Source organism: Hemiscyllium ocellatum, chromosome 2 (assembly GCF_020745735.1).
Source record: "Hemiscyllium ocellatum isolate sHemOce1 chromosome 2, sHemOce1.pat.X.cur, whole genome shotgun sequence".
NCBI classification, from domain to species: domain Eukaryota; kingdom Metazoa; phylum Chordata; class Chondrichthyes; order Orectolobiformes; family Hemiscylliidae; genus Hemiscyllium; species Hemiscyllium ocellatum.
The window spans coordinates 69,175,726-69,319,904 of NC_083402.1; the positions used below are offsets into that span (position 1 = coordinate 69,175,726).

Consider the following 144,179-nt stretch of genomic DNA (forward strand, 5'->3'; position numbering starts at 1 on the left):
TTCTGAAGTTCAAATTCTCTTTGTTTTTCTCTTTCTTTTCTCCCTTTCTTCTCTCTCTCTTTGCTCAGCTAACAACTTTCTCTCTCTTTCTTTTTCCTCCCTCTCTCTTTGTTTATCTTCTAACTCTATTTTCTCAATGGTAATTTAGGTTTTTCTTACTCTACTGCAATTGTCCGTTTCTCTGGCACACCTAAGTGTTTGAGAAACCCCCTTACAATTTCAGCTTTACATTTGTCCTTGGTCAAACCCAATTCTAACCTCTTTGCTCATTCTAAAAGTAAGGTATTTTTTCTTCCTTCTAAACTCTCTTGGAAAATTTGGGAATCATCTTCAAACCTCAGAACTTCTTTAGCAATTTTAAGAGCCATTTCTCTCACTTTTAATTTAACCAACCATAAGAAACCAAAATTAAACAAATTGCCTCACATATGTTTTATTTAAAAATCTAGGACACTAATCGGCAAATGCTTAAATCTGCTGGGATCTTTCATACCCCAATTCTGTCCAAATCTCAGACTGGACCTGTTTAAACCTGTCCAAATCATGGAGCTGACGCCCCAAACTGATACGACATGGCAGTGAACCCTTTTGCTAATTAAACCAAACACACAGAAAAGTTCATTTCGCCTCATAATCTTTTAAAACATGAGTCACAGAGAGCTACCTAAATTTCACAACTTAAAGGCAAAATAACAATTTTCTTCTTTAATTCTAAAACGAATATTAAACAACAACTATTTACAACTCTAAGCCTCCTTTCTCTTAAAGGTTTGTCATCTAGTGAAGTGGGAGATGGCACGGGGCAGGGTGACACTAGGCACACAGACATACAAGATGGCCACTGAACCATATGTTGACACACAAAATGGCCAACAGACCATAATATGGAGAGAGACAGCAGAGGAAATACAAATACTGCCTGGGGCCAGCAGAATGCCGGCACAATGCACTCACAACCTAGTTGATTAGTTTAAGGTGGGTGGGGGAAAGAATACATATGAGCAGCGTATACTGCCCGCCGAAGTGTCTGAGTCCAGCCAACACCTTTTATAGAAATGCTAATAGTTTGATACAATACAAAGCGCAAATTGCAAGGGCTGCAGTAATCATCCTTCTGAGGAAGAGCGATTAGATCCATTACTACGTCAATGGATTTCCGCACAAACATTGAAACTGACAATGTCTGTACTGAAACTGACAACGACCACACTGAAATTAACAAAGGCTGTGCTGGAACTGACAATGACTGTACTGTAACTATCAATGATTCTGCAATGTTTACAATAAATAAACTATGTTACAGAGACAAGAACCTCATCACTGACCTATTAAATTACAAAATGTATAAAAGTATCTTGACATGTGCTCCAGGTTGAGAGAATACTCGCAGCTGACCACTGTGCTGTTGGTGTGTTTCTCTCCCTGGACTCCGGTATTTCCTTGTACAATAAACTCTGTCATTGAACCCCAATTCTGACTCCAAGGCTGGTGATTTTCCCCACAACACTACCTCCTATTCTATAACAATATACTGATCCAATAAACCCCCTACTAAATTTACAGCAACTCAAGTTTCAAAACCAGACAGTGTTGACTTTCCTCTGTTTGTAGATCTCCCTGGGTTGTCTTCGGTTTTCTGCTGCATATGGAACAGAATAGAGAGTGTTGTCTTTCGTTGGCAGAAGGTGCTGTTTCTAGGCCTAACTATCCAAAATACTGGTGCTTTATACTCCAAACATTGGATCGTCTCATTGGTTCACCATTGTCAAAACAGTAAGATTCTAATTTGATTGGGTTTTAGTATCTGGGGCATAATTTAAATTGATTGGTTAAGTTCAAACTGCTGTGAAAACATCTCATGTATCTAGGTTGCAGCCCAAATGTTACATCTTCAAATTGTCCAGTACACTTTGTGCCTGCTAGTAGGCCGCATGACAAATGCTTGTCAGTTTTTCAGCTTTCACTCTCTCTTAAAGGTACAGTCCATGCCTTCAACTTCATAACAACTAGCAACTTCTCCCCATAACCACACACTCACTCCGGCTCTGCCATTATACTCAAATCTCACTCAAGTTTCATGGTCTACCACTCTATTTCTTGCAGCATCTTTCTTCGCTCACTCTCATGCACTCCAAATCCTCCACATTAATAATCCTGCATTCTCAATGCACTGCCAACTCAGTTTCAAGGGACACCTCACGTTCTTTCCCCCACCTATGCCAGGACTCATACTAATGCCAGCCACTTTCACCTTACTCAATCTCATTGTCTCATTACAGGAGAAAACAGCCTACAGATATAACATAGAGAAATCCAAAATCGGTGCTGGGGTGGCCAATATCCTTGCCTCCATGAGGAAAGGATCCTTACCTTAGTAGGAGAGGATAGACATTGGTTATGTGGTAATGCCAATCCTCCACATCCCCACAATAAAATAAGATTCATTGTTCAGTGTTATGTTGCTCTATTATTCTGATTGTGAATGTGTTCTAAATATGTTTGAATTTTAATTCCTATTTGTAACTCATTAATTCTTTTGTCTCTTGTAAGTTGCATTTGCACAGTCTGCCTTCAAGAAAGTAAACCATGTTTTTCAAAGCTTCTCCAGCATCTGCAGTCCTCACTTTCTCCATGTTTATCAAAGGCACAATTTTGTTATTCTATACGTTTGGTCTGAAGTGTAATGAACAGCTAACACTGACTCACACTCTTGACATGCTGCATTAATGGGGTGTGACCTGGCATACAGGATGCAATTCATCTCACCAATCATCTGTCCAAGGAATCAGTTAGGAGTGTACACTTGATGGAGAACAAATGACTGCCAAAGCTGTAAAATTTGTTTCTGAAGATGGTAAGAGTTTAACATGATCACTCCTGTGCTGTGAGACACTGTCTTGAAAGTCATTCTCACCATTGTATGTGTGTAGCATCACTGATCTGCATTCCAAAGGGACTTCTTGCAGGCGACTTCCACATGGAATGAAAGTAACTAAAAACCATATTCAATATAAGTCTATCGATAAGCACTAATATGCATCATTGTCTTTCAGTGATGTGAAAATGACCCAATATTTGGGATCACACCAACACTGATAACACTGGAAAATGACATTGTCTAAATTAGGTGTATTTCTAAATGAGAAAGCATAAAGAAAGTATGTGAAATTCTGATGCACATGCTTCACTGTGCCTGTCAGAAACGGGCACCCGCATGAGCCCCAGCTATGCCTGCCTCTTCGTCGGATAGATGGAACTGTCCATCTTCCGCAGCTACACTGGCACCACCCCCAACCTTTTCCTCCGCTACATCGATGACTGTATCGGCGCTATCTCGTGCTCCCACGAGGAGGTTGAACAGTTCATCCAATTTACAAACACCTTCCACCCAGACCTCAACTTTACCTGGACCATCTCAGACTCCTCCCTACCCTTCCTAAAACTCTCCATTTCTATTTCGGTCGGCCGACTCAACACGGACATTTACTATAAACCGGCCGACTCCCACAGCTACCTAGACTACGCCTCCTCCCGCCCTGCCCCATGTAAAAACGCCATCCCATATTCCCAATTCCTTCGCCTCTGCCGCATCTGCTCCCAGGAGGACCAGTTCCAATACCGAACAACCCAGATGGCCTCCTTCTTCAAAGACCGCAATTTCCCCATGGTTGACGATGCTCTCCACTGCATCTCCTCGAACTTCCCGCTCCTGCCCTTTTGAACGCGGCCCCTCCAATCGCCACCAGGACAGTACCCCACTGGTCCTCACCTACCACCCCACCAACCTCCAGATACATCGTATCACCCTTCGTCATTTCCGCCACCTCCAAACAGAACCCACCATCAAGGATATATTTCCCTCCCCCTCCCCTATCAGTGTTCCGGAAAGACCACTCCCTCTGCAACTCCCTCATCAGGTCCACACCCCCCACCAATCCAACTTCTACTCCCGGCACCTTCCCCTGCAACCGCAAGAAATGCAAATCCTCCCCCCTTACTTCCCTCCAATGCTCTAAGGGATCCTTCCATATCCGTCACAAATTCACGTGCACCACCACACACATCATTTACTGCATCCGCTGCACCCGATGTGGCCTCCTTACATTGGGGAGACAGGCCGCCTACTTGCGAAACGTTTCAGAGAACACCTCTTGGACACCCGCACCAACCAACGCAACTGTCCTGTGGCTGAACACTTTAACTCCCCCTCCCACTCCGCCAAGGACATGCAGGTCCTTGGCCTCCTCCATCGTCAGACCATGGCAACATGATGTCTGGCGGAAGAACGCCTCATCTTCCGCCTAGGAACCCTCGAACCACAAGGGATGAATGCAGATTTCTCCAGCTTCCTCATTTCCCTTCCCCTCACCTTATCTCAGTCCCAACCCTTGGACTCAGCACCGCCTTCTTGACCTGCAATCTTCTTCCCGACCTCTCCCTTCCACCCCCTCTCCGGCCTATCACCCTCACCTTAACCTCCTTCCACCTATTGCATTCCCAATGCCCCTCCCCCAAGCCTCCTGCTCCCTACCTTTTATCTTAGCCTGCTTGGCACATTCTCCTCATTCCTGAAGAATGGCTTATGCCCAAAACGTCGATTCTTCTGCTCCTTGGATGCTACCTGACCTGCTGTGCTTTTCCAGCAACACATTTTTCAGCCTTGTCAGAAATGTTGCTGCTAATGACCTGTAAAATTTCTCTTTCCCATCTACATGTTCTCTTGCATTTACTCTCAATCAGTTATTTTGCAATAGGTGAAGATGAGTTTACTACAATATAACATAAGTACCCTTTGCCAGAAGAAGAATTGGATTCAGCAGAGACTTTTCTAATTGTGTAGTTAATAAAGACGACATGCTAATCTATGCAGGTGCCTCCACTACAATCTTAGAAAAGGCATTATCGACATTAACACTTGAGCTCGGGCTTGGACTTCATGAACAAAACATCAAACCTTCAAATCTGCTCTGCAATCAATAAGATCAATGTCTAATTTTAACCTTAACGCTATATTCCTGCTTATCACAGTAATATTTTATTCCCACACTAATCAAGAATTGAGTTATCTCTGCATTAGAAATATTTAAAGATTCTGCGTCCACTGCTTTTTGAGAAATGGAACTTCAAAGACTCACAACCCTCTGAGAGAAACAAGTGCTTTCTCATCTCTGCCCTAAGTTGGTGACTTCTTATTTTAAAACTATGACCTCTAGTTCTAGATTGCCTCACAAGAGAAAACATCCTTTTTTAAATAACTGCACAGACACTGGTATCCTGTCATCAAGCAACCCTTTATTTACACGTGGAAAACCCTTGATTCAGTACTGCCTCATCAGAGTCAACTCCCAGATGTCTGATACTCTTGTTTTTTTATCTGTCAACCAGGACCAGATTAAGAGCCCCAATTAGGGAAATCATATTCTATGAGGTCCTCCTGGCTGACCCTGTTATAATCACTACACTTTTGACAGCCACCTCTTTAAGTCTCCTCAGGAATTTATATGTTTCAAATTATATATATCAATTAACTCAGCTCTTACTGTTCTAAATTCTGAAAGATACACACCCAGCCTATCCAACCTTTCTGAATAAGTCTTTCTGGGGAATGTCTGGGTGATTTATTATGATTTCATGTATTACATTATCCTTCCCTAAAGTCTTTTACCTCTTGCACTTCACTGAACAAAAATCTCCATTTATGTTTCACAGGTTTTATGATCATTGTGAACAAAGAAATAAGGAACATAAGGAGGTTATGTGGTCCCATGAGCCTACTCCAACATTCAACAAAATCATGAGTGATCTAATTATTCCAATTCATATCTTTTGTACCTGATAACTTGTCACCCTCCTTGCATACCAAGAATTCGGTTACTTCATCCTGAGAAATATTCAAAGAATCCACTTACACCACATTCTAAAGACTCATGATCCTTTGTGAGAGAAAAAAAATCCTACTTATCTCTGTCTTAAATGGAAGATCATTTATTTTAAAAAGGGATACCTAGTTCTACATTCTCTCACAAGGAAGCACCCTTTTCACACCCACCCCATTAAGACCCCTCAGGTTCTTATATGCTTTAAATCAGTTGCCTCTTACTCTTCCAAACACTAGAGGATACAATCTAGTCTGAGAACCCTTGTGGTTCACAGTGGTTACATAGATCCCTACAGTGCAGAAAGAGGCCATTAAGTCCATTGGGTCTTCACTGACCCTGTGAAGATCATCCCACCTAGATCGAGCCCCCTGCCCTATTCCCATAATCTCACATTTACTATGGCTAATCCATCTAACCTGCACATCTTTGGACTGTGGGAAGAAACCAGAACACCTGGAGGAAACCCATGCAGACACTGGGAGAATGTGCAAACTCTGCTCAGTCTCCCAATGCTGGTCCCTGAGGCTGTGAGGCAATAGTGCTAGCCAGTGAGCTACCGTGCCACCCTAAGTGTCCCTGCCTCAAGTCTCACCAGAAGTATGTAATAACATTTCTGAACAGATTGATTCAAAAACAACCCGATGCCTAGTCTGTCCAACTTTTCCACATGGGCAATCTGCTCATTCCAGGCATTCTGGTAGACCTTCATTAAACCACTTCTAATGCATTTCCATCCTTCTTTAAAAAAAGTGAACTTTACAGTACACAGTACAGTATTCCAGCCAGGAGAAAGTGAGGACTGCAGAATCAGTAAGAGAGGCACAGGAAAAGCACAACTGGTTAGGCAGCATCCGAGGTGCAGGAGAGTTGATGTTTCGGGCATAAGCCCTTCATCAGGAATGTGGAGGAGGAAAAGGGCTGAGAGATAAATAGAAGGGTGGGGGTTGGCTGGGAGGCAAGGTAGCTAGGAAGGCAATCTGTAGATGCAAGTGGGGGTGATTTTGATGTTACAGTGGGAAGGGTGGGACGGATAGGTGGGAAGGAAGATGGACAGGTAGAACAGGTCAAGAGAGCAGTGCTAAGTTGGAAGGTTGGATCTGGGATGAGGTGAGGGGAGGGGAGATTTGGAAACTAGTGAAGTTGTCATTGATGCCATGTGGTCGAAGTGTCCCAAGGTGGAAGATGAGACGTTTTTCCTCCAGTTGTCAGATGGCTTGGATTTAGTCATGGAGGAGACCCAGGACTTGCATGTCCTTGGGGGAATGAAAGGGGAAGTTGAAATGGTCGGTCACAGGACTGTGGGGTTGTTTGGTGCATGTATCCCAGAGATGTTTCCTAAAACATTCCATGAGTGGCGTCCTGTCTCCCTGATGTAGAGGAGACCACATCGAGAGCAACACACACAGTAGATGAGGTAGATGGATGTGCAGGAAAATCTATGCCAGATGTGAAAAGACCCTTTGGGGCCTTGGATGGAGGGAGGTGTGGGCTCAAGTTTTACATCTCCTGTGGTGGTAAGGGAAGGTGTCAAGTGTGGAGGGTGGGTTGGTGAGGAGCATGGACCTAATGAAGGAGTCATGGAGGGAATGGTCTCTGCAAAATGTAGAGGGAAATTATCTCTGCTGTTGGGGTTTGATTGTAGATGGTGGAAATGGTGCAGAATAATGTGCTATATTGGGAGTTTGGTGGGGTGGAAGGTGAGGACCAGGGGTTCTTGCTGCAGTTTGTAGGGTGGGGCTCAAGGGCAGTGGTGCGGGAAGTGGAGCAGATGCGTTGGAGGGCTTTGTTGATCACGTGGGAGGGTCTCACCATTTCCCTGTGTATTTTTATTGTATTTAATTTCCCTTTCAATAAACAGTAACATGCTATCAGTTTTCTTAGTTACTTGCTGTACCTGGATAGTAGCCTTGCGCGGTTTTTAACTAGGGCACCCAGATCCCTTGGCATCTCAGAGCTGTGCAATCTTTTAAGATAATATTTTTTTTATTATCACTGCCAAAATGAACAATTTCTCATTTTCCCACATGATATTCCATTTTCCAGATACTTAACCTATACATCCCTTTGTAACTTCCTTATATCTTTGACCCTTTCATCCAGGTCATTGAATAAGTTGTAAAATGTTATAATTCTAACATTGATCTCTATGGTACCCCACACTTACCATCCAGAAAACAACTCATTTCTGCCTATTCTTGTTTCATATTAGATGGTGTCAGGCAGCTAGTCAGGTAATTATTTCAGCCAGAATATCAACTAGAAGTGTTCAGCATTTGTAGATATGTAAACAAAGTCGATCGGAGGACACACAGTATAAAGCTGTGAAACCTCATCTCTATGAATAAAGGCAAATTAATGCAGGGAAAGGCTGACTTTGTTCCTGTTCTGTGAAGCATTCTACCTGATTATTTTAATCAATACCACCTTCTTCTGGTAGGAGCTGCTTATGTACCAAGAAAAGAGAGGACAGCAAATGTTGAACTTCTGCATAGTTGATGAATGATCACTCACCACTCTGCAATTTCACGAGCCATGAATGCTGATTGTCTTCTTGAGTATAAATGTGCATCAGTTGCTGCATTTAGTGGAGGGTTTATGTCAACAGTTGTTTTTCTTTTGAAGAATTTAAAGGTAAGTTGCTGAGGACTTGTTCATGTTGCAAACAAAGTTGTTATGCATATAGCAAATGTTGTCACTTCTATGCTTCAAATTTATAAACTTGGGGTGAAATTGCTTCTTGATTCCAAAACTGTGAAATCGAGGAGTCATCAAGTGGAAAGGAGTTGCCCGTCATTGATACCGATGCACTAGGTAAGATAACAGCGATAAGAAGTTTTTGTCTGCTTTGGAAAATGAAGGGTTCATGCCAAAATCCTTATTCTTTTTTATTAAAGATTGACGGTTTGCTTTTATGTGGTCTTCACTATTCTGCATTGAAGAGTAGGATTTGATCAGTTGATTTTTGGAAAACAATGATTTTGACCAAGTAGAATTATTTCTGAAATGTGCATGCCGCTCCTGTATCACTACCCAAACTTGTAACTGTGATTGTGTGGGATGCTGCTGCTTCTTTAACAAAGTTAGATTGTCATTTATTTTTCAGGAGATCCTAAAGACACAGACTCTGAAATGTCTGTGGCTGATCTACTTGAGATTGCTTTCAAGTTAAAAAAAACACTAGTACAATAAAAGGGGAATGGTCAGTTCACCCAGCTCAGCATTTCTCTGGTTTGGGTTTGCTTTGGTTTTAGCAGCTTGGCTGTTCACTGAAAGCAAGCAGTCAGTCAGTGAGGCTGCTGATCCAAGAAACAGCTACATGGAAGAGGGTGTTCAACACTGCCATTTCTCTCTCTCTCTCTCCTGTAAGACCCAGTGTTTGATTTTATCTTTTTTGCCAAAGGGTGTTTATTGGGATTGTTGCAGGAATTTGGAATAGCATCATTAAATTGGGATAATCTGTTGGGTTTTTGAATTGGTTTAGTTATTCTGTATTCTGCTCTCTTTTGTTTATGTTTCATTCCGTAATCTTGCAAATAAATTCTGATTTGTTTTAAACTAAGTAGATGGGCCAGCTACATCAGTCCTGGAATCTACACCTGCTTAAAAGAATTAGCAAAATTAGTATCCAGGCTACTTTCTTGAAATGTTTTGAGGTGGTCTGGCCTGATCCATGACATGTGTATATGTAGCTGTGGAGAAGCAATTAGCTGTTGCATGATATATGAAAGTTGAACTTTATATTCATCCACTATAGGAATGATCCTGTTCTGACGAAGAGTCACTCAACCCAAACATTAACTCTGATTTCTCTCTATACATGCTGCCAGATCTGCTGAGCTTTTCCAGCAATTTCTGTTTTTGTTTCTGCATATGCATTTAGCTAAAATAAAATCTGATTAGCTTGCAGAAATTTAGTACAAAAGGTTTGCCAGTATGTCAGTGTTCACATGGCCGGGGACAACTTGTCAGATCTTGAATTTGTATTTTTGCTCCTGAACAATGTTGAAGTCAATTAAAATAATTTAGGACAGGACAGGCATCAAATTCTTCCCATCTGTCAAACATCTGCTTTGAGGAGTTGTAAATGCAGGTCCAAGAAATTTCAAGATGCCTTTTCAGTATTACTGTCATGTCGAAACACTGATCTTGCCTGATATTTTGAATAATCTTTGTTTGTATAATCTGTTGATTTTTATGTGGACTACATTTGCCAATAGAATTATTATGTTACATTTTTTCCAGGTGAATGCATAGAATTACAATTATTTGTAAGTGGATGAAGTTTTGAACACTTTGAGCAAGAAAGCTGCTGAAAGCAAATTACGTCGAAGGATTTTAAAAATATTAGGTAAGGAAAGACATGAGATAAACAGTGGGTAGGAACTTCCATCCACTTTAGGAGCAAAGATATCATCTTTAAAAACATTTGTCTTCTTGTTCATTTTGCAATGTATTTGCCTCATGCTACAGTGACAATGGAACAGAACTTGCCCACTGTGAACAAGTAAAAAATGAGGTCTGCAGATCCAAACGGACCCCACCACCAGGGATATATTTCCCTCCCCTCCCCTATCAGCATTCCGCAAAGACCACTCCCTTCGTGACTCCCTTGTCAGGTCCACACCCCCCACCAACCCAACCTCCACTCCCGGCACCTTCCCCTGCAACCGCAGGAAATGTAAAACTTGCGCCCACACCTCCTCCCTCACTTCCCTCCAAGGCCCCAAGGGATCCTTCCATATCCGCCACAAGTTCACCTGTACCTCCACACACATCATCTATTGCATCCGCTGCACCCGATGTGGCCTCCTCTACATTGGGGAGACGGGCCGCTTACTTGTGGAACACTTCAGAGAACACCTCAGGGACGCCCGGACCAACCAACCCAACCACCCCGTGGCTCAACACTTTAACTCTCCCTCCCACTCCACCGAGGACATGCAGGTCCTTGGACTCCTCCACCGGCAAAACATCACAATACGACGGTTGGAAGAAGAACGCCTCATCTTCCGCCTGGAAACCCTCCAACCACAAGGGATGAACTCAGATTTCTCCAGTTTCCTCATTTCCCCTCCCCCCACCTTGTCTCAGTCGGTTCCCTCGACTCAGCACCGCCCTCCTAACCTGCAATCTTCTTCCTAACCTCTCCGCCCCCACTCCACTCCGACCTATCACTCTCACCTTGACCTCCTTCCACCTATCACATCTCCATCGCCCCTCCCCCAAGTCCCTCCTCCCTACCTTTTATCTTAGCCTGCCTGGCACCCTCTCCTCATTCCTGATGAAGGGCTTATGCCCGAAACGTCAAATTTCCTATTCCTTGGATGCTGCCTGACCTGCTGTGCTTTAACCAGCAACACATTTTCAACTGTGAACAAGACCTAGGTATAGGAGTCATACGATCCATACAGTGCAGATAGAGGTCATTCTGCACTGAGCCTCTGAAGAGCACCCTGCCCGGCCCTGACACCCCACATTTACCATGGTTAACCCACCTACTCTGCACACTGTGGGGCAATGTAGCACAGCCAATCCACTTAACGAGTATATCTTTGGACTGTAAGATTGGAATTGCCAACTCAAAAAACATTGCTGTAATGGGGGCCAACTTTGATAAAAGTTGTGTTGACTTCCACAAATAATGGCAGAAAAATAAAAGCATGCTGCAGAAAACTCATTACTTTTGCAGCTTCAGGTTCAGCTCTTTAGCAATTGCATTCTGATTGTGGTGTGCAACTGTTTCTTCCATTGTTTTATCAAAAACTACAGATCAGCACAGTAGTCAATGACAGTTTCAACTGGGGAGAAAGTGAGGTCTGCAGATGCTAGAGAATCGGAGTCAAATGTATGGTGCTGGAAAAGCACAGCTGGTCAGGCAGCATCCGAGGAGCAGGAGAATTGATGTTTCGGGTATAAGTCCTTCAGAAACGTTGATTTTCCTGCTCCTCGGATGCTACCTAACCTGCAGTGCTTTTCCAGCACCACACTCTTGACATAGCTTCCACTGTGTCAACCTCAGTATTTGGTGCTATCTGTGTTGATATTCTCCGAGGCTAGTGGAAATGTCAAACAGTATCAGTATCTCCTTGAATGCAAAATGTAGTTATGAAGCTTCTGATTTCATCCAGTTTCACTTGCCAATGAACATCCTTCACACCAACTGGTGTGAAGACCTTTGCCTTGGCACAATGTATCAAAATTTCTTCATTGCTGGCATGAGGCAGAAGTGCTATTGAAACAGAAAGCTGTGGTCTGTAGCTGCTGTTGTAAATAATTGCATAAGTTTAGGGTTGCTGGTTGGATGCAGGAGCCTTATGGTACAGTGGTAGTGTCTCTCTCTCAGAGCCAGAAGATCTGGGTTCAAGTTCCAACACAGAACATGATAAACATGGAGAGGATACTGTAGAGGGTGATGGCCTCTCAGGGTAATATAGCATTGACAGCCAGGTTTCTGGTATTCTGACTGGCTCTACTGTGACGTGGGGAATATCAGGTTCCATGCGATCGATTGTGAGAGGGTATTCTCTCGTCAGAGGTACAACAGACATTTCTGTGGCTATCAGTAAGACACCAAAATCGTGTATTGCCTCCCTGGTGCCTACGTCAAGGATATTCTGCAGAATATTCTGAAAGAGGAGAGTGACCAATAAAAAGTCGTTGCACATTCTGGTACCAATGACTCAGGTAGAGAAAGGAATGATATTATGCAGGGAAAATAGAGAAAATTGTCGGGATGTGAAAAAGTAGGTCCTCGCTGGTAATAATATCTGGATTACTCTCAGTGCCATGTGCTAGTGAGGGTAGGAATAGAAGGATAGATCAGATGAATGCATGGCTAAGGAGCTGATTTAAGGTGCAAGGATTCACATTTTTGGACCATCGGTTCTGGAGTAGAAGTGACCTGTATAAGAAGGATGTGTTGCACCTGAATTGGAAGAGGACCAATAACTGGGTGAGGAGATTTACTAGTTGTACTCAGTAAACTGTGTGTGTGTGTGTACACATGCGCGACATAATGGAATTTAAGGAGTCAAGGCAGGCAAGAGCATGGCAGAGTACAAGCTAAGACTGATAAATTAAACTGAATTCATTTCAATGCAAGCAGTCTGACAGGTAAGGCAGATGAAGTTAAGGCATGGTTGGGAATTTGGGATTGGGATATCATAGCTTTTACAGAAACATGGCTCAGGGAGGAGAAGGACTGGCTGATAATGTTCTGGGAGTAGAGTAGTAAGAGGATGGATAGAAGGTTGGGGCACGGCAGGAATGGGAGTGGCATTTTTGGTTGTGGATAACATTATGGTTGTAGTTAGGAAGGATATTTCTGGGAAAACATCCAGTGAAGTTACATGGTTCGAACTGAGAAATATGAAAGGAATGATAACCTTATTGGGATTGTACTGTAGACCCTGCACTAGGTAGTGCGAAATTGAGAAGAAATATATAAGGAGATCTCAGATATCTGTAAGAATGATAGGTTTGTCATGGTAGGGGATTTTAACTTTCCAAACAGAGACTGGGACTGCCATAGTGTTAAGAGCGTGGATGGAGAGAAATTTGTGAAGTGTGTACCAGAAATTAAAAATCACACAACAACAGGTTATAGTCCTACAACTTTATTTGGAAGCACTAGCTTTCAGAGCGCTGGCATGTCTGCTAGTTGTGCGTCCAAATAAACCTATTGGGCTATAACCTGGTGTTGTCTGATTTTTAATTTTGCACATCCCAGGCCAACACTGGCATCTCCAAATCATGTGTACAAGAAACCATTCTTATCAGTATGTGGATGTGCCTACTAGAGAAGGAGCAAAACTGACCTTCTCTTGGAAAGATGGATGGGATGGCTGTTGGTGGATGAGGCAGGTGCTGAGGAAGGAGTTATGGCTATAATAGTAGGTTTGTTTCAGGATGCACGCAAAGAGCTTCAGGGAAGAGGAGATGACCAGGGGGTTGCAGTGGGAGAAAGACCCACTTCAATATTTGCAGAGGGAGGACGAAAGCTTTTACAAGTTTGGTATCTGTGGTACAGGCTTCGTAGTTTGGTTTTCAGCAACTTGGAGATAGTGAAAATTTCAGCAACTTGAGTTCGCACTAACTCCAAATTGCTGAAATATTTGAAGAGGTTTTACAAATCCCTCTACAAAGATCTCAGTGGGTCTCTCTCTCTCCCATTGCATCCCCTGGTTATTTCTTTCATTCTGAAACTCTTCATAACTTTGGGGCTGGCTGGAATACAACAATTAATTTTATAAAGTGCCTTTGAAGTGATAAAACATCCCAAGAGACTCTACAAAAGCATTATGAACAAGATATGACAATGAGCCATATTGGGAAACGTTAGGTCGGTTGACCAAATGTTTATTCATAGAGGTTTTTTTAAGGATTCTGTTAAAGGAGAAAAGTGACATAGACAAGGAAGAGGTGTAAGAAGAAATTCAGGAGCTTACCCACTAGGCAACTAATGTTGTAATGTTGAAATTAGTGTTGAAACAATACAGGGGTGCTCAACAGATCAGAATCAGATGAGCTCACATGTGGAGGTTAGAGGAGTTGACAAAAATTGGGAAAGAGACAAGCCAAAGAGAGATTTGAAAACCCTATTTGAAGGATGACAATTTTAGAATCACAATGTTGCGTGACCAGGATCTGATGTAAGCCAACAAACAAGAGATGATAAATGAACATGTCTTGGTACAAGTAGGAAGAGGCAGCAGGTAACCTCAAATAAAAGCAGCATACTGTGATGCTGGAAATCTGAAATATGAAGAGACATCAGGCTCAGAGTGTTAACTCTGTTTCTCTGTCCACAAATACAGCCAGATCTTCCGAATTCTTTCAGCACTTTTTGTTTTTATTTGGATGACCTCAAGTTAGCAATGGGTAGAATGTGGAAGGCAAAAACAAGGACTGCAGATGCTGGAAACCAGAGTCTAGATTAGAGTGGTGCTGGAAAAACACAGCAGGTCAGGCAACATCCGAGGAGCAGGAAAATTGACGTTTCGGGCAAAAGACCATCATCAGGAATGTGGAAGTCTAGACAGGAGTGCATTGGAATACAGGTAGAGTCATAGAGATGTATAGCATGGAAACAGACTCTTCGGTCCAACCCATCCATGCCGACCAGATGTCCTAACCCAATCTAGTCCCACCTGCCAGCACCCAGCCCATATCTCTCCAAACCCTTCCTATTCATATAACCATCCAGATGCCTTTTAAATGTTGCAGTTATACTAGCCTCTTCCACTTCATCTGGAAGCTCATTCCATACACATACCATCCTCTGCGTGAAAATGTTGCCCCTCGGGTCTCTTTTATATCTTTCCTCTCTCACCCTAAACCTATGCCCTCTAGTTCTGGACTCCCCGACCCCAGGGAAAAGACTTTGTCTATTTATCCTATCCATGCCCCTCATGATTTTATTAACCTCTATAAGGTCAGCCCTCAGCCTCCAACGCTCCAGGGAAAACAGTCCCAGCCTGTTCAATCTCTCCTATAGCTCAAATCCTTCAACCCTGACAACATCCTGTAAACCTTTTCTGAACCCTTTTGAGTATCACAACATCCTTCCAATAGGAAGGAGACCAGAACTGTATGCAATATTCCAAAAGTGGCCTAACCAACCCTCTACTACAGCCACATCTCCTTCCTCAGCATCTGCCTCATCCACCTATCGCCACCCTACCCACCTTTCCTCCAGTCCCATTTATTTCTCAGCCTCCTTCCCTCCTCCCCTATCCTGAAGAAAGATTCCAATCTGAAACATCAACTCCCCTTCTCCTCTAATGCTGGTTGACTTGTGCTTTTTCCAGCTCCGCTCTTTATCACTGACTCTCCAGCATCTACAGTTCTCACATCTCCACGTTGTTGAAAACCACACTGGAAAGCCTCTACCAAGGATGCCAGACTTGAAGTTTTCCTTCTTCCTTCGCAGAGGTCTCAGTGGGTCTTTCTCCCACTGCAACCCCTGGTCAACTCCTCCGCCCTGAAGCTCTTTGACCACATACTAAAACAAACCCGCTACTACAGCCATGTCTCCTTCCTCAGCACCTGCCTCGTCCACGTACCACCATCCCTGCCACCTTCCCCCAGCCCAACCCCTCTCCTGGTATTTATTTCTCAACCCACTTCCCTTCCTCTCCCCCAGTCCTGACAAATGATTCTGACCTGAAACATTTCCTCTGATGCTCCTTGACTTGCTGTGCTTTTTCCCAGCTCCGCTGTTTATCCACCCTGACTTTCCATCATCTGCAGTGCTCACTATCTCCAAATCCCGAGGAAGCGTGGCTGAACAAAGCGACCTAAGGATGCAAGTACAGAGCTCCTTGGAAGTGAGGTAGACAGGGTGGTGGGGAAGGCACTTGGCACTCTTGCTTTCATTGGGCAATGCATTGAGTATAGGAGTTGCGAATTCGTGAGAAAAATGTTCAGGACATTGTTGAGGCACTTTTAGAATACCGTCCTTAGGTATCTACTTGGTATGGACGAGTTGGACTGAAGACATTTTCCGTGCTGTATAACTCTTATGTATTGATGAAAAACAAGTATGGTCGGACATATTCTAGATGTCCACTTCATCTCCACTCTACCCACAGGCATTGTGCAAAGGAAGTCAATCATCCTGGAGTCCTGCTTGCTCAAAGCTTTTCATTGTGCCCTGATTTTGATTTTTGGAAATGTGATAATCCGACGGAATGCACTAATAAAGCGGGTCAATGAAGGCCGTTAAGTATGTATTCGCTTTACTCAATGCGGTAGCAAATATCTACAGAAGACTATGAAATCACAGATACCCTCCCCTGCCACCGCAGGAACTGTAAAACCTGTGCCCACACCTCCTCCCTCACCTCTATCCAAGGTCCTAAAGGAGCCTTCCACATCCATCAATGTTTTACCTGCACATCCACTAATATCATTTATTGTATCCGTTGCTCCCGATGTGGTCTCTTCTACATTGGGGAGACTGGGCGCCTCCTAGCAGAGCGCTTTAGGGAACATCTCCAGGACACCCGCACCAATCAATCACACCGACCCGTGGCCCAACATTTCAACTCCCCCTCCCACTCTGCCGAGGACATGGAGGTCCTGGGCCTCCTTCACCACCGCTCCCTCACCACCCAACGCCTGGAGGAAGAACGCCTCATCTTCCACCTCGGAACACTTCAATCCCAGGGCATCAATGTGGACTTCAACAGTTTCCTCATTTTCCCTTGCCCCGCCTCACACTAGTTCCAAACTTCCAGCTCAGCACTGTCCCCACGACTTATCCTACCTGTCTATCTTCTTTTCCACCTATCCACTCCACCCTCACCCTGCCCCCGACCTATCAGCTTCATCCCCTCCCCCACTCACCTATTGTACTCTATGCTACTTTCTCCCCACCCCCACCCTCCTCTAGCTTATCTCTCCACACTTCTGGCTCTCTGCCTTTATTCCTGATGAAGGGCTTTTGCCCGAAACGTCGATTTCGCTGCTCCTTGGATCCTGCCTGAACTGTGTGCTCTTCCAGCACCACTGATCCAGAATCTAATAAACCAGAAGTCTAGCGCCCATCATTGCAAAAATAAATCGCGTGAAAAGCTTTATTTGTTACCTTAAGCCAATACTAAAACGTCTTGAATTTATTAAAAAAAACTTCCCATTCAGAAACTAAATCGGGTGTCCCTAAAGTTACCCCCGAAAACCATTCATTAGGCGTTTCGAAAAAGCGCAACGACTTTCTGCTGCCTTTCCTGAACGGTGGCGGTTGCCGTCACCATGTAAGGGCTGGCAGATGGGGGAGTTTCCTGTGACGGACACTTCGTTTCGGATTCGATCCCACCCACCTCTGTCCGTACGTTCATGTTTCGGAGAAATTCCGCTTCGATTCCCACTGTCAGTAGGTGTTTCGGGAAGAGGGCAATCCAGTCGACATGATTAAAGCCATCCTGATATTTAACAACCACGGCAAGCCGCGACTCTCCAAGTTCTATGAGCGCTATGTGAGTATGAGGGAGAGAGGGCCGACATCGCAGCGACCGTTAAACTGTCAACTTCCGCGTGCGATCCGTTGGGAGAGTGACCCCCCCCCAAACCGGGCACGCGCCCCAGGCCACATTTCAAAGTAGCGCTCGCGCTAGGAGCAGACTGGCGTTATCACAGGGAAGTGGTCTGCTCAGAGGGAGTTTCTGTATAAGGCAATCAGCGATACAGTTCGTCCTCTGGGGCTCGCACAGTTTATTTTCAATTCCAGGATTGCCTCTTCATACCTGTGAAGTTAGTGTACAGATTCCACCAGACTTCATTTCAATGCGCTGTACCGAATATTCCAAAGTAGAGGAATGTTTCGAAATGTTTCCTAAATGCTGTTCTTCAGGTTATCCTTCCTGATGTAAGTACCTGTAATTGCCACATTGCAGCTTTCAGGTACGTCTTAGCAGACACCAGCTGCACGAAACACTTTAACGTACGAGTTCAAGAAAAACAAACATGTAAAGTTCAGTGAGGAAGAATAATACCAAAGCAACATGTGTTAGTTAAAGGGCCGAAGTAGCTTTGAGTTTACCGAAGGCATTAGATTCCGAACTACATATTGGAAAAGTAGTATCCATTTAAATCCAATAGTGGCTACCCTGTGATGGTCGCTTTCCATTTAGAAGAGGAGCGACCGAGGGATAGGGCTCTGATATAATGGTGCATCAGTAGTTAATGTTGAGTTTGTGATCGTCGGAGAGTTGGAACGTGATAGGCATTACATTGGTGGATATAGAATTCTAGTATTCCCACCAAAAAAAACTAATGAGACTTTTTTTGCATTTTTGTAGTACAAAAGTGCTTTGCAGCCAATAAAATGTAGACTGTAACACAAACAAGAAGTGCTGGAGGTTGGCATCATCTGTAGAGAAAATCAGTTAACTTTCCAGTCAGAACCGATTATAGTATCTGTTGCACTGAAGGACACTTAGCAGCCACTTTGTACATAGCAAGTTCCCACAAATAGTCATGCAATAATTCTGAAATTATGTTTTTGAATCTGTTGATATTGGCCAGGACACACAAGATCACTCCCTTGCTACTCTTCAAAAAAAATGTCATGGAATTTTTTTAAATATACCAGCTTAGAAAGCAGATCATTCTCAGTTTAACATTACCTCTTGATAGGTGTGTTAACTTATACTTTTATCCTTTACCTTTGGAGAAGGAGTTTAATTAGGAGCAGGAGTAAGCCATTTAGCCCCTTGTTAGAACAGAGCTGATAATCTACCTCAATATCTATCTCTTTTTTTAAATACACTATCCACATATCCATTGATGTAATTAGTTTTGAAAAATCAACCAAATCTCTGTCTTGACTATATACAATTACTGAGTTTCCAAAGCCCACTAGGGTGGAGAACACCAAAGATTTGTCACTCTTGAATCAAGAAATTCTTCCTCATCTTAATGCTTTTCACTTATCTTTAGACTCTGTGCCTTGGTTTAAATCTGCAGGGCAGGGGAGACATCTGTAGGGAGAGGCTGAACAGGCTGGGGCTGTTTTCCCTGGAGCGTCAGAGGCTGAGGGTGACCTTACAGAGGTTTACAAAATTATGAGGGGCATGGATAGGAGAAGTAGACAAAGTCTTTTCCCTGGGGTCGGGGAGTCCAGAACTAGAGGGCATAGATTTAGAGTGAGAAGGGAAAGATATAAAAAAGACCTAAGGGGCAACTTTTTCGTGCAGAGGATGGTATGTGTATGGAATGAGCTGCCAGAGGATGTGGTGGAGGCTACTACAGTTGCAACATTTAAGATGTATTTGGATGGGTATATGAATAGAAAGCGTTTGAAGGGATATGGGCCTGGTGTTGGCAGGTGGGACTAGATTGGGTTGGGACATCTGGTTGGCATGGACGGGTTGGACCGAAGGGTCTGTTTCCATGCTGTACATCTCTATGACTTTATGCCTTTAAGAATTTTGCAAGATTCTATTAGATTTCCTCACATTCTTTAAAACTCTAGAGAATACAGGCCCAATGTCTTTGAGTCATAGAGTTGTACAGCATGGAAACAGACCCTTCAATCCAACTCATCCATGCTGACTAGATATCCCAAATTAATCTATCCCAATTTGACAGCATTTGGCCCATATCTGTCTCAACCCTTCCTATTCATATACCCATGTCAATGACATTTAAATGTTGTAATTGTACAACTTCCACCACTTCTTCTGGCAACTTATTCCATACATGCGCCACCCTCTGCATGAAAAAGTTACCCCTTGGGTCCCTTTTAAATCTTTCCCCTCTCATATTAAACCTATGCCTTCTAGTTTTGGACTCCATTATCATGAAGAAAAGACCTTGGCTATTCACTCTATTCATGCCCCTTATGATTTTATAAACCCCTATAAGGTCACCCCTCAGCCTCCGACACTCTAGGGAAAATAGATCCAGCCTATTCAACCTCTCCCTGTAGCTCAAACCCTTCAACTTTGGCAACATCCTTGTAAATCTTTTCTGAACCCTTTCAAGTTTCACAACAACATTCCTATAGCATGAAGACAGGAATTGCATGCCTAAAAGTGGCCTAATCAATATCCTGTACAGCTGCAACATGACTTCCCAACTCTCAAACTCAATGTACTGATCCATAAAGGCAAGCATGCCAAATGCTGCCTTTGCTATCCTATCTACCCATGACTCTACTTTTAAGGAACTATGAACCTGCAGTCCAAGGTCTCTTTGTTTAGCAACACTCCCAAGGACCTTACTATTAAATGTTTAAGTCCTGCCCTGATTTGCTTTTTCAAAATACAATCACAAAATTCTTCAGATGCAGCAGATCTGGTATAAAATAAAGTACTTAAGGATTTCAGTAGATTGAGTAGCTCTTGTGGGGAAAGAATTGATGTTTCCAGTTCAATGTGACTCATTGAAAATTTCCTCTTTATGTCTGTACAGGCTAATCTCTTGCAGTTAATGCTAATCTACCATTTGCTTTCTTAATTGAAGACTGTATCTGCTCATCAGTTTTCAGTTACTTATGAAGAAGGACACCTAGGCCTGTATGGACACCAAAACTTCAGTTTCTCACCATTTAAGAAATATGATGCACCACCTTCCTGCTGAAATGGATAACCTTGGATTTATCCACATTATATTCTGTCAGTCATGTTCTTATCCATTCATTCTGCTAGCCCAAATCCCTTTTGAAACACCCTTGCATCATTCTCACAACACATTCTCACCCAGTTTTGCATTGTCCACACTTGGACCCAACAAATAAGTCATTGATGTAGATTTTGAACAGCTTGAGTCCAATTGTTGATCCTTGCAGTATCCCTGTACTCAGAACCTGCCATCCTGAGAATGACCTATTTATTCCTACTGTTTCTTTCTGTTACGCAATTCTCAATCCATGCCAGCATGAACCTGGAACCTTATGATGTAGAGGGATAGTGTTACCAATTTAGCACAGCTGAGACAATTTAGATAGGATAATGTGTATTTTGAGTGGTTCTTTGCAATTGTTTTTGGTACTAACTCGTCTGCAGCAATAGCATCAATGTAATTTAGGTAAAAGGCATAAAAAGTTGTATCACAGTTCAGGTCTTGTACACCCAGTGTAATCAGATGTTTAAAATTCAATTTAAAGTTAATTTTTTTCTTGTTAATTATTAAGTTATATCTATTTATCAGTTCAAAATTGCTGTTTAATTTACTTGTTTCCACCGAAAGTTAAATTAATAGTCTTCAATATTAAATGTTTAAACTTGTCGGCACTCAATTTTTTTTTGTCTACACAAGTCATTTCTGTTGACCATGTAAATTTTGACTTTTCGTTTCCTCAAAGTGTTGATTACATTCTTTAATTTTTCACATTTTTGGATATAAATACATAGTGATTGAGAATTATTGTGTAGTTTAATTTTAGAGTATTATGGAAATTACATTTCAAATTTTCAGTTTGAAGTTGATACTGAAAAGTGATAGACAGTCAACAGAACAATATGAATTACTGGAGCACGGTAGCTTTAATAACTCACTGATATGATGTACTATTTTCCCACTACAAACATTTCAAATTTCATAATTTTTCATGCGATTCAATATGCTGCTTCTGACTATTAAAATTATCTAATTGCAATTATGAAGTCACAGAATGAGGCTACCTCTGGATGTAGTATTCCATCTCATACCCAAGTTTAGTTCAGGTGAGTTCTGGAAATTTCTTTTGCAACCTATAAGTTTTCACCCATTCATTCAATATATTCCTGTGGATTCAAGATTAGAGTGGTGCTAGAAAATCACAGCAGGCTAGGAAGCATCTGAGGAGCAGGAAAATTGACGTTTCAGGCAAAAGCCCTTTTTCAGAAAAGGCTTTTTGCCCGAAATGTCAATTTTCCTGCTCCTCAGATGCTGCCTGACCTGCTGAGCTTTTCCAGTACCATTGTTATCGCCGGCATCTGCAGACCACTTCCGCCTATATATTTGTGAATTAACAATCGCGAAATAAACATTGGCAATTATTTCCAAATTATGCTGTACAGCTTGCTTCAATCTGGAGAGAGAACTTATTTGCATTGACACACACTAACAGTATCAATTTCTGTGGCTTAATCCATATTTTAGCTTTAGCCTAACCAGGGAAACCTTTGATATGCTTTCCTGTCTGTTGTCATTAAAGTGTTTATTTGGTTTCTGTGTTCATAGAAAATGTCTTTTTTTAAGTACTGGGATTTTTCAGCTTGTGAAACAGTACTGCACAAAATAAAATGGTTTTCAAAAGTGTTACAGTTGAATATATATGTATTCTCACGTGATCAGTTATTTTTGTATCTATTCAATTGAATAGCTGTTTAAGTTCTTTCTCAGTTGAAAAAAGCAGTAATTCTAACTTTGTCTGAAACATCAATTATTTAAGAATTGGTTTACACTATAATAAATAGTTGAATTCTCTTAAAATGTCTGCACTTGCATTCATTGTTCAGATTGCAAAATATTATTTCATTTTGTTTCAACAATTCAATGCAATTTGTTTATACTGGACTATAATAAGAGAGATTTCAGAGCCACTAGGATCTGTTCGATTTGTATACATTGATGTTCTGACCATAGTGCTAGAAATGGTATTTTAAAAATGCAAAGAATAATATACATTTGCATATTGAGCAATACCAGTAAACTTAGAGATCTTCATTAGGACTTAATTACCATACCTATATAAATACTTGCGTGCACACCTGAATAAATGTTGCATTTTCTGAAGTGCCTGCCAATGGAATAAGACTTTAAAGCTAAAGACCTATTCAATGGATGTTAAATATCGTTTTAAGTAATTGCTTGTAAGCTTTTCTTTTGTGTGTTAACGGGTCCTGAGCTTTGCTCGTGAAGTCAGCATTTGTTGTCCATCCCTAGTTACTCTGGAGGTGATGGTAAGCCATCTTGAACTACTGCTGCTCATGTGGTGTTTATACATCTACAGTTTCGGGATTTTGAGCCAATGATAAAAGAACTGCAATCTACTTCTAAATCAGGCTCTAAGTGACTTGTAGGCAAATTTGTAGATGATGGTATTCACATATATTTCCTGCACTTGGGGAGAATCTAGGTTTTGGATGTTGTGTCAAAAAACCTTGGCAAGTTGTGCACCTTTTAGATGAAATGAACCACAGTTATCACATGTTGGTAAAAATGAAATTTTCAAGTGTTTGATGGAGAGTCAGTCATTTGGACCACTTTGTCAGAGATAATAAACCTTTCTTTTACTTTAAATGCACCTAGGCATATGTCAAAAATTGCATAATATTCCTGACTTTGTGCGTCGTAGATTGTTGGCTTGTTTTTGACTTGCTTTGTAGCTGCATTATTAATGGAGCTAGTCCAGTCAAATTTCTGTTTAGTGATGACTCTCCTGTTGTTTCAGTGGTCCAGTAATAGAAATTCCATTGAATGACAAAAGGATGTGATTCAACTTTCTACTCTGAAATGTTTAATTACCTGACCTTTTTCATAGAACAAGTGGAATGCACGCTTCCAGCCCAACCTTGGCTGTTTCCCAGGTCCTATTACATGTGGCACAGACTGTACAGAGTTGTGAGTGGAGCCAAACCTCTCAATTATCAATAAGTACTCTTGATTTTGATCTTTGGTAGGGGGAAGTTATTTCTGAAGCATCTGAAGATAGTTGGATGGATATATTGGTAAGAAATTCAAGTAGTAGGATCTCAACTGAAGCAGCCACAACTATTTTCCTGTTGTGTTAGCTACCACTCCAGAGAGGCTCATTCCCTGTGATTCATATTGCTTTCAATTTTACCACAGTTCTTTGTCACATCTGAGTCTACCTTGTTTCATTCTCTTTGCCATGTTTACAGCAGACACTTTTGACTCTTGAACTCATCCATAATCTTTATTTGCGCTATGAGTTGTAATGTGGCTTGGAGCAGTGTAGTCCTGTTAGAATATAAATCCTAGCATTGGTGAATATATAAGTGCTGCTTGATAACACACTCAATAGCTTTCATCACTTTGATTTAAAATGATGACAAGGTAATTGGCTGGATTGGATTTTTCCTGCTTTTAGTGGACAAGACACGCAGAGGCAATTTTTCACTTTATCATATTGATGTTCTGGCTGTACTTGTTTAGCTTGGCTAGAGGCACATCTCATTTTGGAGCATAAATTTTAAGCATATAGCCAAAATGTTGTCAGGGATTATAGACATTACTGTATCCAACACAGTATTTTCCACGTATCACCTGGTGGGAATCAAATTGGCTGACGTCTGTTGACTATAATGCTGGACATTTTAGCATGTGGCTGTGGTGGATCATCTACTTGGCCTTCCTAATTGTAGATGGTTGCAAATGCTTCGGGTTTTTATTTACATTACCTTGAAGGATTTTCAAATTGTTTGAGAGTGGGAATGCTCATGACGTTTTAAGTGTTCGTCACCATTCACAACTATCAGTGTCCAGAATGCAGAACTTGATGATTTGTTGATTGTGGGATTTTGTACCTGTGTGTAGCATGCTGCTTCAGCTTTTGTCCTCATGCATGTAGTGAAATGCCTGTACAGGAGTAGTATAAACTTAGTTCTCGTATGTTAACTTGACTTCTCTTTCCCTACTTTGCTCACTTTATATTATGTTGGCCTTGACTTTGACTTATTACTGTTACTTCTCAGTTAATCCCTTTTTCAAAAAATACACTTTCTAACGTTGTGAACCAAACAGCCACTTCCCTGTCTTGTCACTGCTCGATTTTCTAGGACTCGATGAATGACAAATGTTGAGAACAAACATTGGAAAAGCTGACATGATCTCATCTTCAAACCGTCACAGATACGCATGCTCTTTAAAAAAAAGCACATGATCAATTTCAGTACAGTTTTCTTTAAGAAACAGTGTAGTCCTGCCTTGACAGTTGAGGTGCTCTCCATCATACAGTATGCCAGAATTAACACGCTAAATTGGTCAGATTCACAACGATCTCACAGCTCAAAACTGGATACTCAAAGTCATAGAGATGTACAGTGCGGAAACAGACCATTCAGTCCAACTTGTCCATGCCGACCAGATATCCCAACCCAATCTAGTCCCACCTGCCTGCACCAGGCCTATATCCGTCCAAACCTTCCCTATTCATATACCCACCCAGATGCCATTTGAACGTTGCAATTATACTAGCCTCCACCACTTCCTTTGGCAGCTCATTCCATACACGTACTACCTTCTGCATGAAAAAGTTGTCCCTTAGGTCTCTTTTATATCTTTCTCCTCTCATCCTAGCTTATGCTCTCTAGTTCTGGATTTCCCAACCCCAGGGAGAAGACTTTGTCTATTTATCCTATCCGTGCCCCTCGTGATTTTACAAATCTCTATAAGGTCGCCCCTCAGCCTCCGACGCTTCAGGGAAAACATCCATGGCCTATTCAACCTCTCCCTATAGCTCAAATCCTCCAACGCTGGCAACATCCTTGTAAATCCTTACTGAACCCTTTCAATTTTCACAACATCTTTCCGATAGGAAGGAGACCAGAATTGCACACGATATTTTAACAGTGGCCTAACCAATGTCCTGTACAGCCGCAACATGACCTCCCAACTCCTGTACTCAATATTCTGACCAATAAAGGAAAGCATACCAAGTGCCACCTTCACTATTCTGCGACTCCACTTTCAAGGAGCTATGAACCTGCACTCCAAGGTCTCTTTGTTCAACAGCACTCTCCAGGACCTTACCATGAATTGTGTAAGTCCTATTAAAATTTGCTTTCCCAAAATGCAACACCTCATATTTATCTAACTTAAACTCCATCTGCCCGCTGGCCCATCTGATCAAGATCCCATTGTAATCTGAGGTAACCTTCTTCACTATCCACTACACCTCCAGTTTTGGTGTCATCTGCAAACTTACTAACTGTACCTCTTATGCTCACATCCAAAACATTTATGTAAATGATGAAAAATAGAGGACCCAGCACCAATTCTGGTGGCACTCCACTGGTCACAAGCCTCCAGTCTGAAAAACAACCCCTCACCACCCTGTGTCTTCTACCTTTTGAGCCAGTTCTGTATCCAAATGGCTAGTTCTCCCTGTATTCCAATTTACCTTTATACAGATTACATGTAGAAATGTTGAGGAATCAAAGCAATATATTAGAAGACAATTCTGCTGAAATGTGCAGTCATTTGATCTGGCATATTCATCACTCTTGTATAATTCTGAAACCTGAAAAGCCCAGTTTTTTTATGCCCAATGGTACTCTCTCCAAAACAATTGTGCTTCTGTAAAATTTGGAATTATGAGTGATTGAATATGCCAGACCATATGACTGCACATTACAGCAGAATTGTCTTCTATTATATTGCTTTGATTCCTCAAACACTTCGAGTATCCAGTTTTGAGCTGTTACATGGGTGTTGATTCTGGCGCACCATGTGATGGAGGGCATCTTCACTGTCAAGGCAGGACTGTACTATATGTTAAAGAAAATTGTGCTGAAATTGCTCATGTCCTTTTTAAGGACAGGTGTATCCGATGGTTTGAAGATGAGATCATGTCAGCTTTTCCCGTGTTTGTTCTCAACATCTGCCATTCATTGAATCCTGAAGGGCAGCTGCAGCTTCAGGGGGCTGCTGGTCGAAGATACAGAAAACCGAGCAGTGACAAGTCAGGGAAGTGGTTCACAATGTTAGAAAGTGTACTTTTGGAAGAAGGGGTTAACTGAGAAGCAACAGAAATAAGTGAAAGGCAAGGCAACAAAGTATAAGTGAGCAATGGAGGGAAAGGGAAGTAAAGTTAACACAAGAGAGGTAAGTTTTTATGCTGCTCCTATACAGGTTTTTTTTGAGAAAAAAGGAGTGACTAAGGAATTTAAAGGAAGACATGATAGTAGAGCTCACACCAATGATATGTTCCTTCTCTACTTGTAGCAAATCATGGAAGCTTCAGTTGTCCCTGGTGACTACATGTACAGGTAGTGTGTCTAGCTGTAAAGGCTGAACGAACATAATATGTATTGGTAGCAATGGCATAGGTAGAAAAAGGGATGTGGCTCTGCAAGCAGAGTTTAGGGAGCTAGGAAATTGAGTTATTTTTTAACTCATTGTGGTATCTCTGGGTTGCTTCTGGTGCCACATGCTAGTGAGGATAGAAATAGGAGATTAATTCAGGTAAATGCATGGCTAGAGAGATGGTACAGGAGGGAAAGCTTAAAATTTCTGGGACATTGGGACATGGTGAGCACTGTACAAGGTGGACCAGTTGCACATGTGCTGGATTGGGACCGGCATCCTTTTCAGGATGTTTACTAGTGCTGTTAGGGAGGGTTTAGACTAACTTGGCAATGGGTTGGGAATCTGAGAGAAGTTCACTATGGGGCAATGCATGACCACAATAGAAGAGACCGCAAGTGATTTAGAAAGGCATAAAACTTGTAGGATAGTTAAAGCACAGGGGAGTTTGACCAGATTGAATGATGTATTTATTTTAATGTGTTAAGTCTGATGCACAAATCAAAACAGGGAGTATGATGTCATTGCTGTCACTGAGGCATGATTAAGAGTAGGGCAAGATTGACAGCTGAATAGTTAGGATATAAAATATTCAGAGCTGAAAATGTGTTGCTGGAAAAGCGCAGCAGGTCTGATCTCCAGCATCTGCAGTCCTCACTTTCTCCTATAAAATATTCAGGCAAGACGGGGAAGGTAGGAAACGAAAAAGGCGTGGTAATGTTGATTGGGAAATCAATTAGAGAAGTAAGGAGGGATGACATTTTAAAAGGCTTCTCAAATGATGCCATGTTACAAAACTTAGACATGAAAAGGAGCAATCAAACTGCTGGAAATATTCTATAGGTTCCCAAAAAGAGGTGATATGTAGGCAAATTTTAATAAATTGTAAAAAGTAACGATAGTGGTAATTTTAACTTCTGCAGCATTTACTGAGGTGAAAAGTTTGAGGGTGTGGAATTCTTAAAATGTGCCCAGGAGAGTTTTTTTTTAAGTCAGTACGTACAAGGCCCCTTGAAAGATGGGTGGTCCTGGATTTACTTTTAGACAAGTGGTTGAAGTATTAGTGGGGTGCATTTTGCAGACAGTGATCATAAATCCGTTATATTTGAGATTGATTTCAGGCCTATCCTTATTCTTATCAAAAACAAAATTTTAAACTGGGGGAAGACTGATTTTAATACGATTAGGTATGATTTGACCAGTGTGGACTGGGAGTAGATATTCTTTGGTAATTCTGTGTCAGAGCAATGAGACACATTCAAGAAGAAAATGGGGAAGTACAGGACTAACATGTTCCAATAAAGATAAAGTGTGGGACCAACAAATCCAGGAAACCCTGGATGTCATGGGATATCTATCCGTCTGTCTGTCTGTCTGTCTGTCTATCTGTCAGTCAGTTTCACCTGTCTTACCTCAAAATAGTGGAATCCCTAGAGTATAGAATGTGCATGGGGGAATTTAAAGGAAATTAGGAGAGCAAAAAGGAACATGAAAGAATAAGGAAAAGTAAAATAAAGGAAAATCCTACATTAAGGATAAAAAGATAACTAGGACACATAAAGGACCATAGTGGTAATTTGTATGTGGAGCTGAAAGATATCAGCAGGATTCTAAATAAATACTTTGTGTCGGTGTTCACCAGTAAGAGGGGTGTAATGGGTATAGAAATCAGAGAGGAGGACAGGTGATATAATTAAAGAGATTAACATTGATAGAGAGGACATTCTGAATGGTCTGGTGGGTTTATAAGTAGATAAGTTTCCAGGGCTGGATGAAATGTATTCCAGGTTATTGAGAAAGGCAAGGGAGGAAATAACCTGGCAATAATTTTCACTTCCTGTCTAGCTACAGGACAGTTGCCGGAGGACCGGAGAACAGCTAATATGGTACTGTTATTCAAGAAAGGAGGGAGAGATAAGCCAGGAAACAATAGTCCAGTCAGTCTAATGTTAGTAGAGGGGTAGAATTAATCTGCATTTTGGAGATTAATTAAAGAGCAGTCAGTTTGTTCTTAAAGGAAGGTCATGTCTGATCAACTTGATTGAATTTTTCAAAGCAGTAACCAGATACATAAATGGGGGCAATAGCCTACTTGAATGTCAGTGAGAATTTTTATAAGGTCCTGCATGGGAGACTGATAAAGATAAAAGCCTAGGGGTTCCAAGGAAATTAGGCTAATTCGATCCAGAATTGGCTGAATGATGCGAAGCAGAAGGTACTAGTTGCGGACTGTTTTTGTGGCAGGAAGTCTTTGTCCAGTGGAGCAATCTGTTTTAGGGCCTTTGTTGTTTCTGGTGTATATAATCCATTTAGACTTGAATCTAGGATGGTTGATCAGTAAGTTCACAATGAAATGAAAACTGCTGGGGTGGTCAGTAGTGAGGGAATGTTGTTAAATTATAGGAAAATAAAATAAGCTGGTTAGATGCACTGATCAGTGGCAAATGGAATTCAATCCAGACATGCGTGAAGTGATACATTTGGATAAGATAAACAAGACAAGAGAATATGTAATGAATGGTGCAACCCTGGGAAGCATGGAGGATCAGAGGGACATTAGTGTGCAAATCCACTGATCCCTTAAGGTAGCAGAATGGGTAGATAAAGTGATTAAGGTGGCATATGGGATACTTGCCTTTATTAGCTGTGGCATGGGGTTGAAGAGCAAGATGCTATACTAGAACTGAATAAAATATTGTTTAGGCCACAGCTAGAGTATTGTGCAGTTCTGGAATTTGCATTAAAGGAGGGATCACATTGCCCTAGAAAGGATATTGTGGAGATTTACCAGAATATTGCCTTGGGTGAAGAGCTTTTGTTACAAAGAAAATTTGGATGGACTGGGATTGTTTTCTTTGGAGCAGAGAAGACTAAGCAGGGAAGAACGTAATTGAGATGTATAAAATTATGAGAGGCATAGATAGGGTAGACAGGAAAGAACTTTTTGTTTAGATTGGATTCCTTAGTGTGGAAACAAGCCATTCAGCCCAACAAGTCCACACTGACCTTGCGAAGAGCAACCCACACAGACCCATCTCTCTTTGACTAATGCACCTAACACCGTGGGCAATTTACCTTCGTCAATCCACCTGACCTGCACATCAACTGCAGCACCCGGAGGAAACCCATGCCGACATGGGGAGAATGTGCAAACTTCACACAGACAGTCGCCCAAGGCTGGAGTCAAACCCTGGCGCTGTGAATCTGCAGTGCTAAGTTTGGTGGCGAGATCAATGACCAGGGGTGTAGACTTGAGATAAGGGCAACAGATTAAGAGGAATGAGAGGAAATACCTTTTCACTCAGAGGGTGGTGGAACTGGAACTCCCTCCCTGTAAGACAGAAACCTTCATGATATTTTTTTTTAGTTATGCACTGCGATTTCAAGGCATACATTTCTAATGGCCAAATGTTAGAAAGTGGAATTAAAATAATTGTTTTCTTTGTTTTGAAGGGTGCAGTCTCAGTTGTCTGAAGGGCATTTTTTGTGCTGTAGATCTCTGCGACTCTGAATAAGGACAGTTAATTTTCTTCCCTAAAGAGCAGGAGTGAACCACAAGGTTTGGTAAAACTGTGGTTTAATGGTCTTGGTACTAAGCCCAGCGTTTTATTCCAGATTTATTGAATTAGCTGAATTTGAATTTCTCAACTGTGGTGCTCAAGTTTGAACTTTTCCAGCACTCTGAAATACGTACCAATCCAGTAACATAACCATGCTACCATACCTTGCTGGTAAAGAATTATAGCTACAGTTGACAGTATAAAGTAAGACAATTAGTTGTGTGAAACTCTTTTGAGACATTCTAACATTTTAAGGAATTCTTGAGGCAAGGATACAATTACACATATAAATACATTTATTTTGAAAGAAGATGTTGCTTTTGAAGCGATATTTCAACAATGCTCTGGGTCATTCAAATTGAACTCTGTAATAGAAATGGAGAGTAATGTTTACTGTGATTGGCTACAGATGGATTCATTGTAATAATAGTGGTGGAAAGAATGTTTGGTGAATTAAAGGCCTAATGCAAGGACCCTATTGCACAACATTGAAGTACTGGCTTTTGTCTCTTTTTAGTTTCTGCTTATGAATCTAGTAAATAATCCCAGTGACGCATTTGTGTAATAAAAACTCTTGGTGCTTTCTGTTTTGAATTTATATTCCTGTCATTAAATATAATTGACAGTTGTTTTAATAAGTAATAAAATGTTAGTATTTTAACCAAATAAGTAGATTACTGAGCCATACCTTGCTGTTTGTAGATTATACAGCACAACTTGCACAGAGTAACCTTAACTTGACACTACAACTGTATAATGCATGTTTACACTCCATGCAGTAAATTTCTTTGTATGGAAACTCTGGCTGAAATTTACTCTAGTAATGACAGTGAAACTTGGTGTTTGCTGTCATCATTCTCTGAAATTGACAGCATGTTGCAGAGTCTGCACATGCAGGATTAAACACGGGAATCCAATGTTTCTATCAATGATTCAGTGCTCACTGGATGTGCTGTTGAATGTCAAGATGTCTACAGACTACAATCAAGTAGAAATCACTGAACTAATGAAAGTATACCTTTTCAAATTTAATTAAGTTTTATCATGTTTTTGTTAAAAACATGAACTGTTAGCTTTCGTAAAGTGAGGTCTAACGGTCTCTAGTATACATTCTAGTGTAGTCCACTAAGAGCCCTGGACTACACAAAAATAAATTTTAAAATATGGACTTAAATTTCTCCATGATTAAACTTTTTAAAAATTAACTTTATTGTATTTTTAGTTTCAATATTAATCATTTATGTTGTCTGTTAATATTTGTCCATTCTGGAATGCTATATCTGAAATCCCTTCAACAAAATTGGCTGGTTGCTGTGTTTGATAGCATCATAGTTGGCAATCCTATGACTTGATGCCAGATTAAAACTGACAGGATGTGAGCAACTTTTTCAGGTTGATGGCGAGTGACATAGATTTGCCACTGATCACAATTCTGGCCTTCAATCTTGAGCAATTTAGGGTGTATTCTGCCCACTTAAATTTATCAGATATAACCGAATAGTAGCAAAAGAGATCAATTGGCCTCTGGTGATTTTTAGCTCAATAATTTTAAAGTGATCTATTGCAATCTTTCAGTTGTAATATCTCCTGTGACTCAATGTTACATTTTGTTTGATACTGCTGTTATGAGGCACCTTCAAACATTAAAAATGCTGTATAAATGCAAGTTGCTGTTTTCCATGTTTATCTCCTTCCTTTAAAAGTCGAATCCCCACTGCCTAATGAATCCATGTGCCAAAACATTCAGTGCTTAGAGAATTTTTTTAACATCAAGGGAATGATGGCAGGGATTGTGTTGAGTGTGCTGTGGACAGTATTGTGATAAACATATGGGTTTCTAAATATGTGTCATTGATGTTGTGATGTTCCCACCAATTAATCTCCTGAAAGTTACTTTCTCTTTTCTTTACATTGTTCTTCCTCCCTTCAGAGGCGTGGCTGAGATTAGGTATGTGATGTTTGTGTAAACATTTGGAAGTAGAATGAGGCTTTAGGTGTAACTCTTAGGTAGGCTCAGGAATTTGTTTTGACAGATTTACTTTGTAAATTGTGTTTTCATGGCTGAGTTATGGAATGGGCAATTTCACTATGTAACTTGCTGGAAGTGTAGCTAAGGGTGGCAGTGGGGCATTTGGGATCTTTGGAAATTACAGGCCCAGTGGGATAGAACAACTGATTTTAGGGTTGGGAGTGAAACGTTATGCCAAAATCAAATTAGTGACATATTGACAAAAAGAAATGAAAATTGGTGTGAGAGTGAGGAAAAGATAAAAAAAGTAAGGAAAAATAGTTGTCACTTTAAAAATCTCTTTGCTATTTTTGCATGCAGTAAATAGTACTCAATGCTTTAAGCTGTTATCTTTCTGAACCAGGAAGATAAATCTCTTTATAAAACTTGATGTAGTATTAATTAAATAGCAATTGTCTCGAATTGGTGTTTATAGTTCATAGAACAAGTTTAATGAGAATTAATGTAATAATTCAGTAAGTTGCTTAAAATTGCATCCCAACTCGGGGAGGGAAGTGCTGGCTGATTTGCACAATAATAATAGATTTGGCACTCTAAATTATCATGCATCAGAAGAGGTCTGTGACACAAAAATGTGTGTTTGCCATTTAGTCATCAACAGGCTTTTCTTACTGCATTGGAATGAAAACAAACTGGTAAATACATTGTTTTTATAAAGAAATCTAGCAACTGGAAATCTGAAACAAAAGGAACACACTGTTAGAAATATAGTAGACCAATCAGCACCTTTGGAAAGGCACTATTTCATCTATGGATCCAATGCAGGTGTCTGCAAAAGTAATAGAAATGAAAGGACCAATTAGTCCATCTAGCCTGCCCCATGTACAACACACACTTTCCTGGCATTACAACGATGTAATTTACTGAGTCAAGGAAAACAAGTCATTTAGGATTGTGCTTGTCAGGAAAATGGGGCAAAGCAATTCTCAGTGTGGGTGAGATGACATCAAACAAATGTAGTTCATTTGAGCAGCCCAGTAAATATAAATGATCAAAGTATTGTCATAGGGTTGTACAGGACAAAAACAGATTCTTTGGTTCAACTTGACTAGATATCCTAAATGAATCTAGTTTCATTTGTCAGCATTTGGCCCATGTCCCTTCAAACCCTATTCATATACTCATCCAGATGTCTTTTAAATGTTGTAATTGTTCCAGCCACCACCACTTCCTCTGGCAGCTTATTCCATACATGAACCACTGTCTGAAAATGTTTCCTTGAAGGTCCCTTTTAAATCTTTCTCCTCTCACTTTAAAGCTATGCCCTCTAGTTATGGATTCCCCTAGCGTGGGGAAAAGGTCACCCATCCATGCCATTCATATTTTTATAATCCTTTATAAGGTCATGCCTCAGCCTCTTATGCTCTAGGTAAAACAGTTCCAGCCTATTCAGCCTCTCCCTATAGCACAAGCCCTCCAACCCCAGTAACATCCTTGTAAATCTTTCCTGCACCCTTTCAGGTTTAACAACATATTTCATGTAACAGGGAAACCAGAATTGCACAGAGTGGCTTAACCAATGTCATTTAAGTGTGTACAAGAAAATTTTCTGATTCAATATGTGGATGTACCTACCAGAGAGGGTGCAAAGCTTGACCTGCTCTTGGGAAACAAGACAGGGCAGCTGACTGAGGTGTCAGTGGGGGAACACTTTGGGGTCAGCAACCATAATTCTATTAGTTTTAAAATAGTGTTGAAAAAGGATAGACCAGATCTAAAAGTTGAAGTTCTAAATTGGAGGAAGGTTAATTTTGATGGCATTAGGCAAGAACTTTCAAAAGCTGATTGGGGGTAGATGTTCACAGGTAAAGAGACGGCTGGAAAATGGGAAGCCTTCAGAAATGAGATAATGAGAGTCCAGAAACAGTATATTCCTGTCAGGGTGAAAGGAAAGGCGAGTAGGTATATTGAATGCTGGATGACTAAAGAAATTGAGGGTTTGGTTAAGAAAAAGGAGGAAGCATATGTCAGGTATAGAGAAGATAGATCAAATGAATCCGTAGAATATAAAGGCAGTGGAGGTATACTTAAGAGGGAAATCAGGAAGGCAAAGAGGGGACATGAGATAGCTTTGGCAAATAGAATTAAGGAGAATCCAAAGGGTTTTTACAAGTACATTAAGGACAAAAAGGTAACTAGGGCAAGAATAGAGCACATCAAAGATCAGCAAGGTGGCCTTTCTGTGGAGCCGCAGGAAATGAGCGAGATACTAAATGAGTATTTTTGCATCAGTGTTTACTGTGGAAAAGGACATAGAAGATATAGAATGTAGGGAAATAGATGATGACATCTTGAAAAATATCCATATTACAGAGGAGGAAGTGCTGGATGTCTTGAAATGCATAAAAGTGGAAAAATTTCCAGGATCTGATCTGGTGTATCCTGAAACTCTGTGGGAAGCTAGGGCAGTGATTGCTGGGCCCCTTCCTGAGATATTTGTATCTTCGATAGTCACAGGTGAGGTGCTGTAAGACTGGAGGTTGGCTAACATGGTGCCACTGTTTACGAGGGATGATAAGGACAGGCCAGGGAACTACAGACCAGTGAGGCTGATGTTGGTGGTGGGCAATTTGTTGGAGGAAATCCTTAGGGACAGGATGTACATGTATTTGGAAAAGCAAGGACTGATTCGGGGTCGTCAACATGGCTTCTTGCATGGAAAATCATGTCTCTCAAATTTGACTGATTTTATTTGAAGAAGTAACAAAGAGGATTGATGAGGGCAGAGTGGTAGACGTGATCTATATGGACTTCAGTAAGGCGTCCGACAAGGTTCCCCATGGAAGACTGATTAGCAAGGTCAAATCTCATGGAATACAAGGAGAGCTAGCCATTTGGATACAGAACTGGCTCAAAGGTAGAAGACAGAAGTTGGTGGTGGAGGGTTGTTTTTCAGAGTGGAGGCCTGTGACCAGTGGAGATGCACAAGGATTGGTGTTGGGCCCACTACTTTTAGTAATTTATATACATGATTTGGATGTGAGCATAAGAGGTACAGTTTATAAGTTTGCAGATGCCGCCAAAATTGGAGGTGCAGTGGATGGCGAGGAAGGTTAACTCAGATTACAAGATCTTGGTCAGGTGGGCTGAGAGATGACAGGTGGAGCTTAATTTAGATAAATGTGAGGTGCTGCATTTTGGGAAAGCAAATCTTAGCAGCACCTATACACTTAATGGTAAGTCCTGGGGAGGGTTGCTAAACAAAGATACCTTGGAGTGCACGCTCATAGCTCCTTGAAAGTGGAGTCGCAGGTAGACAGGATAGTGAAGAAGGTGTTAGGTATACTTTCCTTAATTGGTCACAGTATTGAGTACAGATGTTGGGAGGTCATGTTGCAGCTGTACAGGACATCGGTTAGGCCACCTTTGGAATATTGCATGCAAATCTGGTCTCCTTTCTATCGGAAAGATGTTGTGAAACTTGAAAGGGTTCAGAAAAGATTTACAAGGATGTTGCCATGGTTGGAGAATTATAGCTATAGGGAGAAGTTGAATGGGCTGGGGCTGTTTTCCTTGGAGCATCGGAGGCTGAGGGGTGACTTCTAGAGATTTACAAAATTATGAGGAGCATGGATAGGATAAATAGGCAAAGTCTTTTCCCTGGAGTGGGGAAGTCCAGAACTGGAGGGCATAAGTTTTTAGGATGAAAGGGGAAAGATATAAAAGAGACCTGAGGGGCAACATTTTCACACAGAGAGTGGTACATGTATGGAATGAGCTGCCAAAGGAAGTGGTGGAGGCTGGTACAATTGCAACATTTAAGAGTCATTTGGATGGGTATGTGAATAGGAAGGGTTTACAGGGATATGGGCTGGGTGCTGGCACGTGGGACCATATTGGTTTGGAATAACTGGTCAGCATGGACAAATTGGACCAAAACATCTGTTTTTGTGCTATGACTCTGTGACTCTCTGATACGCCAACTCCTCAGTGCATTGATAGAAGATAGTCCCTACTACACTATCCTGTCTACCTGTGACTTCGACTTCATGGGACTATGAACTTGTGCCCCAAAGTCACTTTGTTTGACAGCACTCCCAGGATACCACTGTTAAGTGTATAAGTCCTGCCTTGATTTGGCTTACCAAAATGGAACACCTCATGTTTATTTAAATTAAACTCCATCTGTGACTCATTGGTCCATCTGATCGAGGTCCTGTTGTACTGTGATATAACCTCCTTCAGTGTCTACTACACCACCTAATTTGGTGTCATCTGCAAACTTACTAATCATTCCTCCTATATTCATATCCAAATCATTTATATAAATGACAGAAAGCAATGGATTCAGCACCGACCCTTGCGGCACACTGGTGTCAGAGACCTCTAGTCGGAAAAACAACTCTCCATCATCCTCTGTGATTACAGAGCATTATTTCTATGAAACTAAGCTGGTAAAATGGAATGTACCTGTGCTGCAGGTCGTAACTAACACATTTACGGGTTTAAAATAGCAAAACACCAGGTTATAGTCCAACAGGTTTATTTGGAAGCGCTCGCTTTCGGAGTGCCGCTCCTTCATCAGGTGATTGTGGAGGATAAGACCAAACAAAGTTCCTCCTTTTCTTATGCCTGATCTTGTATTTTTCTCAACTTTTTCTTCTATTTCTTCCTAAGCCAGGGATGGCATATCTTTGATATGGAATCCACTTATAGCTGTCTTCACACTAATTCCATTATAGTGCTGACTGCTCAACTTCATGTCTTGGTCCTAACAGGTATATGTCCTCAGTACTGTCCTTTCCCCTTTAAAGTTGTAGCTTTTACACATCCCCTTTTTCAAAACAAAGCCCTCTTGACTTTGATTGAAAACCCATCTCCAAATTGCCTTTTCTGTCAAAATATTGTTGCTCTTAGAGTCATAGAGATGTACAGCATGGAAACAGATCTTGCAGTCCAACTTGTCCATGCCGACTAGATATTCTAAATAAATCTAGTTCCATTTGCCACCACTTGGCTCATATCCCTCTGAACCCTTCATATTCACATACCCATCCAGATGTCTTTTGAATGTTGTAGTTGTACCAGCCTCCACCACTTCCTCTGGCAACTCATTTCATACACGCACCACTCTCTGCATGAAAAAGTTGCCCCTTATGTCCCTTTTATATCTTTCCCCTCTCACTTTAAACCTGTGTCCTTTAGTTCTGGACTCCCTCATCCCAGGGAAAAGACCTTATCCATTCATACTATCTGTGCTCTTCATGATTTTATAAACCTCTATAAGGTTACCCCTCTGCCTCTTACGTTTTAGGGAAAACAGCTCCAGCCTATTCAGCGTCTCCCTATAGTTCAAACCCTGCAACCCTGAAAACTGTCATTTAAATCCTTTCTGAACCCTTTCAAGTTTCACAACATCCTTCCTATTGTTCATTCTTCCAACTCCTCAAATGCATGCCCACCTTTCAAGAATTTCATGTTTGGATCCTCTAATCAGGTTTAAACTCCTGTGTCAGTAAAGTTTTGAAAATTTAAAATCTTAACAAGATTGCAGATTATATCTTTGCTATTCTGCAGCCTTTGGTAAGGTTCACTACACAGTTTTCTTCCGAAGTATCTCTTCTGGTGTCTGACAGGATGAGGTGGGCCAGTCATTTAAGGCTGGTGGGAAGATATATTTCTTCATGCTAAGGTTTGTAAATTCTTTAAATTCTCCACCACAAAGGGTATTGCTACATAATAGTTGAATATGTCTAAAGCTTGCAGAGAGACATTTTTAGTCTTTCAAGTAATCAAGTGATATCGTAAATTCGGTGAAAAGAATTGAAAATCCAATATGAATGTGTTGAATAGTGAGTAGACTCAATTGGCCACATAGTCAACTCTTAGCACTTCTTGTGGTGTTGTGACTATTTTCCATTCTTACCTATTAAGCCAGATAATCAGTGGTAATGTCTTAAATTTGATGTTGTTGATTGTGTTGTATGAGTGTCATTGCCACAGACCATCATGTTTTATGAGGCTTCCCGTATTTTTGCTCACCAACAGGTAGCTTTGCTGCCACCATCTTTCTCAGTAGGGATCTAAAAGATATGCTTGGTCTGGTATGGTCGGGGAAAGCCACTGGCCTTAAACAGGATAACTTATTGCATATTAGCAACTAAGTACAAATTAAATCAATATGATTGACATTGTTATAGAGAGAAGATATAGGTCTTACTTCTTCAAGATCTTAAGCAGTTCCCTCATCAAATCCATATGGCCCCTATAATGGGTTATGGTTGAAGCATTCCTCAGCGTTAATCTTTCAGTTCTTACATCCTATGCAAGATGTACTTGTTTCCCTCAAAGATCTGTTCTTGGCTCCCTCCAATTTCTTTGATTCCATGCTGTCTCTTAACAATGTCTTCTGAAAATGCGGTATTAGTTTCCATGAATGCGGTATTAGGAGATTTTCCTCTGCTCTATCTCCATCCTGCTTTTCTTTCCACTATTATTAAATTATGAGACTGCTTATCCAATGTCCAGTGCTCAATGGGCAGAAATTTTATTATCCAATTAGGTATTCAGGAAACTGAAACTGTCGATTTTGGTTTCTAGAGTCTGTTCTTTAGCCATCCCTCTTCCTCATCATCTGAAATGTTGGCACTGCATTGGCTAGCGTCATAAAGCTCTACAGCACAGAAAAAGGCCCTTCAGCCTATCGAGTCTGTGCCAGTCAAAAACAATCACCTATCTCTTCTAATCCCATTTTTCAGCACTTGGTGCATAGCTGTGCATACATTGGCGTCGCAACTGTGCATCTGATGCTTCTTTAATGTTATGAAGGTCTCTGCTCTACTAAGATGACCTACAAATGCAAATTGTATCAAGACTGTTTTGGAGCTGTAAACAGTGAGCTGAGAGCTGAAGGTATCTTTGGAGTGTCAGTGGCAGCCTGCTTTGAAAAAAAATATTGAATATTGTTAATGAGGGCAGGCCTAGAAATTAATTGCAAATTGTTGTAGTTCTGTTCGCCGAGCTGGAAGTTTTTGTTGCAAACGTTTCGTCCCCTGGCTAGGTGACATCATCAGTGCTCTGGAGCCTCCTGCGAAGCGCTTCTTTGATGTTTCTTCTGGTATTTATAGTGGTCTGTCCTTGCCGCTTCCGGGTGTCAGTTTCAGCTGTCCGCTGTAGTGGTTGGTATATTGGGTCCAGGTTGATGGAGTTTGTGGATGAATGCCATGCCTCTAGGAATTCCCTGGCTGTTCTCTGTCTGGCTTGCCCTATGATAGTAGTGTTTTCCCAGTCGAATTCATATTGCTTGTTGTCTGAGTGTGTGGCTACTAGGGATAGCTGGTCGTATCGTTTCGTGGCTAGTTGATGTTCATGTATGCGGATTGTTAGCTGTCTTCCTGTTTGTCCTGGCTAGGAGAACCCTACTGCGACCCTTAGGACTCATAACGGCACACAAACCAACAGCCAAGCTCAGACAACAACTTACTAGAACAAAGGAGCCAATACCCAACATGAGCAAAACTAATGTAGTTTACAAAATACCATGCAAGGACTGCACAAAACACTATATAGGACAAACAGAAAGACAGCTAACAATCTGCATACATGAACATCAACTAGCCACGAAACGACATGACCAGCTATCCCTAGTAGCCACACACTCGGACAACAAGCAACATGAATTTGACTGGGAAAACGCTACTATCATAGGGCAAGCCAGACAGAGAACAGCCAGGGAATTCCTAGAGGCATGGCATTCATCCACAAACTCCATCAACAAACACATCGACCTGGACCCAATATACCAACCACTACAGCGGACAGCTGAAACTGCGGAAGCGGCAAGGACAGACCGCTATAAATACCGGAAGAAACATCAAAGAAGCGCTTCGCAGGAGGCTCCAGAGCACTGATGATGTCTCCTAGCCAGGGGACGAAACGTTTGCAACAAAAACTTCCAGCTCGGCGAACAGAACCACAACAACGAGCACCCGAGCTACAAATCTTCGTACAAACCTTAATTGCAAATTGTTTTTTGTTCAAAGTACTCAATAGAAGTTCAAATAGATGTTTGAATATTAACTGGGGCCTTTTGGAGTTATGGTGCCAATCAGTCTAACAAAGTGAATGAAAAAGAAAACAAAGAAAAACTAAAGCTTGAACTAATTTTTCAACTGTGTCTAAGTCAGAAGAATTGTGCCTGTGAAAGATATAAGATGGAGGTCTGATTGCTCCTTGGTTATCCTCCCATTATTAACTGATTGAAAGTTCAAAAAATTGAGTCTCAGTTGTAAGTATTGTGAATATTAGCCTCCTAAAAGTTGGTTGCATGTACTGGTAGCTTAAGGAAACCAATCAATATACAATCCTAAGTGCCTGAGGGATTACAGATCATGGAATCTACTTAAGAGGACTGGCCAGTTGCATCACATTTACTTTTCTTTTGATTTTTCCCTAAACTATTTCTCGCTGGCTATCACTGTGCCATTGGGGGCTAGAATCAAAGAAGGTTATGTATAAATCACTGCCATTAATCAGATTACCAATTCTGAAGAATGGTCAATGGACTCAATACTAACTCTACTTTCTCTCCACAGATGCTCCTAGATCTGCTGAGTTTTGCTGGTGATTTCTGTTTTTGTTTCTGATTAGATTACCTTGTTGCTTAACTTTTCTCTCTTTTATAACTACCGTATTCTTTAATAAATTGTTAAATCTTGTTAAGATATGAACCTGGTGTCTGGTATCGGTTATTCACAAAGTCTGTACTGATTATTCAAAAAGACTGGTTAAGAACCATTGGGGACAATTTTGAGGGTCATTAAGTATTTTAATGTTATGATATTGCAAATACAGGGATAGGGAGACTGATTTGACTGTCTATTTTGTGTCATAACAATTGTCTATGTCAGCTAAATAGTGGCAATAGCATGCTATAGGCTGGTTTTGAAATCACTTAGCTCTGTCTATCGGATCAAAACTTTGCAGTCTTGCCACATTCACAATTTGTGGTAGATAGTTAGCAAGTTAAAATTGTGGAGGTACCACAGACATTTCTATCCTCAATGATGACAGAGCGCAACCAGGGATGCAAAAGATGGGGCTGAACCATTCATAGCCATCTCAGCCAGAAATTGGAGCAAATATTTTATCTTGACCACCCCCTTCTCCACCATTCTCAATTTCCTGAGGTTCCACCATTATGGATGCTGATTTTGTTTCAGATTAGATTCCCTATAGTGTGGAATTTAACTTATTTTATTTATTGTGTGATATTAAGAAAAGTGTGTGGGCCCTGACAACATCTCACCTGTGGTACTGAAGCTCCAGAACTAGCCATGACCCTGGCAAGCTGCTCCAGTATAGCTACAAAACAGACAACTATTTGAAAAAGTAAACAGTTTCAATATTACAAAAGTCAGGGCAAATTCAATCCCATCAGAAATTTCTACTCAATCATCCATAAAATATCATTGAACCACTATAATATGCTATTACTGAAAAGTAACCAAGCTGATGGCTCGATTTAGGTTCTGCCAAGACAACTTGAGCTGTAAACCTCATTACTACCTGAAGTTTTGAACTCCAAAAGTAAGCTGAGTGTTACTACACTTGACATTAGGGCAGCTCCAAACAACCCATAAGAAATTGAAGTAATTAGAAATCAGCACAAAAGGAGACGGCTATGATTGCTGAAAGTTAGCTGCGAGAGTTCCGCTGAATAATATTCTGCCCACATTTGCTTTATTGATCAATTTCTCTTCCTCATAATGCTAAAAGTATGGATATTCCCCAGTGATTACTTGGTGTTCAGTTTCATTTTCAATCCTCATGCAATGAAACAGTCTGTGCTGTGTGCAGCAAGATCAGAAGAAATAGGAATACGAGTCTACAAGCCTGCTACCATTCAATAGGGTTATGACTGATCCTACATTCCTCATGTCCACGTTCCTGCCCTTTCTGTGAGATCATTGATTTCTCCTTCTGATCAAGAATCTTATCAATTCCAACGTTAAATATACACAAGAACGCTGCCTTCACAGCTGTTTGTGGTGTGACAAGGAGTTCCAAAAAACTCAACCTTCTGAGAGAAGAAATTCCTCCTCATCTTAGTTTTGAATTAGCACTCTATATTCTGAGACTATGCCCTTTGGTCTTAGACTCTCCCAGATATCCTCTCAGCATTTATCCTGTCAAGCCCCATAAGAATTCCATTTGTCTCGATGAGATCACCTCATTCCTCTAAATTCCAATGAGTTAAGTTCCAAACTGTTTTGCCTTTGCTCATAAGAAAATCCCTCCATACCAGGCATTATCCTAGTGAACCATTTGTGAACTGCGTCCCTTAAGTAAGAGGATTAAAATAGGTCATAGCATCCAGATGTGGTCTAACCAGCAATTGCAGGAAGATGTCCCTACTCTTGTGCTCCAGCCCCCTTGAAATAAGGCCATTAGCCTTCCTGACTACCTGTTGCCCCTGTGTGCTAGCCTTGTGTGTTTTGTGAACAAACACTGTCAAGCTGTCTGTTGTTCCCTATTTAAATAATAATCTGTTCTTTTGTTCTCCCTTCCAAAGTGGAAAACTTCACATTTTTCCACATTACAGTCCATCTACCAGCTTTTTACCCACTTTGTTAACCTATCAGTATCACTCTGTAAACTGTTAGTATCCCCCTTGCAACTTGCCTTTCCATCTATATTTGTGTCCAGACTTGGTTGATGTGTGCATAAATATTATTTGCTATTTACGTGTCAGCCAGTGACAATCGTAAGAGAGGATCTAACTGTGTCTCGGCATTCTCTTCCTAAGTGGCACTATCATTCTCTAATTCCTGCCATCAGCAGTTTTGTCACTTTTGACATTGAACTCAAATGGATCAGCCATAAATACTACAACTACAAGATCAGAAAGGATCCTGGATATTCTGTTACTGGTAACTTGGATTCTGATGAAGTTTTATCACAGTTAGTTATGTAATGTGTTGCTCTTCACCTGCCTAGATAGGGGCAGCTCCAACTGCATTTGAAGCTTAATACCATTCTGCACAAATATCACTCTTCCTTGATGACCCCCTCCAGTACTTTGAACAGTCACTTTCTTCACCATTCGTGTGCTGTGTCTGCTGTGTACCACTCAGAAAATGTAGTAATTTACCAAGGCTTCTTCAATACTTACCAAACCTGTGATCTGTACTACCTATAAGAATTACAGCAGACACATGGAAACCTAAGTACCTTCAAATTATAAGCCATCTTGATTTAGAGCTTTTTTTGCCATTCCTTCCATGCCATCAAGCCAAAGTTCTTGAACACCTTGCCTAACAGCTCTGTGTGAATTCCTATCTTGCAGTGGCTTACTGCCACAATCTTGAGGGCAATTAATGATGGTCACTAAATGAAACAGATTTGTTACTATCAGTGTACACATTCTTTTCATGAACCATAGAAAGATCGGTGGGACATATTTGAGTAAAAAATGTAAATGCACAGGACAGTTGAAAAAATAGCAATACACGGTGAAGCAAGCTAAACTGTAAAATGTGGGAGCAGAAGTATGCCATTCACCCCATCGAGTCTGCTCCCCCCCGAATGAACTTATGGCTGATTTGATGATAATCAACTCCATGTTCTTGCCTTTTCATTATAAGCTTTGATTATTCACAAACTAGATGAGACATCCTTAACCCAAGCACTGGTCAGGCAACATAGCCTTCAGGGCTCCTGCAGAGAACACTATCTCCTTAATCATACTGCATCTAAGACAATTACATCCCTTATTTTTCCCCTCAACTTAAAAGGCTCCTTACATAAAAATGCTGTGGTCACTTTTCTCATTGTCCCTGTTGTCGCAATCTTGTCCACACAGCGTGCACACACCATGTAGTTGTCCAACAGTTAAGAACTGAGGCACCTCAATTTTAGCCTCCTGGGTCGTTATACCTGCCTCCTCTGTGTGTCCCTGTTATTGGGAAAATATTAATGTCTATTATAATGGATAAAATAGCAAAGTATTTAGAAATATTTAAATGGTCAAAGATGTGATTTGTGTATGTGGGCCTGGCGCAGCTCATCTCTGTGTAGACAGGAAAATACAAAGTTACCAGTCTCCACAGCAAGTAAAAATATATCCAAATGTTGTTTCTTTCTCTGTTTTATGTCTTTTAAGTTTGTCGTCACTGTTGTCATGAACCGCTGCATTGGTCAGGGTGTGAATCATGTCATTTGGTCTATTTTGAACATGCACTTTTCTATGAAATCTATATGTGAGAAATCCAGGAATAAATGCTTCAATCTTGTACAACTTAGCCTTGTTGCTGGGCTTGAGTTGCAGTGATATTTTCGTTACATATATTAAAAGGCATTTCTTTTTTCTTTCTATAGGCTTTCAGATTTAAATACATCATAAAACCATGTGTTCCTGCAACAATTTGCTGTGGATTCAAATATAATTCTTTTTGCCTCAATTCTCTCCCCTACTCCTTCACTTCTTGTCAATTTTCCTAAATAATATCCACCCAAAGCTTTGTAGGTGTTTATGGTATGTACAGGAGGTGTTTAGTACTTACAACTCTACTCTTCCTTTTACTATTCAGTAAGATTGACTTTAAGCCTTACAGTTACAAGTGTGCACAAAGTTTTTGTTCTAAAAGATACATTATCTCCCAGTTTGTATGTCATGGCAGGGGGTTTTAAATTATAAATGAACCTGTCTTTATTTACAGAGTGAAGACACACAACAACAGATTATTAGGGAGACATTCCACTTAGTGTCAAAAAGAGATGAAAATGTCTGTAATTTCCTGGAAGGTGGCATGTAAGTAATGTAAATTGTTTTGTTTGATCCTTTTCTTAGAAAATAATTTGCACAGAACAGTTTACTTATAATTTACCACAGAGAGTTTTAGTTTATCTGTGTATAGAATATCACAGAAAATGGATCAAATTGCTCAAAGAAATTTAGAACCAGACTGCATATTATGTTACAGTGTATTAGATTAACCTAAGCTCTCAACAATTTCTAGTGTTAACCTGATGCTATGTTTTGTTCAAGGTATCAGGGTTGAGGGATAACACTAATTTATTTTTCCCCCAGATCACAAGTTTTGATAGTATTATGTTTTCATATGCATGTTTTGGTTGTAGATATTCAAATGTTACACAGTTATTATGTTAAACAAAGTTGACTTTCAGATCTACCTACCTGAAATGGTTAGTGTTTTGACAACACATTACACTTTTGTGCAGAAATTTTCAAAGTGTAAATGCTGCACATTATATGGTTGAAACATGTTGTATGCTATAAATGACTGTGCCTGTACCAAAATACACAGTGTAGAATTGGGGTTATCTAAAGATCACATTGCAAGCAGTGTACATATTCAGGATTTGGGTGGCTTCCTGAGAATTTGGAGAGTGGAAATCAAAATGCCAGCTTTGTGTTGCTCATGTTGAAAATAAAAAATTGTTCCAAATTTATATTCATTTAGAAGTCATTTCAAGATTAAGTAAAAAGTTCTGTTAGTCAAGCTCAATAAAAGCTGTGGCATAAAATATGTAATGAGTTTTTTTTCTGTAATTTTCTTCTGTTTTTTAGGTTAATTGGAGGAGCAGATAATAAACTTATTTACAGACATTATGCAACTTTGTATTTTGTCTTTTGCGTGGATTCTTCAGAGAGTGAACTGGGCATCCTGGACTTAATTCAGGTATGCATGCATTGTCTTGCAGGTTTGAGGAATCTGGTTAAGAAAGTTTGATCACAAATCACTTTAGCTGTTTCTGATGCGAGTGAATGGAACCTGCAATGGTTGCTTGTTGAGCATTATTTGTTAGGTTTCTATATTAACATTAATTGTCATTTAGTGAGGACCCCAGTCAAAAATGAGTGATAACATGACTAGAGTCATAGGTTGTGCAACATGGAAACAAATCCTTCAATCCAACTTGTCCATGCTGACCAGATATTCTTAATTAATCTAGTCTCATTTGCCAGCATTTGACCTATATCCCTCTAAACTCTTCCTATTCATATATCCATCCTGATGCCTTTTAAATGTTGTAACTGAACCACCACTTGCTCTGGCATACACACATCACTGTGAAAACATTGCCCTTTAGGTTCCTTTTAAATCTTTCCCCTCTCGCCTTAAACCTATGCCATCTCGTTTTGGACTCTTCCACCCAAGGGAAACAACCTTGGCTATTCACCCTAAACTAGACCGAACAAATTGAGGAGTCTGTTAGAATGCAGTGCTTTTATTATTAACTTGTATCATGAATGACAACATCTAAAACAAAACACATGAGGGAGCACTTTTCCCACCTAGCTCACAATAGGGAAAACATCTGTGCTGCCCCACTTTGTGATAGTTTCAATGCAATACTTCCTTTTAATTTCACAAGAAACAACTCATACTGGATACTAAACCTGTTTGTTCCGACTTTAGTTACTGTATGAAATGGTATTGTTTTATTACAATTTAGTGCTATTTATAGTTAGGGGCAAATAACCCCTGTGGTTAGTTCAATCTTTGATTGTGCTGAAGCATTGCATTGACCTATGTGCACATTATGGTTTGGCAGTGATAAACCAATTCTGTACAGTGATTTAGATCTGTGAGTTTTGGAGAAAGATGGTCCCTGCTGTTTTTGTCCTGTTTAATGACTGGGCGTCTGAAAAAATGTCTAATAGCATAAGTGATATTGATTTGCTAGTCAGCCTTGAAGCCTCTTTCATTTAGCTAATCTTGGTCAGCAAAGATTGATTTAACTAATTGTTGCAATTTGGATGATTTTTATATTTTCTAATCAACCTGTTCAGAAATTATCTCACACCTCTAGAGCAGGTGGGACTTGAACATGGTGTGCTGGCTCAAAGTTAGGGACACTACCACTGCACCAAAAGAACCTTCCTTTTGAGATTATTGAAAAGTCCACCCAATTTCTGGCTGCCATTGCAGTCAGCAGTCTGTATAAAGAGACTATGATAATGTGGTAGAATGCAGGGTTCCTGCACCTGGTCCAGGAGACTTGAGTTGAAGTCCCACCTGCTCCAGAAGTGTGTAATAACATCTCTGACAAGTTAATTAGAAGAAAAATGAAAGAGATGAAGAAGCTCTGAGGTGTAAATTGGTTAATGTTGGTTGGAAGAATACACTTAAAAGTAGAAACAGTAGGGAGGCAATAACTAACTGTAAAGAAATAATATTTAGTATACAACAAAAACATTAATGCTTAATTTATGGATATGAAAGGAGTGTGTTCCAACCATGGCTAATAAACAAAGAATAGTATTGAAAAGGCCAATCAAGTACCAAAGAATGGTATGCCTAAGGCTTTATAATTCTGCAAAAGATCAAGGATAAGATTAAGAAAAGAAAATAGAATATTAAACAAAACTAATGATACAGAAAAACAAAAGGTAAATGTTTTTATAGGAACGTGAAAAGGGAAAAGATGAGCAAAAACAAATATCCATCCATTGTTGGTGGAGTCAAGACAATTTATAATGATAGATAAGGAACCGGCAGAGAAAATAAATAAATCCTTAATATCTACCTTAACAGATGAAAATACATGAGTAACAACATAGAATAGAGAGACTGGTGAAAACCAGGAACTGCAAGAACTTAATGTAAGCTAGAGAAATTAGTGACAATTAAATTGAATAAATGTCCTGGACCTGATGAATCTACAAGCATGAAAGTTGAAGAAGGCATGATTCTACAGACTCAGAATGGTCCTGGCTAATTGGAAGGTGAAAATGAGACATCACTATTTTATGAAAGAAGACAGCTGGAAAGCAGGATGTTATAGACTTGTTTAACTGAATGTCAGTCACAGGAAAAATGCTAGAATATATAAAAGGATGTGATAACAGGGCTCTTAATAAATAATGTTAAAATAATCTCTGTCTTTGACTCTAATGGTAAGATTGGGCAAATTTGTCTTCTGAGAAGGCTTCCACAAATGCAAAATAGCCTCTCATTGTCATCATTCTTGTATCATTCTACAGCATGAAGTAGAACCTGCTGTTGAAGGAAATGATCAAATGTCTCTATTATCTGGTCATCAAATGCAAAAAGAAGAAATAGCTGGGCACTAGGCATTAATGATTTACATTAGGTGCCATAAATATTGTCTCCTTTGAGATATCTTTGGATAACAATAAATAAAGGGTGAATTGATGATGGGATACTGGCCCCTGTGGAGTTACTTTACTATCCACCTTCCACCAGTCTGAAATGGTCCATTAACCTGTTTTGTGACACTCGGCCTATTCTGCATCCATGTTGCTACTGTGCCATTTTTTCGTGAGTGAAACTTTTCTCAAATGTATGTTGTGTGACATCATCAAATGCTTTTTGGAAATCCATGTGCGGCGCATCAATTCTGTTGTCTTCATGACTCCTTCTGTTGCCTCATTTAGAACAGCTCCACAAAGTTAATTAACCTTGATTCCCCCTCAAAAAGTCAATGCTAGCTTCTTTAACACTTCACCTTTGTCCACATGACTATTAATTTTGTTCTGAATTATTGTTTCTGGAAGTATTCATGCCACCTTTATTAAACCAATTGACCTGTAGTTACTCCGATTTAACTTTCCATCCTCTTTTGACTGAGGGTATGATGTTTGTAATTCTTCATGCCAATGATTCCCAAGTCAAAGGAAGACCAAAAAATTATGGTCATTGTCTCCACAGTTTCCATTATTGCATTCAAGCAAACTGAGGGGGATGTCATATCTGATCCTAGTGCCTTATCCTCATCCTCATTAACTACAGGGACCCTGTTTAGTGCCTCCTCCTTTTTGATTTTGAGCCCTTGTAGTGTCTGAATTAACTTCTGTTTCTCCATAACTGGTATACTTTTGTCAGAGTTCCACAGTGCCATGTGCCTCAGACTATTTCAGATGATGACCCTTCTTAAGGCCCTGACCTCCACATTGTAGAGCATAGCTTTATATTATCTGTTGTTACTGGGGCAGATTTAGTTCTTCAAATGACCTGAATTTGTACTCAGCTAAGTAAATAATTGAATATAGTGCACAGGTTAAATAAAATAATTGTTTTGTTTCAAAAAGTGTTGAAGGGAGGAGGAAGTACTTTCTTCTAGAATATCCTATGCCATCACAGGTGGACGGGGTTAATTATGCTTGCCTTCATTGCTCAGATCATTGAATACAGAAGTTGGGATGTCATGTTGAGCTTGTACAGGATATTGGTGAAGCTATTTTTGTAGTACTATATAAACTTTTGGTCTGCTATGGGAAGGATATTATTAATTTAGAGAAGGTGCAGAAAAGACTTACTAGTATGTTACCAGAACTGGAGGGTTTAAATTAGGCTGGGACCTTTTTCACTGGAGTATAAGTGGTTGAGGGGTGACATTATATAGTTTATATAATTATGAGAAAAGTTGAGTATCTAAGGTCTTTTCCCTAAGGTGGTGGAGTTCAAAACTCTGAGATATATTTTTAAGGTGAGACAAGAAAGAGGTAAAAGGGACCTGAGGTGCAGAGTAGTTCGTATGTGGAATGAACTACCAGAGGAAGTGGTAGATGCAGGCACAGTTACATTTAAAAGACATTTGGACTGGTACGTGAATAGAAAAGGTTTAGAAAAATATGAGCCAAATGCAAACGAGTGAGATTAGTTGGCATGGACGAATTGAATTGAATGATCTGTTTCCGTGCTCTACGATTCTGACTCTAAACTTTAACTTTATTCAAGCTTTGGAGGTTTCCCTGAAATCCAAAAGAAACCATAATTTCCAGAATCTTATAACTAAAGGCTACTGCACTGCTTACTCTGTGCGCTAGTAAAATTCTCCTGATGTAAACAATTTTCCATTAACCTGCAAGCATGCACACATACTTTTTAAAAGAAAAATTCACCATGGCTACAGAAATACTTGCAAGCTAATCATGAAATTTCTTTATAGGCACAGTCCAAAATTCAATCTCTAAACTGACACCATACACCACACAATCTGTAATCATGCATCTATGTGTCTGTAATAGCTATCAGATGTTATTTATTTATAGTTGTTTTATCTATTTTCTTTTGAATGTCACATGCATTAAGATGCAGGGTCTTTAGTTTTATTCTTTTATTGTCTTGACATTGGGTCGACAATCGCATTTTCTCATTTTGCCACATGCTCAATTTTCAAATTGAATGGCCATAACAACAAGTTCCGTTTAAACAGCCTGGAATTTTTGTTCTTAAATTTCTTCACACACTTCAATGGATTATGATCAGTGCTTATGCTTGTCTCAGATACATTACTGGTAACATAAACATTGAAATGTTTTAACGCCAACACCAAGCTCAATGTCTCCTTCTCAACAGTCTAGCATTTCTGCTGATGACTGTTCAATTTCCTGCAGAAATACCCAGTAGGCCTTTCTTTTTTTTCATTGTCTGCCTGTGAGAGCACCGCATTGATAGCCAATCTTGAATGGCTTTGCATAATTAGGTGTGGCTAATACTGGGGCAGTGGTTAAGATAGTTTTCATGCTGTCAAATGCCTTCTAACGATCTGCTGACCACTGAAACTTCTTACCTTTCTTTAGCAAATCAGTGAGTGGAGCAGTCACACTGCTAACATTCGGTACAATTTTCGATAAAATCTACTCAATCCCAGGAATCATGGTACTGCTCTTTTCGTCGATAGTATTAGGAAATTCCCCAGTAACCTTTGATTTTGCATTCTGTGGGGCCCAGGAAGGTAACTTGAACTTTGGCAAATTCACTTCTAGCCAGGTTTATACTAAGCCTGCCTCCCGAAGTCAATTGAACAATTCTGATAAATGCTGCAAATCTTTCCTCCCAAGTGTGACTAAAAATCACCTAGTCATCAATATAAACTGCACAATTAGGTAGTCTGGAAATGACCTTATTGGTTAGTCTCTGAAATGTGGTTGGCACATTTTTCATACCAAATGACATGACTTTAAACTGATATAGTCCATTCAGCGTTATGAAAGCAGAAATTGTTTACACTCTTTTGGACAAAGGTACCTGGCAATATCTTCTCAGCAAGTCCAACTTAGAAATACAAGTTACATGTCCCAGCTTTTTAACACAGTCTTCCAAACGCAGAATCAGATATGCATCAGTCTTTGTAATGGCATTGACTTTGCGGCAGTTCACATGTAACTGTTGGTTATCATCTAGTTTTGGTACCATTACTATGGGTAAGCTCCAGTTGTTGTAACACGTTTTGACTACGTTGTCTTGGAGCATGCATTCAATCTCCTTTTTGAACCTGTATTAACAAGAGTTACGCCTATAAGGGTGTTGCTTAATCAGAACAGTATCTCCTATGTCTACATCATGCATAATTAGGTTCGTACTTCCCAGCTTATTTCCAAAAATTCCACCATGTGATAGTAATAACTGTTTCAGGTCATTTTGATTTTCTTCTGGAAAGTAACTCCATAGTTTATCCCAATTTTGGACAACTCCCTCATTGTCCAGTTTAATTTGAGGAATGTCCAGTTTTCTGAACTTGGTTCTTTACTCTTTGTTGTAACCAGTAACACAATCTCTTTGACTTTCCTTCCCTGTCACAATACCTTTTGAGCATATTCACATGACACACTGTGAGATTTCTTTCTGTCTGGAGTCCTTATCAAATAGTTCATCTCACTCCATTTCCTTTCTACTTGATAAAGTCCTCTAAACCTTGCTTTTAAAGGTTCACCTATTACTGGAAGTAACACTAACACCATATCCCCGATAGCAAAATTGAGTTTTTGATTTCTTGTCTGCTTCCTGTTTGATTTGTATGCTGTGATACCTTTAAATGCGGTCTAGCCAATTCCCCTGCTCTATTTAATTGTTCCCTAACGTTTGACACTTTGTCCAAATATGTGGTCTCTGAATTACGATTTACTAATTTCTCCTTAATCAATTTTAGCAGTTCCTTACTTCGTGCCCAAAAATTACTTCAAATGGGCTGAATTTGGTGGATTCATTTGGTGCACCTCTAATCATAAAAAAATACGAACTGAGTTCCCTAATCCCAGTCATCTGGACAGTCTTGACAATAAGTCCTCAACATGGTCTTTCATGCCACCTTTCCAACGCTGCCTGTAATTCTGGATGGTATGCATCCAGGAATTGTTTTATTCCTCAACTGTCCATAACTTCCTTAATAATCTTGATGTGAAGTTTTACCCTTGATCTGATTGTATCTGTGGGTAGTTTGTATCCAGTGAAAAATTTGAGTATCTCCTCTACAATCTTTTTTAGCTGTGATAATGCATAATGGAATGGCCTCTGGGAATCTAGTGGACACATCTATTATTGTTAACTAATACTGATTCCCACCTTTTATTTTAGGTAGGGGTTCTACATAATTAAGACTCTTGTGAAAGATTCCTCATATGCAGGAATAGGTGTTAAAGGTGCAGGTTTTCCAATTACTTGACATGTATGACATATCTGGCAAAATTCGGCTACATCCTTGTACGGTCCAAGCCAGTAAAAACGTTTTTGTATTTTAGCTTGAGTTTTTCTCCTATATGACCCCCCTTCTGATAGTTCATGAGCCACCTGCAACATCTCCTTTCTATTGGAAATATGACTGGGTGAATTTCTGCCCATTTCATATCTGCCTGAAAGTGTGATGGTCTCCATTTCTTCATTTAGACATCATTTTTAAGATAGTAATATTCAGGGATATATTCACTTTCTTTTTCTGTGTATGCCTTTTGATCAATCGCTTTAAATTTTAATCTTTCTGCTGTAACTGAATTAATTTATCTGAGCTAAAGTTGTCTGCTTTGTCATCTGTGTGCTCCTTGTTTGTGTCAACCACCTGATCAAATAGGGTCTTGGCTTTGTTATCAATATGCTATATCAATATGTTTCAACTGGTGAACTTGTGATCTAGTTACTACGCATTTGGGAAAAATCCTAGGATATGTGTCCTTCAATAGTTCAGTAGCTTGAGTTTCCACTGGCTTTTCAACCACAGTAGGCAGCACTTTTACCTATATACCAGCTATATCGTTAGCTAGGTCAAATTGTATTCCTAAAGCTGAGTTTGTCCAGTACTCTTACCATGATTTCTGCACTCTTCACTGGACACTGTAACCTCACTCTACATATTTGAGCGCTTCTTGTCTCACTGAATTCCTGTTACTAGTATCTTTTTCTGGTAGTATTCAGTCCTTCAGAGGTACATAACTCCTCATCAAAGATAGTATCTCTCAATATTACAACCTCTTTATCTGCTGCTCTTGGCCATTGTAAGTAAAGTGGCCTATGCAGGTATATAGTTTAAGAAGATCTGGCACTTCCTCTTTAACCAACCTCTGACCCAGGTTGTACATTCTGGTGCAGATTTCTAGCCTCCACTGTCCTTCTGTTAAAACGCTAACAAAATTCAGTTGCTTATCCTTATTTCCTACATCTTGCTTCCTAGGACATTCCCTAAACCGATAACAGTGATTTTATGTGGCCTACTTTATGGCAGTGAAAACACCAGAGCTTTTAAGTTTCCCTTTTACTCTGTGGTAAGTTATCCCTATGATCTTCACTGAGGTCTATCTTTCCTTACCATGTGAGGACTTCTCTTTTCCCCAACTTCTTTCCCTCAAGATTGAAATTGATTTTGGAAACCAACCTTTGATTTATAGACAAACTCATAATCATCAGCCATTTCAGCTGCTAATCTTGCCATTTTAACTCTCTGCTTTTCCACATAAGTCCTCACTACTTCAGGAAGTGAATTTTTGAGCTCCTCCAAAATAATTATCTTTCGAAGAGCTTCATCATTTTGCTCTATTTTTAATGCCATTATTCACCTATCAAAATTACTGGGTTTGATTCTTTCAAACTCAATGTAGGTTTGACCAGGGTCCCTCGTTAGATTCCTGAAACATTGTCTAAAGGCTCTGGCACAAGCTTCTATGCACGTAAGATGGCTTTCTTCACATCCTCATATGCCCCAGATACCTCCCCTGACAGTGATGCAAATACCTCACTTGCTCAGTCTACAAGTTTTGTTTGGATCAACAAAACCCACATGGTCACTGGCCATCACATTTGTTTACCCACCTCTTCAAGTGAGATGAAAAAGGCTTCCACATCTTTCTCATCAAATTTAGGCAATGCCTGAATGTATTTAAACAGATTCTCACCAGGCCTTTGGCTACCAGGGGTTTGCTTTTTCTCACTCAGCTTACCTTCAGCCTTCATTTGCATTCTTTTAAGCTGATTTTCCTGTCTAAGTGTGAATTTCTGAAGTTCAGACTACCTATCTTTCTTCTGTTCCCTCTCTCCTTTTCTCTTTCTCTTTTTCTTTTTGTTCTGCTAAAGTAATTCTGTCCTTTTGTTTTCATACTTTTTCCTCTGCTTTTAATTGTAATTCAAACTGTTTAATTTCTTTTGCCCTTTCCTTGTCATTTGCCTCTAACTCAAGCTGCTTCCTTTTCAATTCAATTTTAACCAACTCTAAATACACTAATGGAATTTCCAGCAAATTTAAATGTTGAGCTATTGCTGTAATCGTCTCTCCTTTCCTTACAAGGAGGCAACTCCAACTCCAGCTTGTCTGCTAATTCCAGCAATTTGGCCTTATTCACCTTTTGTAGAACTCCCAACATCACTTCTTCCAACGCCAGAAAACTCATGATGACTGAAAGAGCCATTGCTATTCCAAGCACTGTTTAAACCAACCAAAATCGACACCCAGGACAAAAGACCTGCTACTTGCAGCTTTAGAGCCCAACAACGCAAATCCCAATTTGGAACAGTAGAACAAATCCTACAAAGAGACCCCATCTGAATCCCAATTTGGAACAGTAGAACAAATCCTACAAAGAGACCCCATCTGTTATGGGCCAGGCCATAATATTTCAAGAAAGTAGCCTGGACTCTAATTTTGCTAGTTGTTTTAAGCAGGTGAACAGTGGATATTCCAGGAGTGATGCAGCTGGCCCAACTACTTAGTTTTAAACAAAACAGAATTTATTTGCAAGATTACTGAATGAAGCGCCAAACAAAAGGGAACAGAATACAGAATAATGTAAACTATATGAAAACTGAAGAGATTATCCCAGTTTAATGCTGTTCCAAATTCCTGCAAACACCTGTAAACACTCCTTGGCAAAAAAGGTAAAATCGAACACTGGATCTTACGGTGGGGGGGGGGGGGGGGAGAGAGAGAGAGAGAGAGAGAGAGAGAGAGAGAGAGAGATGGCAGCACAGTTCAGCTTGGGACACCTCCTTCCATGCAGCTTTTTCCTTGGATGAGCAGCCTGAAAAACTGACTGACTGCTTTCAGTGAACAGCAAGACTGCTTAAAAAAACAAACCAGTGAAAAGCTGAGCTGGAGAACTGGCCACTCCCCTTTCATTGTGTAGGTTTTTTTAAATCTTGAAAGCATTCTCAAGTAGTGAAATTGCTGCTTTTATGACTTCTCTGGAAGAGAAATGTCAGGGACAACATAATCTTGGTAAAGGAGCAGCATCATTACGCCTCTCATCTTAGCCTTTGATTTATTCTCAGATTTGTACTTTCTGTCCTGTATTGCACTGGTCTGTTTATTTTTTTCCACTTTAATACCTTCTTGTTTTGCCTTTGATTACCACAACTTCCCAACTTTGATCCTTTGTCTGCATTACTTAGTTTAAAACCCATGACATTCATGGTTTTGCTGGAACACTAGTTCTAGCACCATTCTCGTGCAGAGTGTCCCAACTATACAACCCCCATTTTCCCCTGTATTGATACCAATGCCTCACAAACAGGAACCCATCTCTGCCACTTCTCGTCTTTGTCCCACAAGATTAGTCTTTAATTCAATTATTCATTTGAGCTTAAAAGTTCTACTTCCTAGTTTTGTGCCCAACTCATCATATTGTCCTGCCTATGTCATGGATCATGGATCATGATGACTGAGGAATTCCCCTCCTACTTTTAAGTTTGTCTCTAACCCTGTGCGGCTTTTCCTAACCCTCACATCAAGCAAGGCATATGGCCTTTTGGGTTCTCACTCTTGGATGGCATCCCCATCCTTATATTGTCTCCTACTACCACTCCATTACTTTTTGCAAGACTTATGAAATGGCTTCCCACAGTGCTATGATCAGTATGATTATTTGAACCAAGCTGATTGAACTCCTTTCTTTGTGGACAGTTGCATAGTCTGAAACTTCTGCTGTCTACATCCCACCGTTTGTTTATGGTACAGCCATAGTCCCCTGTCCTCAACTATTGATCAAATCAGAAGACCCTGTCTTAAGACATTTGACCGCCTCCTAAGTGCAAAATATCTCAGTAAAATGAATCCAAATGCTGCAGCTGTACTACCATCCTTAATGTGTTTTAATAAAGTAACTATTTAATCAGTTATTTTTCTTAATATGTTTCCTTAATCTTCTTTTGATTTTGATTTATTTTTTATCTTGGGACTAGAATAGACCTTAACTACTTTTTCAGCAGCTAGCTTCTTCCTGTATATCACACTAAGCACTAAACTAAACAGATTAGGAAAACCAAGGAATGCTTCCTTCCCCTCACTCATTTACTCACCCAGCTCCCAGCACTTTGTGCACATTGTGAGATTTTGCACAGTCGCAATGAGATGCTTGTAATTAAGTACTGTGACTTAGTTCAGTTCCAGGTATAGGAATGACAGTTTAAGATAATTTTCTGACCTCAGCTGCTTACTAGCAGAAAGCTTGTATATCCCTGCTGAAGTCTGGATGTACAGAATTTAAATGATTTGTTTCAATTAAATGTGAGATTGCTTTAGAAAGCAAATAAGATTTCCATTGCTCAACTTCTAGAACTCTGTTCAAAGCCATTTCAGTGAGTTATAGATAAAGTTGCAACTTTCTCAATCTCTGACTCACTGAAGAATATGCAACTGCCCTAGTATATCCCGAATTATGCCCACTGTCAAATTACGTTCCACCATATTGCAATAGGAGTTATACACTTTGCAGCCCATGAGCTTTTGATAGCTATTTCGTGTTTTGTATGGGTATATGACTAATTTTAAAAAGCTTTTAATACGAATGGAACTGAATAGAATTTTTTCAATGTTTAATTCCATATAATACAAAGCTTTTACTTTGCAGTTTGAATTTGTATTTGTAAATCGATAAGAGTTAATGCTAATGTTAGTGTTGCACTTCACTGTTGCTGTCCACACAGTATAACTATTAAAATCTTTACAAATTGACAATAGCTATCTAGATTTTTATGCATTATTGTTCCTGTTTATTTTGCATTTCATGAATGCATTATTGTAGTTTCATAGCAAGTCCAGCAAGTGGTGCTAAAAGCAGCACCCATTTTCATTGACATTTCCTCAGTAGTGATGAAAACTAGTTTAAAGAGTTTTTGAGATTTATTTTTAAAGTTTGATTCATCTGAACAAGAATGCACAGGTCTACAGGGAAAAATGAGTGTGACATCAAGTAAATTGTTTCTTTGGAGAGTCAGCACTGTTGCAATTGACTAAGTAGCCACCTTGTTGTAATCATTCTGTGACTGTGTAAAATGTAAATTGGATGTGTGCCAGCAGCAATGGGATATAAATTAAGATTCTTCATGATGCACTCTGACAGTTTGGTTAAATGTTTGGGGTGACTGAATCTTTCCATTCAAAGAAGGATAAAGCCTGTGAACTCAGTGACACTATTGTAGAATGTTGTTGCCAGAGCAGACCTCCAGTAGATATATCAAGGTAGCAAGCTAGGTTATTTGAGTGCAATACAACTTTAAAGGGAACTTTATTATTCTTTCATGAATTTTCATTGAACATGTATGGCATCAAATCTATCCTTCCTGAAAGTTTATTCTTTCTTAAAATAAAACACATTTAACAAATTGATTGAATTATTATTAACTGAATTATTAGTTGAATTATAATTACTTGACTGAAAAGAAGATATGTGTGGTGTTTGAGTTTCTGTAACTTCCCCTTCTTCCCATTTCAGTGTTCTTTATTTAGTAAATTCGTCTGAGTAGAAAAAAGCTAGACAGCTTTTTGGAATAATGAGTGCTTTGCATGTCGCAGCCTGTTACCTGATACCAAATATCATCTCCCAATACTGTGGATCCTGTCAGCCTGTAATCTAGATTTCTCCAAATCATACAGAACATAATTCTATGAAAAATAAATCGCAACAACTTAATGCATATAATAATGTGTTCTTCTATATCATACTTTGCTTAAGTTTATGTAGTCAGAACTTACTGGTATTTTATGTGTAAATCACCATAGTCCCAGAGGCTCTTAGGAGCTGTTGTCTGATTAGTGAGTCATGACTGGTGGCCGTTTGGACCTGAGGATCACCGCGTCTCAGGCAAAGGCAAGGTTGAGAAGGAGTGTTATTCATGATAACCTTAGCTAGTGAAGAACTGAACCCACGCTTTTGCCATTACACTACGTAGCAAACAAGGTATCCAGCCAACTGATCTAACTGACCTCCATATTTATGGCACCTTTTAAATCACTTAAGTGTCTATTTATTTGTAATAAATAAGTGTCTATTGTTTTGTAATTGTCATTTATAAGCCTTGCACTGATATTATTATGGCAATTACTGCATAAATTGATTCAATTAGTACTCATTGATATTGGTTTGTACAATATTGGTTAGCTTGTACAAGTGAAATAAACTTGTTTGCTTGAAACTGCTTTACTAATAAACATATTTTTAAAAATGGAGATAGCCATAAGGCAATGCTTTGAGCCTCAATATCTTTTGGTAACCATAGTAAATTACACTTGCTTTTAGTTTGCAATATTGGCGCACTTCCACTGTGCTAATCATTGACTTGAAAGTGGATTTGCGGGTGGATAGGACAGTGAAGGTGGCGTTTGGTATGCTTTCCTTTATTGGTTAGGGCATTGAGTATAGGAGTTGGGAGGTCATGTTGTGGCTATACAGGACATTGGTTAGGCTGCTTTTGGAATATTGTATGCAATTCTGGTCTCTCCTATCGGAAGGATGCTGTGGAACTTGAAAGAGTTCAGAAAAGATTAACAAGGATATTGCCAGAGTTGGAGGGTTTGAGCTATAGGGAGCGGCTGAATAGGCTGGGGCTGTTTGACCTGGAACTTCAGAGGTTGAGGGGTGACCTTACACAGGTTTATAAATTCACGAGGGGCATGGCTAGGGTAATTAGACTCACCGAGTAAAAAATGAGGTCTGCAGATGCTGGAGATCACAGCTGAAAATGTGTTGCTGGTCAAAGCACAGCAGGCCAGGCAGCATCTCAGGAATAGAGAATTCGACGTTTCGAGCATAAGCCCTTCATCAGGAATGAGAGAGAGTAGCCAAGCAGGCTAAGATAAAAGGTAGGGAGGAGGGACTTGGGGGAGGGGCGATGGAGGTGGAAGGAGGTCAAGGTGAGGGTGATTGGCTGGAGTGGGGTGGGGGCGGAGAGGTCAGGAAGAAGATTGCAGGTTAGGAGGGCGGTGTTGAGTTGAGGGAACCCACTGAGACAAGGTGGGGGGAGGGGAAATGAGGAAACTGGAGAAATCTGAATTCATACCTTGTGGTTGGAGGGTTCCCAGGCGGAAGATGAGGCGCTCCTCCTCCAGCCGTCGTGTTGTTATGTTCTGCCGGTGGAGGAGTCCAAGGACCTGCATGTCCTCGGTGGAGTGGGAGGGAGAGTTAGTGTTGAGCCACGGGGTGGTTGGGTTGGTTGGTCCGGGCGTCCCTGAGGTGTTCTCTGAAGCGTTCCGCAAGTAAATGGCTTGTCTCACCAATATAGAGGAGGCCACATCGGGTGCAGCGGATGCAATAGATGATGTGTGTGGAGGTACAGGTGAACTTGTGGCGGATATGGAAGGATCCCTTGAGGCCTTGGAGGGAAGTGAGTGTGGAGGTGTGGGCGCAAGTTTTACATTTCCTGCGGTTGCAGGGGAAGGTGCCGGGAGTGGAGGTTGGGTTGGTGGGGGGTGTGGATCTGACGAGGGAGTCACGAAGGGAGTGGTCCTTGTGGAACGCTGATAGGGGAGGGGAGGGAAATATATCCTTGGTGGTGGGGTCCGTTTGGAGGTGGCGGAAATGACGGCGGATGATACGTTGTATGCGGAGGTTGGGGGGGTGGTAGGTGAGAACCAGTGGGGTTCTGTCTTGGTGGCGGTTGGAGGAGCGGGGCTCAAGGGCGGAGGAGCGGGAAGTGGAGGAGATGCGGTGGAGGGCATCGTCGATCACGTCTGGGGGGAGTCTGCGGTCCTTGAAGAAGGAGGCCATCTGGGCTGTGCGGTGTTGGAACTGGTCCTCCTGGGAGCAGATGCGGCGGAGACGAAGGAATTGGGAATATGGGATGGCGTTTTTGCAGGGGGCAGGGTGGGAGGAGGTGTAGTCCAGGTAGCTGTGGGAGTCAGTCGGTTTATAATAGATGTCTGTGTTGAGTCGGTCGCCCGAGATAGAAATGGAAAGGTCTAGGAAGGGGAGGGAGGAGTCTGAGACAGTCCAGGTGAATTTCAGGTCGGGATGGAAGGTGTTAGTAAAGTTGATGAACTGTTCAACCTCCTCGTGGGAGCACGAGGCAGCGCCGATGCAGTCATTGATGTAGTGGAGGAAAAGGTGGGGGGTGGTGCCAGTGTAGTTGCGGAAGATGGACTGTTCCACATATCCTACGAAGAGGCAGGCATAGCTGGGGCCCATGCAGGTGCCCATGGCAACTCCTTTAGTTTGGAGGAAGTGGGAGGATTGAAAAGAGAAGTTATTCAGGGTGAGGACCAGTTCAGTCAGTCGGAGGAGGGTGTCAGTGGAAGGGTACTGGTTGGTGCGGCGGGAAAGGAAGAAGCGGAGGGCTTTGAGTCCTTCGTGATGGGGGATGGAGGTGTACAGGGACTGGATGTCCATAGTGAAAATAAGGCGTTGGGGTCCGGGGAAGCGCAAATCCTGGAGGAGGTGGAGGGCGTGGGTGGTGTCCCGAACGTAGGTGGGGAGTTCTTGGACTAAAGGGGACAGGACCGTGTCGAGGTATTGGGAGATGAGTTCGGTGGGGCAGGAGCAGGCTGAGACAATGGGTCGGCCGGGGCAGGCAGGTTTGTGGATTTTTGGCAGGAGGTAGAAACGGGCGGTGTGGGGTTGTGGGACTATGAGGTTGGAGGCGGTGGATGGGAGATCCCCTGAGGTGATGAGGTCATGGATGATCTGGGAGATGATGGTTTGGTGGTGGGAGGTGGGGTCGTGGTCAAGGGGGCGATAAAAGGAGGCATCCGGGAGCTGGCGTTTGGCTTCAGCCGTATAAAGGTCAGTGCGCCAAACTACCACCGCGCCTCCCTTGTCTGCGGGTTTGATGGTGAGGTTGGGATTGTAGCGGAGGGAGTGGAGGGCTGCACGTTCTGAGGGTGAGAGGTTGGAGTGGGTGAGAGGGGTGGACAGGTTGAGTCGGTTAATGTCACGGCGGCAGTTGGCTATAAAGAGGTCGAGGGCGGGTAGGAGGCCAGCACGGGGTGTCCAGGTGGATGGGGTGTGTTGGAGGCGGGAGAAGGGGTCGTCAGAGGGTGGGCGGGAGTCTTGGTTGTGAAAGTAGGCATGGAGGCGAAGGCGGCGGATTGGGGTGAGTCCAGAACTAGAGGGCACAGGTTTAGGGTGAGAGGGGAAAGATACATAAGGGATCCAAGGGTCAACTTCTTCAGACAGAGGGTGATGTATGTATGGAATGAGCTACCAGAGGAAGTGGTGGAGGCTGATAGAATTACAACAGTGAAAAGGCATTGGGATGGATATATGAATAGGAAGGGTTTAGAGGGATATGAGCCAAGTGCTGGCAAATGCGACTAGATTAGTTTAAGATACCTGGTCGGCATGGATGAGTTGGATGAAGGACTGTTTCCGTGCTGTACATGTCTTGACTTTTGACTCGACTTGAACTGGAAACTGTTATTATTTGGACAAGAAAAGAATGATAATCCCATGATCGATATTTTGTTTGCAGATTTTGGAAAATGCCAACTGTATTGTGAGGCCTAAATTGACTCAGTTATAGGAGGTTCTTGTAGCAGGATCATGGGTTCAATACAATCTTCAGGATTAGAACACACAACTTTTGTAATGGGTGGTGCTGATTTCAGATTAGGCATTACAGTAAGGCACTATTTAAAGAAGATCAGAGTGTTCTTTTGATACCATAAACTAGCATTTTGACCCAAATTTGTTGAAGTAGCTTTAAAAATTAAGCAAAACTGGATTTTTGATTACCTAAACAACAAATGTGGTTGAAACTGAGCTAAGGAACAATGTCTTCACTCAATGTGTCGTATATGTTTTTTATCGTAGCTTAATGTCTAATTATAGTTTTGATTTAGGCAGCCAGGCCTTTAGTTTCTCAGGAGATTGAGACATATAGGGAGTGAAAAAGAAAGTGATTTGAAGCCAAAGATCAGCCATGATTGTATTGAATGGTAAATCATATGGGCCTTATGGACTTACTTTTGTTCCTTATGTTATCCTGGATTCTCCATTCATGTTGTAACAGTAGCAACAAGGTCATTGCATTTTTTATTTTTTCTGTTGAACACGCAAGATTGACTATTTTCTCATACAAATACTGTTGATTTTTCAGAAACTTTGATCTCCAGTGACTTGGAGGTGCTGGTGTTGGACTGGGGTATACAAAGTTAAAAATCACAACACCAGGTTATAGCTCAATAGGTTTATTTGGAAGCGCTAGCTTTCGGAGCACTGCTCCTTCGTCAGGGGTTTGTGGAGTATAATCTTGTAAAATACAAATTATAGCAAAAGTTTATAGTGTGATGCAACTGAAATGATATATTTAAAAAGACCTGGATTGTTTGTTAAGTCTCTTATCTTTTAGAATGACCATGTTGGTTTCAGTTCTTTCGTATGTAAATCCCAGAACTTTTTTAACAAAAAAGTTACATTTGCAAGTGAACTTTAGCAATAGGTGCCATGTTAGCTCAGATAATGCATTGAAGTAGTGTGGCTAAAGTCTGTCTTTCTGTGTCCCAATGTATAGACTGATTCTATTTCTAAAAAAAGGGATTTACAGAATCTTTCTTAGATTCATGCAGTTTGTGAACAAAACAAAATGTAATTCAGCAAGTACAAATTCACCCCACAAACAGGTGTTTGTGAGAGGGGATGTGGGGTTTGAGTGTCTGAGTGTGTGTGTGTGAATATACAGGTGAGATGCATGTGTGGGTATGAGTGTGGGGGTTATGCATGTATGAATGTATGAGAGAGGGTCTGCATGAGTGTATTGGTCTGTAGGAGTGTGTGTGTGTGTCTGTGTGCGTGCACTTGTGTGCGTGAGTGTGTGTGTAGTGCAATGGGGTCACCTGTAGTGTGACATGAACCAAAGGTCCCAGTTAAGGCTATCCCCATGGGTACCGAACTTGGTTATCAGCTCTGCTTGGCCACTTTTCGTTGTTGCCTGTCCCGAAGTCCATCTTGGACGACGGTCACCCGAAGGTCCAAGGCTGAATGTCCCACACTGCTGAATTGTTCCACGAATGGGAGGGAACACTCCAGTCTGGTGATTGTTGTACGCTGTCCATTTATCCGGTGCCATAGCCTCTACTCAGTCTCGCCAATGTACCATGCCTCAGGGCATCCTTGCCTGCAGCATATGAGATAGACGATGTTGGCTGAGTCACATGAGTACCTGCCGCATACATGTCCCCATGTGTAATGGTGGTTTCCGTGTCGACACTGTGACACATCTTGCGTCGTCTGCCGTGACAGGGTTATGCGGTGGTGTCCTGAAGACTGGGCAGTTTGCTGCAAATAATTGTCTGTTTGAGGTTTGATGGCTGTTTAAAGGTGAGAATTGGAGGTCCGGGGAAGGTCCTGGAGAGGTGTTCATCTTCATCGATAATGTGTTACAGCTTGCAAAGAGCATGGTGTAGTTTTTCAGCTCCTGGAAAGTACTGTACCATGAAGGATACCCTATTAGTTGCAGCCCATGTCTGTATCCTGAGGCGGTCATTACGGTTTCTTGCTGTGGCGCGTCGGAACTGGTGGTCGATAAGTTGAGCATCGTTCCCCGTTCTGATGAGGGCATGCTTGAGTACTTCCAAGTGTCCGTCATGTTCCTCTTCATCGGAACAGATCTTTTTGAGCATAGGGCTTGGCCGTAGGGGTTGGGCGTTTTAATATGTTTCAGGTGGAACTGGAGAAGTGTAGCATCATGAGGTTGTCCATTGGTTTGTGGTAGAGTGAGGTGCTGAGGTGCACATCCTTGATGGAGATGCACATGCCCAAGAATGAGATAGATACTAAAGAATAGTCCATGGTGAGTTTGATGGTGAGATGAAACTTGTAAATATCACTGTAATTCTGTGTAATTCACTCTTCGCCATGAGTCCAGAGGAAGAAAATGTCGTCCGTTTACTTGGTGGATAGTGTTGGTTGGAGGTCCTGCGTAGAGAAGCCTTGTTCGAATCTGTGCATGAAAATGTTGGTACAAATTTGGCCCCCAAGGCTGTTCCATGTGTCTGGATGAAGAACTAGTTGTCAAAGGTGAAACGTTGTGGTCGAGGATAAAGCGGGTGAATTGTAGGACGGTGATCGGAGATTGGCAGTTATTGGTGTTGAGTACTGAGGCTGCTGCTGCGATGCTGGTGTAGAATGCTGAAACGTCCATTGTAACGAGGAATGTTCCTGGTTTGACTGGTCCATGGGTGCTGAGTTTCTGTAGGAAATCTGTAGTAGGGTTTTGAGAAGATTTGTAGTCCGGTTGAGGTTCTGGATCTATCAACAAACACCGCAAGTTAGACCCCATCTACCACCCCCTGAGAAAAAAGGACAGGAAATGACATCACCACAGGAAATGACATCATCGACCCAAAGACATAAATAGAAAGCAGAAATCATGTACACCACTTCACCTGAGGCCTACTGAAGATGTTACCTAGTAGGGTGATGAAATGTCTGGAAATGAACCTCCCAGCTCAGCGAGCAAACCTACATCCAGAAATCTGTAGGTTTGCGACAGAAGCTGGGGGTCTTCTGTCCAATGGGTTTGAAGATGCCTTCGACATAGCCAGAGAGGTTTGCACACAAGGTCCCATTGCCTGATAAAATGGGATGCCCTGGTTTGTTGCTTTGTGTATCTTCAGAAGGCAGTAGAAGTCGCTGATGCAAGAATGTAGGCATGTAGGGATGAGGGCATGTAGGGAACTCTGGACTAGATCCAAAGTCCTGATCAATGATTTTAATTCACAGGTGTGCTCTTTGATTGGATCGGCTGTCAGTTGCCTGTAGTGTTCCTGGGTGTTCAGTTGTCGGTACACTTCCTTGCAGTATCCATTCTAACCTGAATGACAATGGCTTCTCCTTTATCTGCTGGGTTGACGACCATGTTGTCTTTGGTTTCGAGAGCATAGATGGTATTGTTGTGATCAGGTGATGTTTTGCTCTACCTTGTGGGTGCAGCTTATGAATCAGGCATTTATATATTTCCTGATAGTTTGAGCATACATGTCAAGCTCAGGGCAGCGGCCCTCCTTTGGGGTTCAGCTTGACCTCTTCTTTGGTTGCTCCTCTGTGGGTCACTGTAGTGACTCTCGCGGTTCGCCAGCGGGCTCATTGGGATCACTGCTGGCATTTTGAAAGAATTCCCAGAGTCTCATGAATTCCTCAGTGTCTGCTGCAAGTCCCATGGGATTCATTTTGGTGGTGGGGCAGAAATTAAGACACTGTTAAGAACTTTAATCATTTCAGGATGAAAGGTGTGGTCCAGTAAGTTGACGATCGACTTCCCTGTGGTGATAATGTTTTCTACTGTGGTTCCTGGGCAGGCTTGGCTATTTGGATTGAATACTAGTTTTGTTTAGATAATTTTGTATCTGTTTATTGGAATGAAGTCATTAACTGATTATTAAGAGCTTTTTTTTTAAGATGACTGTTATATAAAATGGAGTGTTCAAACTACCTTTCACTCCGTTAGTCTTGGAACATGAGAATAGGAGAAGGATATTCAGCCTGTCAAGCCTACCCTGCCATACTAAACGATCATGGCTGATCAAACACTTCAGTGCTTTTTACTCACCCAATCCCATAGCTCACGCATCATCTAATTTTGATGGAGGTTCCTGACGTTATTTTTATTGGTCCTTCATGTGATTTGTGTGTTGCTGACTAGGCCAGTATTATTGTCCATCTCTAATTATCCTTGAGAAAGTTCAAAGCAATTGCTCTTGTAATGCCTTTTGCTAATTTTACTATTCAGAGGGACTCCTACTGTCCAATTTTCAGATAATCCGAACAAGATCGCAAGGACCTGATGCTTGGCTAACTCTTACTTAGCACTTGATTATCTGAATGAAATACTCCCTGCCAGTGACCTTCAGATAATCGAGGTTCCTCTATATTTCGGTTTTATAAAATCTCAATTGAAGCAGTTAAAATGTGAATTTGAAGCAGTAATTCAGAAAGGTGAAATGCCTGTGGCAGATACATTTGTGCTCTTTAATGTGATTGTTGTTCTGCTCTGCTAGGGTAGTATAAACTAATTGAAAAGTGGTTTAAGAATAAATTCATTTGTAAGGGAAATGTACTTGACACTTGAATATTAGCAAGTGAAATGAACGATTTGGAATATATGTTAGCGTTGTTGATTATTAACCTTCCAAATGTGTCTTTAGTAACTTAGTATAAGCAGAAATTGGACATGAGAGTTATCTTTACAAGCAATTTCCTGACTTTTTTGTTCATTTATTCACAGGATGAGGGTGTCACTGGCTAATCTAACATTTATGGCCCATCCCTAATTACCCAGAGGGCAGTTAAGAGTCAACCACATTGTTGGTGGTCTGGAGTCACATGCAGGTCAGACAAAGTAAGGATGGTAGTTTATTTTCCTAAAGGACATCCGTGAAACAGATGGGCTTTTCTGACAATCGACAATGGATTCATAGTCATCAGTAGACTTAATTCCAGATTTTTACTGAATTCACAATCCACCATCTGTCGTGGTAGGATTCAGGCTCAGGTCCCCAAAATATTAAGGGCAGCACAGTGGCTCCGTGGTTAGCACTGCTGCCTCACAGGGCCAGCGACCCGGGTTCAATTCCCACCTCAGGCATCTCTGTGTGTGTGTGGAGTTTGCACATTCTTCCCATGTCCTTGTGGGTTTCTCCCGGGTGCTTCGGTTTCCTCCCACAATCCAAAGATGTGCAGGGCAGGTGAATTGGCCAATCTAAATTGCCCATTGTTCGGTGTATTCGTCAGAGGTAAATATAGGGTAAGGAAGTGGGTCTGGGTGGGTTACTCTTCAGAGGGTCGATGTGGACTTGTTGGGCCGAAGGTACCTTCCCTAATTACTTAAAGGTACAGTACGTTTCTACACCTTCACAACACCCTAAAAGACTGGAGTTACCTTGAGTGGTTGGTTACAAATCTCATTCCATAGTTGTTTTACTGTAGGACTACACCATAATTCCAAATTCTCTCCTCTCATATATTGAGATCATCAGCTCAGAGGGCTATGATTGTGCAAAGCCTTTTGTTCTCATTCTTCCTCCATAACTGATCTTTTTATTTTTAAACAGACTTAGAGTTTTTTTTTTACAGATTACGGAAACTAAAATTATTCTACAAAATTCTATAAATTTACTTTGTGCAACTCAGCACAAAACTTTCTTAGCACCATCTAAACCTGTAACCTGCAAGGATAGTGTAAGCAGGTACTTCGAAACAAAGGCTAGGATAAGAGTTATACAGAAGGGCCCACTGACTGGGGTAAAGGTCCTTAGTGGACCTTGAGCTGAGTTTGGGAATACTGACCCATGGCCAGAGTAGCATTGGTGCAAGTAATTTCTGTCCTTGCTCCTGCTTTTGAGCACCATCATCAGCCAGTTCTCCTCCAAGTCTCTCACTAGCCTGATTTAGAACTATACCACCATTTTGTCACTGTCACTAGAACTCTCTCCCTGTCAACATTTTTGGTTATAAAGAATGTTGGCTCACCATCACTCCAAGGCTATTTAGAATTGGGCAATGAATGTTGGCTTAGTCTACCTATGTTCTGTAACTTAATTCAAAGAAACCTTTTCAGTATGCCCTGGGTTGTGGGGAAAGAAAAGACATGATTTTGAACTACGAGCACTCGAATCAATATAGCACTCTGCATGTTAGGAAAAGCAAGAGCAGCAGACATCCAGGAATGTGGTTCTTATGGCTAGGAAAGGTGTGCATCCATTCCAAGGACCAAGCCATAATAGACTTTTTTGTATAAGTAAGATTACTTTTTCTCTATTTGTGATTTAATTTTCAGTTGTCATTTCTGATGGTTTTTATTATCCATTAAGTGAAAAACTTCAAAAAATTTCACACTCTTTCTCTCCAGTAAACTTACATGGACTATCAAGTCTGAATAGTCCTACAAAATACTGAACTAGTGTACAAAAGTAGAATATTGCTGGCTGCGAGAAATCTTAAATAGAAACAGAAAATTCTGGAAACGTTTATTAACTCTGAAAGAATATCAATATGAAATATCAGATTCTTTCACCAGAGATTTTCCACAGTACCTTTTAAAAAAAATAATTTCATAGGAATATGGGCCTTGTTAGCACTTGTTCCCATCTTTCCTTACTGTGAATCAAGTGAAGAGCACATTGATTCTGAGCACACTTAAGCATCCAGCACATTGCTCTGGTTATGAAGTTGCTTGTCAGTCAGACCAAGTAAAGATTGATTAAGGGCATTAGTGAACCAGCTGGATTTTTATTCATTCAAGATCACCACCCCCACATTCCCAGCTGTGCTGGTTATATCCAGTGGTCCCTATGATATTTTATTTTGAAATGTCTCAATCTATTGGTTAGAAAATGTGAATGTAAGCTGTGGGGATTATGACACACAGGTTTGTGTCTAACACAGAGAAAGATGTTTGTAGAGGATACAGGCCAATAATTTAAGTCTTTAGGCATCGTTGCATAAAGTCCTCTGGGCCAGCCACCTTCAGCTGCTTCATCAATAGTTTGCCTCCATTATAAAACTAGAAGTGTTTGATGGTCATTATGTAGTTTGCAATTCTATTTGCAATAACTCTTATGTTGAAGCAGTCTGTGCCTGTGTGCAGCAAAACCTGGACAAAAATTCAGTCTGGTCTGATAAGTAACATTCATGCCATCCAAGTTCCAGGGAATGACTGTTGTAGGGAGCACATTTGTTTATGAATTATGAGAATTGGAGCATGGACATGTCCAGCTATTACTGAGTTGTAAAGGATTTATCATATGATTGCTTGGAATTAGAAAGTCAAAAGGTTAAAAGAGACTATAATTTATTTGTTATTCACAAACAAGCGTAAGGCAGTATCCACCAAAGCTTTTAAAGACAAGGATGGAATTTTATTGTTTTTCATAGAATCCCTACAGTGTGGAAACAGACCATTTAGCTCAATAAGTCCGTACCAACCCTCCCAGTATCCCACACAGACCCATTCCCATTCACTTTACATTTCCCCTAACTAATCCATTGTTAAGGATGAGATTTCTAAATTCTTGGAAGTGCAGCGTTGGATTAGAACAAGTCAGCATGATTTAGTAAGGGGAGGTTATGCCTGACAAACCTGTTAGAATTCTTTGAAGAGGTAACAAATAGGTTAGACCAAGGAAACCCAGTGGATGTTATCTACCTAGATTTCCAAAAGACCTTTGATAAGGTGTCTCACGGGAGGCTGCTGAGTAAGGTGAGGGCCATGGTATTCGAGGTGAGCTATTGGCATGGATTGAATATCGGCTGTCTGACAGAAGGCAGAGAGTTGGGGTAAAAGGTTCTTTTTCAGAATGGCAGCTGGTGACAAGTGGTGTCCTGCACGGTTCAGTGTTGGGGCCCCAGCTGTTCAATTTATATATAAATGAACAGGATGAAGAGACTGGGGGCATTCTGGCAAAGTTCGCTGATGATATGAAGTTAGCTGAACAGAAAGGTAGTTCTGAGGAGGTGGGGAGGCTACAGAAAGATTTAGACAGTATAGGAGAATGAATTTCATCAGCCATTTCTTGGATCAATGTGAGCAAATGTGAGGTCTTGCACTTTGGAAAAAAGAACACCAGTATGGACTATTTTCTAAAAGGTGAGAAAATTCATAAAGCCAAAGTACAAAGGTGTTAGTACAGGATTCTCGAAAGGTTGACTTGCAGATTGAGTCAGTGGTTAAGAAAGCAAATGTAATGTTGTCATTTATTTTAAGAGGGTTGGAATGTAAAAGCAGTGATGTGCTACTGGGACTTTATAAAGCTTTGATTAGGCCCCATTTAGAATACCGTGTCCAGTTTTGGATCGCACACCTCCGGAAGGACACACTGGCACTGGAGCGTGTCAAACGGAGACTGACAGGATGATCCGTGGAATAGTAGGCCTAACATACGCTGAACGGCTAAGATCCTGTGATTGTATTTGTTAGAGTTCAGAAGATTGAGGGGAGATCCAAGAGAAACTTGCAAGATAATGCATGGCTTAGAAAGGGTGGACACTGGAAAATTGTTTCCATCAGGCAGGGATACTAAGACTTGTGGGCATAACCTTAGAATTAGAGGGGGTCAATTTAAAACTGAAATGAGACCTTTCTTCAGCCAAAGCATGGTGGGCCTGTGGAATTCACTGTCACGGAGTGTAGGGGAGGCTGGGACATTAAATGTCTTCAAGGCAGAATTTGATAACTTCTTAATCTTTCAAGGGAGAGTGTGGTGAGTGGCGCAGAAATGCCCATCAGCCATGATTGAATGGCAGAGTGGACTCGATGGGCTGAATGGCCTTACTTTCACCTTATTTCTTATGGTCTTAAGTACAGATCCCGTGATGGTTTACCAGACTGATCCCTGGAGTGGCAGAACTAATGCCTGAGGCGAGATTGGATCAGTTAGAATTATATTTGCTGGAGTTCAGAAGAATGAAGGGTGGAATGTCATTGAAACCTATACATTTCTATTAGGACTAAACTGGGTAAACAGGAAAAAGGTTCCAGAACGAGGGATCACAAGAATATAGGATAAACCATTTAGGAGATGAGGAAAAATATTTTCACCTGGACAGTGGTGAGCATGTGGAATTTGCTACTGCAGAAAGCAGTCGAGGCCACAGTATTATGTGATTTCAATAAGGAGGTAGAAAAAGCACTTGAGATAAAATGGACAAAAGGATAGGAAGAATGCAACAGCAGGCTTTGGAGTTGGATGATAGCCATGGTCATCATGAATGGCAGAGCGCACTCAAGACCAATGACCTATTCCTATATTTCTCTGGGTAAAACAAAATCAAACTTAAAGCTTCATATACTCCTGATACTCTTTATAGAGTGACAGTTGAGAACTGCATCAAGGTTATGTGTTGCCCAGTTCTTAGCTGCAGTTCATTGTTTTATTTAAAGATATTTGAAACAAAAACAGAAATTGTTTGTGAAACTGAGTAGGTCTGGCAGTATCTGAGGGGAGAAAACAAAAGTTAACATTTCAAGCCTGTTGACATTTCACCAGAACTGGTTCAGTTCTGGTGAAGGGTCACCAGACTTAAGATGTTAACAGCGCACATGCACGTACACACGCACACATATGCTGCCAGACCTGCTGACTTTACCTATCATAATTGATTTTGTTATGAAGTTTTGAAATTTGAAAACCAGAGTCTCCTTAAATATTTTTAAATCCCACTTGCATGTATGTGATTTTTCACTGACTTGCATAGACCATGGCTTGTCGACAGTTCTGTCATTTCTCAGGCTCACCCCTCATAACTGATTATAAATATTTTAGAAAAATAAATTATTTTTGAATTATTTATATTTATGTTATATTGTATCTGTTAGCTTTACAGTATAAAAAATAGTTTGAAGCTATAAACTTCAAAACATGTTTAAAATTCTTATTTCTTTTGACAGGTTTTTGTGGAAACATTGGACAAATGTTTTGAAAATGTCTGTGAGCTGGATTTAATTTTCCATGTAGACAAGGTAATATTCGTTGACAATTCATGGTAATTCTTGTTCTTAATATTGTCCATCACTAGAAAGTTTGTCACTAATACTGTTTAATGCTGGTAATTCATCTATACCTCCATGGTATTAAAATTGGCAACTGACAGCTAATAGCATCACTCCTTCGAACAGACAAAGAATTTGGGTTGGGAAGTACCACTGTGAAAGTGTTTAACAAACGGAGAGAGATGTATACTTTGACTGGTCAGCAATATATATGTGGTGTGTGTATGATCTGTGAAAAATCTACTTTTAAATCTGTTTCTCCCTTTTTTCTTAATGAAATGAACATTCTGAACGAAATGAGCTAGAGCTGACATTAAATCTGAATGTTAGTTTTTCCCTATCTCAACACATGCGTGCCTGGTGGTGTATGCATACAAATGCATACACCCTTATTCACCAAGGCTGTTTGCAGAAGCATTCAAGTAAATTTACATGAATAAAGGTTTTGAAATGATTCCTAGCTTTTTTATGTTCAAATAGTTATGAAAATCCAACGTAGAATGTTTCATAAAATAAAGGAAAAATACCCTATTAATGCTGTTCACTTATACTGAGTAAATTGGGTATGCTCTATATATTGGTACTTGGAAGTGTATGGTAAAATAGGGCAGAGGCAGCATGGTTTCATCAATGGGAGGTCATGCCTGACGAATCTACTAGAATTGTTTTGAGGCAGTAATAAGCAGATTATACCAAGGATAACTAATGGGTGTTATCTATCTAGACTTCAAGGATGCCTTTGACAAGGTGTCATACAGGAAGCTAATAAGTAAGATAGAGACCCATGGTGTTGGAGGCAGGTGCTAGCATGGTTAGAAGCTTGGCTGTTTGGCAGAAAGCAGAGTGGGGATAAAAGAGTCCGTCTCAGAGTGGCAGTCAGTGACAAGTGGTGTTCTGCAAGGCTCAGTGGTGGGACCACAGCTTTTCACTTTATACATTAGTGATCTAGATGAAGAGCTGAAGAGCCTCAACTGTGCAGTTGTATGAAGGAACTGAGGGCATTCTCACTAAGTTTGCAGATGATACAAAGATAGGTAGAGGGACAGGTAGCATTGAGGATGTGGGGAGGCTGCAGAGGATTTGGACAGGTTAGAAGAGTGGGCAAAGAAGTGGCAGATGGTGTACAATTTGGGAAAGTTTGAGCTCATGCACCTTGGTGGAAAGAATAGAAGTATGGACTATTTTCTAAATGAGGAGAAAATTCAGAAGTCTGAAGTGCAAAGAGACTTGGGTGTTCTTGTCCAGGATTCTTTTAAGGTAAAGTTGCAGATTAGGAAGACAAATGCAATGAAGGCATTTATTTTGAGAGGATTTGAATATAAAAGCAGGGATGTATTTCTGAGGCTCTATAAGACTCTGGTCAGGCCACATTAGGAGTATTGTGGACAGTTTTGTGCCCCATATCTCAGGAAAGAGATACTGGCCTTGGAGTATGTTTAAAGAAGATTCACAAGTGTGGTCCCAGGAATGAATAGCTTGACATATGAGGAATGTTTGAGGACTCTGTGTCTATATTTGATAGAGTTGAGAAAGTTGAGGGGGGGATCGAATTGAAACTTTCAGAAGGCTGAATAGCAAGGACAGAATGGATGTTGAGAAAATCTTTCCATTGGTAAGAGAGACTAGGACCCAAGGACATAGCCTTGGAGTAAAGGGAAGACCTTTTGGAACAGAGACAAAGAGAAACTTGTTCAGTCAGAGAGTGGTGAATCTTTGGAATTCACTGCCACAGAAGGCTGTGGAGGCTAGGTCATTGAGTATATTTAGAGGGATCAAGAGTTATGGGGAGAAAGCAGGAGAATGGGGTTGAGAAACTTATCAGCCATGATTGAATGGTGGAGCAGACTCGATTTTCTACTCCTATGTCTTATGGTCTTATGTGTTTTGCCCAATCAAAAACTCAGAGTAACAGATTTGGATAAATTCAACAATGGAATTACTTTAAAAAAGTGGAAGAATCCCCTTTCCATTTATGTACATTTTCCGATGATGGAGTTGAGTTTCCAAACTTTGACTTTTAATTTAAGAAATATATTCATCAAATACAAGCTCAGGCTTTTGGGGAAAAAAGAATGACACCTTAAAGAAAGACATTTCTATTGATTTTTTAATAAAAATTATCTTGATAAATATAAATATGATTTCTTTAAATGCTTAGTTTGGGCATTACAAATTTAAATTACGACAAAAAAAAAAGAGACTCTCTAAGTATTTTATAGACTATTGTGGGATCCAACTGCCAGATGTGGTTAGCTGGGTAGCTGTTTTGTGGGCTGTACAGGCATTATGGGTCAAATGACTTACTGTGCTGTAAAATTCTATTATTCTCTATGCCCGTTGTGTAAAATATTAACTATATGGTTAGTATCTATCATACAACAAATCCTAGAAGAGTGGTGAGTGCTGTTGACATTTATTACCCCTTTGATGTAATGCCTGCTCCATGTATCAATTACTGTCTTTTTGGACTTGGGCTATTCAAGCATTCTCTTAATGGTACTTGCGTAACATGATTTGTATTGTAATATTTTATTACAGCTTTGAGAAATTTTAAGTTTATTGAAAAACTAGAGGAGACCCAAAACACATTTGCAGTCATACTTTCATTGCAACGGTGCTGAAAATACAGGGTTTCTAGTTAATTTTCATTAAAGAGTTGAACAGAATCAAAACAAAATCACTCTAGAAAAAGTTACATAAGCTATCATGTGCAAAAATTTGCCTAGGAATATAAATGCACACTCTGTCAAATGTCTAGTCTTGTGACTTGTTTGTAGTCTTAATATAAGAAAGACTCATTGGTAACTATTTGCTCCTGAATTGAAAGGCAGATTTATTGCTGATGAGGAATAAACTCTAAAATTCTTTGATACCTACCTATTACAATTGTAACATCTTTCAGAGAAGAAAACAGCTTCCTAACGTTTGTCTCCCATAAGAAAGTACTTGATTGCAGTTCAAGTTTGTCAACATATTATATCTGCTTCCTTGTGTCTAGGTTTGTTGGTGACTTACTATACCCACTGGACTATATAGAAATCTTGGAAGAGATAGACTGTTTATAACTTTTTTGACAACAGCGTAATGCTAACATATTATCGTAATCTACCGGACGATTTTTCTATAGCTTTTCTATTCAGAGCCAGTGAAGCTTAATTTCCAGCATTAACTTGCAGCTCAACATCACCACCCTGTGCCCCCCCCATCCCAAAATTTCCCAAACCCCCATTTGATGAATTTGTATTTCCCCAAACTGAACACAATTTGGAAGAAACATGAGGGTGTCAAGGACACTTAGGTATGTGGTGGAGAGCTTCATTGTTCATCACCAAGACTGACTGTGTAACACTACTACTGACTCAGTTGACTAATTCCTAAAGGACACAGCTGGTAGACTGGATGAATGGCAGATGGTGAGCAAGCCAATGAAGAAATAATAAAATGAAGAACTGTGGATTCTGGGAATCTGAAACAAGGACAGAAAGTGCTGGAGAAACTCATCAGATCTGGCAGCATCTGTGGAGAGAAAACAGAGTTAATGTTTTGACTCCAGTGACCTTTAGTCAAAACTGGAAATGTTAACTCTATTTTTCTCTTCAATGAAGGAAAAATCTGTTTGCTTTATTCTTCCCAATTTACATGACACCGGTGCAGCTCTCTACATTTAATTTGATTTGATTTGATTTACTATTGTGACATGTAAATTGGTACTGTGAAAGTTTTTGTTTTGTGTGCAGTACAGACAGATCATACCATGTAGAGATTATAGGTGATAGAACAGCTCGAGGAATACAAAGGTATGGCTGCAAAGAACATACACAAAAAGCAAGACCAACATTAGATTTGAAATTTGAGAGGTCCATTCAGAAGTCTAATAACAGCAAGGAAGTAGCTGTTCTTAAACTTATTGATACATGTATTTAATTTTTTGTATCTTCTGCCTGACAGAAGAGGGTGGATGAGATTACAACTGGGATGGAAGGGGTCTTTGATGATAAGACTGCGAAAACTGTAGATGGAGTCAGTGGATGGAAGGTTGGTTTATGTGATAGTCTGGACTGTGTTCATAACGCTGTGTAGTTTCTTACTGTCCTGTGCAGAGCAGTTGCCATCACCAAGCTGCGATGCATTCAGATAGAATGCTTTCTATGGGGCATCAATAAAAGAGTTGAGAGTCCTGAAAACAAAAAAAAATCCTGGAGATCACAGCAGGTCAGGCAGCATCTCTGGAGAGAAAGCAAGCTAATATTTTGAGTCTAGACTCTTCTTCAGAGCTTGGTGAGAGTCCTTATGGACATGCCAAATTTCCTTAGCCTCCTGAGGAAGAAGAGACGTTGTGTCTTCTTGACAATCACATCAACATGGGTGGTCCAGGACAGATTGTAGATGATTGTCACTCCTAGGAACATGATACTCTCGACCATCTCCGCCATAGTTCCATTGATGTAGATAGTGACGTGCCCTCCTCCTTGCTTCCTAAAGTCAATAATCAGCTCTTTAGTTTTGCTGATGTTGAGGGTGAGATTGTTATCCCTACAGCATTCCAGAAGCACTCTGTTAGCCTACAACAGTGGTGTAATTAGCAGATTTGTAAATAGATTTGGATGAAATTTAGCCACACAATCATGAGTGTACAAGGAGTACAGTAAGAGGCTGAATATGCAGCCTTGCAAGGCACCAGTGCTGAAGACTGTCGCATTAGATGCTGTTGCCTATCCTCACTGATTGCAGTCTGTGGGTCAGGGAGCTGAGGATCCGGTTGCAGAGGGCAGAGCAGAGACCTAGGTCTTGGAATTTAGGGTTTAATTTGGTTGGGATTATAGTGTTGAAGTCAGAGCTGTAGTGAATAAGTAGAAACCTAATGTAGGTTTCCTTATTATCCAGACGCTCCAGGGATGAGTGTATGGCTAGGGATATGGGGTCTGCCATGGACCTGTTGCACCAGTAGGTAAATTACAAGGGATCAAGGGAGGCTGGAGTTGATATGAACCATTGGAAAATGTATTGAGTATTGGTAGGAGTGACCACCCCGTCGTCATTTTGGAGACATTGTTCCGTCTTCACATTGAGGATACCTTCCATGTAGCAGGTAGCATCACCCCCATGCTAAATAGGTTAGATTTCAGTCAGATCCAGCAACTCAAAACTGGGTATCAACAAGGCACTATGAACCATCAGCAGCAGCAGCAAAATTGTATTCTCCTGAAATCTATAACCTCATGGCCCTGCATATTTCCCACTCCAGTCTTGTGAAAATGCCATGGAAAGAACCCTGGCTCAGTCAAGAATGTCAAAGGGAATTCAAGCGCAACACCAAAAATGAAGTGTCAAGCTGGTGAAACTAAAACACAGGACTAATTGCAAACTGTGGAAGTACTGTGATAGACTGAGTTAAGCTATTCCACAACCAACAGATCAGATCTGAGCTCTGCAGTACTGTCAAATCTAGTTGTGAATGAAGGTGGGCAATTAAACAACTCAAAAGAACATGGTCCACAAATATCTTCATCTTTAGTGATGCATGAGCCCAGCACATTTGTGCAAAACCTAAGTGGACCATCCATATATTTCTTCACTTGAAGAACCCAGCATCACTGATGCTAGTCTTCAGCCAATTAGATTTATTCCATGTGATTTCAAGAAATGGCTGAAGGCTATAGATACTGTAAAGACATTAAGCCCTGAAACATTCCCATCAATGTTTTTCTTTTCTTTTTATGAAATCAGATCTGGAATGCAGAATAATCGGTGAATCATTCATAATATCACAAGTACTGAAGCAGCCTATGTCCCAGTGTAGCAAAATCTATATCATTGACTGGTGTGTCAAAAATGGCCATCTCCAAAAAGAGAGAATTTGATCATTTCCTTTTGAAACTTAATGGCATTATCAATACTAAACATCCTGAGGTTTCCATTAACCAGAAGCTGAACGGGACAACTTTGAACAAAGCGGCGAGGAGAGAGGGCGGAGAGAAGGGAGGACTGCCATGTAAGTCAGTTTTTCCCACTTAACAAGAGACTTACCTCAAAAGTTGGGCCTCCATTTTGAGTAGAGCAGCAAGGAGAGAGGGCGGAGAAAGCAAGGGCTGCGGGAAATTTTTAAGTGGGTGAGATCTAAACCGGAGACCCTATACTGTAGGGCCTCCATTCCACCCACTTTTTCTAACTTTGCTAAGAGTCTGTAAACTTGGTAAGTTTTCAGGTTTTCTCATTTTTAAAGTTTTCTTCTCTTCCTTGTTTAGTCCTGTATGGGCTTTAAGATTACCGGGGTATGGTTGATAGGGCAGTTGCATATTCCTCCTGCAGAATGTGGCCGATGAGAGACATGACATGTCTCTGCCGACCACAGCTGTGGGAAGTGCACTCAACTCCAGGTCCTCCAAAACAGCGTTAGGGAACTGGAACTGGAGCTAGATGAACTGCGGATCATCTGGGAGGCTGAGGGAGAAATTGAGAGGATGTACAGGGAGGTGGTCACTCCTCAGACACAGGATAAGGACAGCTGGGTTACACTCAAGGGGAGGAAAGAGAACTAACAGAGCAGGGATCCCCTGTGGCTGTTCCCCTCAGCAATAAATGTACCGTTTTGGATGCTGCTGGTGGGGACGGCCTACCAGGGGAAAGCCATAATTGTCAGGTCTCTGGCACTGAGGCTCAAAAGAGAAGGGAGGAAGAATAGAAAAGCTCTAGTGGTAGGGGACTCAATAGTTAGACGGATTGACAGGAGATTTTGTGGATAGGAATGGGACTCCCAGAAGGTATGTTGCCTCCTTGGTACCAGGATCCGGGATGTCGCCGATCGGGTTTAGGGGATTCTGAAAGGGGAGGTTGAGCAGCCAGAAATTGTGATACGTATTGGCACCAATGATATAGCCAGGAAAGGGATTGAGGGTCTGAAAATTGACTACAGAGAGTTAGGTTGGAAGCTGCAGTGTAGGGTGAGTAGAGTAGTGATCTCAGGTTTGCCACTAGTGCCACTAGACAGTGAAGTGAGGAACAGTCAACGAGCACAGCTTGACATGTGGCTGTGAGGCTGGTGCAGGAGGAAGGACTTCAGATACTTGGACCATTGCGATGCCTTCTAGGAAGGTGGGACGTGGGACGTGTTGCACCTGAATTGGAGGGGCACAGATGTCCTGGGTGGGAGATTTGTTCATGTGGTTCGGGAGGGTTTAAACTAATTTGGCAAGGGGGTGGGAACAGAGCTACATATCTGAGAGGGGGGGTAGTTATAGATGGGGCAGTGATAGGATGTAGTGAATCAATCAGGAAAGTTTTTCACATGATGAAACAAAGAGATCAGTTAAAGTGCATCTGCTTTAATGTAAGGGGTGTCAGAAGTAAGAGTGATGAACTTAGAGCATGGATCAGTACTTGGAACTATGATGTTGTGACCATAACGGAGACGTGGGTTCCACAGGGACAGGAATGGTTGCTAGATGTTCCAGGGTTTAGAACGTTGAAAAAGAAAAGGGAGGGTAGAAAAAGAGGAAGGGGTCTCTCATTGCTAATCGGAGAGTGCATCACAGCTACAGAAACAAAGGTGGTTGTGGAAGGTTTGTCTACTGAGTCAGTATGAGTGGAAGTTAGGAACAGCAAGGGAGCAGCCACCTCATTGGGGGTTTTCTGTAGACCCCCTAATAGCAGTAGGGAGATTAAAGAACTCATAGGCAGGCAGATTTTGGAAAAATGCAGATGTAGCAGGATTGTTGTTATGGGTGAGTTCAACTTTCCCAATATTGACTGGAACCCCCTTAGTGCAGATGGTTTGGATGGAGCTGTTTTTGTCAGGTGTGTTCTGGGGCGTTTCCTTACTCAGTATGTAGACAGGCTGATGAGGGGAGAGGCCATTTTGGATTTAGAGCTTGGCAGTGAGCCAGATTAGGTGTCAGATCCTGCGGTCGGCGAATTCTTTGGTGACAGTGACCACAATTGCCTCACATGTACCTTGGCCTTGGAGAGGGAAACAGCAGTTACCAAGGGAAGATGATTTATTGGGGCAAAGGAAATTATAACGCTATCAGACAGGATTTGGGAAGTACAGATTGGGAGCTATTGTTCCACAGAGAGTGCACAACAGCCAGGTGGAGACTGTTTGTTTAAGGAGCAATTGTTGCGAATGATGCACAAATTTGTTCCTCTGAGACAGGCAAGAAGGGGTAAGATTAAAGAGCCTTGGATGATGAGAACAGAGGAGCTTCTTATCAAAAGGAAGAAGGCAGCTTACGCAAGGTGGAGGAAGCAAGGATCTAGCACAGCTTTAGAGTATTACAGGCTTACAAGAAAGGAGAGCCAGGAGGGGGGAACGAAAAAGGGTTGACAGGAAAGATCAGAGAGATCCCAAAGGCATTTTACTCATGTGAGGAATAAGAGAATGATCAGGGAGAAGGAAGGGCCAGTGCGGTATAGCGTATGGAACTTGTGCATGGAGTTTGAGCAGGTAGGGGAAGCCCTAAATGAGTTTTCTGCTTTGGGTTTCACGAAGGAAAGGGATCTTGTGAATTTTGAGGAACTTTGAGGAGCTGGGAATAGGCTTGAACAGATCAAGATTGATGAAGTTGATGTGCTGGAATGTTGGCAAACATTAAGATTGGCAAGTCCCCACGGCTAGACCAGACTTATCCTAGGTTTCTCTGGAAAGTGAGAAAGAAGGTTGCTAAGCCACTGGTGAAGATCTTTGCTTCCTCACTCTCCACGGGAGTCGTACTGGAGGATTGGAGGGAGACGAATATTGTTCCTCTTTTCAAGAAGGGGAATAGAATAAGGAAATCCCTGGCAATCGCAGTCTTCTATCTCTGGTCAGCAAGGTTTTGGAAAGAATTCTGAAGGATAGGATTTATGACTATTTGGAAAAGCATTGCGTGATTAAAGGCAGTCTGCATGGATTTGTGAAGGACAGGATATGCCTCACAAATCTTACTGAGTTCCTTGAGGAGATGACAAAACAGGTCGACGAAGGTCGGACAGTGGATGTAATTTTTATGGACTTCAACAAGGCATTTGATAAGGTTCCCCATTGTAGGCTCATTCATAATGTCATGAAGTGTGGGACACAGGGAGATTTGACTGTCTGGATTCAGAATTGGTCAGATGACAGAAGGCGGAGATAGTTGTAGATGTAGATGGAAAGTATTTTGCCTGGAGGTCAGTGGTGAGTGGTGTCCTGCAGTGTCTTGGGCCTCTGCTCTTTCTAGTTTTTATAAATGACTTGGATGAGGAGGTTAAGGGGGTGGATTAGTAAATTTGCCAATGACACAAAAGTTAGACGTGCCATTGATAGTATCGAGAGCTATTGCAGGCTGCAGCACGACATAGACAGGATGCAGAGCTGGGCTGAGAAATGGCAGATGAAGTTCAACCTGGATAAATGCCAAGTGATGCATTTTGGAAGGTTGAACTTGAATGCTGAATATAGGATTAAAAACAGGATTCTTGGTAGTGTGGAGGAACAGAGGGATCTTGGTGTTCAACTGCATAGATCCCTCCAAGTTGTTAGGGTTGTTAAGAAAGCATATGGTGTTTTGGCTTTCATTAACAGGGGATCGAGTTTAAGAGCTGCGATGTTTTGCTGCAGCTGTACAGGATTTGGGAGGGCAGGTTGCAGCTGTACAGGACATTGATTAGGCCACTTGGAATATTGTGTGCAATTCTGGTCTTCTTCCTATTGGAAAGATGTTGTGCAACTTGAAAGAGTTCAGAAAAGATTTACAAGGATGTTGCCAAAGTTGGAGGATTTGACCTATATGGAGGGGCTGAACAGGCTGGGGCTGTTTTCCCTGGAGCGTCGGAGGCTGAGGGGTGACCTTATAGAGGTTTACAAAATTGAGGGGCATGGATAGGGAAAATAGGCAAAGTCTTTTCCCTGGGGTGGGGGATTCCAGAACTAGAGGGCATAGATTTAGGGTGAGAGGGGAAAGATATAAAAGAGACGTACGGGGCAACTTTTTCATACAGAGGATGGTACGTGTATGGAATGAGCTGCCAGAGGAAGTGGTGGAGGCTGGTATAATTGCAACATTTAAGGGGCATTTGGATGGGTATATGAATAGGAAGGGTTTGGAGGGATCTGGGCCGTATGCTGGCAGGTGGAACTAGATTGGGTTGAGATATCTGGTCAGCATGGACAGGTTGGACCGAAGGGTGTGTTTCCATACTGTACATCTCTATGACTGTACAAGACCCTGGTGAGATCATACTTGCAATATTGTGTCCAGTTCTGGTCACTCTATTATAGGAAAGATACAGAGGCTTTGGAGACGGTACAAAGAAGGTTTACCAGGATGGTGCCTGGATTGGAGGTCTTGTCGTACGAAGAGAGGTTGACTAAGCTCGGACTTTTCTCTCTGGAGAGAAGGAGGAGGAAATGACGTGATTGAGGTATACAAGGTAATGAGAGGCATGGATAGAGTCCATAGCCAGAGACTTTTCCTCAGGGCAGGATTGACTGGCCCAAGGGTTCATAGTTTTAAGATATTAGGAGGAAGGTATAGAGGAGATGTCAGAGGCGGGTTCTTTATGCAGAGAGTTGTGAATGCATGGAATGCGTTGCCAGCAGTGGTGGTGGAAGCAATGTCTTTAGGGGCATTTAAGTGACTGCTGGACATGCACTTGGACAGCAGTGAATTGTGGGGGGGGTGGGAGCAGCGGGGTAGATTAGGTTATTTTATTTTAGATTAGGAGTAATCCTCGGCACAGCATCATTGGCTGAAAAGCCTGTTCTGTGCTGTATTTTTCTATGTTCCAAATTAGTGTGGCTACGGAGTAGGTCAGAGGCTCATGACTTGACACACAAATCACAAAGTCTGTTCTCCATTTACAAGGCCTTAACTTCAAAGTGTGATGGAATACTGTCCAGTTGTTCTGGATGAGTGCAGATTGAAAAACACTCAAGAAACTTGACAGCATCCAGAAAAAAAAGCAGCTCACTTAGCTTTAGCTTCTTAATTCAAACTTCTGATAAGAAGAGACTTGTTCAAGTAGCCATTCTAATCGCCACTTAAGGCAACTCTTTGATCTTTATCTTACTTTGTATTAGATTTTTAAACCATTGTTTTATGGCAGCTGGAAGCATGTGAGATTGAAAATGATGATAAATGCCAGGAGGCGGTAGTTGGAATTCTTGGTGTTCATTTATGATGGTTTGCATTGCAAATATCGGGTTCTAAATTGGGTAATCCCTATAACCTGACTGAGTGGTATCTCGTAAGGAAATCGCGTCCAAGTATGCTATTCAGGATTATATTATAATTCAAATAAATGTAGGCCCACCTTTTTTTTGAGATATACAGCATGGAAATTTACTCTTCGGTCCATCTTGCCCATGCCGACCAGATATCCTCAATTAATCTAGTGTCATTTGCCAGTATTTGGCCCTTATCCCTCTAAACCCTTCCTTGTCATATAAATTTTGTAATTGTATCAGCCTCCACCACTTCTCCTCTGGCAGCTTATTCCGTATATTCACCATCGTCTGCATGAAAAAGTTGCCCCTTAGGTCCTTTTTAAATCTTTGCCCTCTCACTTTAAACTTATGCCCTCTTGTTTTATAGACTTACCCACCCTGGGGGGGAAGATGGTGCCTGTTTAGCTTATACATGCCCTCATGATTTTCTAAATCTCTATAAGGTCACCCCTCAGCCTGTGATGCCCTAGTTTGTGATCATGCTTGCTTTCTTTGTGTAGTTGAGCCTGATTTGAAGAGAGAAACTATACAGGGTTTGAAAGTGTATCCAGTATTAGATCCCTGGCGATTGTAGTAATAGAGTTGCCTGTACAAATATTGTACTGATGCTGAAATTCACGTACTGCATGACTAATTTATATGATGGTAGGATGATTTTTGGTTTGAAGACTGCTTTCTGTTAACAGCAAACTGCATTTTAGCAGCTCGAAACACGAATGACTAATACAGTATATGAATTTCTATACTGGAGTGTTCCTTGGTATATAGGGGTACATTCAAAAACTGATAGATGGATCACTTCAAATAGCATGTCTCTGTAGTCATTCGCAACTGATTCTGTTCATTCAGTCTCTGCTTGCAAAACACAAAATGTTGCGTCCAACATTAGTTGTGATTTTGCAATTGGACAGCATTCACAAAATAACTGAATGTGCTAAAAATTATGCAAACAAAATTTAGGATTGTCAGTTGGAATCTTAGTGTGGTGCCTTTGCATTTACTCAAAGCTACATACGTTAATACAGAGAGACCTATTCTTTACAGACAGAACATGTGCACCACCTGCCTCAACCAGTCAGACAGCTAATTAGTGTTTTTGTTCTAACACAGTATAAAAATGTTGTTCCCCTTCACTTTAGTACTCTTGCGAATGATCCTGATGAGTTCAAGATGCCTTGATCAATGTTCAAGTTCTGCAGTATCAAATGCATCAATCATCTTCCACACATCAATAGAGTTTCATACTCCCAAATCCTTGTAAATTATACAGTTTTTAAACTTGCAGATGGTATCATAAAATATTTGTGCGGCCTTTTGCTAATGTCCATTTATTTCTTCTTAAGGTTCACAACATTTTGGCTGAAATGGTAATGGGAGGAATGGTTTTAGAGACCAATATGAATGAAATAGTAACTCAAATTGATGCACAAAACAAAATGGAAAAGTCTGAGGTAAGACTTTTGCACTTTTTTTGAAATATCTTCCAGCTCGCATGGTTTTGGATCCTGCATGTTTCTTGTGCCTTCTGTGATATCTTATTCTTTAGTGGCAACAGCCAGCTTGCTTACTGTGCTTTTTCAAAAAAAAAGCTCTTGAATGACCATTTGGATAGTTGCACTGTGTGACAAGTCAACAGCACTGACAAGGCATTGTAAAATGCCTACTTATCAGTTGGAACATGACTATAAAATGTCCACAGTTTAGTGCTAAAGCTTTGCGGGTATAAGTTGCATGAATCAATTTGCCTGTATGCTAAACTGGAAGATTTATGATTTGGCAGTTTACTTCTATAAATCTACAAAGTTTAAGAGGCTGGTTAGAACAAACTAAAAGTGCATTGAGCATAAATGATTATTAAAAAGAGAAATGCCATGGTCAGTTTGGTCAATTTTTCTGGGTTTCTGCCAATTTAAAATAGTTTTCAATTTCATGCTCAATCTGAGTCAAGTTGATTTGGTCTCAACCTTGACAATATTAGCAGTTGTCTTCGCCCCTACTACTGAGTCAGGAAACTACCCCGATATCTGACCTAAATCTATCACCTTCAATTTAAAGCTATGTCCTCTCGTGTTAGCCTTCACCATCAGAGGAAAAAGGCTCTTGCTGTCCAGCCTATCTAATCCTCTGATTATCTTCTACATCTCCATTAAGTCACCTCTCAACCTTCTTCTGTCCAATGAAAGCAACCTCAGTTCCCTCAGTCTTTCCTCGTAAGACCTTCCTTCCATACCAGGCAACATCCTAGTAAATCACTCTGAACCCTTTCCAAAGCTTTCACATCCTTTCTGTAATGCGGTGACCAGAACTGCACACAATACTCCAGGTGCGACTTTACCAGTGTCTTGTACAGCTGAAGCATGACCTTGTGGCTCTGAAACTCAATCCCCCTACCAATAAACACCAGTACACCAAATGCCTTCTTAACAACCCTATCAACCTGGGTTGAAAATGTGTTGCTGGAAAAGCGCAGCAGGTCAGGCAGCATCCAAGGAACAGGAGACCCTTTCTGTAAACCTGGGTGGCAACTTTTGGCATTTATGCACCTGGATACAGCAATTTCTCTATTCATCTACACTGCCAAGAATTTTACCATTAGCCCAGTACTCTGCATTCCTGTTACTTCTTCCGAAGTGAACAACTTCACGCTTTTCCGCATTAAACTCCATTTACTATTTCTCCGCCCAGCATCCTTTGGCACTATCCACAACTCTGCTTACCTTAGTGTCATCCACAAATTTACTAACCCATCTTTCTATACCTACCTCCAGATCATTAATAAAAATGACAAACAGCAGTGGCCCCAGAACAGATCCTTACGGCACACCACTGGTAACTGAGCTGGAGGATGAACATTACAGATCAGCCACTACCCTCTATCCTCTTTCAGCTAGCCAATTTCTGATCCAATAACGTACTCACATTCACTATTGAATTTTGAGTACAAAGTGATTATTCGAGCAAGATGCCATTGAGTGTTTACTGCTCAGACAATAGTTCTGCGTTAGCATCCTCTGTGAAAAGTTTTTTACTAGTTCAGGATAGTGTCTTTTTAAAAAGAAGTTGCCTTGTTTAAATGAAATTTTATTCATGTGAATTGAATCACTTGTCTGCATTTTTAAAACTATTACTAATAGCAATTACAAACAGTTGTAATTTCTTGAAACAGAAGACTAAAATATGTGTTTTTCCACCTCAAAGCAGCGATCAAAGTATTTACATTACAGGACGTCATTGAGCTCATTACATTTATGTGGACTCTTTGCTAGAGCAATTCAATACTAATCCCTCTATGCCTGTGGCTCTGTCTTTCTCTGCATATAACTTGATCTCAATTGTAATCCAGTCACTTGGTATCTGACTAAAAATCAATTGATGTTGATATCCCTCTCGTACAGATTGATCTGTTTGTCCTTATCATTTTGTCATTATTTCACATTCCCATTAAGTTGCAGTTCTCTTCTTTGACTCCTAAATGAAAGACTAAGTGAAAGGAAAATAAATAGCACAGATTTAGCATTTTAGTTTTCAGATATGATCATTCCTTCCCACATTCATTTTTTGTAAGAAAACACAATAATTAAAGATGTTAGATCTAAAGATAAGATTTCAGTAAAGCAGATTTAATTTTTAAAAATCTTACAGTAGAAACTACTCCAGTTTATTTCTTTTATTGTTCATTAATCAATGGATTGACCTAAAATCTAGCTAATTATGTTAAAATAATGGAGCCCCTTGAAGTAGATTAGATTACTTAGATTAGATTACTTAGTGTGGAAACAGGCCCCTCTGCCCAACAAGTCCACACCGACCCGTCGAAGAGGAACCCGCCCAGACCCATTTCCCTCTGATGCACCTAACACTACAGGCAATTTAGCATGGCCAATTCACCTAACCTGCATATCTTTGGACTGTGGGAGAAAACCGGACTATCCGGAGAAAACCCACGCAGATGCAGGGAGAAAGTGCAAACTCCACACAGACAGTTGCCTGAGGTGGGAATTGAATCCGGGTCTCTGGCGCTGTGAGGCAGCAGTGCTAACCACTGAGCCACCGTGCCACCCAAACGTATTTTGTAGCTTGGAGGTAACAAGTTCAAGGACTGAAACACAAGATGGTTGAGGAGCACAGGCTTGATTTCTTCTTTGCATTTATCTGTCTATGATCTTATTTATGTTGCTTTGGAGCAATGTTGAATCGCTTGGTTAAAAGGATTTGGTGGGATAGGGTGGAGGCTTTTGTTTTGAGTTTCCTAGTTTCATGTGTGGCTTTTTTAACTTTTCTGGACAATTTCAGTTAAACTTTCCCTCTGTTCTACAGATGCACATTATTATTACATTGAGATGTTGGGCCTACTCCAAATAGGAAAATGATAACTAGAATAAGTAGTTTGTTGCTTTTCTAAATGATCAGTGAAATATATCTGTTTAGTCTGCCATTGGATCAGTTGAGGACTGATTGTTGCACATGCTGCTCTATGGCAATAAAATTCAGAATTTCAACAGGAGACTATGCAGATCCTAGTATTGATGGGAACAAGAATATATGTTGCAACTCTAGACTCTACTAGAACTTGTTAGAGTTAAAACAATGGTCTCTTGAACTTGCTGCAGTTTAGCAGACAATGTGTACCAGTCAAACCTTGCTACGTTCCTTGACGTGGTGGTCTTCTATTTGGATTTATGGACCAGACAAAACCCCCTCAAACTATTCAGAAGATAGTCTGTACCCTAATTTTTTCTTATTTTTAAGGAAAATGTAAGGTGTTGCTTTCAAGATGCAATTTGATTGGTTAAAGTAAAACACACTTTATTCATCCACTATAGTTAAAATACAACAAAAGAAGGGAGGAGTTTGAAGAACTTAACTCTATTGGCAAACTTAACAGAACAATAGTACAGTAACTATTACTAATTAACTGTTCCAATATAGCAATATCCCATAAAAACACCCCTTGGCAAAAGGCAAATACAGCAAACAGATTGTCTCACATGCAGTTCTCCAATTCAGAAGGAAAGAGCATTGAAAGACAGTTCTGAGAGAGAGTATAGCAGCCGTGAGAGATCCACTGCTTTCCAACCCTGCTACGACTCCAGCAAAAACTACTAATGCTAAAACTAAAAATCCTGGTTCTGAGAGAGATTGACCATACCCACTCAGGCTGCTTCTATTGTTCTAACATTTTAAAAAAAAAGCCAAGTCCTCACAAGTTGTTTACTTTACTGACTTTACAACGAGATGGCTTACTACCTCTGTCTTAAAGCCTCTCTTTTTAAAAAAAACTAGAACAAAAATAACCTCTTAAAGCCACAGCATCATCACAGATTCAATTACAAGTTACACTACCTTCTCCTTCCTAGTTGATAACTATGACAGTTTCTCTAGTAACTGATTATAATCTTCCTTAACTTGAAGGTAGACTCTTTGCTCATGGATTTTAGCATACATCTTTTTCCATGTATTTTATAGAACCAGTCTGATCTTCGATTCATTGAAAATTGATCAAATAACAATGAACTGTGTTCTGTAAAGAGTGTGAAGCTAGCCCCATCATGTGGCAACTTGGGCAGTAACAACACAGATTGCATCTATACCTCTTCGTGAGCTTGTCTGTTTGTTCTGACTCCCTGAACGTTATTGAGCACCTTACTCACTTGAAGAAAAGATTGAGTTTGGAAAAGTTTCCATATGAGATGACCAGATGAGTTTTAATAATTCTGTCATCGATACCTTCATTGTTAAGTTCAGTGTATACCAACAGGGAAAATTCTTGGCATAGCATATTCTACAGTCAGTTGGAGAGAATGCCATTCTAGACCCAGTAGGGTGCATTGAAGCAGAATCAATTTATGATCTCAGAAAAGAGCTTCAAGGTAGCAATGATTCAATCTGATTAATTGAATTTTGCATCTTCTTCAAGTAGAGGAGAATGTATCTGAGGCCCTGGGGCTGAACTGTAAATGAAGAGGTCTTTTTTCAGAGATACAAATATTGAACTGGGAAAGTGAATTGGGAAAGCAGATAGCGATGCAGATCAGGAGAAATGCAGTAGCATGCATTTAAGATATTTTAACAGTCAGCAAAGATACATTAGATACAGGAACAAAGAGTAACCCATGCCTGGCTAACCGTTAAAGGTTGGTATCAAATTGAAAGAAAAGTCATTTTCTATGATGATTAATGATAGGTAAGAAAAACCACCCATCTGGTTCACTGCCATCCTTACCTGGTCTGGCCTGCATATGACTGCAGAGTCACAGCAATGTGGTTGACTCTTAGCTCTCCTCTGAAATGGCCTAGTAAAGTATTCAGTTGTATGAACTGCAAAAAGGCCTCAAAAAAAGGAATGGCACCAGAAGGACCACTTGGCATTGATTTAGACACGGGAAACAACAAAAGTCTCACCCCTGTCAAACCTGCAGACCAATACCCAGGGGCTAGTGCCAAAATTTGGAGGACTATCTTTCAATCAGACGGAATTATACTCTCAAAATCATGTCTTGCAGATTCTGTCTGAGACAATGTCATTCCCATCTCTGGGAGTATCTTGTCCCACAGGCAGGATAGACCCAGCAAAGGTAGCAGCACAGTTATAAACAAACAGCAGAGAGTTGCTGTGTGAGTTCTCAACAATGATTCTGCATTCCATTGCATCAGATGAGTCGTGGAAATGAACACACCTGATAACCTCGAACCAAGCTTCCCATAGCGAATGACTCAGAACTCTTCCATGCAGAACACCACTAGGAGGAAAGATGGGGTGGCAAGGATACAGAATGTGCTCCAGATTTTCGCATTCATCACTGAGGGGGGCTTGGTAGCATAACTACTGACTGAGCAGGATTGAGTGTTAAAGGACATAGCTGGTAGACTGGGTCTTCAGCAGCTCATGAGGTAAAAGCATACTTGACCTCTTATTCACCAGTCTGCAACACATGCTTCTATCCAAAATAACATTGGTAGGAATGGTTACCATGTAGTCCTTATGAAGACAGAGTCTCATTTTCATATTGAGGATACCTTTTATCATGAAATATGGCACTATCATCGTAATAAATGGAATAAACTTTGAACAAATAGAGCAACTCAAAAGCAAGGAATCCATGAGGCTCTGTGGGCCATCAACGGCAGCAGAATTATATCCAAATGCAAACTGCATCCTCAAGGTATGGCATTTCTCCATTGTACAATTACCATCAAGATAAGGGATTAATCCTGGTTCAATGAAGTGTACAGGAGGTCTTGCCAACAGCAGCAACCTAAAAATTAGGTTTCAGTCTGGTCAAAAGGACTGTGTATGTCAAACAACACAAAGCAGACAGTGTTAGGGTAAATGATTCCACAACCAATGGATCAGATGTAAGCTTTGCAATCCTACCACATTCACTTGTGGATGTTTTTGGACAACTAAGCAACTCATTGGAGGAGGCAGCTTCACAAATGACACCATTTTCAATGTTGGAGAGCCCAGCACACTGGTGCAAAAGACAAGGCTAAAGCATTTGCACCAATCTTCAGCCAGAATTGTTAATTGGATGTCAGTCTTGACCTCTCCAGAAGTCTCCAACATTGTAGCTGCCAGGTCTCAGCCAGTTCAATTCACTTCATGATATCAAAACTGACCTTGCCAAACACCATAACCAAGCTGTTCCAGTTCAGCTCTGACACTGGTATTTACTTGACATTGTGGAAAATTGTTCAAGTATGTTCTGCGCAGAAAAATCAGGATAAATCCAACCTGGACATTTAAAGCCTTAAATGTTTACTCTCCGCCATCAGCCAAGTTATGGAATGGGTTAATAACTGCTTAGAAGCAGCACTTGCTAAGGAAAATTTGCTCACTGAAATTCTGAGTTCTTCCAGAGCCATACAGCTCCTGATTTCATTATGGCCTCAATTAAAATATAGGCAAAAGAACTGACTACATTTCTGGCTTGGAAATACATTGGTGTTGCTTCAATGTTGCTGGATCAGAACCCTGGGACTGCCTCCCTGATGGAATTATGGTCTACCTACTGCAAATGGAATGCTTCCATTGAAAAAAACAACAGCTCTTAATTTCTTTCTTGGGGACAGCTGTGGATGGGCAATGAATGTTGGCCTAACCAGTGACTCTGTCATACTGTTAAAGAATAAAAAAAATTTAAAGCATCAAACAATAAATGAAAGCACAGTAAAAGATAAATTTAAGTATGAGAGATAGCAGCTAGAAATAAGCAGCTATATAAAGTTTCTTTGAGCAATTAAAAAGCAGAAAAGTAATTAAATTGAGCATTTGTCCTATTCAGGTAGAGTCTGAGAGATCAGTAATGGAAATAAAAATTGCCTGAAATGATCAACTAATGTTTTGGGCTGTATCTTGCCAAAATTTGGCTGATTGTCAATTCTGGAGAGTTTCCTAGAAGATTTCTCTGGTGAGCTTTAGCGAGTTTTCTCATGCAATTTTATGCTGGTCATTACGTTACCTCCATGGAGGCACCATGCCTCAACAGCATGACACTTGCTGTATTTTGCGCTCAGCAATGGCACTAGTGTGAGAAGCTTCTGGTATGCATGCCATGCATGTCACTATTTCAAGAGCTGTAAGCGAAGAATTCCTCTCTGTTTGAATGTCTGAAGAATTTCAAAGGACATGGCAAGAGACATTGACAGAGGCAAATTAGCACCCCAAAATCATGATGGACAGGGCACTGTTTGGGGAGGAAGCCATCCCCTTTCCCCAGAACTAACATGCACCAGACCCTGTCAGCCTAATCTGACATGGCGACCAGGTTAGCACAGTTTCCACAATCTGGAAGAGCACACACCAGTACTGGATGTGACCTCTTTGGTCTTCTCTCTGCTGCCTCACACCCATTCTGGTTCTGCTATCACGCCAACCTCCCTCCAAAGCTCATTGTCAACCAGTCTCACTTGCTGGAAGAAATGCCCCACAGTAGGTCTGAAAGGACCAAAATGTTTGCTGGGTTGACTGACATTTGTCTCCTTACACTATGAGGAGAGAATCGATGAGAAAAAGCTATGACTGCTCACATGATGCAAAGACCTGTATGTCTGGCAACCAAGCAAGATTCATTGTGATGTGCTACACTGCTGTCCCATTGCCACCAATGTGAACATATTTTTAACATGCTCAAGCTTCTACCCTTTTGTGCATTCTCTTAATTCATTCTCTTGCCTGCTGCAGGCACCAACAGGATCTAAGCAATATCATCCTACAAGAGGCCAGTGCCTCCAACTACCAACTCCTCCTCCATGTCTGAGGAAGAAGCCATGATCTCTCACCTTGTGGTGCCAGCCATTAATAGCCTCATTAAAATGCACATAAAGACACTGAATTAACAGGCAGATTGTCAGTGACTCTCAATAGACTGGATCAAATGTTGAAGAAGGCCATCAATGCTATCTGTACTACGCTGTCTCCAGAGTCAGTCAGTCTGTCCATGGACTGATTGGTAGCTGCTATAGAAGCCCAGATCAAGCAGAGCACTCAGTAGCTGCCAGAAATACATTTGGTCCTGTATTCCATTATTCCAGAATGCATCAAACTGGAGGAGGAGCCACATATAGGCTCACCAATAATCTTGTTTTTCAGGACATTTCATAAGTGACTGGCGCATCTATTTTCATTCTACCTGCAATCCTCAACCCTGTAGCAGTTCAAGCTGAGAAGGGAGAGCCTTCATCTAGCCAGCAGGCTTTCAGCATGCCTCACTCCTCAAGTCACAAATACTTGCAGGATTATCCAGCAAATCCTCCCAGGCCATTAGGCTCCAGGCTCCAGGTTCCTGGCTCAGCCTCACCTAGGGACCCTGGGACTGCTCATGATGTAGTGGGAAGGAAAAAAACATTGACACGGGTAACACCTCATTTTTTAGATGTAAAAGCACATATGTGAATATATTGGCACTTTACATCATTACCTGTTTGGTCAGCTGTCATTTTAGTGGCTGCTACAAGAATGAAACTAGAAAAGCCACCCTTCTTTGGTGCCACACAATGTCAGAATTCTGTCTGATACAAGGTTACACTTTCTCTGACACCACATTTTGTCAAGTTTGAATGTGGGCACATTAGATGTTTTGAAATTCTTCTGCTTTGTTAGCTTTAACTTTTATTGCACAAAGGATAAGCAAAGGAGGAACAAACAAAAATGTTGCATTTTCATTTGGAAATAGACAGGAGCTACTGCTCTTTACAACATACAAAGTTTACATTCAATAAATGATGACTTCACATGACTTAGTTCTGTTGGGCCTGGTTGTCAGTTAAGTCCTATCTGTCCTGCTGTACCCTATATGGTAAGGTAATACTTCTGCTCAGCGTCCTATCTTTCTTCTTCGAAGACTGTTGCCACTTTCACAGCTCCTCAATGTACATCATGTTCCCTCTTTGCCTGTTCCAGTAATCCAGGGCACAGCACACAAAGTTTACGTGGTGCACTCTGTCTTTAGTATACTGTAAAGATGCCAAAAGGTGTTCCACCCCTCAGATCCTGGATGCTGGCCAGAGCCATGTGGCTCCCTCTGTTTCTTTGACTGATGGGTTGAACCTGCATTAGTTACAATAAATTCTGCTCAAAGTCTTTTAACATGATAAGTGAGTTTGATAAGATAGAATCAGAATAAGTGCTTCCTCTGGTGAGGTTTAAAGCCACTGACCATAAATATTAGATAGCCACAAATAAATTTGATAAATACTTACAAAAAATCTTAAATTAGAAAGTGGGTTGAATTTATAACTCAATAATAAAAGGAGTGATTGAAACGTTAAAATCAGGATACTGCAAATGCTTTGTCACTGGGGGAAAACACAAAGAATACTACTACTTCTGAAAAAAATAGTTTTTACCTAATGAGAAACTGAGTATCATCTCACACGGAGAATAAACTGGCTTCAGATGAGTGAGGAATACTGTACCAAATGTTGGTGAACTTCTGACTGTGTGTTAAAATGGTTAATTATGTGGATTAAAAGCTCTTTGGAAAACTTGGCATTTTAACTGATGCTGATTAATGGCTTTAATGTTTCATAGTTTGCATTTGGCATGGATCGACAATACTAATTGTTTCCACTTTATGTTTACAAGCTTCATTTTTATCAGCCTTCCAAGACTGTGTACCAAATATCTTATGAAAATGTTTTAAAATTTTAATCTTAGTATTCCTTTTTAATTTGCATTGTCCTTTAACAGCCCTTTAAGGATTTTTATTCTCTGTCTATACATCAAGAAACATAGTTTAATACTTTGATTTTAACATATGATATTTTAGGATGGATAGGGATAGAATATAAAGGTAGAAGGCTTAGGCGGAAAATTGTACAAGCTTTTTAATTTCAGTTACATAAACTATTGCCCTAATTGATTTTTTTTATTAATCACACATTGTTAACAAAGGCTGCAAGGGAAACTGAAAATCAGGAATTTAGTATACAAATCAGAATCTTAGGGAGGCCTCCTTGTTTTTTGGTACGAAAGTGGATAACATTATACTACTTCATGCATTTTCCGACTCACTCAACTTGTCAAATTTCACTGAAGCATCTGTGTTATGTAGAAAATAGGTGTGCAAGTAGACTATTCCGTCCCCCAAGATTGTTCTGTCATTCAGTTCTCTAAGCCTGTTCTGCCATTCAATATGATCATGACTAATCATCCCAACTCAGTAGCCTGTTCTTTTGCCTTCTCTCCATTCCCTTCAATCTCTTTAAGAGTTTTATACAACTCTTTAAAAATGTAATATTTTGGTCTCAAAGAATTCCACAGGCTCTCAATTGCTGGGTAAAGAAACTTCTCTTTATCTCAGTCCTAAATGATGTCCCTTGTATTCTTAGACTGTGGCTCCTGGCTCTAGATTTCCTGGTCATCAGGAACATCCTTCTTGCATTTATCTTGTCTAGTCCTGTTAGAATTTTATAACTTTCTATGAGAATCCCCCTCATTCTTCTGAGGTCCAGCAAATATACCTCAATCTAATTCAGTATCTCTTCATAAATCAATCCTGCACCCAAGAATCAGTTTGATAAATCTTTGTCACACACCCTCCACAACCAGAACATCCTTCCTTGGATAAGGAGACCAAAACCCCACATAGGACTCCAGTTTCACTCAAGCACTGTAAAATTACAGCAAGACATTCCTGTTCCAGTTCTAGAGCCCTCTCATTATGCACTCAAACATACCCTTTGACTTCTCAACTTCTGCATGTTAATTTCAGCAACTGGGTGTTCAAGGACATCCAAGTCTCTCCCTTTCCCTATCTGTCATCATTCAGACAATAATCTGCCTCCTTGTTTTTTGGTACGAAAGTGAATAACCTCACATTTATTCACGTTATACTTCATTTCCCACTCACTCAACTTGTCAAATCTCACTGAAGCATCTGTGCATCCACCCTTCCGTCCAATTTGTGTTGTCTGAAAATTTGGAAATGTTACACTTAGCTTCCACATCTAAATCATATTGTCAATAGCTGGGAATCCAACTACTGACATCTCCTTGTCAACTCTACTTGTCCCTGAAAAATTCTAGTAGCTTTGTCTAATGTGATTTCCTGATCCTGTCCGATCGTCGAACTTTTTCCAAGTAGTCTGCTATTGAATTTTTATAACGGAGTCTAGCATTTTCTCTACTACCAATATCGGGATAATGTTCTATAATAATTTGTTTTCTCTCTACAGCTGCTTTTAAATAGTGGCATTACATTAGCTACTCTTCAATTCATAGGAAGTGTACCAGAGACGAGAGAGTCTCAAAAGATGATAAATTCATCCACTATCTCTAAGACACTCTAAGTACTCTGAGATTTAGTATTGGGCCTCTGGATTTATCAGCCTTTAACCCTATTGATTTCCTCAACATCATTTTCCTGTTAAACTGATTTCCAACAGTTTCTCCTTGTCAGTAGACTATGTTCCCCAACATTTGTCCTTCTTTATGAAGACAGATCAAAAATATGTATTTAATTGGCCTACCATCTCTTTGTTTCCCATATAACATCCTCTGTTTCTGACCTACATTCATCTTCATTAATCTCTTTCTCATCACATACCTTTGGAAGCTTTTACAATTAATTTGCATTCTCTCTGCAAGCTTTCTCTTTGTTCTGTATTTTTCACCTCTTAATCAATCCCTTTGTACTAATTTCCCTCATTGGCCATGGTCAGGCTACTTTTCCTAATTTATTTTTGCACCAGGCAGGATTGAACAGTTAGTCACAGTTCCTCCATGCATTCTTTGAATGTTTGCCATTACCTATTCACCATCCTCACTTTAAGTAATATTACTCAATTTGTTATAGCCAGCTCATGCCTCAAACCATTGCTGTTTTCCTTTATTTTGTTCAGGACTAAGTCTCAGAATTAACTCTGTCACTCTCCATCTTAATGAATACTTAGACTCATGGAGGCACAAAGGACACAAAAAAACTCTTTGGCCCATCGACTCCAAATTGGTCAAAAACAGCCACCTACTATTCTAATCCCATTTTGCAGCACTTGGCCCTCAGCCTTGTATGCCTTAACATCACAGTTGCTCAACTAAACACTTCTTAACTGTTGTGAGGGTTTCTGCCTCTACCACTTCTACAAGGCAGAGATGGCACCCGAGGATCGGTGACTTTGACGTTGGTTGGGTTCGGTGTAGATGGTAAAGCAGTGCAGGAGGGATGGCAGTGTAGGCATTATTGGTGATAAGCTGATTCAGGACTGATGGACTCTCTTGAAACTATATATTTTTTTCCGTGTTCTTGAATTATTCAAAATGATGCCCAATCGTGGCAATAAATGAAAGCTTTTCACTGTACTTTGTATTTTTAACTGTAAAATATACATGACAAAAAAAAATTCTTTAAAAAGACAGCAGATCCTCTGAACTCACCTCTAGTTAGCTCTGATATGAGTAACAAAACTAAGCTATTAAAACGTGATGGGAATCGGCTTCAGGGATGTAAGATACAGTTTCTTGTTGCAATCAAATAAACAATTTTTATTTCTTCTAGCATCCTCCCTCTCCTCACTTCCTCGGTGACCTCCTAATTTTCCTTCCACCTTCCCTTTCTGCTCAGGCAAAAAAAAGGCTGGCATCTATTGGAGGCTTTTCCCTTTGCCCACCTTGTTCCCTGGGCAGGACCAATCTTTGCTGTCCAGTTATGCTTACTATCTGTAAACCAGATGGTTTAACCTCTGTTGGGAAACTCTCTAGAAATGATAATTTGGGACTTAACTAATAAGTGGTTGGGCAGATGTGGGTCCATGAAGGAAAACTAGCATAGGTTTGTTAAGTAACTTGCTGGAACATTTTAACAAAGTAACAAAATAGATTGGTGAGCATAATGCTGTTGATGTTGTGTTCATGGATTTCTAACAGGTATTTTTGGGAGTGGTGTGCAACAGATTTCTGGGCATAATTATATTTCTTGAACTAAAGGGGACAATAATAACATGGATACAAAATTGTTGCTGATGGGCAACAGGCTGGAGGAACTTTTGCGGTAGAATTTGTGTGGTTGGTGATAGGAATCTTACATTGCCTGATAAATATTGATGACCTAGACCTTGATCTACAGGGCACAATTTCAAAGTTTGCCATTGGTACAGAACTGAGGAGGAGGGATGGTGTGGAACTTTGAAAGGATAGAAATGAGTTTTTGGAAAAGCAGACCACTGAGATTTAATACAGAAGTGTGAAGTGATTCATCTTAATACAAAGGATCTTGAAGTCGGTGCATAAATCTTTGAAGACGAAAGGACAAGTTGAAAGAATGGTTACTAAAATATGCAGCATTCTAGACTATTATTGAGACCTTAGACAATGGAAACATGGATATAGTATCAAGCTTGTTTAGAATATTTGTTCCACCTCAACTGTGGTGCTGCATCCTATTCTAGGTGCCACTATTTGGGCTTAATTGAAAATGCTGATGAGTATATGAAGTGATACACGATAATGGCCCCAGAGTTGAGGGAGCATGGTATAGATAAATTAGATAAGTTGGAATTATTTTCTTTGGAGAAGCAATGTTGTGAGGAGATCTGATAGAGGTGTTCAAAATCATGCAAGTATCTAGACAATATAGATAGGGATAAACCTTGACATGAGGAAGTATTGAAGACAGGAAGGGCGCAGATTTAATGCGACTGACAAAAAAATAATGCTGACATGAAGAAAACCATTTTCTCTGTATATGATTAGGATCTGTAATGGACAGAGTGTGAGGAAGAGATTCAGTAATATGCTTAAGCAAATGGAAGTGTTTTGTATTTCTTAAAAGAAAAGCATAGGGCAACCTGAAGAAGGTAAATGAATGGCACTTGATAAATTGCTCTTGTTGAAACAAAATTAAAAATTACTGGAAAAGCTCAGCCGATCTGGCAACAGCTGTGGAGAGAAAGCAGAATTAATGTTTCTGGTCCAGTGTTAGTATGTTTCTGAAGAGCTGATGTAGAAAAGAAATGGTGGAGCTCAAAATTTTAATATATCCTTGTTTTTTGTTTGTGTAATGTTGTGTAATTAATTGGTTTTAAACCAAGACATGTAGCTGATCAGATTTTTTTTTCCCCCATTGCAAAATGGGAGCAAAAGGTGCTACAATCTGAAACTGGAACAAGCAGCTTGAAACACTCTGGGGATCAGTTTGGAGAGCACAGAAGGGTTGCATTTAACCAAAATACTTCAGGAAACCCTAAGGAAAAAGTTCTTACAAAAGATGACTATAAAATGCACATTTGGAAGGGTTGTGGGAATTATCATATAAACATATTTTTCAGCAGTCTTTCTTTCCTCAAATCCAAGTTGTATTTATTATAGGAACTCTGCTATCATGTAGAGCAGTATATGATAGGTCAAACTTTCTGGCCTTGCTCTCTACTGCTTGGGAATACATATAAGCTATTGTAATAGTGAGCATCTTTTTGTTTATTGATGTACTTTGGTTGCTGCAGTCACAAGGAAACAAACTGATGTCCTGAAACATGGAGAATTAATTGAATTATTCAGTCTAGTTCAATATCCATTAATATTAAGTTCTAGAACATATTTGTTTTTAAAAGCAGTTTTCCCATGACCATGACGGAAGTGTTTTGGATCTTTACATGGTGGTAGTGAAAGACAAATTAAACACGGACATTTTGTACACTAGTGTATTACTGTGCTACCTCCCAAATAGTTCAGATCATCACAGCTGAAATTCTTGGCCAGGAAAGGGATTTTGTAATACAATTTCATTTTTTAAAAATATGGAGATAATATAAAGTAAGACTGGAGAGAATAGTCAGAAGGTTTAGTTCTGTTATTTGAGAGATCTGTTGGAAGCTATTGCATGACATCTCTGCATTTCATATGTTCTCTATAAACTGGATTCTAGAACAGTTAAATGGCTGATTTAAAAGCATTGTTTTATAATTAATGCACTTGGTATGAATAAATAAGTAGCAGTTTAACTTTGTTTAAAAAAAAATTAGCCTGTAAGCAAGCTAGGTTACTGCCCTGCAGAGCTTTTTGAACTTCATTCTGTTGCATTGCATTCCATCTCATAAAGAGAAGCTCCTATTTTAATAGAATGCTTTGGAAAAATCAATAAGACATTTGTAGCTATGAATCATTCTTGCTTGATGTTGCATTTTTACTTGTCATTAATTTTTTCTTTTTTCTTAACTTGATAACAAATATTTACTATGATTTAAGAGTTTTATCAACTTCCATGGCAGCTTCTGCTGAATGACTTGGAAGCTGTATGTTTATAAAATGTAACAAGTTTATTGCCAGTGCAAAGTCAAAACCACTTGGTAAATCAGCTGCTAGGAGCCAGTCCTGCCTGAAGCGAAACAAAATGAGGCTTTTTTCCTCTAGTTTAGAATCTGATGCCAATTTAAGATTATAGTTACACTACAATGACAGTGTTCAAACAAAGCTCTAAACTTTACTCTGAACCTGAAGTAGAAAAATGAATACATCCTTAGAAATGTGTGAGAAACTTATTTCATCTTTCACGCCCGTGGAATATCCCAAATAAAGATTAGCAATTAACAATGCTTTGAAATAGTGTCATTGCTGTTATAGAATCAAAGAGTTACATGGTGCAACTATACCACGCTGACCATGTTCCCAAACCAATCTAGTTCCACCTGCCTGCATTTGGCTCATATCCCTTCAATCCTTTTCTATTTATGTACTTATCCAAATGTTTTTTAAACATTGTAACTGGACCTGCATCCATCACTTACTCTGTGAACTAATTCCACAGACTAACCACACTCTGTATAAAAAGATTGCCCCCACGTCTTTTTTAAATTTTTTTCCTCCCACCTTAAAAATATGCTCCCCTATTTTTGAACTCCCCTACCTTGGGGAAAAGACCTTTGCTATTCGCCTTATCTGTGCCCCTCACGATTTTGTAAACATCTGTAAACTGCAATTTCCTACATTCCTTCGGAAAAAACACTCCATTCCTGGCAACATCATGGTAATTTTTTTGAATCCTCTCCAGTTAAAAATTACCTTTCCATAATTGGGCAACCACAACTAAACACAGTATCCAGAATAGAGTTCACCAACAGCCTGTACAACCTCAATGTGACATCCCAATTCCTATACTCAATGGTTTGAGCAATGAAGGCAAGCATGCTAGATGACCATCCTGTCTTAACCATCCTGTCTACCTGTGACGCAAATTTCAAAGAATAATGTGCCTGAACCCCTAAGTGTCTGTATTCTACAACACCACCTAGGCACTACTATTGTACAAATCCTGCCCTTTTTTTTTGCTAAAATGCAATACCACGCATTTATCCAAACTAAACTCCAACTGCCACTCCTTAGCCCATTGACCCAGTTGATCAAGATCTCTTTGTAATCTTAGATAACTTTCTTCACTGTTGACAATACCACCAATTTTAGTGTCATCCACAAACTTAATAACCATGCCCCCTATATTCTTAAGCAAATCATTTATGTAAATGACAAACAAAAGTGGACCCAATAGCAATTTAGGAAAGATGGTAGCCAATTTACATGTAACCAAATTCCATTAACAGTGGTGAGATGGTCACTTTTTCTTTAATAATGGTGGTTAAAGGATGGATGAGTTGTCATATAACAGAGAAAAAAAATCCTGTTCTTCAAAAGGTGTTATATATTTGCCTTTGCCTAAACAGAATAACATTTAAAGTACGGCATAGAAATACAGTATGGAAATAGTCAACAATTGAGTTTATTTACCTCAAACAGTAGCCACTCATCCTGTATTGTTGCCATGCACCTATCTAGCTTATTCTTAAAATGTTGACGTGATCTCTGTTTCAATCAGTATCTCTTCAGAGAATATAAGCTGCTTTTGCTTACACTGTGAAGGCCATGTTCTAGTTGTGGACTGTTAAGTGGCTCATGATAATTTCTCTCTCCTGCAGGAACTGCATAGAAAAAGTACTAAATGGTCTGTATTGACATTAAGCTTCTATGGATAAATTACTTGAGAATAATTTAGTTTCTCTATATTGAAAACTGCTCCGCATAACTTTACTTGGCAAGAGGAAAGAAAGTGACATCTGTTCAGAGATTTACTTGATATCCACTTCATTATTGAAATAATCTAATAGTTCCCTCATAGGAAAGCTACATACTTAAAGATGCACCGGGGTGGAGTAGGGAAATTGTGAGGAAGGAAATAGAAAGAGAATTGATTGGAGCAAAACAAAAGCATGGGAACTTGGCTGAATTAGCTGTGTACAAACTTTAAACTTAATTGCCCATGCGACTCCAAACAGCTTAAGGTACAAACAGATACCTACTCATGCAATGTGTCAATTGACCTCCATGCCTATCCGACAAAGACCTGCCTTATTTTATTGGTATGTTGGCGCTGACCAATAATTTTACTTCATTCCTTTCTGCAAGGTGGTTTGCAGTAGTGTCCAGGGCAATCCAGGGAAACAGTAACCTTAGTTGTAGCAATATAATGTTAAATTCCGGTACCATAACTTCAGTACTTCACAAATGCATACTGATCAAGTTGTTATAGTCAGCTTTAACATGTGAAGCATCAGGATCCATTGGTGCAGCCAGTTTAAAAGAAGATCAACTGCCTTATCAGCATATAAATACAGGTGAGTGCTACATTTATAGGCTGCATTCTTAAGACTTGAGATTTGATTTGAAAGGAAGAATGATTCATGAAAGCTTCATAGTAATATTTTATTACCTATACTTCCGACTTGTGGGGAGTCACAGGGCAAGCACACAAACTCTTCCACTTGGTGATTAGGTCATGGGGATAATTCTCCAAATTGACCAGAATATTCTGAAATTACTTTTGACTGGAATGAGATCAAGCATTGCTGTTGCTGGCAAGCAGTTTCCAATAGCCATGTGTTATATGAATGCAACAGCATAAGTAGCATGCTTCTGAATAGTTATTTAAATGTTTCTAATAAAGGCAATAGAATTGTGTAGAAAATAGGTCATTTGAAATTCTGGAGGTTTATCCATTGGAGGGGAATGGGAGATGAGAAATGGTAATCTAAACACCCTTCTGGACTATCTTTGCAATTATCTCTACTCATCCATCATTTTCTAAATATGCCTGTCTACTCTCCAGTGACTTGTTCTTCTACAATACACGGTAGCTGATGGACATTGTAAATGTAAAATGTATATATAGTCAAGATAAAAATTACACAGAATTCAGGCTCTCTTGCATATGTAGATGATGAACTGAGTTGGAATGTGTCCTGAATATTCCTTAATGAGTGTTGGTAAATGCACTATACAGCCCAGGAAAGTGCCAGGTTTGTGCTGTTAGCTGTCTGTCTTTTAAATGGATCCTAAAATTGGCTGTAGCATCTCAGGACCAGGAGAGGACAAAGAAAAATCATTAAATTTATCACTGCTTATTGCTGTTCAGAAAGCTTGAATGGATGGTGTTCACATGGACATCAGGGAGTAGTGTTAAATTTATTCTGAATGAGTAATCTACTGGCACTTTCTGCGTAACCATCAAAAAATGCATTACATTTTGAATGAAGAACTAGGGCAGATGATACCATAGCCCAGCATAGTACCTCCATGAGTTAAATAAGGAAAAACAAGTCTTGGGTTGTCGTTGAGTAATTCATTCTCCATCATTTGTGTTTAATGATATACATTTTGTCCTCCTCAGTGGTTCTGAAATCATTCTTCACTTTCCAAAACTTGTGATCTTTCTAGCCATTTCCATTCTTCTCTCTTACAGACCTTTATCTTTCAGTCTCCCAGACTGGACAGATAGATACTGTTACTGTAATCTATCAGGTACTGCAGCCTTTAAATTGCCCACCCTGATTCCTTTACTTGTTGTTCACAACTAGAAAGCAAAATGATGTCATCAGAGTAATGGGCTACTTGTGGGGGAACTATGGGAAGACAGCTTCTTATATTCCTCTTGATAGGGACGTTTTGTATTAGATGCTAAATTGTTAAGATTACCTTAATTCTTCCTATAGGTTTCTCCTCATTTTGTTCACATACTTGCAGACTTCATTTTGTTTTCTCTCTGCATGCATAATATATAGCCTGTAGACCCATTCATTATGTCTCCTTTGTTCTCTTAAGAAAATTAGAAGGGATTGGTTTAATTTGCAGGTGTCATAAAAGAAATGCTTTTATAATTTGAACTAAAAGCAATTAAGCTGGAAAAACATGGCATCATAAATTCTGATACAAGGCTGTCTGTCTAAACCTGCTTGCCACCTTTCCAGAATAGTAAGAATTTCTTCCTTTTAATTTTTGATTTTCTTTCAATCCCTTTGAATCCATCTGTTTTTTACACATTTATAGATTTTCTTCAGTCAACTGTCATCTAAATTTTCATGAGTAATTTTGTTACTTAATTCTTTGTTTAAATTGCTCAAATTTCATGATGTCACCATTCAGTATGTGTTCTTGATGCAATCAGTGTATTGCAATTATATTTTAATTTGTGATGTATGGCTTAATTTGCAAAAAGATAATTTGATAATCCTAGTAAAGTAATTCCATCAACTCTATGTACTACTCATATCTGATGTGTTCTCTAACTTTGAACTTGGCATGTTTCTAAATGAATTTTCAGTATATTTTCATTTTCTGTGATAGAGCATAAGTTTTATGTATTGCGTGTTATGGCATTCAATGAACTCTTATAAATTAATGACTAGAATGTGTTAAAGCTATTGCTGATTCTGTGCTTGAACACTGCATGAGCTTGGCCAGTAATAATTCTTTGTTTATTTAATTTCAGTGCATGATTTTAAAAATAATGTTACAATAAATGAATATGAAGCAGGGTGTTTTTGTGAGGAAACCTTTATGGATTTTTCTCTGCATTGCTCAAATGTATCTTCTTAAAATGATGTTTAATTTGGGAAACTAGATTATTTTGTTTTGCTTTCCTTGATTTTTTTTGTCAAATGGCAGGACTCCTTCCAAGGTAGACTTGAAACACACTAACCCAGTGGAGCATCTGCACTAAAAGCAAAAAAAACCAATGCTGTCAAAATCTATCAACACCTGAAAAATTGAACCATGTTCATGTTCTGAATTATGCTCTTTGTCATGATTTTGTCAAATGAATTAACACTTTTCTAAAAGTGATACCTGTACCCACTTAACCATGATTTGGGAGGTGACTGGTTTAATGTCATTATTTTTGATCAGAATAGCTTAACTGTTTCTATCAGTGGACATGTTGGGCCAGATTTTCCAAGGAGAGGCAGTCTCATGCAGATTGCCATCCTGCTCCCTTTTTACAAAGGGGGGAGCTTTTATTACAGATGTGGAGCTATATTTCCATTCTGACAATGTAGAACTGTTGTGGGGGAGGCAAGCCATGTCCCTTTTTTTTCTGCAGTTGTATTCTGGCATTTAATGGTTCAGCTAGCCACCTCAAGAACTGTCAAATGTTAAGTGTAAGGCAATTGTGTTAGGACGTTGGCAGGTTAAGGTAGGAGATTAGGGTGCCAGATTGGTAAGGGACCAGGTAGTAATGCAGTTTTTAGGGTAGATCAGCATGGCTGGGTGTAACAGGTCTAGTGGAGTGGGAAGGATGTCTGGTCCAGGAGTTGGACCTGTGGAAAAAGTGGCTTTATTGACAAGGTCTGATGGCGAGAAGGGGAGAAGGGTGTCCAAGAGTGTGGGTAGGGAGAGGTCCAGCAGCAGGAGGAGGAAGAAACGTCGTCTGGGTACAAAGGAGGAGAAGAAGTGGTGGTCTGTTCTGGACCATGGGACGAAGGCCAGGGGATGGAAGTTCAGATGTGGAGCAAGGATAATTGGTGGTGAGGTAACTGTATAGCTCAAGTGTGAGGGAAGGGGGTTTTGGGTCCAACAGCTAGGAAGGGAAATTAGGTGGCAGAGTGGCCAGAGGAAGATTAGGTGGCAGGGTGGCCGGTAGAAGGGGGTTTTGAATGTGAGCAGGAGTTGAGTATTTGGCTATGGAATAGGGTATGGAGGTATGAATATGAAACGGGAGAGCAGCTGCCAAGTCAAGAGCTGAAAAGGATGGTCAGGTGGGGAGCAGATGAAGGATTGAGGTGAAAAAGGCCCCAGCCACTGGAGATGTGGGTTCTGGATCTCGGCTTGAGTGTGGTCTGTGGAAGGTGTATGTGGGGATGTGAGGTAAGTAAGTATAAGGTCAACTTAAGAGTTGATTGGGGGTATTTAATTGTCTAACTTTCCTGAGTAACTATTTACTTAAACTTGAGAATTCAGAATGGTCCTGATGAATTTAACTGGAGATTTCTGGAGAATTCCAGGTATCGAGGAATTGCCCGGCAACGACAGGGATTCTGTAGTGCCCCCAAGCTCAACTGCCATTTTGTGCTGGAATAACAACTGCCTGGCCAGTGTATAACCTGTGTTGAAATTTCAAACCTGTTAAATTAGTTAGGTTAAAGTCCTCTTTGTAAAGTTTTACTCATAATTTTAAAGTTTTATTTGAAGTTGTGATAAGTTGAGGAAAGCACAACAAAAATGGTCTTTGTTGAGGTTTGGTTAAAGATGGTATGTGAAATCCTGCCTCTACTGAACAAAATAATGAATAGCCCATGAATATTTCTTATCTCATCATATGATTGTAACTTATTGTATATTTACTAGCTAAGCGAGTTTTGTCCATTCTGATATATTGTAGAGACAAATTGCTGCTATGGATGTATTAAATTCCATGTTTTCTCCGTTAGCCAATAGTAGAAATCAATAAAATTCATTCAGTATTGTTGTAACAATACTGGAGTGGGTTTCCATGAAATCCAACTGTAAATCAATGTAAAGACAAGTATCTGTTTACATCATTTCTCTAAGACTTGCAGTAATCTTGCAAAAAAAAAGTTAGGAAAAGATTGGCAAAGGCCTTGTGATATTTGCTGCCAAGGGTGTTCAAAACTGACTCTAAGCTATCCTAACAAAACGCCACTCACATCTTCATACAAGTGGCAGTTTCCTAGTGGGATCAAAAAATAGCACCAAATAGAATCCAAAAGCATTTTCTACATTTTTCTAAGGGTTTAAGCTTAGTCCGCAATCTCTGATGACAGTTCAGAGTCACACTGAGAGAGTACTGTACTCTGAGAAACTGTCTTTCAGATGAGACATGAAACCATAGTTCCAAATGGCCTCTATGAATATAAGAGATACCAAAACACTATACTGAAGAAAAGGGAGTTATTAAACTAGATCCTGATCAAAACTTATTTCTCAATCAGTATCTCTAAAACAGGTTATGGTGTCATTTACTATCTTCAGGGGACCTTGTTTTATGAAAATTGGCTGCTCTGATTCCTTGTATTGAATCAATTTTTTAAAAAATTGGCTATAATGAGCTTTGGGACGTTTTGAGGTCATGAAAGGTGCTATACCAGTACAGGCGTGTTCTTTTGTTTTAATACATTGTGGTTTAAAATAATTTTCCATTTCCAGAATAGTCACTACTGATGCATTAACTAATAAATTTATAGATTCATACAACACAAAGGGACTCCATTTCACCAATAACACTTGTACCAGCTCTTTGACAGAGCTGTAAGTTGGTCCTACTCCCATCTCTTTCTACATGATCTTGCAAACATTTGTTTTAGTAACTCAATTTCCATTTGCAATTTGCTGATGAATTTCCTGCCACCAACCTTTCATGTTTTGCATTCCAGATCATAATTTAAATATAAAGGATTTTTCCATTATTTGCAGAGGTACACAATCATAGTAGATTCATCATAGAGATCAGGATAGCTATAAAATAAAGTGTTTCAGCTCCTTTTAAGTCTGTTACATGGATGCTATCTTCATTCATATTAAAACTACTCTTAAAACAAAATGTTAACTTCCTATTTTGTAGAAAAATAATGAGACCCTATGCTAACACATTAATACAAAACCAAGACTACTTCAGTTCTTGGTCTTTGAAATATTCTTGGGCTAGTGAATGAATTACATTTTAAACTTCGTGTTCACTGCAGTAACTGAATTGGTTTATTGAACTTTGGATAGTCCAGGTGTCTGGGACATGGCTTCCAATTTGTCAAAAAAATAAATTAAGATCACTTCTTAAAAATACTTGTGATCATTTCAGAAGCTTGGAGAGCAAACGTTTCCACTGTGTGCTCTTCATACTAACAGTATATTTTGAGGACATATTTGTAATTCTGTAAGTAATGAACTTGAAAACTGTCTTGAAGATTATAATTAATTAAATCAATAATTGAATTTCAGTTATGCACTTGACTACTCATCTACTAATGACCTTTTTTTCAAATTTACCCCCTTATATAGGCTGGTCTGGCAGGAGCTCCAGCCAGAGCTGTATCAGCAGTAAAGAATATGAATCTGCCTGAAATGCCTCGAAATATTAACATTGGAGATATCAGCATAAAAGTGCCAAATCTGCCCTCATTTAAATAGAAAAACATATTCAACCTCGTTTGAAATTGTTTCAGAAAAGGTTTACCATGTCTACCAAATAAAAATTTCTCTTAGTATTGAAGGGTATTTTGGGAAATTTTGAGTTGCACCAATAAAACAAAAAAAAAGTTTGTGTTTGAGATTTGTTTTAAACCTGAATGAGTTTCCTTTGTAGTACCCACATTACATCTACATTCCGGTGCTCTATGAAGTGACTTTTATTGTGTGCTGGCTGCTATTTAAGAGAACTTATTTAAGATGATAGTGACTTTACACATTCAATGTTATTAACTATTCTTTGTATATCTTGATTTCGTGTAAACAGTAAAACAAACACACTTGACTTTTTTGGGGGGATATTTGTATTTATTTAGAAGTCTGTTGAATAGTGGAGCCAAAGGAATCTTGTATGATAAGTTTTTCAGTTGCAGTGTTATGATAGCATAAAAATAAATGGAATGTGTTTCTATCAGAACTTAAGATTGCCATCCTTTCCATTCCAAGACTTGTTACAGAATCCAGCTTCAACAAGAAGTCAGCTATAATAATTTGCTAACTGTGTATTCATAATAACATTTGTTTGTATTTATTGCTAATGCCAGTGGACTTGGACAAGTTTAAGGTAGAAAAGTCATTGTGGAATTTGGCATTAGATTAAAAAAAATCTTATTGGAACAATATTTTTTATAATGCAATATTTTGCTCTGTCTGGGATGGAAAGGGTAAAAGCCATCTTAATACTAATAAATACTGGTTTAAGACCAACACATGCATGTTTATTGTTGTATGTTTGACCTGTAGGTGGAATTTCATTTTTATAATGAAAATGCTAGCACATTGAGCACAATGTTTGCCCTATGCATTACTTGTACAAACACTGAACAATTGTGAAATATTCACTGTTTAGAAATAAAACATGGATTTATGTCTGGAAGATTACTTGAAATTAATAGCAAGTTAATAACAAATTATTTGTAGTTAACTGAGAAAGGAATTAACAATACTTGAATTAAAATGGAAAGATTTGAAGAAGATTTTCAAAGGTCAAAATTGAAGGGTGTAGTTGGCAATAATATGGCATGTAATGGTTTGCAGATCTGCATATTTGCAATCTAGGAAAAACATTTAATTTCATTTTAAATTTAGTTACTGTAGAATACATACTAAGTAGTGAATAAGTTCATATTGTGCAAAATAGCTTGTAACTATCAGTTTTGTTACATGATTAATAAACTTGTAGATATTTTTGCTTGATAGTTTGCAATCTGAACTCACTGGCATCCATCCTTGCACAACATCTGGGGATTTGCAAAAATAAAGTACTGCTGACGCTGGAAATCTGAAATAAAAACAAATTCTGGAACAATTTACCATATTAGGCAGCATAAACAGTTCATTCTACAGTTTTTTGTCTCTTTTTCTTCACCATTTGTCCCATTGGACACATGGCTAACCCTTTCTCCTGCCATGAACAACTGATCCACCCTACTCCTCTAACTGCTTAGCTGCAACCTGTACCCCCACACTCGCCTTGCACTGTACACCCCCATTCACCTGCCACCTGTACCCACCTGCCACCCTAACCCTTCACAAATTTTGCAGTCTTAACATTTTTTAGTACCTGTCAAAACTGTTTTGGGATCTTTAAGCATGGAATATGGCAGCTATTTGTCTTAAAAAAAGGATAGTGTTTCCATGACAGTCCACCCTTGCTTGGTTTGCTGGGCTGCATCAGACACCCTGTTGAAAAGATAACTGGGCAGTTTATTTCTGATTTGTATTAGAAATTGGGATACTGACTCTGACAAGAAGATTTGGGCCTTGTGCATTCATACACATGTGTCCACCTAAGTATCCAGTGTGCCACATTGCTCGCACTGTTAATTTAATACCCAGATGAATAGGAAGGGTTTGGAGGGGTCTGAGCCAGGTGCTGGCAGGTGGGACTAGATTGGGTTGGGATATCTGGTCAGCATGAATGAGTTAGACCGAAGGGTCTGTTTCCATGCTGTACATCTCTATGACTTGATGACTGTAGGATCAGATCACAGCTCAACATAGGATTGAAGAACTGCATCCGATGAATTTGAGCTTCAAATGTGATTATCTCAAACCAAGAAAATACCAGCCATAACAAATAGATATCTTCATTTAAAAATCAAATACTTTAAGCATATTTAATATCAGTACCTCAGACAGAAAAACAAAAGATTGCCCAGACAGAATGATTGCCACCACGGCAATGAGGGAACAGCACATACTCAGAGATTTGACGTGGGCGTGTTCTACTGAAATCGTAGAGACATCTGAGAAGTTAAAATGCACATTGATATTCAGAAGTTTTCTCAAAGGGAAAGCCAAGTTCCAATGTTTTGTGATAGATAAGAAAGACTTCGACTTGTTTAATGGCTGAATGCTCAGTGAATACGTTTGTAAAAACCCAGTAAAACATTTTGGAAAAAAAAGTACACATCTTTAGCCACGCCATTGGATTCACTGACATGAATTTCAAAGCCTGAGGCAATAGCCAGGTGAGCCCTTTAAATGTTAGTTAAAGTGTAAGAAACACTCAAAAAATCAGCTGAAATGATAGTAGCTCAGCTCACTTAGGGCTTGGCTAAGGGACCACATACTTTTCCTTTTTGGACCTGAACTGGAACAGAAGTCAGACACTATGTAGCAAAAAACAGAGTTATGCAACATGAAAAATTAAGTGGTGCACATTCTTAGCTTTATTAGACTATGTTGCTTTTGGAGTGCTGAGATTGTTACATTATTCAGGAGTTTGTCTCCAGGAGTTTTGAGTTAAGTAGTAACTGCCTGACGACAACCCTCAGATTGGTTGAGGTGCACTTCCCCACAAGCTGGACAGCAAACCGAAAACTTTTCTCTCCCTTCTCCTTGTATACAAAGATTTTTAAAACCCAAAAAAACTAAAGGAGAGAATTCTACTACAAGAGAATACCTAGGCTCACCTCATTAGCTATTGAATCAAGGGATCACCATTACATTAAAGACAGCACCACATCATCATTGTTAAAGTCAAAAATACCCATAGTGTTTGTGTCAAGCCATCTTATCAATGAGTGAGATTAAAAAAATAATTCAAGAGATGTAGACATCACTGGTTGGAACAAATTTCCTTTGGGAAAGTGGTAGTGAGTTACCTTGTTGAACTGATGCAGTCTGTTTGGTATCGGTGGGCCCTCAATATTGTTAGGGAGGCTGTTCCCAGGACTTGGACGCAGTGAAGAAACAGCAATATATTTTCAAGTCAGGATTATGAATAGCCTGCAGGGAAACTTGCAAGTGGTGGCGTTCTCATGTATGTGCTACTCTTTGGCTTCTAGATGTAGTAGTCGTGGGTTTGGAATGCACTAAGAACCCTTAATGAATTTCAACAGTGCACCTCATAAATAGTCCACACTGCTGCTATGGAGTGTTGGTGCTGGAGGGTCTAATGGACAACTATTCGTCCCTCTCCTATACGCCCATGGGAGTGCCTCAACTTCCTTATCAAAACTCCTTCAGCCTCAGCTTCAATGTGAGTCACCTGTACTAACATCCATAGTAATTAATGAAGATAGTTAAATGCATCTTTTGATTTATACTCATCCTTAAGGTGTTAGCCACTCTAACATTTACCTGTGGTATTACTTTGGCCTCTGCTAATGGGCTTTGTTGGGCATTGTTGATGAAGGGCTTATGCTCCCCAGATGCTACCTGACCTGCTGTGCTTTTCCAGTGTCATACTTTTTGACTTTTATCTCCAGCATCTGCAGTCCTCACTTTCTCCTTTGTTGAGCAGGGTACCAGGTAAGTAACTGTTTAGGGTACGTTGGGATGTCTGATCTGGTAGTGACGGGAGGGGAGCATTGGGCCAGGAGTGAGTCGGGATGGCAGGATTTGTGAGGGGTGTTGGGTCTGGATGTTGCAGGGATCTGGGTTTGATTCCACCTTGGGTGACTCTGTGGAGTTTGCATATTCTCCCTGTCTGCTTATGATTTCTCCAGATGCTCCAGTTTCTTCCCATAGTCCAAAGATGTGCAGCTTAGGTGGATTGGCCATGGGAAATGCAGGTTACAGGGATAAGGTAGGGGGGGTCTGGATCTGGGTGGGATATTCTTCAGAGGGTCAATGTGGACTAGGTGGGCTGAATGGCCTGCTTCAACACTGTAGGGATTCTATGATTAGGGAATCATAGAAAAGGGATCCTGTTGGTTTCCTTAAGGTCAGTCTAGGGAAGGCAAGTATAAGCATGGTGGCAGGCTAAAGTGGGGTGTGAGGGATAGGATGTTGGTTGAAGCAGGATCCAGTTGAATCTTTGGGATTTGATGGGGGCTCACATCAGGTTGAAGCCATTGTCAGGTTCAGCAGGGGTTGGTAAGAACAGGTTGAGTCAAAGGACAGTTTCAGATCTTGGGGTATCCGGAATCAGGGGTATGTACTGGGGGTAATCTATGAGTCAAGAGGTCTGTTAATAGTTGCACAGGAACTAGAGTAGAACTTTAATCTTTTAAATTTTCCTTGAACTTGATCAAGTTTAAGTGAGTCAGACCATACAGATTTCAAGTTTTTATTGAACTTTTTCAGAGGATTCCACATGCAGAAGAATGGATCATCACAAAATTGAATTTCTTGGGCAAGTTCCACAGATGCAGGTGCATTCCACATGGTTCTGATACACAATGCTACTACTTCAGTAACTCTCTAGCCATCAGAATATATGCACTACTGTCTTTTGAGAATACAAAGCAAGTTGGAGAAGATTCTTAAGATGTTTAGGTTAATTCTGAAAGTCTATTTTTAATCTCGTGTTCAACTCTTTAACTGTTCTATTTATTTAGCGTACTATTTCCACAAAGACTTGAGGACAAGTAGGATAATTGGCATTTCATGATTAATTCTGTGAATGTAACTAAACTAAATTAAAGCATACACATTTAATCTAATATTATTCTGCTTGACTAACTAACATAGATTTTAATGCTTTATTATCATGTGACTCTGCTTAGCCTCACTTGCGAGAGGTCCTTATTAGCACACTTCATTGCACAGTGCCAGACTGGGAGGATGTGTAACCTTCAAAGTTGATTAAGGTAAGTTTACATCCCCCTAGCTCATTAAACCTTACTTGAGAAACATTTGGTTTTATCAATAGAGGAAGTTTAAAATCACACAACACCAGGCTATAGTCCAAAAGGTTTATTTGGAAGTACTAGCTTTCAGAGCACTGCTCCTTCATCAGGTGGCTGTGAAACAGGATCATAAGACACAGAATTTATAGCAAAGTACCACAGTATCATGCAACTGAACCGATGTATTGAACAAACCTAGATTGCTGTTAAGTCTTTCATCTTTTAGAATGGGTTGCAGGTTTTGGTTCATTAATATGTAAATTCCAGAACTACTTTTAGGTCACATTCTCGAAACCTGCAACTGAACCGAACATGAACCAAAACCTGCAACCCATTTTAAAAGACGAAAGACTTAACAACAATCTATTTTTGTTCAATATATTGTTTTACTTGCATGACACTGTGGTCTTTTGCTATAAGTTCTGTCTTATGATCCTGTTCCACAGCTACCTGATGAAGAAGGAGCAGCACTCCAAAAGCTAGTACTTCCAAATAAACCTGTTGGACTATAACCTGGTGTTACGTGATTTCAAAGTTTGTCCACCCTAGTCCAACAATGGCACGTCCACATCATCAAAAGAGGAAGGCCAGGAAGGAGATAGTGAATGCACTGGCAGTAATCTTCAAAAACTCTCTAGGGAAAGAGAACTGCCATTGTAATACTCTTGGAGAACATGAGGAAGACACTTGCTGGAGATCAGAGTCAAGAGGAAAATGCCATCACTATGGGCCAGTGAGCTTAACATCTGGCATTGGGAAAATGTTGGAGTCTATTGTAAAGAATACAGCTGCAGATTATTTACAAATGCCATAATGCAAACAGCAACAGCAAGACATCATATGGGGAAATTTTGCCTGACACATTTATTAGAATTCTATGGGAAGGAAATGACAGCATAGATGTAGAAGCATCAGTAGGTGTATTTCTGAAAGATGTTCACTAAGATGGCGCACGCCAGACTACTTAATAGGATAAGAGTTCATAGTATTGGGGATAGTACATTACCATGGAGAGGGTATTACCTTACTAATAATAGAACATTAGAGTAAGGGGAGCATTTTCAGGATGGCCCTTTGTAACTAGTGGAATGTCGCAGGGATTAGTGCTTGGGCATAATTATTTATAACATAAATTCATGACTTACAACATAAGAAATAGAAAAAGGAATAGGACATTCAGTCTTTAATGTCAGCTCTGCCATTCAATAGGATCATGGCTAATTTGACATTCCTCACACCTACTTTTATACCCCTTCCCAATCCCCCTTGGTTCCCCAACTCATCAAGAATCTAACTCAGCCTTAAATATAGACAAGGACTCTGCCCCACCACAGCTGTGTGTTAAGTTCCAAAGACTCAATCCTCAGAGAAGAAATTCCTCCTCATCTCAGCCTTAACTTGGTACTTCTTTATTCTGAGACTATATCTTCTAGTCAAAGTCTCTCCCATGAGGGGAAACATCCTATCAATAATTGCCCTGTGTCAAGCCATTAAGAATTATATGTTTCAATTTGATCACCTCTGATTCTTCTAAACTCCAGAGAGTAGTGACGTAATCTGTTTAGCCTCCCTGCAGTTTTAGTCCCTCTATACCAAGAAACTTCTCGGTGAACCTTCTCTCTACTACCTCTAACAAAATGAAATCTTTCCTTGGATAAAGGAGCCAAAACTGCATACAGTACTCCAGATCTCAGTTGCAGTAAGATTACTCTTTTACTCCAACCCCCTTGAAGTAAGGGCCAACATTCCAAAGTCTTCTAGAATACCAACTACACCTGTTTACTAGCTTTCTGTGTTTCATGTGCGAGTACCGCCATTGTGTTGCAACTTTTTGAAATTTTTCTCTATTTAAATAATATTCTCTTCATGTGTTCTCCCTTCCAAAATGGCAACTTTTCATTTTCCCACATTAAACTCTATTTGCCAAGTTTTTTTCCACTTAATTAGCCTACTAATATCTCACTGCAAAATGTTTGTATCCCTCTCACAAACTACCTTTCCGTCATTTTTTTGTATCATCTGCAAGTTTAGCTACATCACATTTACTTTCTTCCTGCACATCATTATGTATAGTGTAAACATTTGCACTGATCCTGTTGAACCCCACTGGTCAAAGGTTTCCAAACTGAAAAAGAGCTCTTTAACCTCACTTGCTGTTTCCTGCCCATGAGCCAATTCTCTGTCCATGCCAATATACTACTTCCAAAGCTATGGGGTCTTATTGTTATGACTTAGTCTTTTGTGAGGTATTTATTGAATGCCTTCTGCAAATCCAAATTCAACACATCTACTGGTTCCCCTCTATCCATTCTGTTTGAGAGTTCCTTGAAAACTCTAAAAAAAATTGGTCAGACATTGATTCCCCTTTCATGAAGCCATGCCCACTCTGCTTGACTTGGGTGAGATAAGGGTATGTACAGTCACCAAATTTATGGTATAGATGGGAAAGCAAGTAGCAAGCATGACACAAAGAGTCTGCAGAGGGATATAGACTGGTTAAGCAATTGGGTAAAATCTTGCTAGATAGAATATATTCTGGGAAAGTGAGGTTATGTATTTTGGCATGAAGAAAAGAGGAGCTGAATATTATTTTAACAGCCAAAAACTGCAGAACAGGTTTGGTGGTCATCACGTATAAATCACAAAATGCTAACATCATTTCAGTGCGTAATACAGAAGGCAGATGGAATGTTAGCCTTTATTTCAACGGCAATGTAGTACAAAAATAGGGAAGTCTTGCTAAAACATACAAGACATTAGTCTGACTACACCTAGATTACTGTAAACAGCAACAAAAACAGGAATTGCTGAAAAGTCTCAGCAGGTCTGGTAACATTTATGGAGAGAAATCAGATTAAATATTTTGGGTCCAGTGACCATTCTTCAGTTTTATCCCTCTGCATTTCCACTTTAATGAATTTCAGGCATGATATGACATTGAACTCTACTTCCGTCGCCTTTGCCTCCATGCCCATTTCTTTGGGCAAGAGTCCTCTTTCCATTCCACAGACACCTTCACCCACCTCCATAACACTCCCTCCACTTGGACCCCTCTTTTTTACCTGCACGTGACCTGTTCATTGAGAACCTTCAATGTGACAGTGGTTGCACTGATTTGTCTGCCCCCTTACCCATTCTAACCTATCTCACTCTGATCTACTGCACTCCATGCTCTCAGATCCTATCCTAACTTTGTAATTAAGCCTACTGTCAAGGATAGTGCTGTTGTTGTTTGATTTACCCCTACATTGCGGAGGCTGAGTACCAGCTCTCAGATACCTCCTGTTTCCCCCCAGACAATGATCCCACCATGGAACATCAGGTCATCGTGCTCACAATGGTGACTAACCTTATTTCATCGGGTGATCTCCTCTCAAATGCCTTCAAGCTCATGGACTCCCACAGCCCACTCCTACTCCTTCCCAAACTTCCCAAAGAGGACAGCACAGGCATACTTATTGTTTCTGCCTATGCCTGCACCTCATCTGTGCCTACTTCAACTCAATTTCTTTTCCCCTTGTCCAATTCCTTCACGTTTATATCTGTGATTTCTCTGATGCTTTACAGCAATTCCAGCTGCCTTCTCTTTATCATGGTTTTGCAATCCCTTAACCCTCACCAGGATGGTTTCAGGGCTTTCCACTTCTTCCTGGAAAAAAGGTCTGAACTGTTCCCATCCACCATTTTCTTTTGCCTGGCTGAGCTTGTCCTCACTCTGACAAACTTCTCTTTTAACTCCTCTCACTTTCTTCAGGTCAAAGGGGTGGTCATGGGTACCTGCCTGGGCCCCAGTCACTCCTGTCTCCTTGTAGTTAATGTGGAGTATTCCTTGTTCCAATCCTAGTCAGGCTCTCACCTACAACTCATTCTTCCGTACATTGATGATATTGTCAGTGCTGCTTCCCTCACTCGTCCAGAGTTGGAAATGTTTAACTATTTCCCTTCCAATGTCCACCCAGCTGTCACCTTCACCAGGTCCATCTCTGACTCCTTCCTTCCCTTCCTCAACATCTCTGTTTCCATTTTATATCTGCAATAAATGCCATTGGCTGTGAATCCTATCAGATCAAATGGGCGGCACGGTGGCTCTGTGGTTAGCACTGCTGCCTCACAGTACCAAGTTCGATTTCAGCCACGGGTGACTGTCTGTGTGGAGTTTGCCATTCTCCCTGTGTGTTTGCTTGAGTTTTCTTCGGGTGCTCTGGTTTCCTCCCACAGTCCAAAGATGTGCAGGTCCAGTGAATTGGGCATGCTAAATTGCCCATAGTGTTAGGTGCATTAATCATTTGGAAATGGGTCTGGGTGGGTTACTCTTTGGACGGTCGGTGTGGACTGGTTTGGCCAAAGGGTCTGTTTCCACACTGTAGGAAATCTAAAACAAAATGTATCGGTTGGAGTGACAGTTAGAGGCAATGAGGAATTTACAAGTTCAAGGGAGTGTGATGGATGTCAGTAATAGAAAGGGGGAAAAGTCACAGATACACTGAGGTAGATAAGGTTAACTTCAGGAAAAGGAAGAGAGGTGGCAAGTGGTGCAGGAGTCTTCTGTGGCTATCCCCATTTCACACAGGTATGCTATTTTGGAGTGGTGAATGTAGGGGGTGATGAATTCTCAGAGGAATGTAGCACAAACAGCCAAGTTTCTGATCTGAAGATAGGCTCTACTGTACTGAGGGGTATGTTGTGTTCCAAGCGATCAATTGAGTTAGGAGACTGTCTAGTCAGAGGCACAGACAGACGTTTCTGTGGCCAGGAGTGAAAAATTGGAATGATGTGTTGCCTCCCTGGTGCCAGGATTGAGAGATGGTGTAGAATGTTCTTAAAGGAGAGAGGGACCAGCAGGAGGACATTATACATGTTGGAACCAATGATATAGGAAGGGAAAGGGATGAGATTCTGAAGGGAGAATGTAGAAAGTTAGGCAGGAATTTAAAAAGGAGGTCCTCGAGGGTACTCCCGCTACTACAAGCTAGTGAGGGTAGAAATAGAAGGACAGAGCAGATGAATGTATGACTGAGGAGCTAGTGAATGGGAATAGGATTCACCTTTTTGGATCATTGGGATCTCTTCTGGGGTAGAAGTGACCTGTCCAAGAAGGAAGAATTGCACTGAATTAGAAGGGGACTAATATACTGGCAGGGAGATTTGCTAGAGCTGCTCAGGACAATTTAAACTAGTAATTTTGGAAGGGGGGGGGGGGCGCGGTGGGCTGGGACTCGGAGATAGTGAGGAAAGATTTCAATCTGAGACTGGTACAGTCAAGAAAAGAAGTGAATCAAACAATCAGGGCAGGCAGGGACAAATGAGAGAACAAAGTAGGACTGATAAATTATTTCAATGCAAGAGGCCTAACAGGGAAAGCAGATGAACTCAGGGTTTGGTTAGAAACATGGGACTGAGATATCATAGCAATGACAGAAACATGGCTCAGGGATGGGCAGGACTGGCAGCTTAACGTTCTAGGATACAAATGCTACAGGAAGGACAGAAAGGGAGGCAAGGGGGAAAGGGACTGACGCTTTTGATAAGGGATAGTGTTACAGCTGTACTGAGAGAGGATATTCCCGGAAATACATCCAGTGAAGTTATTTGGGTGGAACTGAGAAATAAGAACGGGATGATCACCTTATTGGGATTGTATTTTAGACTGAAAATGTGTTGCTGGTTAAAGCACAGCAGGTTAGGTAGCATCCAAGGAATAGGAAATACGACGTTTCGGGCATAAGCCCTTCATCAGGAAAGGATTGTATTTTAGACTCCCTAATAGTCAGCAGGAAATCGAAAAACAAACTTTGTGAGGAGATTTCAGTTTTCTGTAAGAATAATAGGGTGGTTATGGTGGGGGATTTTAACTTTCCAAACATAGACTGGGACAGCCATAGTGTTCAGGGTTTATATGGAGAGGAATTTGTTGATTGTGAACAGGAAAAGTTGCTGATTCAGTATGTGGATGTACCTACTCGAGAAAGTGCAAAACTTGACCTACTCTTGGGAAATGAGGTAGGGCAGGTGACTGAGGTATCAGTAGGGAAGCAGTTTGGGCCAGCAATCATAATTCTATTAGTTTTAAAATAGCAATTAAAATGGAGAGACCAGATCTAAAAGTTGAAGTTCTAAATTGGAGGAAGGCTAATTCAGATCGTATTAGGCAGGAAGTTTCAAAAGCTGATTGGGGGCAGATGTTTGCAGGTAAAGGGACGGCTGGAAAGTGGGAAGCCTTCATAAATGAGAAAACAAGAATCCAGAGACAGTATATTCCTGTTAGGGTGAAAGGAAAGGCTGGTAGGTATAGGGAATGGTGGATGACTAAAGAAATTGAGATTTTGGTTTTGAAAAAGAAAGAAGCATATATCAGGTATAGACAGAATATATCGAGTAAATCCTTAGAAGGGTATAAAGGCAGTAGGAATATACTTAAGGAGGAAATCAGGAGGGGAAAAAGGGGATATGAAGTAGCTTTGGCAAATAGGATTAAGAGAAGCCAAAGGATTTGTATAAATACATTAAGGACAAGGGTAACTAGGGAGAGAATAGCGCCGCTCAAAGATCAGCAAGGCGGCCTTTGTGTGGAGCTGCAGGAGATAGGGGAGATACTAAAAGAGTATTTTGCATCAATGTTTACTGTGGAGAAGGGCATGGAAGATATACAATGAAGGAAAATAGATGGTGACATCTTGAAAAATGTTCATATTGCAGAGGAAGAAGTGCTGGATTTCTTAAAACGCATAAAGGTGGATAAATTCCCAGGACTTGATCAGCTTTACCCTAGAACTCTGTGGGAAGCTAGGGAAGTGATTGCTGAGTCCCTTGTTGAGATATTTGTATCATCGATAGTCAGAGGTGAGGTGCCGGAAGACTGGAGGTTGGCAAATGTGGTGCCACTGTTTAAGAAAAGTGGTAAGGACTAACCGGGGACGTATAGACTGGTGAGCCTGACTTCGATGGTGGGCAAGTTGTTGGAGGGAATCCTGAGGGACAGGATATACACGTATTTGGAAAGGCAAGGACTGATTACGGATAGTCAACATGGCTTTGTGCATGGGAAATCATGTCTCACAAACTTGATTAAGTTTTTTGAAGAAGCAACAAAGAGAATTGATAAGGCAGAGCAGTGGATGTGATCTATATGGACTTTAGTAAGGCATTCAACAAGGTTCCCCATGGGAGACTGGTTAGCAAGGTTAGACCTCATGGAAAACAGAGAGAACTAGCCATTTGGATACAGAACTGGCTCAAAGGTAGAAGACAGACAGTGGTGGTGGAGGGTTGTTTTTCAGACTGGAAGCCTGTGACCAGTGGAGTGGCACAAGGATTGGTGCTGGGTCTACTATTTTTCATCATTTATATGAATGATTTGGATGTGAGCATAACAGGTACAGTTAGTAAGTTTGCTGATGATTCAAAATTGGAGGTGTAATGGACAGCGAAAAAGGTTACCTCAGATTACAATGGGATCTTGATCAAATGGGCCAATGGGCTGAGAAGTGGCAGGTGGAGTTTAATTTAGGTAAATGCGAGGTGCTGCATTTTGGGAAAGCAAATCTTAGCAGGACTTATACACTTAATGGTAAGGTCCTAGGGAATGTTGCTGAACAAAGAGACCTTAAAGTGCAGGTTCATAACTCCTTGAAAGCAGAGTCACAGGGAGGTAGAATAGTGAAGAAGGCATTTGGTATGCTTTCCTTTATTGGTCAAATTATTGAGTATAGTAGTTGGGAGGTTATTTTGATTAGATTAGACTAGATTCCCTTCAGTATGGAAACAGGCCCTTTGGCCCAACAAGTCCACAACAACCCTCCAAAGAGTAACCAACCCAGACCCATTTCCCTCTGACTAATGTACCTAACATTATGGGCAATTTAACATAGGGTCATAGAGCCATAGAGATGTACAGCATGGCAACAGACCCTTCGGTCCAACCCGTCCATGCTGACCAGATATCCCAACCCAATCTAGTCCCACCTGCGAGCACCCGGCCCATATCCCTCCAAACCCATCCTATTCATATACCCATCCAAATGCCTTTTAAATGTTGCAATTGTACCAGCTCCACCACAGCTCATTCCATTCTCGTACCACCCTCTGTGTGAAAAAGTTGCCCCTTAGGTCTCTTTTATATCTTTCCCCTCTCACCCTAAACCTATGCCCTCTAGTTCTGGACTCCCCAACCCCAGGGAAAAGATTTTGCCTATTTACCCTATCCATGCTCCTCATAATTTTGTAAACCTCTATCAGGTCACCCCTCAGCCTCCGACGCTCCAGGGAAAACAGACCCAGCCTGTTCAGCCTCTCCCTATAGCTCAAATCCTTCAAGCCTGGCAACATCTTTGTAAATCTTTTCTGAACCCCTTCAAGTTTCACAACATCCTTCCAATAGGAAGGAGACCAGAATTGCACACAATATTCTAACAGTGGCCTAACTAATGTCCTGTACATGGCCAATTCACTTGGCCTGCACACCTTTGGATTGTGGGAGGAAACCGGAGCACCTGAAGGAAATCCACGCAGAAATGGGGAGAACATCTAACTCCACACAGTCACCTGCGGCTGGAATCGAACCTAGGTCCTTGGCGCTGTGAGGCAGCAGTGCTAATCACTTTTGTGCTTGTACAGGGATGTCAGTTAGGCCACTTTTGGGATATTATGTGCAATTCTGGTCTTTTTATTGGAAGAATGTTGTGAATCTTGAAAGGGCTCAGAAAGATTAACAAGGCTGTTGCCAGGGTTGGAGGATTTGAGCTATGTGAAGAGATTGAATAGGCTGGGGCTGTTTTCAGTTGAGTATCAGGGGCTGAGGGATGACCTTATAGAGGTTTATAAAATCATAAGGGGCATGGATAGGACAAATTGACAAAGTCTTTTCCCTTGCGTGGGGGAATCCACATCTGGAGGGCATAGGTTTAGGGTGAGAGGGGAAAGATATAAAAGAGACCTAAGGGGCACACTTTTTCATGCAGAGGGTGATACACGTATAGAATGAGCTTCCAGAGGAAATGGTGGAGGCTAGTATAATTGCAACATTTAAAAGGCATCCTGATGGATATATGAATAGGAAGAGTTTGGAGGGATATGGGCCTGGTGCTGGCAGGTGGGATGAGATTGAGTTTGTATATGAGAGAGAGTTTGTGTGTGTATGTATGAGTGAGTGAGTGTGTGTGTTTGGGGGCAGAAGTGGCGTGAGGATGAAAGAAAGAGGAAAAGTGTGTGTGTATACGAGAGTTTGTGTGTGTGTCAGTGTGTGCATGTCTGTGTGTGTGTGTGAGAATGAATGAGTTTCTGTGTGTGCGTGTGTGTGTGAGGGAATGAGTGAGTTTGTGTGTGCGCGTGCGTGTATGTGTGTCTTTCTTTGGGCCATAGGGCCTGTCTCCATGCTATAGAACTCTATGGCTCTAAAAGCTTTCTTGAGTTTGCATGCCTCAGTGTAGAAGTGCCCAAATTTGATGCTCGGGCATTCCAAGCAGAATTGGGAGGATTTCAAGACTTAAACAGTTTTATCCCTTCAACAGTTTAAAGGCATTTAAGACCAGAATTTTGTTTGAAATTTTAAGTGGAGTGCAAGCTGAGAAGGATGATAAAGATCGAATAACGGTGAAGCAATTAAAATTGAATCAGCAGAAATGAGAATTTCAAAAAAAAAGGAAAAGATAGAGAGAAATGAGAAAAAGAGGAAAGAGTAAGGAAAGAGAGAACTTCACAAAAAACAACAGCAATGGGAGTTTGGACTAAGATAGCTCAAGTTGAGAAACAGGAATCTAATCTATCCCATGAAGATGCTATTGCCACAGGCTTAAGATGGAGGCTACTCGGTTTGTTTATTTAAATCCTATGTTTGGTGAAGTCAAGGTGGTAGCCTTCTTGATCCATTTGAGCAGTTAGCACAGCATTAAAGTGGCCAACTCAACATAGGTTCTTTTTACCATAATGTAAGTTTTCAGGGAGTGCTGTCATAATTTATTGTTTCTTTCCTGGGTAAAGTACCACCTGATTATGAGTTGATTATCTTAGCCTGCTGGACACACTTTCCTCATTCCTGATGAAGGGCTTATGCCCAAAACGTCGAATTTCCTGTTCCTTGAATGCTGCCTGACCTGCTGCGCTTTAACCAGCAACACATTTTCAGCTCTGATCTCCAGCATCTGCAGACCTCACTTTTTACTGAAAAAGCCCAGCAAGTCAAGCAGCATCAGTGCAGCAGGGGAGTTGACGTTTCAGGTGGGAACCTCTCATCATGTCCTTAAGTTTGTGTCTCCCCTACTGCTCTAATGCTGCACTTTTTCCAGTTCTACATTTCATCCAGCAATCCAGTATCTGCAATCCTCACTACCTCCAAACACTGATTATGAAGCAGTACAAAGGGATATGTTAAATGCATGCTAATTGGAGTTGGAGGACAAGAAGCCCATGTTTTTAACTGCCATTCGATAGGACATTTCTGAGTAAAAGGTGGTAAGAGGTAAAAATACATGTATATGCACTATCAGTGCTGTAACCGACAGGGTTACAGGTTAAGAACTGAAAAATGGATTACAATTTTTCAGTTGCTACAGACATGATTAACAAAATGAACTCTTCCCATGCTATACTTTTCCATGTTTCAACCTGCAGAAGATAGGTTAGATAAGGTTCAGGGTCCTGTCAATAACAGTAAACGGAAATCCTCTGGAGATTAGTAAAAAAGAAGGCATTTTGGAAGCATAAGTGTGGAAAGTGGCACCTGAACAGAAGAACATAAGAACAAGGAACAGGAGTAGGCAATTTAGCCCCTCGAACCTGCTCCACCATTTAATATGATCATGGCTAATCTCATCTTAGCATCAACTCCACTTTCCTGCCATCCCTTTGAATTGAATTGAATTGTATTGAAGTTATTGTCATGTGAAAAGCTTTGTCTTGCGAGCAATATAGGCAGATCACAGAATTATAGAGTCTTAGAGACATAGAGATGTACAGCATGGAAACAAACCCTTCAGTCCAACCCATCCATGCCGACCAGATATCCCAACCCAATCTATTCCCACCTGCCAGCACCCAGCCCATATCCCTCCAAACCCTTCCTATTCATATACCCATCCAAATGCCTCTTAAATGTTGCAATTGTACCAGCCTCCACCACATCCTCTGGCAGCTCATTCCATACACATACCACCCTCTGCATGAAAACGTTGCCCCTTCAGTCTCTTTTATATCTTTCCCCTCTCACCCTAAACCTATGCCCTCTAATTCTGGATTCCCCGACCCCAGGGAAAAGACTTTGTCTATTTATCCTAGCCATGCCCCTCATAATTTTGTAAACCTCTATCAGGTCACCCCTCAGCCTCCGACTCTCCGGCTAAAACAGCCCAGCCTGTTCAGCTTCTCCCTGTAGCTCAGATCCTCCAACACCGGCAACATCCTTATAAATCTTTTCTAAACCCTTTCAAGTTTCACAACATTTTTCTGATAGGATGGAGACCAGGATTGCACGCAATATTCCAACAGTGGCTGAACCAATGTCCTATACAGCCGCAACATGACCTCCCAACTCCTGTACTCAATACTCTGACCGATAAAGGAAAGCATACCAAACGCCTTCTTCACTATCGTATCTAGCTGCGACTCCACTTTCAAGGAGCTATGAACCTGCACTCCAATGTCTCTTTGTTCAACAACACTCCGAGGACCTTACCATTAAGGGTATAAGGCCTGCTAAGATTTGCTTTCCCAAACGCAGCACGTCGCATTTATCTGAATTAAACTCCATCTGCCACTTCTCAGCCCATTGACCAATCTGGTCCAGATCCTGTTGTAATCTGAGGTAACCCTCTTTGCTGTCCACTACACCTCCAATTTTGGTGTCATTTGCAAACTTACTAACCATATCTTTTATGCTAGCATCCAAAACACTTATGTAAATGACAAAAAGTAGAGGGCCCAGCACCGATCCTTGTGGCACTCCACTGGTCACAGGTCTCCAGTCTGAAAAACAACCCTCCACCACCACCACTGCCTTCTACCTTTGAGCCAGTTCTGTATCCAAATGGCTAGTTCTCCCTATATTCCATGAGATCTAACCTTGCTAATCAGTATCCCATGGGGAACCTTGTCGAATGCCTTACTGAAGCCCATATAGATCACATCTACTGCTCTGCCCTCATCAATCTTCTTTGTTAATTCTTCAAAAAACTCAAATCAAGTTTGTGAGACATGATTTCCCACACACAAAGCCATGTTGACAATCCCTAATTAGTCTTTGCCTTTCCAAATACATGTGCATCCTGTCCCTCAGGATTCCCTCCAATAACTTGCCCACCACCAAGGTCAGGCTCACCGGTCTATAGTTCCCTGGCTTGTCTTTACTGCCCCTCTTAAACAGTGGCACCACGTTTGCCAACCTCCAGTCTTCCGGTACCTCACCTGTGACTATCGATGATACAAATATCTCAGCAAGAGGCCCAGCAATCACTTCTCTAGCTACCCACAGAGTTCTCGGGTACACCTGATCAGTCCTGGGGATTTATCTACCTTTAACCGTTTCAAGACTTCCAGCACTTCCTCCTCTGTAATCTGGATATTTTGCAAGATGTCACCATCTATTTCTCTACAATCTATATCTTCCATATCCTTTTCCACAGTAAATACTGATGCAAAATATTCATTTAGTATCTCCCTATTTTCTGTGGCTCCACACAAAGGCCGCCTTGCTGATCTTTGAGGGGCCCTATTCTCTCCCTAGTTACCGTCTTGTCCTTAATATATTTGTAAAAACCCACTCCTACTTTCTTTATACTCTTCTAAGGATTCACTCGATCTATCCTGTCTATACCTGACATATGCTTCTTTCTGTTTCTTAACCAACCCTCAATTTCTTTAGTCATCCAGCATTCCCTATAACTACCAACCTTCCCTTTCACCCTGACAGGAAAATACTTTCTCTGGATTCTTGTTATCTCGTTTCTGAAGGCTTCCCATTTTCCAGCTGTCCCTTTACCTGTGAACATCTGCCTCCAATCAGCTTTCGAAAGTTCTTGCCTAATACCATCAAAATTGGCCTTTCTCCAACTTAGAACGTCAACTTTTAGATCTGGTCTTTCCTTTTCCACCATGATTTTGAAACAAATAGAATTATGGTCGCTGGCCCCAAAGTGCTCCCCCACTGACACCTCAGTCACCAGCCCTGCCTTATTTCCCAGAGTAGGTCAAGTTTTGCACCTTCTCTAGTAGGTACATCCACATACTGAATCAGCAACGTTTCCTGTTCACAGTCAACAAATTCCTCTCCATCTAAACCTTTAGTACTATGACAGTCCCAGTCGATGTTTGGAAAGTTAAAATCCCCTACCATAACTACCCTATTATTCTTACAGATAGCTGAGATCTCCTTACAAGTTTGTTTCTCAATTTCCCTCTGACTATTGGGGGGGTCTATAATACAGTCCCAGAAAGGTGTTCATCCCTTTCTTATTTCTCAGTTCCACCCAAATAACTTCCCTGGATGTATTTCCGGGAATATCCTCCCTCAGCACAGCTGTAATGCTATCCCTTATCAAAAATGCCACTCCCCTCCTCTCTTGCCTCCTTTTCTAACCTTCCTGTAGCATTTGCATCCTGGAACATTAAGCTGCCAGTCCTGCCCATCCCTGAGCCATGTTTCTGTAATTGCTATGATATCCCAGTCCCATGTTCCTAACCATGCCCTGAATTCATCTGCCTTCCCTGTTAGGCCCCTTGCATTGAAATAAATGCAGTTTAATTTATTAGTCCTACTTTGTCCCTGCCTGCCCTGACTGACTCACTTCTGTTCTCAGCTGTACTCGTCTCAGATTGATCCCTTTCCTCACTATCTCCCTGGGTAACCCCCTCCACCCCCCCCCCCCACCCCTCCCCCCACACACACACACACACCTTACTAATTCAAATCCTCCCAAGCAGTTCTAGCAAATTTCCCTGCCAGTATATTAGTCCCCTTCCAATTTAGGTGCAATCCATCCTTCTTGTACAGATCAATTCTACCCCAAAAGAGATTCCAATGGTCCAAAAATGTGAATCCATCTTCCATACACCAGCTCCTCAGCCATGCATTCATCTGCTGTGTCCTCCTATTCCTGCCCTCACTACCTCATTGCACTGGGAGTAATCCAGATATTGCTACTGTTGAGGACCTCCTTTTTAAATATCTGCCTAACTCTCTGTAATCACCCTTCAGAATCTCAGTCTTTTCCCTTCCTATGTCGTTGGTTCCAATGTGGACTATGACCTCTTGCTTGCCCGTCTCCCCCGTGAGAACATTCTGTACCCTCTCTGAGACATCCTTGATCCTGGCACACATTATTCTGCTTTTTCTCTGCTGGCCACAGAAACATCTGTCTGTACCTCTGACTACAGAATCCCCTCACACAATTGATCTCTTGGAAGCTGACATACCCCTCGTTGCATTAGAGCCAATCTCAATACCAGAAACTTGGCTGTTCGTGCTATGTTCCCCTGAGAATCCATCACCCCCTATATCCACAAAAGATTCCTGCACTAGCTGCCTACCTCTCTTTCCCTTCCTGGAGTTAACCCATCTATGTGACTGTATCTCACACTTTCCCCCCTTCTATAACTGCTATCCATCACATACTGATGCTGTTGCAAATTCCTCATCGCTTCTATCTGTCTCTCCAACCGATCCACTCGATCTGATAAGATTCGCATCCAATAGCATTTATGGCAGATATAATCCGCAGTAACCCTTAAACTCTCTTTAAACTCCCACATCTGACAAAAAGTACATGTCACTGTAAAGGCCATTTTTGCTCTTTCACAATCTACAGACCCAGAAAATAACACCATCTTATTCCTCTACAAACACTTCCCCAGGTTAAATTAATAGCTATGGCTTATATTTTAAGTTTAATCAAGAGATTTATCTCCAAAAAACATATAATCAAGAAAGAATCCACTATACTCACTACTGCAGCCTTTCTCTTGGACAGACTTAAAACAACAACAAGTTAAGTAGCATAGATAAGTAAGTAATAGGTAAACAGCAGCAAAAACAAACACAGGTCCAGGCGAATGTTAAGAGTTTGTGAGTCCGTTCAGTATTCTAATAACAGTAGAGTAGAAACTGTTGCAAAACTGGCTGGTGCGTGTGTTCAGGCTTCTGTACCTTCTCCCTGATGGTAGACATTGTAGAAAAACATTGCCAGGGTGGGATGGATCTCTGAGAATGCTGGAGGCCTTTCCTTGACAGTGGGCCTGGTAGATGGATTCTATAGATGGGAAGTTGGCCTTTGTGATTGTCCGGGCCGAGTTCACCACTCTCTGTAACTGTCTCCGATCTTGAATGGTACAGTTGCCATTCCAGGTAGTGATACATCCAGACAGAATGCTCTCAATGGCGCATCCATAAAAGTTGGCAAGGGTATTCACCGTCATGCCAAATTTCCTCAGCTGCCTGAGGAAGAAGAGACATTGTTGGGCCTTTGTAACCAGTGCGTCCACATGAAGAGTCCAAGAAAGCTTGTTGTGGATGAGCACTCCCAGGAGCTTGACACTCTCCATTTGTTCCACCTCTGTGTTGTTAATGTGTAGGGGAACATGAGTAACATGCCACCGAAAGTCAAAAATGAGTTCCTTGGTTTTGCAGGCATTGAGAGCTAGGTTGTTCTCAGTGCACCATTTTTACAGGTCTTCCACCTACCATCTATAGTCTGTTTCATCGCCATCTGAGATTCAACCGACTATGGTGGTGTCATCAGCAAATTTGTAAATGGCATTAGTCTGGTATTTGATGACACAGTCATGGGTATACAGTGAGTAAAGTAGGGGGCTGAGTACGCACCCCTGAGTCCAGTAATGAGTGTTAGTGAGGATGAAATATTGTCACCAATCTTCACTGAATGTGGCCTGTGGGTCAAGAAACAGAGGATCCAGTTGCAGAGAGTGGGGCTTAGTCTGAGATCACTAAGTTTAGTAATCAGTCTCAAGGGGATAATAATGTTGAAGGCTGAACTGTAGTCAATGAGTAGGATTCTTGCAAAGCTGTTCTTGGTGTCAAGATGTTCTAGGGAGGAGTGAAGGGTATCTGATGTGGATCTATTGGTCCGACAGGCAAATTGGAGTGAGTCAAGTGGGGAGGCTGGAGTTGATTAATGCCATGACCAGCTTTTCAAAGCACTTCATGACCACTGAAGTTAGAGCCACTGGGGGGTTGTCATAGAGACATGCTGCATGAGCTTTCTTGGGCACAGGGGTGATGTTGGCCCTCTTGAAACAGGCAGTTCAGTGGCCTGTTGCAGGAAGAGGTTGAAGATGTTCGAGAAGCCCTCTGCCAGTTGATCTGCACATGCTCTGAGTGCACTGCATGGTACACTGTCTGGTCCCATCGCTTTCCTTGGATTCACATGAAGGAAAACTGATCTGACCTCTGATACAGTGACTGTTGAGATAGGTTCGTCAGGACTTGTCGGAATAGGTGTTACTTCTCCGAAGAGATTCTGCTCAAAGCGAGCATAGAAGGCATTGAGACAATCAGGGAGGGATATGTCATCGTCTGCTTTCTTGCACTATCTGTTTTTAGAGCCTGTGATGTCATTCAGTCCTCACCATATTCGCCGGGTGTCTGTCTGGGTCTCTAGTTTGGAACAGTATTGGTTCTTGGCTGTCTTAATGACTCTGCGAAGGTTATACTTGGATTCCTTATATTTGAGTTGGTCACCTGATCTGAAGGCCTCATGCCTGGTTTTTAGCACGTTCCATATGTCCTTATTTATCCAGGGTTTCTTGTTGGGAAACACCCGGATTGACTTCCTCGGTATGCGGTCCTCCCCACACTTGCTGATAAAGTCTGTGATGGTGATGGCATACTCGTCCAAGGTACCTGCAGATTGTTTGAACATGGCCCAATCAGCTGATTCCAGACAGCACCGGGAGTTGATCCTCTGCCCCCTCCGACCAACACTGGACCTGTATCCTCAAGGAGGTCTCCTGCTTGTGCTTTTGCCTGTAAGCCGGGAGATGAAACATGGCATTGTGGTTGGAGTTCCCGAAATGAGGGTGGGGTATGGAGCAGTATGCATCCTTCACAATGGTGTGGCAGTGGTCTAAAATGTTCAGGCCCTGGTGAGGCAGGTAATGTTCTGGTGGTACTTGGGCAACACCTTCATTGGATTGGCTTGATTGAAGTCACCAATCACAACAAACAGGGTCTCGGAGTGTTCCATCTCCAGGATGTTAGTAGTGGAATACAGCACATCCAGAGCTTCCTCAACCTTTGCTTGTGGCGGTATGTACACAGCAGTTAGTACAGCAGCAGCAAATTCTCGTGATAGATAGAAGGGGCGGCATTTGATGGTGAGAAGTTCAAGGTTTGGGGAGCAATGGCTGCCCAGGATTGCAATGTCCATGCACCATAAGTTGTTGATTAAAACCCACTATTAATAAAAAATCTCCTTAAATTTACTCAATGTCCCAGCATCTACCACAGTCTGGGGGAGTGAATTCCACAGATTCACAACAATTTGACAGAAGTAATTCTTCCTCATCTCTGTCTTAAATCTGCTGCCACTTAGCCCAAAACTATGACCTCTTATTCTAGATTGCCGCACAAGGGGAAACATTCCCTATTTGTCAATTTTGTCAATCCCCATTAGCATTTTTTATGCCTCAATTAGATCTCGATTAGTGGACACATCGTGGCGATCTCTTGGCCTCAGTGTGGACACGTCGTGGCGATCTCTCGGCCTCAGCCTGGACCCAGCATGGCGGTCTCCCGGCTACAGCATTGAGCCAGCGTGGTGATCTCTCGGCCTCAGTGTGGATGCGGCGTGCCGATCTCTCAGCCTCAGTGCGGGCCTGGCGTGGCGATCTCTCGGCCACTGTGTGGACGTGGCGTGGCAATCTCTTGGCCTCAGTGTGGACGCGGCGTGGTGATCTCTTGGCTTCAGTGTTGGCCTGGTATGGCGATCTCCCGGTCTCAGCATGGGCCTGGCATGGCGACCTACTGGCCTCAGCGTGGGCCTGGCATGGCGATCTCTAGGCCTCAGCATGGGCCTGGCATGGTGATCTCTCGGCCTCAGTGTGGGCCTGGCATGATGATATCTCAGCCTCAGCGTGGGCCTGGCATGGCGTTCTCTTGGCCTCAGTGTGGGCCTGGTATGGTGATCTCTTGGCCTCAGCGTGGACCCGGCGTGGCGATCCCTCAGCCTCAGCCTGGCCCCGGTGTGGCCGATTGTTGGCCCATCATAGCGATCTCCTGGCCTGCCTAGTGTGGCAGTCTCTTGGCAGCCCACCTTGGCGGTTGCTCGGCCTGGTGTAGCGGTTTCATGGCTGCCCACCGTGGCAGTCTCCTGGCAGCCCAGTGTAGCCTCAGCTTGGACCTCCAGCCTTGAAATAATTTCAGAATGGTCTCCTGGCCCCGAGAACCTCAAGGTGGTGTGGAGTCAAGGCTTGGCACAGACTAGCGACTGGATGCTGGCATGGACTGGATTGGAAGGATTGTTATACTGAAATTTTTATTCCCCTACTTTTCTAATTTATTTCTATGATCTGTAATGCTGAGCTTTTTAATTTCTTTATTTTTCTCATTGTTTTCCCCATAGGGGTGTACTTAAGTATGTGTACCTGGTTACCTTTGTACATAGGAGAAAGTGAGGACTGCAGATGCTGGAGATCAGAGCTGAAAAATGTGTTGCTGGAAAAGCGCAGCAGGTCAGGCAGCATTTAAGGAGCAGGAGAATCAATGTTTTGGGCATAAGCCCTTCTTCAGGATTGAGGAAAGTGTGCCAAGCAGGCGAAGGTAAAAGGTCGGGAAGAGGGATTTGGGAGAGGGCGTTGGGAATACGATAGGTGGAAGGAGGTGAGGGTGAGGGTGATAGGCCGGAGAGGGGGTGGGGCGGTGAGGTCGGGAAGAAGATTGCAGGTCAAGAAGGCAGTGCTGAGTCCGAGGGTTGGGACTGATATAAGGTGGGGGGAGGGGAAATGAGGAAACTGGAGAAATCTTATTCATCCCTTGTGATTGGAGGGTTCCTAGGCGGAAGATGAGGCGCTCTTCCTCCAGGCGTCGTGTTGCCATGGTCTGGCGATGGAAGAGTCCAAGGACCTGCATGTCCTTGATGGATTGGGAGGGGGAGTTAAAGTGTTCAGCCACGGTGCGGTTGGGTTGGCTGGTGCGGGTGTCCCAGAGGTGTTCTCTGAAGCGTTCTGCACGTAGGTGGCCTGTCTCCCCAATGTAGAGGATGCCACAGCGAGTGCAGCAGATGCAGTAAATGATGTGTGTTGAGGTGCAGGTGAATTTGTGGCAGATATGGAAGGATCCCTTGGGGCCTTGGAGGGAAGTGAGGGGGTGGTGTGGGCGCAAGTTTTGCATTTCTTGTGGTTGCAGGGGAAGGTGCTGGGAGTGGATGTTGGGTTGGTGGGGGGTGTGGATGTGACGAGGGAGTCGCAGAGGGAGTGGTCTTTCCGGAACGCTGATAGGGGTGGAGAGGGAAATATATCCTTGCTGGTGGGGTCTGTTTGGAGGTGGCAGAAATGACAAATACCTTTGTACATAAGATGACTGTAAGTGATGACTTGCAAACATTTCACTGTACTCATTTGGGTACATGTGACAATGAAGCTAATTCTCATTCTAAACTCTACTGAAAGGTAAGTGGATTAATTAATACCTACTTTAAGATTAACATCTTACTTATTAAAATAAAGCAGGATCTGGCCACAGTAGACTGAGGATAGTTCCTTGCAGGTAAGTCTATAGTAGATCAAAAAAGGGGCCTTCAAAAAAGGAGCTGGGGAGAGGACAGATCCGACATACAGATGAACCAGGAAATTAAAGATTGGTGAGTCACATGTCAGTGGTAGGGAAACTATTGAAGAAAGTTCTGAAGGAGCAAATTAATACCCATTTGGAAAGGCACAGGTTAATTAGGGATCATTGGCATGGCTTTGTCAGAGAGAGATCATGCCCAACAAATTTGTTAGAATTGTTTGAACATGTGATTAAGTGTGTGGATGAGGGAAGTTCAGTTGATGTAGTTCATGTAGGTTTTGGCAAAGCTTTTGACAAGGTCGCACATGGGAGATTGATTGAGAAGGTTAAAATACATAGAATTGAGGGAAAGTTGGAGAGATGGATCAGAATCTGACTTAATATTAGGACACAAATGGTAGTGATAGAAGGCTGTTTGAGTGATTGGAGGCCAGTGTCCAGCGGTATACCACAAGGATCATTACTAGGACCCCTCTTGTTAAACACATAAATGACATGTATGAAAATTTGAGGGGAATGCTTAACAAGTTTGCAGATGACACCAAGATTGGTAGAATGATTAATAGTGAAGTGGGCTGCACGGTGGCTCAGTGGTTAGCACTGCTGCCTCACAGCGCCAGGGTTCCCAGGTTCAATTCCATTCTTGGATGACTGTCTATGTGGAGTTTGCACATTCTCCCTGTGTCTGCGTGGGTTTTCTCCAGGTGCTCCGGTTTCCTCCCACAATCCAAAGATGTGCAGGTCAGGTGAATTGGCAATGCTAAATTGCCCACAGTGCTAGGTGCATTAGTTAGAGGGAAATGGTCTGGGTGGATTACTCTTCAGAGGGTTTGTGTGGACTTGTTGGGCCAAAAGGCCTGTTTCCATGCTGTAAGGAATCTAAAAAAAAAGATGGTTGGAGGTTTTAGGACGATATAGATGGGCTGGTCAGATGGACAGATCAGTGGCAGATGGTATTTAACCCCAATAAATGTGAGGTGATGCACTTTGGAAGTAGAAACAAGATGAGGGCGTATTTAATGAATGGCAGGACACTGGGTAGATTAGACGAACAGAGGGATCTTAGGGTAATTATTCACAGATCCCTGAAATTGGCAGAACACGTGAAAATTTGGGACACTTACTTTCACCAGTCGTGGCACAGAGTATAAGAAAAGGGTGTAATGTTAGAGTTGTACAGAGGATTGGCCAGGCTACAGCTGGAGTACTGTGTGCTGTTCTGATCATCTCACTGCAGTACTTGAGGGGGCACTAAACAGGTTCACCAGGATGATACCTGGGATGGAGAAATTGAGCTATAAGGAGAGACAATATAAGCTTGGATTGTATTCTTTAGAGCAGAGAAGATTGAGGGTGGACGCGATTGCAGTGTATAAGATTATGAGGGTATGGACAGGATGAATAGAGAACAGCTATTCCCCTTGGTTTAGAGGTCAATCTCAAGAGGGCATAGTTTTAGGGTAAGGGGCAGGAAATTCAGAGGGGATTTGGGAAAAACCTTTTTCAGTCAGCAGGTGGTGGGAATCTCAAATGCCTAGGAAGGTTGCAGAGGCTAGAAACCTTACAACCTTTAAAAGGTATTTTAGATTAGATTACTTACAGTGTGGAAACAGGCCCTTCAGGCCAACAAGTCCACACCAACCCTTTAAAGAACAACCCACCCAGCCCCATTCCCCTATACCTAACACTAGAGGCAATTTAGCATGGCCAATTCACCTAACCTGCACATTTTTGGACTGTAGGAGGAAACTGGTGGAAACCCACGCAAACATGGGGAGAATGTGCAAACTCCACGCAGGCAGTTGCCTGAGGTGGGAATTGAACCCGGGTCTCTGGTGCTGTGAGGCAGCAGTGCTAACCACTGTGCCAACGTGCCACCCGAATGGCATTGTGGATGAGCACTTCATATATCTTAACATTTAAGGATATGGGACAAGAGTGGGAAATTGGGATCAGCGCACTTTTAGTGATAGTTATGTCAGTGCAGACTTGATGGGCCAAAGGACCTTTTCTGCACTGTATGAATCTGTAAATCTATGACATACAAATAAACAAGTACAATGTACAGAATTTAATGTTGATGTTCCATTGTTCCCACCCCGAGGATGCCACAGTCATGAGCAGGGCACAAGATTGTACAGAACAGCATATAATGGAGATACCGCTGCTGTCCCACCTCCTTCTGAGTCCTGGGTTGGAAAGTTTCTGGGCAGCCTACCCACAAAGAGGTCAACTGAGACTCTGAAGTGGCCAATGAAAAGGTTTCATCTTGCCATCATTGGTACTCAATGAGTGTTTGACCGAATCTCACTCTCCCAGGACACCTTTCAGCAGGCATTCTGTTAGCCTTCGGCCCAATGGGAGTATCTCTGATTTATGGATACTTTGAACCTTACCATAGAACCTAGCATCAGGAACTGGGGTAGGGGAACATACATGAAGCCATGACTTCTGCACTTTTGACCCAGTTGCTGGTATCTCTCCCAGTTATCTCATCATTCACCTCTGTTCAGGGATTCATTCTGATCCTTGGTGAATGACACAGTGCAGTACTGAAAGAGATCTCTACTTCTAGTGAAACAGCCAGTTCAGGAGAGCTGCAAGCCTCTGAATTTCCACCACCTTTTGACCCTACTCGGCTTAATCAGATGTGAGACCCAACACAGCTCATTGGAAGCCTAATTGGTATCAAATGTGTTGAGCGTAGCTCCCATAGAAAAACAATGCTCGGCTCTTGCTGATTCTCTAACAAGTGGACAAGGTCCTTTCACTCACTTTAAAACCAGTCCATAGTTTTTCTTCAAGTCACTGGTGATAATTTTGTGACAAGCTTTTTCAAGATTTCTTTTTTATTTGTTAACAAGCTGTGATTGTCACTCACCCAAACCCAACTCCCCTCAGAAGGTGATGGTGGTGAGCTGTTTTCTTGAGCAGCTACCATCTATGATGATGTAAGTCTAGCCACAGTGCTGTTAGAGAAGGAGTTCCACAATTTTGACTCAATGCCAGAATAACAAAGTCTTTCTAAACCAAATGTGTGACTTTTGAATCTGCAGGAAGTGATGTTCCCACAAAGTTTGTAAAATTCAGATTACTCAAAAGACTTGAGGGGTTGCAAGCGATTTACTGAGAAGCACTAAAGCAATAGTTCAAATACAATTTACAATCAGAATAATTGGCATATGACGTGCAATCGGTGAGAATAGTTTACCAAATCAGAGCAGAGGCACAGATGGAAGTGGTGAGTGGTTTGATCTCTGGAGCTCATGGTAATAATTTCTTCTTGTTAGGCCCTTACCTCTGTCCAATGTGATATTACCAACTAGCTTTCTGTTTGTATTCCTTATTTCTGAGGGTTAATGGATGAAGCATGATAATCGCTCATCAAATTATAGCATCCCATTCAATTGTCTAATTATCAGGGAGCACAGCTCCAAGCCTCCTTACATTTCAATCCTTGTCAGGGAGGTCATCCTTTCCTTATTGTTTGAATGCTTATTCAATCTTCTTCCAGACACTTTGTTGGAATGTTACATGAAGTTCTATCTTATCAGATCCAGAAATGGCCAAACAGAGGTTTATACCTCACTATGTTCTTTGGAGAGTTGACAGCTTTATACAGTTCTGTGTATTTGTCAGCTCTGGCTGCTTGCTATCAACTGTTTTGTAATAAGGGTGAAAGAGACAGAACCCTACTGCTAAGTATTCAATTAATTCTTAAAATGTTAAGTGTTTTGGCAGTTACAGTAGTATATCTAGTGTGTGGTACATACTGCGGAGATTCTGTGCCAGTGATGGAGGGACTGAATTTTTAAAGTGACAGGTTGACAACTGAGTGTGCTGTTGCCTGCTGGATCGTGTTGAGCTTCTTAAGTGATTCTGGAGCTGCTCTCATCCAGACAATTGAAGAGCATTCCATCAGGCTCCTGCCTTGTATCTTATAGATAGTGCACTGACTTTGGGGAGTCAGGAAGTGACCTACGTGCCGCAGGGTTCCTAATCTATTTCCTGCAATTGCAAATGCAGAATTGAGGTGCAACAACTCAAACAGAAATTGTTGGTAAAGCTCAGAGGGTCTGGCAGCATCTGTGGAGAGAAATCAGTGTTAATTTTTTTGTGTTCAGTGACTCTTCCTTAGAACTGATGGTAGCTAGATAGCTTCCTAGCTACTATCAGTTCTGAAGAAGGGTCACTGAACCCAAATATTAACTTGATTTCTCTCCACAGAAGCTGCCAGACCTGCTGAGCTTTTTCAGCAATTTCTGTTTTTGTCTTTGATTACCAGCATCTGCAGTTTTTTCATTTTTTTTACAGAATTTATATGGTTGACCCAATTAAGTCTCGATTATGTGGCAAGCCCCAGAGGTTCATGGTAAAGATTCCAATGATAGGAGTGCCATTGAATGTCAAGGCTGATGGTTAGATTCTCTCTTGTTGGAGATGGTCATTGTCTGGTGCTCGTGTGGAATAAATGTAACTTGCCACTTATCAGTCCAAGCCTGAAAGTTGTGCAGTTCTTGCTACACACACATACAGACAATGTCTAAGGTGTTTCAAAACGGACTGAACATAGTCTGATCATCAGTGAACATCCCTACTTCTGATCTTCTCATGAAGGGAATGATGAAGCAACTGATGATGGTTTAGCCTAGGACATTACACTGAGAAAATCCTGTGATGGTGTCCTGAGGCTCAGATAATTGGCCACTAATAACTATGACCATTGTCATTTACATTAGGTATGACTATAACCAGTGGAAAATCTCCATATGAAGTCTATTGACTCCACTGTTACAATGGCTCCTTGATACCACACGCAGTTAAATTCGCCTTTGATCTCAACAGTATTTGCTCTTACTCTTTTATGCAATATTCTACATCCCATATTATAGATATTTATAGTTAATGGATATAAATTAGTTACAATTGGTTACAAAAGTATTCACTGTCGAGTTGTGAGATACAGGTACTTTTCGCCTGATGCAATTTAGGATGGATTTGCAACTTTTTAGAAGTTATTCTGAAAAAAATGGTTGCACCACCTACAGATCTATCCAATGCTTATACACTTGCATGTCATTCTTTCATCGCAAATTTTTAAGGACTCCAGGTGTGCCAAGATCAACGCACAGCATTTTAAGATGCACCATGTGATCGTCTACTAATATTCTCGTAATAATTTGCAACTATTTTTGTAAAGATGCCACCAGCCTTTCTAAATCCACTGTCAGTACCAAAAAGGAGTCAAAAAATTCAGCAACGCCCATCTTTATTCACAAAATCTGTGATGGGAGTTGTCAGTCATTGCAATAAAATTCCATGACAGCATTATGGGTTTACCTACAACATGTGGACTTCAGCGGTTGAAGAAAGCAGCTCACCACCACCTTCCCAAGGGCATCTGGGGATGGGAAATAATTGTTGGCCCAGCCACAACACCTTTTCCTAAGAGTGAATAAAATAAATTCCTGTGCACACAGTGAGCAGCTTCTGCAATTCGGTTAACTAACACAAGTTCACCATCATCCTTTCAGAAACCGTTGTTTTCGTTCACAAAACTATTGGCATCAATGTCAAATATATTATGCTTTTTGTCATTGTTAAACTCTGAGATGATCTATTAATCTGATATACAATAAGATAAGTTTTTCACCAATTTGAATTCAGCTTCCATTGGAGTACATATTCTTGCAAGGTGAGTATAGTAATTGTATTTCTACTAAAGTACTGGATTAGTGTTTAACACTGTTGAAATTTTACAACTTGTAATCAAAATGTTTCTGCAAGTATAAATATTAAAATGAAAAGTAAGCAGTTTTTCAAATTTGTTTTCCGGAGAAAAACTAAAGGTACAAAAATTAATAAAAAAATGCAAATGATACGTTGCTCTTTATCTCAAAGTTGGAACACGAAGTGAGAAAATGATGGCTGTTGTATAGAGCATTGATCAGGCCTGATCTGGACCGCATTTGTGTACTGAACTTCAAAAAGAGAGAAGTTGGCCTGGGATGGGGTAAAGCACAGATTGACCCAAGTTATATCATGAATTAATGGATTAACTAGTGAGGACAGATTATATAAGCATGGCTGTTCTTGTTTCCGTGCTGTACATCTCTGTGACTCTATGAACTCTATGAGCTGAGGGAGATCTAATTGAGATGATTAAAATGAAGAAATTGAGTAGCAATAAAGATTAGACTGCTGGAGTCATGGAGTCAGAGAATTGTACTGAATGGAAATAGACCCTTCAGTCCAACCCATCCATCCTGACCAGATATCCCAACCCAATCTAGTCCCACTTGCCAGCACCTGGCCCATATCCCTCCAAACCCTTGCTATTCAAATACCCAGCCTTTTAAATGTTGTATTTGTACCAGCCTCCACCACTTCCTCTGGCAGCTCATTCCATACACGTACCACCCTCTGTGTGAAAAAGTTGCCCCTTAGGTCTATTTTATATCTTTCCCCTCTCACCCTAAACCTATGCCCTCTAGTTCTGGACTCCCCCACCCCAGGGAAAAGACTTTGTCTATGTAGAAATAAAATTAGAGATAAGCTATTTTGTATGAAGTGATGTAGCCATGAAACAAGATGTAATTGAATATCAGCAACAAGTCCATTGGCCTGAATGCATATTCAGATATATTCTTTATGTTCGCAGCCACTTTAACTGTGGAGGACATATTCACTGCATGTGCAATTGCAGTGCATGTGTCATTACTGCCAGTGATGCCACAGGTAGGTTCCTGCATCAAGGATCATTATTTTGGATGCCTGTCAATTACTGCCTTATTCCCAAGCCCTTATGCCTCACATGCTGCCTTGCTTGACACCCTGCTCATCCTCTAATCAGTGCCTCTCTTGTTGAGCCTCTCACTGCCCTGTTCTCAACAACTGATACCATGCTGCCTTTCCATTTGCCTCATCTGCTCCCCTGTGGGAAGCCAGGTGGTGAACTGGGCAGCAAGTGGAGGAGGCAAATGAAACTGAAAACAGCACTGGGGAAGAAGAGTGAAGCAGAGTACTGGCTGGAAGCAGAGTGGCAAGCAAGAGGCGTCAGTGGCACCAATGTCTTAGTCCAGTGAAGTACAGATTCACAATGAGGACATCGAGTAGGAGCAGAGCAGGGGAATATTGTGTAGAGGTATGTGGTCACATTAGTCTCCTCACGCATCCACAGGGTTTCTGATTCCTCATTCCTCAATTCAATGCTCACTCGCAAGTTCTTGTTGTTTGCACCATCCTCCACCCTAGGAGGGTGCACATGCACTCCACACTGAACTTCCTAGTTTTATTCCTGCCGAGTCCCTGCAGTATGATCTACTTCTGTCCGGCAAAGGAGTTGGAAGAGGGGGAAGAGTCACCTCACCACTGCACACACTTTCTCCCTGAAAGGAAGAAGGTAAGAAGATGTGGAATAGCACCACAGAAGAGCAGGGAACATATAGGATACTCACTAAGAGTAAACATCACAGTGACTAGTTTAGTATTTTTTGTTATTGTAATGTTTACATTGTATTTGATGAATGCACAGACTGATTATGCGAATGGGCTATAATGGAACTAGTTGTCTTTTTATTGTAATCTTCATAGGAAGGGGTGGAAATGATTGAAAGGTAGTGACTCATTGATAGATCCTTAGTCCTGGAAGGCAAAGCTTAAGGCAACATAGTTCCAAATTGAGATGTTGGAGATGTCACTCAACAGCAATCTTCAGCTAAGTGGTATGGAGTCTCCATCCAGGGCAATTGACCTGGAACACTAGAGATCATTCCCTTTTCTCCCTCCTCTTCCTCTTTGGTGATGACCTTGATCCTCTGGCACAATTACTTGTGCAAAAGGACATTCTGTCATGGTCAATAATACATGCAGCAACACAAATCTGGAGAGCTCCTCAGTTAGGTATTGCCAAATACCTTCTAACTAGTAAAGGTACCTAAACATAAGAGCATAAGAATATAAGAACTCGGAGCAGGAGTAGGCCATCTGGCTCTTTGAGCCTGCTCAATAAGATTATGGCTGATCTTTTTGTGGCCTTAGCTCCACTTATCCTCCACTGTGACTCTTAATTCCTTTACTGTTCAAAAAAATATCATCTTAGCTTTAAAAACATTTACTGAGGAAACCTCAACCCTTCCCTGAGCAGGGAATTCCATAGATTCACAGCCCCCGGGTGAAGAAGTTCCTTCTCAATTCAGTCCTAAACCTGCTCCCACCAATCTTGAAGCTATGCCCTCTTATAATATTTCCTTCAAAATTTTATATATTTCTCCCTCTCATCCTAAATTCCAATGAATATAATCCCAGTCTACTCAGTCTCTCCTCATAAGCCAACCTCTTCAACTCTGGAATCAACCCAGTGAACCGCCTCTGCACCCCCTCTCGTGCCAGTACATCCTTACTCAAGTAAGGAGATCACAACTGCACGCAGTACTCCTGGTCAGCACCCTGTACAGTTCCACCATAATCTCCCCACTTTTAAACTCAATCTCTCTAGCAATGACGGATAAAATTCCATTTGCCTTCTTAATTATCTGTTGTACCTGCAAACCAACCTTCTGTGATTCATGCACAATGTCCTTCTGCAGAGCAGCATGCTACAATTTTTTTACCATTCAAGTAATAGTCCTTTTTACTGTTATTCGTACCAAAATGGATGACTTCACATTTATTAACATTGTACTCCATCTGCCAAACCTTTGCCCACTCACTTAAACTATATATGTCTCTTTGCAAAGTTTCACAGTCCTCTGCACAGTTTGTTCTACTACTCATCTTAGTGTCATTTGCAACTTTTGACACACTACATGTGATCCCTAACTCCAAATAATCTATGTAAATTGTGAATAATTGCAGTCACAACACTGATTCCTGAGGCACAGTACTAGTCACTGATTGCCAACCAGAATAACACTCATTTATTCCCACTCTTTGCTTGTTTTGATCAACCAATCCTCTATACATGCTAATATATTACCCATAATGCCTTGCATCTTTATCTCATGTAGTAGCCTTTGTGACGCACTTTGTCGAATGCCTTTTCACAATCTAGATACACCACATCTACTGGGTCCCCATTATCCACCATGCTCATAATGTCTTCATAGAATTCCAGTAGACTAGTTAAACATGACCTGCCCTTCAGGATCCCATGCTGCGTATGCCCAATGGGATAATTTCTAGCTAGATGCCTTGCTATGTCTTCCTTGATAATACACTCAAGTATTATCCCCGCGACAGCAGTTAAGCTAACAGGTCTATAATTCCCCACCTTCTGTCTACCTCCCTTTTTAAACAATAGCTCACATTTGCTGTTTTCCAATCTGTTGGAACTGCCCCAGAGTCCGATAAATTTTGGAAAATTACCACAAGTGCATTTACTATTTCTCCTGCCATCTTTTTTAGAATCCTAGAATGCATTCCATCAGGGCCAGGAGACATGTCTGCCCTTAACTCCATTAGTTTACCCAACATTATCTTTTGTGATAATGATTGTTTCCGGGTCCTCCCTTACCTTTGTCTCTTTGACAAGTGCTGGCACATTATTCATGTCCTCCATTGTGAAGACCAATTTAAAATGCCTGTTCAATGCATTGGCCATTTCCTCATATCTTATTACTAAATTACCCTTCTCATCCTCGAAAGGATGTTTACTTTGGCTAATTTTTTTTATTTTATATATTTATAGAAACTTCTGCTATCTATTTTTATATCCTGAGCTAGTTTATTCTGATAAACTATCTTACTTTTGTTTATAGCTCTTTTTTGTGGCTCTCTGATGACCTTTAATGCTGTCCCAATCTTCTAGTTTCCCACTGATCTTAGTCATTTTGTATGCCTTCTCTTTCAATTTGATAGCCTCCTGTATTTCCTTAGACACTCATGGCAGATTACCCCTTTTCCTACAGTCCTTCATTTTCACTGGTATATACTTTTGCTGAGCACTTTGACAAATTGCTTTAAAAGACCTCCTCTGTTCATCAATATCCCACTACAAAGTCTTTGTGATCAGTCTACTTTAGCCTCATCCTGTTGTAGGCTCCTTTGTTTAACCACAGGACCCTGTATTGATTTTAACTTGGCACTTTCCATCTATATTCTAAATTCAACCATACTGTGCTCACTCCTTCCAAGAGAATCCCCAACTATGAGATTATCAACTATTTCAGTCTCATTACATGGGACCAGAGCTAGGATAGCTTGCTCCCTCGTCAGCCTCATTACATACTGTCCAAGGAAACTGTCCCGGATACATTCAATGAACTCCCGCTGAACCCTGACTGACCAAGTTTGACCAATCGACATATAGATTAAAATGTCCCATGATAATTGCCATACCATTTACAGAGTTAAAGACAAAACAAACTACAGATGCTAGAATCCAAAATAGACAGGCA

At 40.9% G+C, this 144,179-nt stretch overlaps 1 protein-coding gene across 1 annotated transcript; it reads left to right on the top strand.

Moving 5' to 3' along the window:
• The first annotated feature begins 17,655 nt into the window (after positions 1-17,655).
• LOC132827823 (AP-3 complex subunit sigma-1) lies at positions 17,656-110,147 on the top strand. Its single transcript, XM_060844564.1, has 6 exons — positions 17,656-17,857; positions 45,605-45,696; positions 46,477-46,588; positions 72,731-72,802; positions 85,361-85,468; positions 108,787-110,147. The coding sequence occupies exons 1-6, from the start codon at positions 17,789-17,791 to the stop codon at positions 108,913-108,915; spliced, it is 582 nt and encodes a 193-aa protein (XP_060700547.1). The 5' UTR covers positions 17,656-17,788; the 3' UTR covers positions 108,916-110,147.
• The last annotated feature ends 34,032 nt before the right edge of the window (positions 110,148-144,179 follow it).

Bases quoted from the DNA above. Each gene is read 5' to 3' on its own strand.
- LOC132827823 (XM_060844564.1), top strand. From the start codon at position 17,789: ATGATTAAAGCCATCCTGATATTTAACAACCACGGCAAGCCGCGACTC. The intron at 46,589-72,730 runs GTATGCATGCAT...TTCTTTTGACAG, and splicing joins GCATCCTGGACTTAATTCAG to GTTTTTGTGGAAACATTGGA. The intron at 85,469-108,786 runs GTAAGACTTTTG...CCCCTTATATAG, and splicing joins ACAAAATGGAAAAGTCTGAG to GCTGGTCTGGCAGGAGCTCC.